Consider the following 137362-nt stretch of genomic DNA (forward strand, 5'->3'; position numbering starts at 1 on the left):
TCTCAGAGTGTAACATTTTATACGGACCAGTCTGTAAAAAACAAACTCATATGACGTTGCGCTGGAATACTCGTGTATAACAACACAATGGACATAATATTTTAAATAAATTCTCCATGCGAGTGATGACATACAGACTTACTTCACTCACTATGTGTATCGTTACATGTAGGCATACGAAATGAATATTTTATTTCAGTTTGTGAGTACTTGACACATGTCCTTGATATTTAAATATAACGCATACTAATAACATACAATTATTTCACAGCCACATTTGTCAAAGTTCTTATTTTCACTTTATATGACTGAGTAAACAGAAAAAAGGAGTCACACCTCACTTAAATGAAAACGAAATTCGAAAATTGGACGAAAATTAGACGAAAATCTGACTTTAATCTTACCTTAATTAAAGTCCCACAAATAAGTAAATAAATTTTAGTAATAATAGTATTTCATGCAATATTTAAACATCACAATTCTATTATGTTAAACTTTGGGAAAACATAAATAAATTTAAGGTCAATAACTAGAAAGTTTGTTTGTTTCCATTTTAATCGTAACCAAATTTATGGGGTAATAAAAACCTTTTGCTAGTGGAAAACAAATCTGGAAAGCGCTCCCAGCATTAAAGTGATGAATTATTTTCTTTTTACTACTATACCAAATGTGGCTTAAATTAAAAGCATTTGCGTATAATATTGTGCCTCTGCACCCTACAACCTTTAATGTGAGTATCTTTTCATATATGCTGATTTAAGCATATTCAACTTTTTATAAAGTTAAAAACTTTGAGATGGAGAAACTTATTATAATAAATCTAATACCTGCCAATTCTGTCAATTCATAACGATCTTAATGCTTGTTAGGATATTTTCGGAATCCAAATATTAACCTCGTTCAATGATATATTCCTTTATTGAGGAATCTGCTTTACAACTGAACGAGACTTGATTTACCTTAATAAATTTTAGATTGGATAAAGATCTATAATATAGCCTGATAATTCTTAAACAAATAATTGTACTATTGAACAAGTTGAAGTACAAGAAAACCTATTTTTATACGGTATTTTTTGTGAATATTTTTTGTGCAATTGTTTTTGTGCATTGAAAAAACCTATCAACTGCAAAAAACAAGTTGGACTGTATACATATATCACATATGTTTCAGATAACCCCATTATTCCTTAGGAAAAACGATGATATAAATCACCGCATCATATAGTTGCTATGATTTCATATTGTGATATTATTATTATTATTTAAATAGGCTATTTCTGGACCCCGACCTAAAAGATCTATTGTGCGCCTATAGGCCCAACTAGGACAATTTTAGACTATTTATAAATCTTACAATTGCAGTGAGCTTAATTTAACCTCTTTGATTTGGGACCAGGATCCCGCTACCAAGGCAATCGAGTCTACGTCTTGTCACCGCTGGGCAGTTGCATAGAACATGTTCTGATGTTTCCTTCTCCTCATGACAGAGTCGACAGGAATCACTTTCTACCGCACCTATAATCTTCATGTGGTAATTAAGTCTACAGTGTCCTGTAAGAAGTATTGTGATATTACTTCTGCCTTTGCTATTATAGAAAAGGAATCTGCGAAAATGTGTTCAGCCGTGAATGAGTACAAAATGTGGTATATGTCGTTTACTGGTAGAAATATGCATCACTCGGATATCGAACTGGTGTCTGGTGACTATACTTTTAAATCTGTCAAGGATTTCATCCATCTGGGCACCCTAATAGCGAAAAAAAACGATGATGAATAGATGCTATTATGAGCTCAGTATATAGTTGAGATATTGGTGATTATAGGATATATAAATAAGTATCAAAAAAAAAAAGATCATAATATATGAGCAGATAATTAGGCACCAACTACATAAAAACTAACTTCAATAAATGTATATAATTCTAAGTTATATAAATATAGTAAATATATAATACTAAAACGAGTGTTAAAGACCGCTCGATTTTAAGGAACATTGATATTATAGAAATTAACATTACTATGTACGTTTTACAACATGCATAGACTGTATGGTATTTTTAACTAATATATTTTTATGAGTAATAAAATCAACTCCAAACTAATTCCAAACCAATTCCAAACCAACTTTTGCTTTATATAAGAAAAATAAGACCATGAGGCGTACTTTGAACGCAATGATATGAAATAATTAATATTCTATCAGAGTATAGGCACCAAGAGAACAGATACGGAATTATATGAAATAACAACTTAAATGGTCATAACATTTAAAGGGTTTCGGCCTGACTCAGGACTCCTCTCCAAGTGTCTCTGCTGCATGTACATCTTCAGCAGTCTCGTACATCAAGTGCAGTTAGTGCTTCCTCAACTTGATCACTCCTCTATGGCTTATTTTATCAATTGCCATTTCAAACACGTTTTAAGTTGGAGCATTGTCGTCCATTCTCACAACATGACCAAGCCACAGAAGATGCTGAATGCTAACTCGGTGAATTATATCAATGTCATGATAGAGTTTGTATAGCTCGTGGTTCATTCAGATATGGTAGCCGCCACGGAATTATATGAAATAACAACTTAAATGGTCATAACATTTAAAGGGTTTCGGCCTGACTCAGGACTCCTCTCCAAGTGTCTCTGCTGCATGTACATCTTCAGCAGTCTCGTACATCAAGTGCAGTTAGTGCTTCCTCAACTTGATCACTCCTCTATGGCTTATTTTATCAATTGCCATTTCAAACACGTTTTAAGTTGGAGCATTGTCGTCCATTCTCACAACATGACCAAGCCACAGAAGATGCTGAATGCTAACTCGGTGAATTATATCAATGTCATGATAGAGTTTGTATAGCTCGTGGTTCATTCAGATATGGTAGCCGCCACCTATTCGTAGGGAACCAATGATTTTACGAAAAAATTTTTTTTTTGAAAACTCTTTATCATTCTGTTATAGCTACCATATTTCTGCGCTATATAGAAGCACAGGTAGTATGAGCGACATTACTTGTGTAATCAATATAGAATATATGGTATATATTATAGTTGTTGATAGATGGCATGTGTAGTATTCATGGTAAAAGTTTCATTACAGTATTTACTCAGGATTTGAAGACTTATTGAAATCCGTTTTTCATTTCTATGTTACCGAGAAATCGGAACTACTTTGACAAGTAGTTCTATTGTATTGTATTTTAAATATTTATAAAATGAGTTTTTAACCAAAAAATTTTGAAGTTTATTATAAAAGTCATTTCTTTTAAACGAAATTGAGAAGACAAGATTCCCAGCTGACTTTGTAGATTATTTCAGTATATAATACAATATTTTAGCTGTTATTGCTGAGTCGACCTTCGCCGACTTTAACGTTTCAACCAATTTTTTTTGTCATTTTTAATATTGAAGCAACTGTTACCCTTTTTCATTTATTTTTATTAAAATTTTATCCTCCCGTCGTTCATATGTTCGCTAAGGGCAAATGTCATTTCTGATAGCAATTTTGCATTCCTTAATGAATGCGTTATTAAGTATACACACAAATGTTGTTGTGAATAAATTTCAGCTCTTATTGCCATAAATCTTTTTAATCCATACAAAAGCACATAAGTCCTGAGCCAATATAACTTGAATTCCAATTGGAAAATCAGGACGCGACTATAATAAATTTTGTTGCCATAAATTGGCCATTTCTGGACGACCAACAACGCACTGGCATATTTATTACATAGCAAAGGCAAGAGCAAAAGAAAAAGGGAAACATGGTAATGGCAAGGAAAATACTACAAATCTGTACAGAAATCTGGCAACTAATGCCACATTTCGGAGCATCCAGTCTAATCGCACACAACTAAAATGAACTGAACTGCTCAACCGACCGTTAATTAATTCGAATAATTCCGATACCAGAATAATTTTCGTATCGTGGGTTCGGGTTCGAACATTTTTTGCGTGTGTAGTTTTCTGATGAGTAGAAAAGCCAGAAATGTTCGGGCTGGCACATGGCTTTGTGGTGCTGCAGTTGAGATTGTAAGTCTCGAATTAGCAAAAGAATAAAAGAATAAAAGAAACTTAAGCCGCCGTTAGCCATAAATGCCAAAATGGTCAGAATGGAACAAAATTTAAAATTACAGAAAGCCTTTGGCTATATTTGCAGTTGTGTGCGTAGTTCTTTCATTGGTACTCGAATGCGTAAGTTGAATTACAAATAAAATTTCAGAACCGTAGAGTAGTTAAAGGTGAAATTACTAACTAACAACGTTAAGTGCTCCCAGCACTTTTGGTTAAATTTTTGATATGAGAAACCTTGTTTCTGTAGATTCTTTTTTAGTACAAGTTTAAGTTTACAATGTTTATTTTGTTGTTTTAAATTACATTTCAAGAGCATTGAATGTGTTGTATTTCGGAGTAAAGTTTGCGTTACATTTTTGAAATTTTTGATTTTGATTTGTAATCAGAAGATGCACCACATTGCACCTTCTGTTCCTGTTTTGGAAAGTTTCTTTGTAAATAAAGTTGAATAAATTGCAATTCTTATTTGACAGGTTAAGCAGATAACACTCTTACTGGTGGGAGGAGTGAGTATACTTAGAAATGTTGAGTACGATTAGTTTTATTCATCACTGAAACTTTAACTTAATTGAGGTATAGCAGAGGTAAAAGTGTACAAAATGCACCACTAAAATATTGGAATGATTTTCTAATACACAAAATACTAGATGTATTATTAAAATATTGGAATAAGGACCAATCAAGATCAAGATATCCCAAACAATGTCTCCTTCGTCTCATTTACCTACACGTAATAATTCTTCTACAAGTGAATTTAATTGGGTTACACCAAATTTAAAAGTGTTTCCTTTTTACAAGTTGGAAAAAGAATAAATTTAATTCGTTTTTTGAAATATTTAAAAAATGCATGTAAAACAGTATTAGCATTATTATCATTAATAAAGCATTATTCTGCTATATTACACCACGAAAAGCTTTTTCTTCTGTATTGTATAGCACTGTTCTTCACATGCAATATAAAGTATATATTACTGATAGATGTTATAATCATAGGTTTGTTTTATGTTTGTTGTAACAAAATTTTTTTTATATAATTAAAGTTGAGCAGAAACCATTTAATCGTTGCTCAAACCATTTTAGTGTTATTGTTGCATACACGAGAAAAGTTGTGAATCTAAATTTATTATCTCATTGAGTCACATTCAGAAATGTGAATATGTACTATCATCAGTTTGATTTGAATAAAGAAAGTATTGGATTGCTTGACTGTCGTCACTTATTGATAAACTGGTATAATAGTTCTGAAGAAATTTATCAAAATTTTGAGACGGATGTAGACAGATTAAGTACACAAATGAGCGGTGCTCTCTAGACACATATAGGAGCATATATATAATAGTTTATATATTAATGTATAACATATGTTTTATGTTAGAGTATAACACATATCTTATGTTATATTATATCATAATATATGTTTTAGTTATAATCAATGCGAAAAAAGCACAAAATGTCTGATGAAAATATTAAACAACTTCATGAATCGGCATATGAAGCCATTCAAGAGTACAATAGGTATAGGTAAGAGTACAACAGGTAAGCTCCTTATATGAAATCAATCAATTATTTCTTTCTATTGTATATGTTTATCTACGTCTTTTTTATCGATATATAATGAGCTGAAAACAATTTAATACTGATATGTTCTTCTATTTACAAATAATGTTCAGGGACTTGCAACATTCTGTTTGTAGGTTTCAACAATTTCTCTTCTTTTGGGTTAATAAGTTATGTGATAACATTTATAAAGTCTGTATTAGCTTTTTTCAAAGCAAAAGTGTTTAAAAATCTCTTCATAATTGTATCACAAATAAAAAATTTATTTTTAATATTACTTTGTACTGGACTCATAAAAAGTGTAAATCTAAAGGCTCATTAGGCTATTTAGATTAAACTAATGGTCTTGTATATCACAGCTCACTTGAGCACAAACAATGGTCCGTTATGATATCGCGAATAAGAACATTTCTTGCAAAAGTCTTATAAGATTTTTTTAAAAAGCAGAAGAGTAGTTTGTCTAATAGAAAACAGCTGAAAAGTCCGATATGGATATATAGTTAGAAACAAAGATAGATATCCTTGCGACTTTCCTGTAAGGATAGACATAGGAAAACCATTTTTTTACGATAATAAAACCATAAATAATGTTGTTTACAGTGTATAATACATTGTTATAAAATTATTACAGTCTTTCAGTTTAATTCATAACAAGTTATAAATACTTTATAACACTGTTATAAAGTAATGATTTACTTTTTTGATAAACAGTGTTATAAATCTTTAATAACTTTCTATGAATTAGACTGTTTTTTATTTCCAATTATATGAATAAAAATTTCATATCACAGAAGCTTTAAATTTATACAACAAAAGTTTCTGTACTAAACTGGCTTTTACTTGCGATCCAACAATTAACGGGCTAATAAATATTATCAAAGATTACCGATGTTAAATGCTCGAAACAGTTTAATGGTCAACCAAAAATATTAATTATTTAGATTGATTCACTTAATTGATCTAAATTAGTTGTTCCAATTTATTATCGGTTCAACATTTCTAATATCACTTAATTAAAATATTTTTCCTCTTCCATTTATAGGATGTTCCGTACATCCTATTCAAAAACGCAAATATATTAATTGTTGAGAAGTAGACTTAAAAGCTTCTATTATAAATTTTAAGAATTGAATTGGTTTAAAATACTTTTATTAAAATAAATTTAAATTTTCATTTCCATTACTTCTGCTTTGGCACTAGAATGCAAATATTTGAAATTGATAAATTTGTAGTATGGTAAAGACTCTATTAGTTCAACGTAGTATATGCAAATATCTATATATATTAACGTATGTGTACAAACAGTTAATGTAAGTGTTTCTATTTGCTTTTAGTTTATTAAATAAAATTGTTGGCAGGATATCTGCAGGATAACGGCTTTACTGTACAACTGAGTCAATTTGCAACTTTTGGTAAAAAATTTTAAGCGCTTTATATAAGCCAATATGCTTTGTGGCTTAATTACTATGATAATCGATATTGAGGAACGAAAATATATATTTATTATATTTCAATTACACTTTGCAAATTGTTATCAGCGAATAAAATATTTTCACATAATTAATTTTTTTTATATGTATATTAATAAAATATAAATTTAATTACCGGTTGCTAATTTAATAGCACAACTGCATTAATAAAGTACTTTAAACTCAATGGCTTTGCTCTTGTTTCAGTTAATTTTAAGTTTCCGAAAATGTATAATTAATTAAATTATTTATTTAAAAAAAAAACTTCTTTGATAAAAAATCCTGTGAAGCGGCACTGAAACCAGAATGAATTTGCCTGTAATTATTCCCCAATTACGCTTCCTCGATGGCGTTTTGTGTTTGCATTTAAAACAAACTCTGTGGGAGAAATGTCCTTAATGTATATAAAAAAAATTGGAACAAAGCAAGAAAAATAATTTGGAAAAAATAATGTTGTTTATTAGAAAGGAAGGAGCACAAGTGACCACAGGCAAATGTGAACAATGTGCACATGGCAGCCAATTAGAGGATTCACTGTGCCACCATTGGAAACAATTTCAGAAAACGAAAATGGGAACAGGAAGCTCAAGCTAAACAAGTAATAAGGCTGCTATGGAAGTGAGTTTTATTTCAAAGATTGCAATAAATTGCAATAAAAATAAGTTCATGAGCGAAATATGTTATCTATTATAGTGAGTATAGTATTTATTTACAAACTGACCTAAATAAAAATATAGGATTTATATTAGAATGATAGAAGAATTTGATTAAATCACGACTATATCTACAGAAAATAAAATAGTCGTACAGAGATTCAAGCATATTTTAATAAAATTGCGATATCCGAAACCGAAAATGCTTCAGATAATATATAGTAAGGTTGTGAGCATATACCATATCACAAATAAAAAAAAACAAATTAAAGAACGATGATTTTATCATGAAGGGGATGAAAAATTAGCATGTATGCTGTTCACCTATTCTGTAGCAATTAAACGCAGAACTAGTTATCTGTAGGATTTTTAAGAATGAAAGTTTAAGAAGAGAGTAGAGAGTAAAAATGATCTCATAATACACATAGCCTAAATTATAATAACTAGTATTATTTAAAGAAAATTAATCTGTTAAAAGCGTACGAGCTGTTATCGATTATAGGAGCCGATATCTGTATTAGTTATCTGCACAACAGATCTTTCAGGTTGGAAGCATGTACAGTCAATGTGTAATAATATTAATGTATTAGTTAGCAATTAGTTAGTTATCGATATTGTAGCACCTGTAAGCGTGTTCATACTTAAACCCGGTTTAGAGATTTGGCTCGCTTATACTCAGTAGATACCAAGTATTATAGTACATATACAATTTATACTTGATCGATCAAATTAAATAATCAAGTTGACGGCAAAAAAATCTTTACTTATATATTGGGTCTTAACATTTCACTTTGCATACTTTGCTATCACATCACCTCTTAGATAGAGTAAGTGGTAATACTCAAAATAAGTCCATTCCCTACACTTATATTGTGAAGGGAATACACAAAATGAACTATACCCTATGACGTACAAATATGAAAACTTGAACAGTAGGTGGTTTTTCAGCTGACTCTCTCATGTTTGGATAATAGATATCTAGATTCAAAGACATTTAGGTCAACTGTAGAGCACACAAGCAGTCATTTTCTTCTCTGATGTTAGATTTTAGAATATTGGCATCCTCTACAAAACTGCCAGCTAATTCGAAACACTTAGGGTTACTATTTAAAGTTTAAGTAAATGAAGATTGTTATCGGTTCATAAGAGTCACCTAGTTCAAATTAACAAAATTAGTTGTAAGCTGCTGCTTTAACTAGAGCATAACTAGCTTATAATCACGGTAACGGTGCCAAGAGATCACTTCATATTAGAAGGTTTATCATATAATAATATAAGGGAAGAATTAAATCTATTTAACCAAGGTTTCTTACTTATCTGATAATGTTTTAAATTTTTATAATCAAGTACATTACCAAGTACTTATCAAGACTTGTCAAGTTGCTTGCCTTTAATTCGAATCGCACCTTTTCGAATTAATTCTACTCGTGTACTACGGGATCTGACTTTCTTCCTGCCTTGTTGAACAGTATCTCATCTGTAGTATCACAACTATCAGGAGTAGCAGCTATCAGGAGTAACTTTAAATTTTTTCCTTCTAGCTATTTTCCAACTTAGCTCATTTAAACCTTGTGGCATATGTTAGTCATGCATATCGTTTAATTCACTTAGCGATAATATACATAAAGTGCTTTTCTGAAAGGTTTAAGCCCGTTTCCTTAATTGTTCCATTCTTTTTAATTTTTGCTTCAATAGACAATTGTTCATGCTCTAAAAGCAAGTTAAATAAATGTTTTGAAGCGTATATCAGTTCCAAGAGTAAGTTAAATAAATTATTCAGGTCGTATGTCGGAGTAGTCATCAGGATAACTAAGCAAGCTGCATTGGCGGCTCCTAAATCTGCAATGTCATATTCTGTTACTGACTAATGTATTTTTCCAAAAAGATAAAAGCTTACCGATATCGAGTTATATTGCCATAGAGAGTAGTTGGCCTTACCGTGGTGTGAATTTTGTTTAATTTTAAACGCATCTTATAGAATAAGAATATAGAATAAAGGAGAAAGCAGAAATATATTGCTGACATATAATAATAATTATTAAAGTTAATTGGGAACAAAGCAAAATTTTATATATCAAAATTTTTGTTAAGTACACAGAAAATATAAGATTGCATTATTTAGGGAGTGGTAGGTTTGAAACAGGTAGGCTATTAAAACTTCTTCAATAGATAAAATATTTTAAAACCAATGAATTTTTAAAGGCTTCGAATGAAACTCTCCTAAGTATTTTAATGCGTATTTTGTATCCCCAAAGGTCGATTTACAAATTTTATTATTATAAAATTCTTTGGATGTTTTATGTTTTTTTTAGTTGTCGGTCGCACCTAAAATCAAACAAATTTTTTTTTATTAAATAACTTTCGAAAAAAGGTCAAACATCAAAAGTTTATGATGTTAACCTTTTGTTTAAAAACATTAAGAATATTTCAACTTCATAAAAAGTTTTAAAATATTTTTTATTTCGATTTACAAAGCCAATAAAATTTTTAGCAAAATTTTGGCTTTTTCTTCACTGCAATAAATTTGTGAGGACTTTTATTTCTGACATCTCAAATCGAGCAAATTCTGACTTCTAAATACGAGTGCAATTACTTTAATATAGAAGTACTGTGAAGATTCAGACAAAGTAAAAATGAGTAATTGTCTTCAAATGTCAATTGATTTCATCTTTTAATATTATTTACTTGTTCATCGACAATGAACAATAGTGTCTGCTATAATGAGATAATTGGACTGGAAAACATTAAAAGATACAATTTTTTTTTGAATAAGGTAAGTATAAGCACAAAGTAAGGTAGTTGAACTAAAAAATATAGTGGGATTGGTTTTATGTTCAATGGTTCTACGTCCACTCCACAGCGAGAGCAGAGTGTGTTTAGCGAGCTTCATAAATAAATATATATAATAGAATTGTTGTGTTTAAAGTCGTCATCAAAAAATTTAAAGAATATATTTTATGAAAAATCTTACATTAACTTTTATGAGAATTTAATCCTATATGAATATTAAAAGTGACTGTGAATATGAGACTCTATGTCCCAAATTCTTATTAAAGGCACATGTATGATAAGTTGTCATTCCATCTTCATTAATTAATTTTTAAACATAGTTAGAAGTTCTTATTAAGCTATTTTAAGCTTGAAATATTCAAATTTTTCTCAAAATTTTCTTTTAAGTTATGCTTCGAGGTTGTCTGAAAATATTTTGTATCAGCAATTTTTCCTTATTACATAGATCACTGGGGAAATAATGTATTTTTAGCTTATTTCACATTTCTTATTCTTAATTTGTCCAGTTGTAGTTAACTTATTAATATCTTCATGGATTAATTTCTTTTTAAAATGTGTGTTGGCCTGACGTGGTTAATCCTTCCCACTAGAAATTTCAGTTTGGGTCATATAATATTAATGAAGTAACTTTTTCTTTCTGAAGTTTATTTTAAGCTTCGTTACAGTCAAAGGTTAAACATCTATGAAAATATTTTTCAACAATTTCAATTAATTAAAAGTTAGTCTTTTGTTTTATTATTAAATATTATAACGAGTATCCTGGAACGAAAATAAAATAATAGAGAACGGCCTTAATTTGCATTAATTTATATATGTAAAAATACATTTTATCCATTTTGGTAAAGTAGTTGTTAATTGTGTATTTAATTAAGTAGGAGTTAAACTCTTAAGTGTGTATAAAATATACATTATATTTAAATATATAATACTCTAGTTTATAAATAAAAAGGTAAATATATTTCAGTTCAATTTATTTGATATTAATTATCTTGCTTAGGCTTTTAAAAAAATTGAAAGTAAAAATTTTTATAATTACAACACATTTATAAAAGAAGGACTATAATAAAATAATTACTTATGTAGAATATCTAAAAATTAAATATATTTACAATCTACAAATTAAATTCACTAATAAATTATAAATTTTTTTTTATAATTTCATTTCATAAATAATCAGTAAGAAGAGCTTTATTATTCATCAGACTCCTCGAAATATATACATATATATACAAAAGTATACATTTAATTAATAATTTATATATATATATATACAAAAGTATACATTTAATATTAATAATTTTTATATATGTATATATGTATATATATACAAAAGTATACATATAATTTCAGAGTATCAAATTTATATATATATATATACATATTTCTTAAATTACTGGAATAAAACTAGCTATTGCGTTTTATATACATAATAATTTTGCTCTCTATTCACTCAATACAAACAAAAATTTGATATTCTGATTAAATTTATACTTGGCTAGTTTAAACCTAATAGCTTTTTTTAATCAATTGATGCACTTTAGAACAAAATCAATTTAAGTTGCATTAAGTTTTTCGTAACTTTTTTAAATATATTCCATTTAGAATGATTTCAGCAAAAATTTTAAATATGTTTGTAAAGAAAAGTCTCTCAAATTTTGTATGCATTACACATATATTATTTTATATTACTATAACAGTATAATACCGAAAATCAGTCAATGAATCACAATATGTGTATTATTTCTCAAAATGTATAGCATAGTTCTCAAAGTACATCCGTACTACACGAAAAAAGTACCAAGTAACAGCAATGCATCACAAAATATACATTATTTATTAAAATTTATAAAGACGTTTTTCGAAAAAGTGTGAAATACAAGAAAAAAAAGTTTTTTTAATATTATTTTAATTAATTTAATTTTTGGCTGACCATACAGCTGTTATCATACACCCATTATCAGTGGTCTGGGAAATAATTCTTGTATTTTAATTATTCGTAAATAATTTTTTGAGACTGGAAGTACCTGGAATCGAACTCGTGCCCTGCCAAATTTGAAGCTCAGAGTCAAAGCTTCTTAACCAACAAACCCAAAACCGTACTTGACTTCTATGTTCGCACATTTTTCTGGAGTTTTGTTAATAAAACTTTCACAGCGAATTAACAAATCTCCAGAAAAGCGAGCATAAAAATTAAGTAATAATTAAAATTAAGTCAATAAATGAAAATAATTCTTTTTTTCTAACAATTAAAGAAATATAAATAATTATGATTTAAAGTAATTGGCAATGGAAGAAAAAGAATCCGACTAATTCCAAATTTTTCTTCCTTTCCCATTTTTAATCACAAAATTTTGATGAAACAAAAAATGTTTATTCATTTTTATCGTCAACCTGCCTACTAATAAAGGCTCAAGTAAAAATTATAGAACGGAAGTTATTTTACGAAGCAAAAATCCTTTGTAGTTTTCACAAAGGAAATGTCTGCACCCCCTAAATATATTCAAGGGTTTTGAACAGTCGGTAAAGGGTTTTCAACCTAAAAAGCAAAAAATAATGAAAACGAAAAAGTGGAAAATCATTTCAAATTCTGAAAAAAACCTTTTCCAAAATTACTTAACTAATTTTTGAATAAAGCATTAAACATAAAGAAGTCTTAACTAAATCACAATTTTGACTTTTTATGTCTACGGGGAGTGTAGTTAATCAGGCAGTCAGACGTACGTGCATAAAAGACTTCAGAATTAAGTAAGTTTTGTTAACGCTTCCGGCTCATACCAAAGCTTTTATGAATGCCCTACACACAATCACACAAACGCAAGCATAAATTAATATGTGCAGATTGGTGTGTTTCATGTGTTAATTTATAAATAAAAGTTGTATGCTAAATACCGCCCAGCCAGCCCCTCTTTTCATACTCCATGCACTCACCATATCATCCCTGTTTCACCATTCATTGAGGAAAAATTAGGAGTTTATGAAAATTAATGAACTTATGTGTCACATTAATTCGCTTTTTTTTTAACAAACGTTACGTTACGTTACACTCGCTTTGTGCCCTACGCATTCCAACATGCCGATGTGTACATCAAAGAATACCCCAACACAAACACAAACACTTACACACATATCCACGCATACGTTGGTTTACATACACGCATTTGTAGTTAACGAAAAACTGACGAATAAAGTTGAAGCGTTTAATTAATTTGAGTTGGCAACGCTCTTCTGAGTCATGTTGCATATTTTGTTTAAATTCCGGATCTTTTTTTAATGTTACTTCATTTTTGTTCGTATTTTAATATTTATTTCATTTTTGCTGTTTTTATTTATGCACGTCAGTTAATCTTGTGAAAGAGCAAAGGCGTCCTTAATATTCTTAATGGCGGCTGTTAATATTTGCCAGGTGAGCTTATATGTGTTTTAGTGCTGGCACAGGTCCTGTTGAATTTATTAATGAGATTGGTTCGAAGCGGTGACTGCAGCCGGAAAGCGAACTTCTGTTACTACCACTGCGCTTGGGGTTGATGTTTGTGCTATGGCTGGAACCGGAGCCGGAGCCCGAGCTGGAGCTGGGGTTGCAGTTTATGATAGCAATAATTATGTTGTCGGTGATTACGGCTTAGTTAGCAATTTTTTACTTAGCATGTGAGCTTTATCTGAACGAGGCATTTTAAGCGTTTAATTAAGTTAAAATTATTTATGTGAAAGTTAATGATAATTTTTTTTTTGTGAATGACAGTGTACAATATTACGATGTAAGGGTTTGGTGGGTAGAACGCATAAAATTCCATACGACACTTTATTTAAGTTCCTATAACTCAATGTGTTCGGTTTTCTGGTTAAACAATAAACGTCTCATAGGACAAATTAAATAGTGGCTAACGTAATTTATAATTTAACTAATACTTTTTCAAAGTAAATTGAGTTAAAATTATTTGTTTTTACACTAAATATATAAATGTGTATACAAAACCACTAAGCATTTATTAAAATTCACATAAAATATACATTTTTAGATATGAACCTAAAGTTTTATATAATTTATAACAGTTGGTGTTAAAGTCTTTTACTTAAATATCAGAATCTGATTTATTAATTTACAATATTCAGGACTAAGTCGACGTGCTTAGTCCTCCTTATACGTATCTGCAATCAATGCTCATATCATATGAATTAATTCCTAACACAATAATTATCCAATAACAGTATTGCTATTGAAGAACAAGTTGGAAAACAATTTAGACGTTGATAACAATGAATATTATTGAATTCCCGGACAATCTTGGCAGAACTGTATTAGTTAATGAATTCTGTGGACCTCAATTTTGTTGTGGAATAAATTGTTTCAAATTGTATTTTGTAACAATCATTACAAATCATAAAATATCATAGAAGTCTTTGACTACGATATCAGAATCTGACTTTTCCGAGCGAAGGTTCATACCTTTGAGGGCTGAATACGTAACAGTTAAAAATAACCTTATGTATATCTACAACCAGTGGTTGAACTATATAAGCAATTTTATTGTGCGGACCGAATTGTTTCTGTATAATAAATTGCTTTACAGATCAGTCCTTGATAACAATCAAAGTAATTTATTTCACTGATCTCTTTGAAAAATAGTATTAGTCATTCAATACAGTGTACAGGAATTTTAGTGGTAAATAAATTGGTTCAAAACTAAGTCTTTAATAAATATGTAAATTACAATAAAAAAAAGAGAATACTTTGTGTAAACCTGGTGGTTAGATAAAATATTATGATGGTAACCTGGTAGTTAGGTGAAGTATTATGGTGGTAACCAATAAGGTTACTAGAAGTATTATTATAAAATATATGTTTTGTCCTTTATAATACTGCATGGGTTTCGTTCTTCAATACTACAGAGCTGAGGATTTTTAAAAGCAATCAGATGGTGCTACACTCTGTGTATTATTCGAAGAATAATTATATGCTTATAGTATAGTATGCATATCAAGTCTTTGGGTTACTTGTGGTTTAATGTTTATACACAAAATTATTCAGAATCTAAAGATGTTTGACGTGTTGCGTTTGCATGCAAAAACCTTTTATGCTTTTGCTTCTTTTTCATGAAAATGTAAACTATCTTTACATACTTATTTGATCATAATCACCCGTTTCTGCATTTCGGCCCGACTCATTATATCTCTCCACGCACCTCTGATGGTTCATACGAATGCGGAATGTTGCCAACTCGCAGAAGACCAAAGTTCTTACGAGAAACTCTTCTCTGGAATACTCCATGAAATGAAGCAGCACTCTTCATTATTCTGTAATAACATTCATCTTTATAACTTAATAATATTCACTATAAATACTCAAATTCGTGGCTTGTTTTAACATTATTTAATATATTATCAATATTTATTTATTTTTAAATGAAAAATAATTTTGAAAATGAAAATTCTGTTTAATAGACGTTCTAATAAATAGACACTTTCTCTTTCTTACTGTACAATATTGTTAACCTGTAGTTTTCATTCCTTATTTAAACTATGTTATTCTAAATCAGAGATTCTTTAATTAGAAAGTATGCTCCATATGAGGGCAAATTGATTGTTAATGGAGCCAATTCGAAATTATATATAAATTGACATTATTCACTCTGGTACAACAGAAATAGAGTTGCTTAGCGTGGGTACCTGCTACGATATAAGACATAAGACGATGGTACTCTACAAACACATGCATCAAGATAACGCGCTGATAAACACCCCATTTGGAATTCTAATGAATTTTCGCCAGCACCAATGATGTAATACGTTTTAGACATAACTACCTTTCTCCTTAGTAATGATCAAAGTTCACCCAACCTCTGTTGATCTTTGGGTCACAGCACCCGGTGATGAATACGCAACTCCGTGCCGAATGAATGATAAATGAATACCAGTCATTCTACCCGCTTAAGTTTAGGTATTAACTACAGCCACTACGACTCTATCAACAGTCATTTGACCAGGAGAGTTGAAGCTGCGGGCACATGACCTCCGTAGTACCAGATTTACACTTACGGTCGAGTGCTGCGAGTGCCTTGGTACTCACTATCATATACACTCCAAAACATTGTCGGTATAGCGACGGGATTTTAGTCACCTTTTATGAAAGGCATGCCTTACGTCGGGAGTATTCTAACCCCTTACCCCCGGGGGGAGAGTGCAATAGTAATCACTAGGTCTCGTCGTGCACTCACGAATATTTTTACCATATATAACAATATATATAACATATTGTTGATGGGGAAGCCGAAAGATATAGTTGAGCTTTCCTCGTTTAAGAAAGTCATAAATATTTGACCAATTTTGTGAAAAACTATAGAAACGGTTTTTTTATATAAAAAAGTTGAGAACCCCTGTTCTATATTTTAATTGAAAGCAATTAGTGATCTTGTCGGTGTTCGTTTAAAAGTGTTTCCCTACACTTAAATACTAAAAGTAGTGATATATTAATTAATTGAAGTGAATAGCCATATTCATGTTACTAGTTAATTAATAAAGCTATATTTCAATGTTTATTTTATTAGTGGAAAATGTTTTCATTAAAACTTATTGAAGTGTGCCATTACTCTCTACTATGCTAGTTGATTGAACTGAGATTTATGGATTGATGGCCTGTTTTCCGTTGGCATTTATAATAAAAACTCAAACTAACATCAATGGGAAAGTTTTAAAAGTTTAAATCCACTTTCACTTCTCAACAACATTTTCAATAAGTTTAACTTAGAAACGTTCATTAATGCCACTTTTATAATTTCCAACTAATATCCAATGAATTTTCACAGGCCAGGCAGCAACAGCATTAATTCTGATTATGCCGTAAACCGCAAATTCTGATATTTGTGAAAATGAGCCAACAAAATACTATTTGCGAGCCATTTTCGACATTTTCTACGACCGCAGCATGTATAAAATATAAACCAATTGTTTAACTTTGCAAATGGCAATCAAAATCTCAATTCTCAATAATTGTGCTTTTTTATGATTATGTACGGATACGACTAAGCGGATGTTACAGCAGCCCCAGTCGCAGTTGTAAGGAAGAAGTTACAATCGCAAAAAGTCAAAGGAAAGGCAATTGCCGCAAACCTACTCAAGTGTACGCAGTCCTTAAGGAATTACGAAAATAATGACAAAGTCAACGAGGCTTAAATTGTGATACTTAAAAGTAATAGCGCTTTAGTCAAATTATGTCTGAATGACTGTGTTTCTGGGGAAGCGATATTTCGCTATTGCGATATTACGATATTGCGCTATTCCTTCAATTGAAGGCGAGTAAGAAGTGGGCGAGTAATTTGATTACTTCTCCATTAAGGAATGTGGGAGTACGAGTACAGTTGGAATATAAACGTGTGTGCATGGACTCTAAATTGACTTTACTTATTTAAAAATCTGTTTAATTAATATAAATGCTTTATTAAAATCGACTTAAATGTACTACCACCGTTGTGACTACCGTTGTTTGGTAACGAGTTATATCTACTCTGATTACTTGACTCCCCCGGTTCAGTGGAATTTGTTGTCGGATTTTTTATCTGTGCTGTTCTAGAATATATTTAAAGCTATTTATACTTTTTCACATTAGCGACAATGACAATTGTCAGTTGAGTTTATTGTCGTATAATATGGCAGCCTCATTTATTTGCATTTACATATTTCGTATTTCAACATTATTTTCTCTCATTTTGTTTTTTTTTTTTTTGTTCTGTGTTAGAAATTTTTTATTCATCGAGGTTGGCTTTCCTTGGCTTAGTACATTTTATTGTTTGCGTTTCTATGAATCCTGTATAGATGGGTGTGTTGGTGTGTTTTTGTGTGAATTGGTTGCACTTTCATTTGTATTACATATCACATCCTTGTTGGGTTCAACCATTTCGTCCCGTCTGCCTAACGTACCGCCGTTATGGGTTGTGTTCATTTTTTCTGCCTTTCATGATAACAAAAACTTTTTTCGCACAATTATTTCTGTTGTCGAGTTTCACTGCAGCAGGAAGGCAAGACATGTCAACGTTTTCCATTTTTTATTCATTCCGTAATAGTTTATTTTTATATTTATTCCTTTTTAGTGGATGATGTTGATTTTTAGTTTTTTGGGTGTCTATTTTTCTTCCTTATAATCGCAATGTTTAATTTTCCATATTCAAATTTAAATTTGAACTTTTTACTACAATTTGCGTGTTTACTATTTTTCAAAAGTTTTTTCTTCTTTTTTCCATAAATTATAAAATATTTACTCGTTTGTGATTTTATGGAGTTGCTTTTGCAATGACAAATTCTGCACAACAGAGCGCAATGAGAATTAAATAAGGATTTATAAGGACATTTGTGTCGATAGTCAACCTAATACTCTAAATAAAAATGAAACTCATGCAGAATTTATAGATCCTTATTGCAATAAGGAGCGATTAATCCAATTTGAATATAATATCTTTTCACTCTTCTGCAGATTATATATCATCTTCCACTCTTTCAGATTTTTCTTATATTTTTATTCCAATAAAATTACTTACTAACTTATTTTTTCAGATTTTTCTTATATTTTTATCCCATTAATAAAACCTACTTTATTTTTTATTTACATATTGTATATTTTATTATCCTTTAAACTATATACTCAATTTTTTAATCACCTTAAACAACTCATATAGAAGACAATATTTCACTTTATTTATTTATTATCCTTTTATGGTTTATCATTCCATGGCAGACCAAGCCACCAAGCGCTTGTATTGTTTTAAAGATTCTAATCAATAATTTACTCACTGCATTATTACCCAATGGTGGATATCCTTGGGCCTCAATTACCGAGAAGCTGAATTTTTCTTTCATTTTAACCAACCGTTTTCGTAGTTTACGCAGCTGTTCGCAAACTGTGTATGTGATTTTTTTTTCAGTGTATAGCCGCGAGAACTTTTGTCCTGACTGCCTTTTTTATGGTTTGTATGCGAAAAAAGTGAAATCTTTTTGAAGAGGCAATGGCACGGGTTTTGCTTCCATCAGATAGTAAAGTATGTACTTACTTACCACTCAAGACACGTACTTTGGGTTCTTCTTTTTGATTTTTATTTTGTTACTTTTAGGAATGGTCTCGAGATTACTTCAACGTATCTTGCGTTATTGTCAAGTGTTATTAGGTTGCAAAAAGTTTTAAGCAACAATTTTTCTGGAGCATATTTTGTTCACTTAATTTAGTTTCATTTTCAGGGAATTCTCAATTAGGTACCGAAAATGCTGTTTTATATACTATGAAATATCAAAATGGATTTAATAAATTCAAGTTAACCTCTTATTGTTTTTATTATAAAAGAACAAAAGAAAGAAGTTTTCATTTTAAAACTAAAACAGTTGATTCTTCTTTCTTTTATATTCTTATAAAAATGGATTTAAGAGATAATATCTAAGTTAAGGACACTTGTTATGTACTATTTAGTGTTAATACTTTTCATATATAGTATAAATACACGAAAAAAGTAGAATAATCTTAATATAAAGAGGTATATTGTTGAATAATAGTATTTTAATATGATGATAGAACTTCGTTAACAGTACTAGTTTTGGTTATAGTACATTTCATTTCAAGGAGATTTAGCTAGGAACTAATTATGATATTATAATTACTAAATCAAGCTTTAATCAAGCACCCATATATATAATAGTAATATAACACCAAAACATAAAATGCAACTCCATTCGAGTAATCAGCGGGAAAAGGTAAAAGGAGCTTAGTATTTGGGGTTACAAATTTATCTAACCTAGGAGTGAGAACGTAATTATGGGTGGGTATTACCTTAAGACTGGGATTACTTAAGAGTATACTCTGTAGAGTGGAACTGAGTGGGGGAGCGAACTATCATATCGAAGTGCAGACTAAGTGATTGAGGAGGCCTTTGGAAAAGAGCTTGGAGATACTCATTGTAAAGATCTTTGACCTGTAGAATATCGGAGGAGATATTGTGTTGACGGGTTTGATATTTGCGTGCTTATGACAGCAGATGTTCATCAAGCCTTTTCACTTGAGCAGTGGAGTAAAGAACTGAAAAGAAGTTGTGATGTTCTATGGGCTTACCTCTATAGTTCGCACAGTTGTGGAGGATCTTCCAAGGACGCGCAAATGTTTCATTTACGCTGCGGTTACACTGGATCACCGGAAATGGCGAACGCATAAGTAAATAGAGGGTGAATGTACGAAAGTACTTTCGTCTGGAAGTTGAGTGGGTTATGTTCTGAATGACCTGGAATATGTGCGGAATGAAGTTTAGTTTGCAAGCAAACACAACTCCGAGATATTTAAACTTGTTGACTAATTGAATGAGTGTGGCATTAATAGCGCTATCTGAACTTCAGGTCGGTGGCTTTGAGCGCCTTTGGGCGGTCAGTGCACCTACCCTTTAAAGGAATTGCCCATATTGATGTCTGGGTCATGTTTGTGTTTCCATGTGTTGTAGTATCTGGTAAGATCAGTCAGGTATCTGCTGAAAACGTTAGATAAAACGTTTTCAAAATTTTAAACTAAACCCTAAGGAATGGACTGTGATTAATTCATGCTTGAATTGGAGCGAGTATAATTGTACAATATTTTATTGGACACAATTATTCGAATGTTTAGTACAAAAACACAATTGCAATTACCAAAACGTAGGTTAGGTTAGGTTATACCGGTGATCCCTATTGGATCCACTTAGGCCTATTGGCCCATTGTGATGCCGTATATAAATACTAAAAGAAAGTAAAAGAAACCTCAGGGTTTAAAACCACCTAGAACCTTTTGCGAAGCATAAAATGCTATTTAAAGCCCGATCCTGTAACTGGTCCAGGTCCTCAAGGAAGGGGGCCCCTAGAGTACTAAATCGCCGACGTGCAAGAGCTGGACAAAAACACAACAGATGAGATGCGCTCTCATCGTCCTCCCCACAGCTACGACAGATTTGGTTGAAAGGAAGACCTAGTCTTCTAGCATGGTTCCCTAGCTTACAGTGCCCTGTAATCAACCCTACCAGAAGACTAATGTCCTTGCGGGACATCTCAATGAGAGTTTTCGATTTCCTTTCATCGGAAAGTGGCCAGATTGCATACAGATGTCTACATATCGTTGAGTCTTCCCATCTTTTATTAAAAGTATTAGCGCAGAAAGAACTCAATATCAGTTTACATGATGTTAGCGATATGCCCAGATAGTCTAGGTGCTCCGAGTATGGTTCTGAAGCACCCTTTCTGGCTAACTCGTCTGCTTTGCAATTTCCGAAAATATCCCTATGGCCGGGAACCCAGATTAGAGAAATATTGAGCTGCGTCGACATTTCGTTTAGAGATGTGTAGCAGTCAAGAACCGTCCTAGATGTAAATTGGACCGAACTCAAGGACTTTAATGCAGCTTGACTGTCTGATAGTATGTATATATTCCTGCCAAATATATCATCTACATTCAAACAAGCTATAGCTTCCCTGATGGCGACCACTTCCGCCTGAAAGACACTACAATGATCTGGAGGCCTAAAGAAGGAAGATTTGTTCAATTCCTCTGAGAAAACTCCACTACCTACACCACTACTTGTTTTGGATCCGTCAGTGAAAATGGTTACGCCCTCATCTAAGAAGGGGCCACCTGACGTCCATACCTCTCTAGATGGAAACACGACATCAAATTTCCTGTCAAAGTTGAGAGTGGGTGTGATGTAATCAACGTTTTTAGGAGTAAAATTGAAAAGATTTAGAATGGAGGCATGACCAAGTCACTGTCTCTCCATTGTGAGGTAGCTTTTAGTCTTAAAGCAGATGAAGCTGCCATTTGTTTACTAATAATATCCATTGGCAGTAACTGAAGCATCAAATCTAGTGCAATGGATGGTGTGGTGCATAGCGCCCCGCTAATACAGAGTTCAGCTCTACGCTGAATCCTGTTAAGTACTGAGCAGTACGAAGATTTAACAAGAGCTGTCCACCATACTGTAATACCATACATCATTATGGGCCTAATAACAGCTATATATAGCCATTGGGTGATGCGAGGTTGAAGACCCCACTTCTTACCAATAGCTTTCTGACATAGAAGAAGCGCAACATTGGCTTTTCTTGCACGCTCTAGAGTGTTTTTCTTCCAAGTGAGTTTCCTGTCGAAAACTATACCTAAAAATTTGGCTTCCTCCTTCACATGTATCACAGAACCTCGTAGAGAGGGTGGAGAAAGATTCGGGACCGTATGTTTTCTTGTGAAAACTACGATTTCAGTTTTATTGGGATTCACCCCAAGGCCACATTTTTGTGTCCAATTGTTTAGGATATTAAGACCATTTTGTAGAATATCCCTAAGAGTGGTAGTATATTTTCCGGTGACTGTTATCGCAATATCATCCGCATATGCAATAGTTTCGCATCCCTCCGCCTTCAGTTGTATTAGCAGTTCATTCACCACTATGTTCCAAAGGAGAGGGGAGAGTACTCCTCCTTGGGGGGTACCTCTATTTACCCTTCTGCGTGCCGTTGATGAGCCCATCGTTGCTTCAATGAGTCTGCCAGTTAGCAGCTGATTTATAAAGCCAATGAGCGCATCATCAACACCCAGACGCGAGATCGCGCTTACTATTGCACTCGGGAGTATATTGTTAAAGGCCCCTTCAATATCTACAAAAGCAACCACACAAAATTCTTTGAGTTTTATGGATTTTTCTATTCTGTAAGTGAGGGAGTGGAGAGCTGTCTCTGTAGATTTTCCCTTAGTGTAGGCATGCTGTGAGGGGGACCACTGGTTGGGGCTTACAGCACGCCTTACTTCTACGTCTATTATTCTTTCAAGAGCCTTCAACATGAAAGAGGAGAGGCTTATAGGACGGAGTTCATTGGGGTTATGGTGCGAGGTTTTACCTGCTTTGGGTATAAAAACTACTCTAACCTCCCTCCATTTAATCGGGACATAGTTAAATAAGAAACAATGTCTAAAAATTGCCAAAAGCCGGTTGTGTATTAACTCCCACGAATTCTGGAGCTCAATTGGATGAATACCATCCGGTCCTGGTGATTTGTAGGGTTTAAAACTAAAAATAGCCCATTTGACGATCTGCAGGTTAACCTTAATAGAGTTAACCGGTGAGAGATTAAGGCACTCTGAGGATGCAGCTACCGAAGTAGAAGATCCCGGAAAGGGAGTATCTAGTAGTAATTGTAAAGATTCGCTACTATTATTGCACCATGTCCCGTCAGATTTTTTGAGTAACTCTGGGACAGATGGATTTTTGGATAAGATTTTACGCAGTCTAGAGGTTTCAGAATTGCTATTTATTTCTTGACAGTACGATTGCCAAGTGTCTCTCTTGGACCTACGTAAATTTTTCTTATATTCCTGCAGAGAGGTTTTGTAATTCAGCCAATCACTCTCATTATTATATAGCTTTGCTCTGTTGAAGAGTCTCCTACACTCTTTTCGTAAAAGACCTAGATGCTTATTCCACCAAGGTGGGTTACATTTCCTACTAGGTTGTGTGAGGGGACAAGCATAACTGAAAGCTTCGTTGAGCACTGAGGTGAGATCTTGGACTTGATTGTCTAGATCAAAAGTGTTCCCAGGGGGATCGGAGGAAGTGGTTAAAAGCAGCTCACTTAGAGCTGCATTATAATTCGTCCAGTTTGTGTTTTTAACATTTCTGAACGTTTTTTGATTGCAGATGTTCGATTCATCTAAGGTTAAGGTGAATTCTAGAATCATATGGTCTGAGAACGAGTGTTGAGTGGACACTTTCCAGTTCTTGACCGATTCGTGAAGCCTAGCAGTAGCAAGAGTGACATCTAACACTTCCTGCCTGTTTTTAGTAATAAAAGTTGGCATATTGCCATCATTGCAGATGAACAGATTGTTACTAAATACAAAATCAAAAAGTAACTCACCTCTTTCATTAGTATTTGAGCTGCCCCAAACCTCATGATGAGCGTTGGCATCGCAACCTATTAGAAGCTCTACCCCGAGTCTCCTGGCGCTGCTTGTTAGCTGTATCAGGACATTCGATGGTAGTGTGGCATGGTCATGTGCCAGATATGCAGATACTGCCCATATTTGGCCCCAGGAGCCCTCGATACTTACTGCGGTTTGGTCACCATCACTATATTGCGAAAGTAAGAGAGCATTAAATTTTTTATTAACCACTATGCAGGACCTAGGCTTACCCTTATTTACCGCATAAAATAGGTTGTAGTTATTAGCCCTGATTCCGCATACAAGATCCTTATAAATCCATGGTTCTTGTATCAGGACCATATCAGCCTCGTTGTTGCTGAGGCGTTGCAGTAGACTGGCGGATGCAGCCTTGCTATGATGCAGGTTAATTTGCTGTACCCGCATCTTCAGTATGTGTGGATCCATTTTTCTCCACCACAGTGACATCAAGAGCACTATCCTCCTCAGAGTCATTACTCATTAGGTGTTCCTCTTCATCGAAAAGATAGTGCATGCCTATGCTCTCCTCTGATGTAATTGAGTGAGCTGGCGAAGGAGCAGACACTGAAATGTCCATGCACACAGGTGAGTCTTCAGATGGAATAACCGGACTCACTTCGGTCATGGAAGCAGGCTTAATATTGCCCACTTTCGATAAGGGATCAGCAGTGTGTTGAGAAATTGCCGCTGATTCCCGTACTTCAGACGAGGATTGCTCCTCATCTTTTTTGTAGACCCTCATAGTTATGGGGAAAAAACCGTAATTTAATACGCCACCAGATCGCGCCAAAATGGCCAGAGAGGCTTTGTCGATCACAAAACTGACCGACCTAAACTTGCCTTTGGCTTCTTTCAGCTTAGTGACCTTCCACGTGGACGTATTTAGATCAGGGTTTCCCACCCGAATTAGCTCCAGAATCCGCTGAGGGTCGGATGGTTCGGCTGGAATCCAGGAACGCGCCCTAGGTCGGCCAGGAATTTGTTCCTTGGCAACGACTTTAAGCTTTGCGCCTGGCCAGACCTCACCCATTCTGGAGATGGCAATGCGAAAGAGATCAACAGAACGCTGATCAACGCAGGCGACTAGTTTCACATGGCCCTGAAACCATCCACCGTCGCGACATTTGGGAATTGTACCTGGAAATTCCTTAAGAACTTCGAGGAACAAGTCAAGGAGCTTTCGCTCAATTTGATCCCATTTTTCAGGATTAATAGTGCCATCTGGATCATTTTCATCAATGACCGCCATTATGATGGAGCCCTTCAGCGTGTCGCTAAAGGACTTAGTAGTGGTGGCGTTGCCACGAAATTTTGCCTTTTTGGCATCTGGCTTCGAAGCTGACTCATCTAATGAGCGCTGGCGCTTCGGTACAGGTTCCTTTTTGACCTCCTTAGAAGTATCAAGGACCCGTTTGGCCCAGGCTAATCTAGCCTTAAGAGACTCGGACGTAACCGAGACATTGCCATATCTCTCGAGCAGCCTAGTCGCCGCTCGCCGTTCTTTATAAATTCTCCTGGATGGAGAGCCCGACCATGCAGAGGGGCCAGAACGCGTGGAGATTCCTGGTTTGTTAGGAGGTACCCTGTTATTACCGCTAGAAGTTGCGGTAGGTACCTTGGAACTAGTAGTTCCAGAAGAGCTTGGTTTAACCGAGCTTGATTTTTTTAAATTTTTATTATTTTGGTTCATATTTTAAACCCACGAGTTGCGGAGAAAGGAAAGTCGATCCAGGCAGAGATCCGCTATACCCGGACAAGGCTAAGTTACAACCGGAGGGCGCCAGATATCCGGAGGTCTCCGTTTAGAGACACACTAACGTAAGTCACATTTCATCTCATCGGCCCGGGTGAAATAAAACACCGAGATTACCGGGTTTTTATCGAGTTTCATCTCTAAGATCCATAGTGTTTCTGTTGAAGTCAATGAAAGTTATCAACTACAACAAGGTGCACGGCTCGAGAGGGTGTGATAAGTACCACGCAACCATGGTCTTGGTAAGGATAGGCTGATGTTTTTTGCGCATGACCATACCCTGTTCATATGAGAACAACGAACCCAAAAACGTAACGCCTAACAATTGTTGTTATAAATGTATATTAAAATTAAGAAAATACATTAATCTTTTTAAAGAGTGTATACTTACTGACCAAAAATACCAAAAGGTATATTGAATTATTGAACAAAATTAAACGTAACAGAATATAAATTGGTTGAATAATTTATCAAGTAAAAAGCTTTTTTAAAGCACAGAATAACAAAACCTTGACAAACTGGAGCGTTTCGAACTTTGACAATATAAGCAAGAAATGGTGAATTATCATACACAGGATAGGGTGGGTAATAACACCATATAGGTATATAAATATATGCCATCATCGATTATTTTTTGACAACTGTAGAATATGGTTGTTTTTTTTTCGCTCAAATAATTCTTCAAGATCCAAACAAAAACACAAATAGATGAATTTATTTTTTAATGTGAATAAGAATAAAAAAATATTACAATCCCATAGATTTATTTAATGACATTAAAAATATAATTACAGAACATTTTTTTAAACAATTTATTTCATTAGTGATATTATTTACTCGAAAGAAGTCTTCCAGAAAATCAAATTCACATTTTTGATAAATTAATAACATATCTTTATTAAAGATATGTTATTAATTTTATATAGCATAGACTATCGTTTAGTTTAACCTATGAGAATGTGGGAATTAATTGGAGCATCTCCATCCTATTATTATCAGTTTCTACTAATTCATTTGTTACCGTAACCGCAGCTTAACTAAACAGGTGTAAGATTTTTTAATTATAATTCTTTCATTGAAAAATTTCCTGCTGATACGATGGTTTCTCAAAATAAACTTTAAGTTCACAGCTTCAAAGAAATTAAAGCTAGAGTTCAGTGCAAAACAGCATAAAATTACGCTACCACTTATTTTTTTTACCATTTTGGATCATTTTGAATCACTTTGGATCATTTTGTTTAAACCTGAAAAAAGAAGAAATAATAAAAGAATGCAGTTATGGCAACTAAAACTTTTTTGTATATAAAGAAGATCGAGTAAATGAAGGATATAAACCTTGTTAATGGTTATGATTTCATAAATTAAAAACTTTGATTTAGTTTTTGCAAAAGATGGGCAAGAACTTGGAATATATTTTTTGCCATTTTGAAAATCAAGACAAAATTGTTATGTTGGAACATCAGGTTGTCACTTATTAGTAGATAGGTAAAGTTGAAGGAGTTCAAATTTTTTTCACTAACTAAAAAGCTTTTTGGACTTCACATTTTGATTGATTAACTTTAGTAAAGTAGTAAAAGTGGAAGATGGTTGATTTTTTGCCATTAGTTAGAAAATCAATTGATTTCACAATCTTGCACATGACATTTTTTCAAGACATATCATACTTATATGTTAGTTGATCATTTTTGGTAAGGTAGTAGAAGTGGAATATAGTTGAATTTTTTTCTGTTATCTAGGGAGCCATTTGGACTTCACAATTTTTTACATAAACTTCAATTCAACATCAAACTTCAAAACAGCATTTTCAAGAGAAGTATGATATTTTCAGGAGTGTTCCTTAGGAAGCAATTTGAAATGGAAGATAGTCAAATTTTTTCTCGCTATAGACCCGTTGAATTTCATATTCTATACGAACTTTACAATGAATAGCATTTTTTTAATGAATGCGTAAATAATAATATATATCAAAATAAAAGATAAATTTAGTTCGATTCGTGTTTTTCTCTACTTTGATTTTATAACTACTTAACTTGAATTCATTAATTACTAATTATAATTAATATTAGTTAAATTAATTATAAATATAAATTATTTATATTATTTATCATCGACTAGTTTGCTTATTTAAATTAATCTACGTCGTTTTTGTAATCAAACTTTGTGCTTTGGAATTCTTCTTAATTCATTTAACTTTTTAATTTTTTATTTGGATTTAATTTTTTCCTCTACAAGGATTAAATTCAATTAAATAATTTGAAGAGTTTTTTTTACACTATTTCCTTTTTTTTTATTAACTACTTTCCACTATCATTTGAGTTTGTGAAAACTCCAGCTAGTAAACTAGTCTAGGCTTTTAGTACATTTAGCAAATTGGGCGCACCTATCAATGTAAGCATTTTGGCATTTCGTGCAAATTCTACGTCTTGAGGTTTCGTTTAGTTCACACGTTTTCACATTAAGAAAACATGTTTTCCCGTGTAAGCAATTTCCTTCAGTTGATTTTCTTTTCTGCTCCTTTCGAATACTCACTTTTGTTTTACTTTTCATTCGTTTTGTTGTTCCTTTTTATATTCAATTTTAACTCGGCAACAGTAATTTTCACAAGGAGTTCTCATTCAACGCTTCAATCTCTTCAGTGGACCGTACAAATTTTGTAAGCCATTTTACGATTTGCCATTTTCCGTTTGGCACATACATGTGTATGTGTGTGTGTGTGTGTGTGTGTCCTTTTTGATTACGTTTGTGAGGTTATGTGTTTACTGCTGTGGCTTTAAGTAGTTGAGTATGTGTGCGGAAACGACCTTGACGGCATTTTTTTTTTTTATTCGCTAAATGTGAAAACAAATTCATTTCAATTCTTTTTCTCTCTTTTCTTTCGTTTCATTTCATTTTGTTTTCCTTTGTTTTGCTTTGTTTTTCTTTATTTTTTCTGTGATTAAAAATCATAGAATAATTTTTTCCCCCTTTTTGATGTCGTGTTTTGCCTGCTATTTAAATTTTTTTTTTTTCAGCGCCATTTTATATTTACAAAAGTGGATAAACAAGATTTATTTCCGTTAATACTTGCTATTTGTACAGTTATATTTCTAAGCTATTTTTTTTGTTTTTTTTTTTTTGGGAAAATGGCTTCCTGTGTATTATTAATACTTTTGGTTGTTCGAGATGTTGTGGGGAGGGGCCGGTGTTGGTGGGTTTGAAGCGCTGCCTTCTGTTTTAATTCCTCAAAAATGGCTTCTCATTGTTTATATTCATATAATATTTACGTAGGTTGTAAGTTAAACCGTTATCTGCTTAGCACAAATGGCAAAGGAAAGTGTTTCCGTCTCCTGTGTGCGCGCCATTGTTAGAAGTTGTTAGTCTTCGCTCTGTTAGCTTAGAAAATAATAAACGGAAGCGTGAGGTTTTGCGCCAACTTTAAATTTGCAATGACATTTTAGGTGCTGTGGCCAGGAGGGACGTGTTTCACTCGGTGTACTGGTTATGATGTTAGCTTATCTTGATGTAATTTTCGTCGTCGTTGGTGTCGTACTTCCCAGTGGTTTCTGAGTTTCTGAGTTTCTTAGCTTTTAGCGCAAAACAAAGTTTGCTGTAAAATAGATATTTTTCGTTTTTTTTTTTGTTGGTTTTTTTGTTTTGCAACATTGTAAGGACGAAACGTTAACAATGCAAGAAGCAAACAACATTTTTATTTAATTTTTTTATATTAAGAAAGTGTCAAGCCATAAACATCAATTCAAGCTTTGGTACGCTGTAAGGCATATGCAGCGATTACTTTCCTAAATAAACGCACATTTATGATTTTAATAAAGTTTTTATTAAATTAGTTTTTTATTTTAATATTTTTTTTTGCATTGCTCTGAAGTAGTATTAAAAATTAAATTACACATAAATAGCAGCCCACACAAATTACTGTTGTCCATTTTCATTAGCAAACGACAAACAAACTAAAAACTTTCAACAAATATCAGGTATCAAGGGAATAGAATTCGGAATGCTTCTGACATGAATGATAAATATTTAAAATGAGTTTAGATATATAAACATATTAGTTGTTTTCCTAATGTCAAATGCAAGGCACTTGGTTTTTTTTAGTTAATATAATTTTTCTAAAAATGGTCAGAATTTGGAAAAAGTTCTAAGTTCAGTTCTAAAGCTCGAAGCTTAAAACTGAACAAATTTGCTAGAGTTGCACCAACAGCTTATGCATTCGAGGTCATTTTGTACAATTTCTTCCTACTAAGGTGAAAGTGAGGCATTTATATATCGAGAAGTTAATACTGTAGTTATTTCTTCCGTTAGAACTGGGAATTACTACTGATCATACAAATAAAAGAGTTCGATCAATTGCTTATCTTCACTAGTTGCTAATAAAGTGATTATTAATTTTAGATAGCACTTACACTAATAAGTTCGTAGGATGAAACACTGGCAGATTCACTCATGAACAAATCATATGAATTTTGGAAAACAGTGACTTTTAACTAATACCTGCCAAATTTGTTCTTTCATGTAGTTACATCTGTTTTTGAAACTTTAATCTTTATATTTTTAGAACAACAGATTCCAGTACATTGGAACAATTGATAAAGCAAAAGCAAAAGTTTGGCTTGATAAGTACTACCCAAACTTTATTTCATCGAGACAAATGGTAGAGAAGTGGTTTTCTGATTTTATACGTAATTGGATTTTTTGGATAATATATCTGCTTAATTGGCTGAACTTTATTTTCTAGACAAAGATCGGTTATTTTCATGCTAATTTTGTGAGCTGTGATATTCGGTTGTATCCTTAAATTGCTATATATAGAATTGTTGTATGATTTTGTTTTGATACTGGAATCAACAACTTTCGATGTGCTGTCTGTAATTATTATTCGTTTGACTTCCATATGGTCCATATAGATGATAAGATGATGATGAAGGTTATGGCGTTAGTATTTTCGGATTAACGTAAAGTTTTGCCCATCGACTACTTCGCAGAACACCGGACCATCAATACCGAACACTTTATTGCTCAGTTAATACGTTTGGAGTAGAAAATCGTGCAACCATAACCCAAAACGAAGAAGAAAAAGTTTTCTGTTTCCAAGATATAAAGCCGTGTAACAAGTCATTGGATACCGTGGCTAAATCACTCTTGGCATTACTTCCACACCCACCACAGTCTCAATATTTGAGGCCAATGACTACTACCTGTTCGTAGAGCTCTAATAAATGTTCCAGGGAAAGACATGTGGGTCTAATGAAAAATTCATCGCCGAAACTAATGCCCACTTTAAGGATAATTTATTTTACACATTATTCATTTCATAAAAGAGTTATCTAAGTGTTAGAGAAGTGCTGGAATGATTGTATTACTCTTAAAGTAGATCGCGTTGATGAATTAAGTCGAATTTTGCTTGAGCCTTGACGACTTCAGCCAATTTGAATGTCTTCAAAAATGATCTTATTTATTAATCAAACAGATTGGTTCTGACTTAGATTTTACTGACCGGTTATGTTGTAACAAAATGACGCTTATCATTAAGTGATTATTAATGATAATTATAATTATAATTATTATAATAATATTATAGTTAAAAATAAGAATTACCTACATTAATCAAATTGCATTATTCTCTGCACTACTTGACCAGAAGAGGAAGCACTGCAGTTACTAAAGCCAACTAACCGGACCTATTTCAATACACATATATCATCATTCTGACTGAAATTCATCTGCAGTTTATGGTTGCAAAGTTGAATCCATATCAATACATGTTACAATTGAATTAGGGAAGCACTTCCGAAACACAATAAGTAAAAAGCTGCATTGCCACTAATCCAATAAAACCACATGGCTTTCAAATAATTGTAAAATATGACACAAGTAGGCATTTGCCGGTCTATTGCTTTTTGCAAATCATAATCAAATTGAAGCTTCCTCCAATGGGATTAGAGGCGTCTTAATTTGGTATAAATAAACAATTCAAGTTGAAGTATCTACCATCATCATAATCTATGTGTTGTTTTGATAAGAATTGTGGAAGGCAAACAATTGATAGTGGCACTAGACAAATTGATACAAGGCAACGCAACAAAGGACCAGCAACTAACAAATCCATAACAGCAACGCCAAGAGCTGGTCCGGCTGGTGGTACGGCTGGCAGCTGCCTATCAAGACTGCACAGCGCAGCGAATCAAACGAGTATCGCAAATAAAAAGTGAAATAAAATTCTGTAGCAAATTGACAACTTTGGCCGAAAGCACTAAAGTGATTACAATGCTTGAATGGCAATCAAGGATAATGATTCAGCAAACTCGAAAGCAAACGCAAATAATAAAAATAATAGTGAAGAAAATGAATAAAAGTGAACGAAAAAACAACAAAAAAGCCGGAAAAGAAAAATTATCGTAGAAAATCGAAAATAAATTGAAAAGCAGATAATTGCGTTGTCATTGCAACAGGCAACGTGTATATGTGTCGGTGCGGATGTGCCACTACTTGTTTCCATGCTGAACAACTTGTTTTATGGCCATTTTGTTGCCGCTGGAGTTGTTGCTCAAGCTGTGTGGAGTTGTTGGTGTCCATGTTTGGTGTGCCAAGTGCCAAGCGCCCGTGCCTCGAACTGGGAGCTGTTTAAGTGATTTTCCGCCCAACAGCTGCCAAAGTGCAAATATTGATTTAACAATAAATACGAATATTTATTTAATTGTTTATTTTTGTTGCATGTTGCTGACTTGGTTGTTGCTGCTCTCCAATCCTGTTGTAATTGGAAAAAGTGTTAATGGCCCAGAACTGTTGATTATGTTGATTTGGCGTTAGTTAGTTACTTACAAGTTTATCAATCGCTTTTGCCTTTTCGAATCGCTCGAATCGTTCGAATCGTAATTCGACAACATTTTTTGTGTCAATCAAATGAAATCAATGATTTTTGTTTTTATTTGTTCAATAAACCAAGGAAATCCATCTTAAGTTGTATATCATGTTGATAGGACAAGGGGTTGGAGAGTTGGAAAATGAACTTTGCATTTGTGTTTGGTGTCTTAGGAATTGTCAGTTTGACATTTTCTTTATTTGCTTAATGTAGCATAATAAAGTGTGAATAAATAGGAGTTCAATGTTACAAAAAAAGTGAAAGTGTATTTTTGTATCTTAAATACTGCGTAACATGCTCTTTGAGTTATTAACTACTGAACTACTACCACTAAAATGGAAATAAAATTATGTTCTAAATATACATCTGATTTACAACACTTGTGGGCAATTATAGCTTGTAAGACTTACCTTAGAACTGTTAAGGGTAGTATGAAGACGTATACTTATACAGTTTAATGAAATTGATATTTAAACAGAGAATAGAAAATCCATGAAGAGTTACAAAAATAGTTTATTAGCATTGTTTCTTATATGTACTAAAGTATTAGCTCCTTAATGTTAAGCTAATCATCATTCGAAGAGCAAATGGTCTATTTAAAGACTACTTCGTATATTAGAATCACTCTCTTCTATTATACATGACATTTTTTCGCGATAAAGTGTTTAATTTACGATTGAACCGGCTGTCCATTACTTCGTATATTAGAATCACTCTCTTCTATTATACATGACATTTTTCGCGATAAAGTATTTTATTTACGATTGACTAGGCTGTCCATAGTAAAAGGGATCAGATGATCATTAAAAGGGGTTATTTGAAAACTATTTAAAGTTTATAAATACACTGATTTCTCTACAAAAAAATAATAGAAATCTAACAATAATAATAACTATAATTAATTAATTTAATTATTTTATAGTTTTTACTCTATTCCATAACTTCGTTCTAATATAACATAGCGAACAAAATAGTTAATACACTATTTAAATAAATTGATAAAACTCCAAGTTCGAACATAAAGTCAAGTACGGCTTCACACTTAGTTGGCTTATTAATACTGACTCTAAGCTTCAAAATTTGATAGTGTATATTTTCAATCTTTGGTTCCTGCAACCTCAAAAATTTTAGTTATTTATGAATAACTAAAGACAAGATATGTGGTTACATTGGTGAATGTATTAGATATTTGGCCAGCCAATGGTATGGTATGGTCAGCCAAAAACTTAATTAATTAAAGAAGAAGTAAGAAGTATGTATGATGAAGAAGAAGTTTAACTTTCTCTGAACTTTCAACTAATAGACTCAAATCTGATCAAAAGTGATAGTAATAGGCTGTACTTTAATAATTTCTTAATGTGATATATTGTATGTTAAACACTAGAGTTCTGCAGTGTTCACAGGCCCATTATTTGTGTACCATATACCGTATAATAAAAAATTCAGTGATTTTAAACCATCTCGAACCATTGGGAAAGCTTATAATGCTACTTAAGGGGAGGTCTTTCAGTTGACTAAGTTCCAAAGGTGAAAAACTCAGAGCTTTGAAACTACCTTGAACCTTTGGAAAAGGGAGATCTTACAGTGGACTAAGCTCTTAAAGTAGTAAGTCGGTGCCGTGCAAGTATCGGACAAGAATAAAACAGATGGGGTGTACTTTTATTGTCCTTTTTATAACTGCGACAGCTTTAACTGATAACGAGAATTAATCTTCTAAAATGGTAACGTAATCTGACCTGTGATGTATAATGGGAAAATTAACATGGAGAAAACACAGACAAACATTGGTTTGAAGATGTAAATGTCAATCATGTTGGGTAAGCAGTTTACTTTCTTGAAACACGATATGTCAACGAATCGTCAATAAGACCTCTCTGTACTTTAAAAAGTAGTTAAAGAATCATATATTTCGATTTAATGAAAAGCTTCTCAAATATACATATTCACTGATGAAAACTTAATTAATTACTGTGCTGATCATACAATTTCGTATATGCCAAATATTGATCATAAATGGTTTTTAAAAATAATGATCTTAACAGACTATTGTGGTTCAATAAATGTCAAAAAGACAAATTTGCTATTAAGACATTAAGTTTTTTATATGAAACAGATTTAATATATAAACAAATTTATGGGACCCATTTCTAAAGGTTTTAGGCTTGATATTTAAAAATTTTCTATACATATATTGAGAATTATGAGTAAACCAGGAACGACAGTTCAGCATTAGCTTTATTATTATGTTGAAGCTGTTTTGAGCTAGTGCACTTAAGCACTTATACTCTTTTTTAACTCGAGGTTTCTTCAAAACCTCTCTCTACACTTTGACTAGATTGTTGTTTATCACTTCATCAGACTAAGCATTGGCTTTAGATAACTTGTTGCTTACGACTTTATTAATATCATAAATCAGGAGAGTCTCCAATAATATAATTTAAAATTAAGCACGAATAATCATATGAAGAGCCCATTCTGAAGAAGAACCTAGCCAAATATCGCTAGTATTTGCTTTCAGTGATTTATTATAGAAAACAGATTTAATGAACTCGAAATAAGTATCTAAAGTTTCAAGGTCATGCTTTTCCTATCAATTTCTATAAGATCGTGTTTAAACTATAAATTAAGGTTCTACCTTGAAGTCAGAAAATATTTACATGAAATAGTTTTTCATGCAATTTCGTCCAATATTAGTGAAAAATAATTATGTCGGTAGGACAGAAAGTGGTGAAGAACTGTCACATTATATATAAAATATTCATATAATTATAATTGAAAGTGTTTGCGTTTTAATTGTTTTTTAAGTGTTCATTTGAAGTTAAAATTGAAGTTGAGCTAAAAAGTGTGTTCCTATCTCAAAAACAACTTCCGTTTATCGCCGGTGTCAACATAAATTGTTTTGACTAATGTTGATTGATAGATTATTTACGTTGTGGTGACGCTCATCTTTATTGTCACCTTCATGAAATGTCATCAATAACCGCTTATAAAAAGTGCTTCAGCGTTTATTTTTTGCATGTCAGAGGTTAACAGCTGTGGTTTTATTTGAGTTTGGGCTTCATGAAAAAGTGCAGAAATGTGGAGGAGGTCATATTCTGACTACTTGAGAGGCCAAAAAAAGAAAGCCACAAGTTTGTGGCGAGCACATAATTGGCAAAGAAAAAAGGAAGAAGTTCTGAGAAGCTTTTCAGGCGTTTGTCAATGTGGTGTGCCTGCCTTTGGCCGAAACTTGCTGCAGCATTGCTTGGCTTATTGCCAAAATAAGGAAAAAGTGAGTACATGATAAATTGGCATAAAAAAGGAACAAACCATACATAAGAACCAGAAATGTACTAAAGACTAAAAAAGAAGAAGAAGGCATAAACTTCGACCGAAATTCTCATGGCGACATTGAAAATGATTATAAAATCGTTTATGGGTGTAGGTGCACGCGATGTCGTAGCCCCATAGCCACATTGCCTCGTAGCTCCATTGAGTTATTCATGTCATTTTAGAAGGCGTCAGTGTGATTGGATTTTCATGAATTTTCATTTGCTCGTTAGCATGTTTCAAATTAAACTGGTGACATGCTGCTTCTTGGCGCTTTCCTTCCTGTTGTGTATCAAAAGAGTTTCACTTTGCAACAAGTTGCCGTGTGGCAAAAGTTCGCTTCGATTCGATTCGTTTCATTTAATTTGGCGTTTCAGGCTTGTGTGTGAAGCAAAATATTTTTGATGACATTTTGCATGACTGATGACAAGATAATGACGTGAATTAATGGAATTAGTTGCTTCAAAACACATAACATTTATAACATTTTTCTATTGTATTGCCATTGTAATAAATTACATTACTCGTATTTATGTATGGCAGTCAAATGGAGAGAACTTGAAAATTAAATTTTCTAAATGATAACTTTTCTCCACCATATCTCTTTTCCAAACGCTAAAAGTTCATTATTATTACTTTTTTGTACTTCAGACTTACATGGAAAAATAAAACTGAAAACGAAAGCCGTAAGTTTGTTTTTATTAAAAAATTCCTTAGGTCATTGCTTTTGCTGGATATAAATAAAATAAAATTTATTACATTCAAAATAATTTGCAGTAGACAGACGTGCCCAACTTTAACTTGTACTAAGTGTTATAAATGAAGATAAAGAAAATGTAAATAACCGAATTACAATGTTTTGCCTTAACCATTTGTCATAAATTTGATGAAAATATTTTTATGAAAAAAAAACATATTTTTTTAAATGGTGTAATTTAATATCTTATGGGAATTGTTTAGAGAATGTATAAATAAAATATTCATTTATTTATCTAACAAGCGAACATACTATATGAAGAACAAATGTACAATTTTTTACTCAAAGAACAAATGTACAATTTATAATTTACATGCCAGAAAAAAAAGTTCTGTAATTAAAATTCTAGTTCCTGTTAATGAAGTCTTTGCAACCTCACCTCTCAGTATTTATAGGAACGGCTAAAAATTAATTTGCTTATCCAATCCAAGTTAGTGATGTGATTCTTCTAATAAATGTTATGCTCGGACTTTGAATCATTCTTGCGATTGAACTTCACATTTAATTTAATTTGCCATTATTTTTTATAGAACCCATGCATCCGTTTAAGCGAGGAAAATAAGAAAGTGTACTTCTTATATTGCACTGCTTTATTCTAAAATAAAATAAAAAAAATAAAAATATAGTACTATACAATATAAACATAAAAAATCGCGCTTAAAGTATGCTTGCGGTAACAAAGATCAATATTACTAGCAATCGATATTAAATGATCAGTTTAGTTTAGTGTTTCGTTTAGTGTTTAGTTTAGCGTTTAGTTTAGTGTTTAATTTAATGTTTGGTTTAGTGTTTAGTTTAGTGTTTAGTTTAGTGTTTAGTTTAGTATTTAGTTTAGTGTTCAGTTTAGTGTTAACTTTAGTGTTCACTTTAGTGTTTAAAACATTGTTTAGTTTAGTATTTAGTTTAGTGTTTCGTTTAGTGTTTAGTTAAGTGTTTCGTTAACTGTTTAGTTAGATGTGTAGTTAAGTGTTTAGTTTAGTGCTTAGTTTTGTATATAGTGTTTTTAGTTGTTATACTATCGTATGTTCTATTGTGTAGAACTACGGCACATAGTGTCCTACGTTAAAGTCCTACTAATGTTTGACCAAAATTAGATTTTAAAAATATCTTTTAAAAGTACTTGGTTGCTGCGTTTCAAACACTCCTAATAGTCTCAAAAGTATCTACCACAGAATCAACACAGAGGCTTTACCTACCTTATATCACTTGATAACTATGTATCTGTTTATTTCACGTTGTTATAGCCAACCAGTTTCCACTTACCTAATTTCTACCAAATAGCGATGCATGATTTGGATCACAAATGACTGGATTATTTTATTTTAAATATTCACTTATTTAATAACATCTTGTAAAATACTATTACCTACGCTGCGGACCCATAGGCTTTCTTTTTATAATAAATTATTTCTCTGGACACACTTGATGTCCACAGTTTTTTAAACTAATATAAGCATATATAAAAATGCACAATGTTCTAACAAAAAGATTTAATTTGTCCAAATGTTTAATATTGAAATTGATAGTTTGAAGAAAAAAAAAATTTTGTCGATTTTAAATAAGGTAAGGTTTATAATATTTTAACTAAAGATATCCAACACCTTCCACGTTTGGAAACATGATCCGCCTACCTTTTAATAAACGTTGTGCTTCATCTCACTCACAAAGTATCAAACTGATTATGTATTGGAATCTTAGGTATTACTTAAAAATTTAATGATTGTTCTAACAAAAAAAAATTTTTTAAATATATTAAATATTTTAAAGTGAAAGCAAAAAGTATTTTTCGCTTAAAGAAATGCACTTTAAAACTTTTACTTTTCATTGAATAAATGTAAATGTAAATCTCATACATTTTATTTCTCATCTGGGAATAATTTCAACAAATTTAATGTCCCGAGTCTAATCGTTGTTTTTTATTAAATTCTCACACCATTTCTTCAATAAATTAAATCAGGAATGTAAGACGCTGAAGTATCTATCTTGTATTTGTCAACATATTAAAATTTTCTCAAACTTTTCGAAATACGTTATGTGGTAAACTAACTATACTACAGCGAATCTATTTTAAAATTATAGTAAAATTAATAAAATCCATCTTTTTAAAGTATTTTCATATAGAGTATTTTGGCATGGGTTTATTATATGACTTAGCTAATGAATGGTCAAGACCGTCAATGAGTTTCGGCTAAGCTAGCTGCTCAATCCATGCGGCAGATTAATTTTCCTCATTATAATAAACACTTTTATTTTCAATATTATTTTTTCCTATAAATGGAAATTATCTTACACGTTTTATATACTATGCTAATGGTTCGTTTATTGTCCTTAATCCTTTGCTTTCAATTTTACCAATATTTGCTTTTATTCTTCCACAGATCCTTATAAAACGTTTTACAACTATTAAAAGTGCATCATTTGCATATTAAATATTTCGTTTAAAAAAAGCTATTAAATCGTATTGATTTAAAAAGAAAACACCTTACAAAAATAAACTATTACATTTTCATTTGAGTTTTATTTACTCCATAGATATGAGCTTTATTTTATTACCTTCAGATATCCACGTCTAGGTGGAAATGCTCATCAATTTATTTCATGTATTTAACGACTAAATATAAATGTCCTGATAAAAATAATACGAAAATATTTAAGTCGTAGTGATTTATTTCACATTTTTTAAATAAAATAACCTCGCATAAAAATCATGAACATAAAATATAAAATCGATAAGTATCTGAACTACTGCGAATGTAAAAGTATTTTTGCCTCGGAGTGGGTATGAAAATCTAAAAATAATTGCAAGGTAAAATGGAAATGGAAAACCGACTACGACGTATGTATATACTTAATGTTAAAAATTCATTTCACTTAAATATTTTTAATATAAAAATTAAATAATTATTTTAATAACTTTTACTGCATTTTTTTTTAAATATCATAATCAAATGAATTATTAATAATAATTAATTGCTAAACGAACGTACTAAGAACTGTATTATTAAATAAAATATATAGTAGAAATATTATTACAAAATTATATTGCAATACAAAATAACATCATTTTATAATATGTATCTAGTAGATAAAAACTTTATATCATTGAGCTAAACTATCAAAATGTTTTATAAACAACTTTTATATCAAATTTCGGTTTGTTTCTACATTAATTAATCCTCGAAGTAATGACAAAGGACAACCACAGATTTGTTGTTAAAACGGATGTGTTTTGTTAGGATTATCCCCAATGATTACTTGAAGCATCTCGTTTGGTCAGCTTATCTGACTTACAGTTGCCAAAAACATTCCTATGTCCGCAAATCTAGAGTAGAGAAAAATTAAGCTGCGCAGACTTCTATTTAGAGATATATGGTGGTCAAAAATCGTTCTGTATATAAATTAGGCTAAATTCCGAATAGTTTAAAGCAGATTCACTGTCTGATAGTATATATGCCTATTGAATATATTCTCCAATTCAAGAGAAGCTATATTTTCCCTAGTAGCAATCGATGTGCTATTTAGAGATGTGTGTCATCAAATGCTGTCGTGGATGTAAACTGAAGTGAACTCATGGACTTTAAAACAGTTTGACTGTCTAATAATATGTTTATATTTCTATTACGTATATGTAAGCAACTTTCAGAAGAGCTGTAGTGTAGCCAATATCGATCATCTCCACATGAAAAATACTAAAATGATCAGGAAGTCTATGGCTTATTATTATTCAATCTATATGGCTGAATTCCTATATGGTTGATTATTCACCCTATATGGTTGAATAATATTTCGCAATAATGATCACCTGCGCCTAGCATTTATGGCTGAATACTATATCCGAATGTCGATTCACCTACGGGTAAGGGGTTAGAATATTCCTGAGATAAGACATGCTTGTCGTAAGAGGTGAGTAAAATCCCATCACCATCCGACAGTGTTTGGAGTGTAAATGGTAGTATGCGAGTTTGCACTTACGGTACCCGACCAGAGGCGTCAATCTGGTATCACGGAGGTCAGTGCTCACAACTTCGGCTGTTCTAACCAAGGTTGGCAGCGTCGTGGTAGCTGTGGTTAAAGCCCAAACTTATGTGGGAACAATGATTGTATTTATTTACTTTCATTCGACGTAAAGTTGATTTTTCATTCAGCTACCCAAACTTACGCAGGAAAAATGATTATATTTATTTGCTTTAATATGACCTGGAGTTGCATTCAACCAGCTACTCTGATCCAAAGATCAGCAGAGGTTTGTGGCAGGCCTGGCTCCTTACCAAGAGGAAAATTATGCTAAACACATAACTTTAATTGATACCAGTGGAAATTGATAAGCGTGTTGAGAACACAATGGTGTTGAGCCATCATGGCAGGTTATCACATAAACCACTCTTGACTCCACAATAGCAAGCACCTCCGCCTGAAAATTATTATAAAAATCGAAAAGCTTATAATATATGACTGAATACTATTTTATTGAAATTTATTTAATACTTGCGGTTACATCGTAAGTACTTCTAATTATTCATATTGGTACCTAACTACATATGTAAACAAATCTTTGATTATCATTACTATTTCTATTAAATTTGGAAAAATTTTAGTTAATAAAAATTTCTTATCAAAAATAGCATTATAAATGAAAAGTCTTATCAAAAAATTTAAGTTTATTATTAATATTTTTATTAAATTAAAAAAAGAAGTACTTTAGTTAATGAAAATTCCTTATTAAATATTCAAATGTGAGCCAGATAAGCTCTTATAATTAAACAACGTCTTCTATATTTTCCGGTTTCGAGTTAAAAAATAATTACAATTCCTACCTTTGTCTTATTAGTTGATTAGAATTTCAGTAATTTTCTAATATGATAATCCTTGCAGTGTTTTGCTAAGATATAAAATATTTTACATTATTTGTTTTAATTTTCATATCCTGGGCTTCATGCATTCTTAATTGCATCCATTTTATACTAAATTGCACAGAATTTCATGCAGTGCAACAAGCGCCTAACTTGCATGCCTGCGATGATAATAACATTGGTGCTAATGACGCTAGTGATGATAATGACGTAGATATGAAGGTACAGGAATTTAGTAAATATGTGTATATACTATAGAACACAGAGAGAGAAAGAGAGAAGGTGGTATTCGCTTCTGCAAACAAAATTACAAGACCCTGGAGCTAGAAAACTTATGCTTATCCAAATAAAGTTTATCCTTTGCAACGAGTTGGTTGGTTGGTGAAATTTGTGCAACTCGTACGAGTAATGACACCAGGTGCCACATTAAACCACAACCTAAACATATTCGTCGAGCTAGTCTGTGTAATCACATAAATTGGTATCTGTGCATTTGGATATGTGGCAGTCAGTTGCATGCATGACTTCCACTGGCATTGGGGCAGATTTGAAAGGCAAATATTTGGAGCAACATTTTCGTTACAATTTTCGTAGTTAAATTAAGATTTATAGCACCGGTTTCGATATTCGAGCTACAAAGCGGGTTAATGATAGTTGGGTTGCTCATGGAACATTAAATCGATCATTTATCGAATTTTTGTAGGATTTGGCTCATATTACATGCATGTTGCTTGGAGTGATGAGTAAATGTGTGCAGTGGTGCTTTGTGAAAATTAAACGTCCTATTGAGTGTGTGGTTCCTTGTTAACTTGAGTCATTTAGTTCAAGTCGATTTTGAAATTTACTATCGGAATTTAAATTGCCTCGATTAGTCATGTAGGAGAGCAAATAATAAGAACTTTACATGTTTAATATGTTTGCTTTTTTAATAGCAAACAATTTATGATTAAACGTTTAGTTCAACAATTTAAAAAATTTAAAGAATTTTGATTTAAAATTTTTTATTTGTATTTGTTTTTGTTTGCTTTATATTTTCAAATGGTTAATGCTGTTTGCTCTATTAAAACCATATGTCCTAATCAAATGAAAAGTGCTGAGTTGACTAATTAAAATGTGCAACGTTAAGTCCTGGTTGGTGTTAAATAAGAAAATTCTTGCAAAGAAAATGCAACGAAAATCCTTTAGAGTTTATTTAAGCCAATTGGCTTTTGCTTTTCAAATAAATTGCAATAAATTTAAACTGAAAACTATGCAAGTCGCAAAAACTCTTGTGCAGAACTGAAAGGAAAATAAATCCATCACCGTGTCTTTCTACATTTAAAATGCACTCTCTTAACATTTGCAATTTTCCACGCGCTTAAGCAAAATCTCGTCCTTTTTTGCACTTTTCCCACTGCACTTAAAGCGTTCATCCTTTTTTATATTGAAAGCTTTACTTAACTGCAGCTGATTTGCTGCGGTTTGTCGTATACATTCCAGTGTCAGAAGAAAAAATATTTGAATCCTGCTGGGGCAAACTTAGTGAAGTAAAAAGTTTTCATCTTTTTTTCCAATTTCTCTATTCAAATAAAAAAATTATTTATATACGTATATTACCTGTTATATTTCACCTAAAGAAAATTTCTAATATTTTTTCTTTGCTTTGCAGATGGACAATCTGAGTTGGAGGTGCAATTAGTAGTACCAAGGTATGTGGAGCGAGGATCAAGTGCCACTTTGAAATGCAGACACAATGTGCGACCGGAAATACTTTTTAAGGTGAGTCCTTTATGTTTTATGTGGTTCTTGCACATTCATGTCCGCTCGGTTTCTTTTGTTCGGTTCCAAGCAAAAGGTCATTGAAATGACAGCAGAGCAAGGTTAGAGATTTTATGCGTGAAAAACTTCAACATCGTTTTTTATGCAAACGTATAGCAGAAAAAATATTAAATATTGTAAACAATTGCTCAGCAAAAAAATTTTTATACATTTTATGTATTTACTTGCTTTCTGCACTGCTGGAGTAACTATTTTTCCCTTTAAACCATTAATCTGTCAGTGTTGTTTTTTATGCTTCTCTAATGCATAAGTTTTTCAACTTTAAAGTTGTTGGCTTAAGTGTATTTATCTATTTCACAAAAGTCTTATACTTCATTTTTTAAAATAAAAAACGAAAAATACATTTTATGTGGTTCAGAGACAAAGCGAAAGTCGCATAAAGTTGGTAACCTTCGGTATTCCTTTCAAGAAGGAAAAATGTATTAGCATTGTCCAGCCTTTATTTTCTGCTTTGGCAGAGGAATTAATTCCATTATTAAAACTTATGCCACAATAAAAGCTAAGTTTGTTTTATGACCATTACACGCGCAACCACCTCCGTTGTCACGACGTTTCCTCTGCTATTTCTCTGGAAGGTCTTGCACCCAGAAAATTTCTGCAAAAGTTCTCTCCTGCGGTCGCGACAATTTGTCCTGCCTTTGTGTGTTATTGGCACGAACATGAGCAGAAAGTTACACGGCTAAAGTCAAACTTATTAGCGATAAGTTCAATGTCACTGCTTAGCAACTTATCAAAATATCACGTTTACATCGAACATCGAACATACCAGTTCGCATGCCAAAAAGCAGCTATGGAGGATTATTTCGTTGAAATGGAAGTGAAAAATAAAATTTGTTCCAAAACAAATTCGAAGAAAAAAGAAGAAAAGCAAAGCCCGACATTGCAGTTCAATTTCTTTTCATGAACTTTGTTTAATATTTTTCAGTTTGGCGAAAAAATGAGGGAAGGGCATTTGTAAAAAATAATATTTACTTAGGATTACCACACTTCCAATTATCTAGTACTGTTATTTGAAGAACTCCGCTGAATAACTGTTGATTGGACGAATTGTTGTGAAAAATAGCGAAAATGGTTTTAATTATATGAGTGTATGTACTTTACTCAAAAGATGTTGTACTAAAATGTATTCTAGTTCTAATATTCTGATTCCAAAATATATCTCGAAGGATTGGGTTGTCATACCAATCCATTAAATATGACTTTATTATATGACACTGAGTAAGTTCGATGATTAAAGATTTTACAGAACTTTGGTGTGTCATTTATGCAATAATTGTTTAAATGATCCAAAATTGTAATAGTTTTGGATCCTTTGATCAATTATTGCATAAACGGCAGATCTAAGATCTGTCATATTTTATATAGTAGCAATAGATTATGGGTTTGCCTTAGACCTTTATGCACTGTGACCAGCTTGATTTATTGTGCACCCCTTTGTATTAAGAAGTTTAGTATATTGAGGAAGTAAACCTTTTAAAAATAAAGCTTTTTGTGGAGAGATCTTTTGGAGATCTTCATTCTCTAGTTGGTATGCACTTAGAATGGTGTGTCGCCTGTGAACTAGTACATCAGAGTTGGTAAGCAGCTGTTCCATATACTCTTACCTATCACAGCAGAATCTCCTGCATACACCTATTTTGTGTTGGTGTTAATTGCAAGCGGAGTGGCCTATTATTGCACCGGAAAGTGTCTTTGGACACTTACTATGTTTTTATTCAGAATCTACTTCATATGTGTTTAAAAAGTGGTTGTGCTTCTATATAAATAATGATGATCAACACTGAGCTTTTTATTGCGTTTTTACCCAAAATATATATAGTCAAAGTTTTTTAGATCTGGAGTTAATTTTTTTCTGCTTACAAGTTGGTAATTTTAACAGTCCAAAAAAAATTTTGTTGAATTAGCTTTCCTTATAAAGATTATTATCATCTCTATTTCATATACTTAATTTTGATGAACACAGAATTATAGCACATTATTGAATGTTATTATAAATGGTAGGTAGGTAGGTTGGAGTGGAGGCTTTGTTTCCAAGAAGCCCAAATGATGAGCTCGAATGACAGCTTATTGTAGTACCATAGGAATAACATTGGCACGTACATAAATCAGTACACAGACTACTCCGAAAAAGGTAACGATTCCGCCATTAGGTGAAGAGAAACTAACCTGACAGTTCTATAAATTTGGCCAGGTCCCTAGTACTACAGGTTGACAGCTCAGTCAGATCAGTAAGAATGAGGGATCCGAAGATTTTTAATCTTGTTCTAGTTAAAGAAGAACACTGATATATAAGATGGAGCACGGTTTATTATAAATAGTTATTAAATAATGTATTTATCAAATAAAAAATATTTTTTAATAATCTTTACATTAGTGTCGACTTCAATGCTTATGTGTTTAAAATTTGTCGGCCTATAGGTCAGATTTCAATATTTTCTTGTGGTATTGTGATTTAATGCATTTTTTGGTTTCTTTTGCTTACTGAAGTTCTTCAATATTCATAGCTTCTATTCATAATTTTCATTTGTAACTTTCATGTTTATATTAATCAAGTGTACTCGTATGTGATCCTAACTAGGAAGATTGAGTTCAACATATATGTTATCATTATATTTACCAGTAATACCCTTAGCTATTCTCTTCAGTAGTAAAGTGTTCATTACTGCTTTAGTCATTTAAACAAGTGATCTTTTGTTATATGCTTAGTAGAAAAGTTATATTTTCCTATGAATCTTATAGATTAATTTTTAATTAAACTTGAGTATGATTATTTTTTCTTAGAAAATCATCTTAACAATTTATTTCTTAAAGATTTTACAATCATTTTAAGTGCGACTTAACTTTTATATTAGAATACATAAAGTCTATATTATTTTTTATTTAGACATTTTTTTTACATTTCTGCTAAAACCATGTTTCTGTTATAAATTAAATTATTTTATATCTGAAGCAATTTATTCCATGAACTTTCAAAGCAGAATCACTCATATTGAAATGCAGCAGCCGGAGATATTGCTACAATTATTACTTTTACTGTTATTAGCTTATTAACTTTCAAAAAGCAACAAACATGGAATATAAATCTTGTTTTTTATCACTTCTGTAAACTCGAATGTATATGTTTATGCTAATTTTTCATGGCTGAACCAGAGATCCACATATGCACATATGCTCAGTTCGCATAATTTTGGCAAAATAACAAAGTGGCGTATATTTTGCGCTGTTTTTTTTTTGTGAGAAATAAAAAATTTGTTATATTTCGTATTTTGCATATAAATGTAGGTTTTAGGAAAGTATTCCAAGGGATATCTTAATTTAAATTCAAATTAACTTCCACCGAAATACCGGTAAAGCCTCGCCAGTGTAGTGACCCACAAAGAAATGGAATTCAAATTTTCAATTTATTTGGATTTGGGTTTTTATTGTTATTTCAAGCAAATTCCAAATGTAAACCAATCCATGTGTATGCTCCCAACTTTCCAGTGGCTTTGTTTTCGAGGTTGCTTAAAATTCTATTGAATAAAATAAGTCGGATGAGCGATGAGGGATGAGGGTTGAGGGAAACTAAAACAGAGGAAAAATTACAAACAGTCGACATGTTTGCGTGGTATTAAAGTGTAAACAGAACTGTTAAAATTTCAGGTCTCCAGTGACAAATTTCATAAACCAACAAATATATTTAAAAACGTCAACAACAACAACAAACAAATAAAAATTGCATAAAATGTATAAAATTTGAAACTTGATTCCATTCCCAACGTGTTGGCTGAATTGATTTGAAATTGAAATTCTGCGGATTTTTACAAATGATTTAAGTTCTCACTAGGATTTTATGTCCTTCCTGTTTTGTTTTGCATATTTTTGACATCGAAGAGGTTTTATGCGACAACACATAAAAACTCAATATTAAAAATAAAAGAAACAAATTTGTTTATAAATGACGAAACTATAGAAATAGACAATATTTACCACAAATTGCATATTTAATTTATTTTCTGAATAAAAAAATAATTTCTGTTAAAAAAAACACACTTTTTTACTTATTGTTAAAATAAACTATTTTATTTAACTATTTATATTATTTTAGTGCATATTTTATAGGTGTAATGGAATTGGTATGGGGCAGTTTTATAAAATATATACATATGAGTCCAACTGACTGAGAATTATGTTAATAGTTATTTTAAATGAAAATAAAATTTTTTATTGTAAAGGACTTCTGATATAATTGAATGTAACAAAAAAAAAAACATAAATTAATGAAAATTTATTCTGAAACCCTCATAATAGGCCGCATCGTACCACTAAGTCAGCGGTTGATCCATTCTTATATTAATTTTTCAGAGAATTGTCAACACATAGCATTTAACTCTTTCTGTAAGTTTCATTTTATAATACCACTCGACGCGAATTGCTTCGAAAATGTATTATTGGTTTCGAGAACAGAAAGACTTTGCAAACGATTATCTTGGATGGTGACGGTATTGGATGGATAACAATTGTATTGTATTAACGATGGGCTTAGGGGTTAAAAATTACATTGAACCTTAAGTAAAGCCTTAAATGCTCTTTACATAAAGGTCTAAAAGCGGATTGTGATCCTTTGAAATTTGAATCCTTAGCATTGATAAACATCGTTTCATACATGATAGACAGTAACAAACATTACTTCGTCTTGCCCATAACTGCAACAGGAATCATTACACCAGAAACTCCATGTCATAATAAGAGTATTGTATCTACAACGGTGTCTTAGGGGTCAAAAATCACCTTGAACCTTTAGAAAAGCCTAAAATATTTATTAAATGTAGGTCTTGAAGCTGATCAAGATCATTTGAATTCTAAATTCTTACTATTGTCGTTAAGCATATGCTGAACAGTGCCAAAGCAGACGTGAGACAATTTCTTCGTCGTGGCATATGAATGGTCGTGTCTATGACGATCTTAAGAATTTTAAATAACCTTAAACATTTAGCAAAGTCTAATATGGTTCCCAAATGTCCTTAGCATAACGTTTTGTAAGGTACGTTCTTCATATTAGCTGTAACTATAAACGGAATCATAAAGCGGGATATTCAATGTGACCAGCTGTGTGAACAAACCCTCGGTGCTATTGCTAAATTACATTAGATAACACAATTATTAAGTACATGGAGCTTTTAACTATTTTGTGCTTTGTGAAGTTCACACTAATTGAAAACATCTAAAAGCTGATTTTGATACTATATGTTTTTTATCTCATCTTTCAGTAGCTATTTGATTTTCTCTTTCAATTTACCAGTTTTATTCATTAATTTCTGTGAGCAGCGAATATCATGCAGAGATGATTATTCATTGAACCTAGTGTCAATTCTTCCTATAATCCTTTTAAATTAAAATAGCTTTAAAGAAAGAAATGAATCTATTGAACAAAATGATATTCTGTCAATAATGCTATATAACAACTCTGAAGTTTTAATTCTATTGTTGACAAATAGATGGCGCTTTGCGAACTAATTGCACATTGTAAAATTTTCTTCTTATAGTGTTGTCAGTCAATTAGTAAGTAACTGAAATCTCTAAAAATATTTAAGGTATGAGAGGCATATTGTTATACTGTTAAAAAATATTATATCAAACACAATCACAAACACATAAAAATATTGAAATAAAATTAAATTTTAAATTTTAAGTTCAATAAAAAATTGTATTAGATAAATTAATCTTTAAAAAGCATATTGTTACTTATTGCTATTGAAATAAAGATTAAAATACAATCTTGTGATCTTTAAGTATTAATTACTGTATTCCATTATATCGTTAAAAATTATTTTAGCATAAAGTTGGAATTGTGTACTAATATAAAAACAAAAATTACAACTTTTTTATAACAATATGAATATATATTAGAAATAAATTTTGTGAAAATGATTTCACCGATATTCTGTGCAGTATCAACTTTCTCCCTAACTTTCTTTCTCTGAAGTGAAAGCTATCTTCACATACACAGACCACATTTTTACAAGTAGAGTGATTAGATGTACCCTGCTATCTGTTAATTATTTATAAGGCAACCATATGTCAACAGGGTAGCTCGTTTTAACATATATATATCTATAAATATTATCGCTAAGAATATTGTTGCTAGAATATTTTTACCAACTTAATTTAATTTAGTTAAAATTATTAATCACTTTACAACAGCGTATTACTATTGATACCTATGAAATATAAGTTTTAAATTTTTGCTATATTTCCTTACTAATTTCACTAAATCAAATTGCAATTATATTGTATATTATCCTCCACTTTTAACTTGTACTACCCACTCACATGTCAATATTCTGACAATAATTAAAAGCACTCTAGTTTTAGGAAATGTTAATAGGTTTCCAACCACAAGGAAAGAGAATGAGAAAGTCAATACTTCACTTAAGCTGAAATGTGCTAAAACACCAGTAAGCGTACTTATAAAAACAGTAAAGATTCGTTCTGCTGATTATTGCTAATCATGTTGAACTTTAGTACCGTAGACTAGGTAATACATAGATGGCTCTTATAGTATAGCTTAATTATGGCCTCTATCTGAAAATGTAATTTCCCTTTATTTATGTCTAGTTAGTGACTAATTAAGTTTTTGCACGATTATACTTAAAGTGCAAACAGAAACTTACTTACTACCGCGAATAGCATTAAAAATAATGTTACTCATACGCAATGTTGTACAAATTTGTAGTTGCCATTTAACAACGACGCCATAAATCAAAAGGTCACTAAGCCTCTATTTACAATATAGAAGAAAAAAAAACAAAAACAATTTTTACTTTAATGAATAAATATAAATCATTTTATTATTTTTTATTGAAATTTTATACTTTTTTATCAGCATTCACGTTATTATGCAAATATGTGCGAGTACAAATTACAAACACATGTCAAGAAGATATGAAAAAATCCCACAGTCTTTACTGCAAATAGGAGCGGATCTTTACTTTGACTAGTCTAAGTGAAAGTTTTGCAATAAAGTGTTTAAAATATATTACATTATTAGTACCGATCGTTTTTTAATAAAAAAAAATTAATTATTAATTAATTACTATTATTACTATTATTAAGTAATAGACTATGAATGCACAGCGCCATAAAGGATCTATTGTGTGCATTATCTCATTAAGTAAGATTTCAGAAGTTTATTGCCTTAAGTACATCAGTCATAACATAGAAAAAAAAACAATTTATTTTTATTATATTTTAGAAATGAAAATTATATAAATTTATTGATTCAAGTACATCAGTCTTCATATAAAACAAATTTTATATTATTTTATTAATGCAGATTTCATAATTTTATTATATTATTTTTATTTTATCACATAAAAAAATTTTATATTATTTTATAAATGAAGATTTGATAGGTTTATTGCATTAGCACATCAGTCTTCATTTAAAAAAAAATGTATATTAATTTATTAATAAAGATTTCATATATTTATTACATAAAGAGATTTTTTCGAACAGTAGTGAACTACAACAACAAAAATTTTATTTTTTATATTATTTTAATTAATTGAATTTCTGGCTGACCATACAGCTGTTTCGAGTATTGCCAAATACCCATCATCAGTGGTCTTGGAAATAATTCTTGTATTTAATTATTATATGTTTATTACTTTATTTTGTGTGCATTAAAATTAGAAAATAAATTATTATAAAAAAAGTTAGGTAAGAGCGAATATATTTAAATTCGTTCCTCTTTCCGCTTGAGCTTTCCAACTGAATGTCTTCGTTGGTATTTGTTTTAGACCAGTGTTTAAAATTATACAATTAAAGTCATTTACATTGATAAACTGTTTAATATGATTTATTAAGTATATAACTAGATCTTATAAACTTACCATCTTATGCGCTTAACAAAATAACAATTTTTTCTCGCAAAGCATTACTTATTCTATATATAAACGCTTCAAGAGTGGATGATTAAAACATGCGATTTAAAATTTCGATCAAGTTCTTATTCTTATTGATCGTAACTATCATCGATACAGTTACTATATCAATTAACACCGAATCTTAATCGAAGTATTTTAAAACCTTTTTATTATATGCAAATGAAAATTGTCTGTTCAGCCAAGGGAGCAGCCAGCGAAACTTGATCAGAGTTGCCAAATCCTTTTTCTTAGAATATAAAGTGAAAATTTTAAGAATTTTCTAATAATTGAATATAAATAACATTTATACCGAAATCTCACACTGAATCCGCTACTGTACACTTGTATGCTTTTGTTTATAAAACTTCTTATTTGAAGCCACATACAAACACACACACACACACATGCACATACACATGCAGTAAGCACGAAGAGGAATAAATTTTCCGCTGTATTTTGTATGAGAATTTCAAACAATTCAAATAAATTGTTTTATTTTTTTACGATGAAAAAATTTGTTGAATTTGGTCAACAAAACCAAAAAAAAAAAATTAACAATTGCAAAACATTTTTCTAAACCAAAGAAAAAAGAAAAAAAGGAAGACGGAAAAAAAATTATTAAATAAAAGGTCATAAAACAAAGGCGCAGAGTTAGGAAAACAAATTTTTTTTCGCATTAATTGTGTCGCTCAAATGTTTGCTTTGGTGTGCTTAATTCGCTGCTTTTCGGATTATTTGTTTACATTGGTGTGTGTCTGCTTGTGTTTGTTTCTCCGTGCGATTGTGAGCGCATACTTCGCTGCGCATTTTATTTGCGTTCAGTGTGTTCAGTGTGTGCAATAGTGTAATGTTAATTTCGCGCCAATATACAAAATAATAATAAAATTTAACGTCCAGCAATAAAGTCAAATACTAAATAAACAAACCAGCCATGATCCGAACCAATACCAATACACCTACATTTTAAACAATGCAAACAAACACATACGAACAAATTTATTTGTCCCTCTCCCCTCTATGCATATAAACGCATTGTTTTATATCATTACATTGTATTTTATATTCTCTTATTAGCTCTTTGTTAGGTTCTGTGTTTGTATACGCGTCTGAGTTTCTGTTTGAGTTGAGTCAAATTGTAATTAGTTTATTTAATTTATTTATATGGCGGGGTCATCGCACACACATACACAGTTATCCGAAACCCGTAGATTACAGTCAAAAGATATGCCTAAAAAATGCGAGTGGTACCGCTTTTACATGTGTTCCTTGATTGTTTGGTGTAGGCATGGCCCCAGTAATCATTTATTTTTGTTTTAATTGTGCTTCTAATGGCGCAACTTCGCTCCGGCGAACTCTGTGCGGCTATGGGCTAATTTAACCATTAAATGAGTGCTCAGTTATTCAGTTAATTATCCTAATTAGTCGCGGTTGGCAATTAAAAAAACGCGATCGCAATGCCCACGTTAAGTGCGCTGACCATTTGCTTGCTTTTTGGGTCCTCTTTGCGATTTGCTTACAAAACCAATAAAACTTTTTTTTCCATCGTTCTTTGTATAAATGCATTAAAAATAATTATAATTTTAATTTTTCATACTTATTACTTGAATTTCATTTTATATTTAATATTTTGTATTAAACACAAGAGCATTATGTTTTCAATTCACTGTAATTTCAATAAATTTACCTAAAATAATTATATGAAGTTAATATTTTACTATAGAATTAAGAAATCAATACCTAATAATCTAAATATTTTTCACAAATATGCTGGAATATTCTGCAGTCTTCATGGTATTGTAAAGTAGTAGTAAATAATATTCGCTATTCACAGTAATTTTATATAAATTTACCTAAAATTATATTTAGGTAAATTATTTTTTACTTCAAATTATTAGTAGAGTTTATTTTATAATTAAATAATAAATATTTTATCAATGAAATATTTTTAATAAATATGCTTAACTATAAAAAGTTTTTATGGTGTTGTATGGGAGTAGTAAATAATGTTTACAATTTATATTATTTTTAATGAATTTATTTAAAATTATTGAATAGATTCGTGTTAAACTATACATTTCTTTTGAGATTATTTATCGACCTGTTTTTTCGACCTGTTTTTTCGACCTGTTTTTTCGACCTGTTTTTTCGACCTGGTTTTTATATATTTTTTATACGGCTATAGGTCACTTTTTGTTAAGTAATTCAACGTTTAATAGTTTTTATTATATTTTATATATCGACTCTCTTTGAAAGTCATCACCAGGTTCACTATCTAACATAAATTAATATTACTAAAACTATATCTAAGTCATCCTCTTTATTCTATAGTCTATATTGCAATATAGAATATAAAATAAAAATGATGCCAGATTAAAAAAATTATACATAAAAACCATTATTATTTGAAAGAGTTACTTAAGAGCTGGAATTTAAAGAAATCAGTTTTTAATAATTTTTTTTTTTTTCAATTATGCTAAAATATAAAAAATCTAAATGATATGGTACAGTTGTTGATAAAAATATTTATTAAATTTTTAGATTAAGTTCATACGTATTTTAAGTCATTTAATAAATATTCCAGCTTTCTGTGTAATTTATTATATCAAATACTTTTATACTCTATCATACTTATTAACAGTGACTAATAAAGTACTCAATTTTTTTATTTTAAAAATATTTCTTCTTTTATTGATAATATTATTAGTTCTAAGGTTATTGTTTAAACACAATGACCAATTCCCGGTAGAGTAAACTAAAAACAATAAATTGATTGAAAATCAAAGTTCAACGGAAATTGAAAATAATTTTACTTTTATTTTTCCCCAAAGCATTGCATTTTATATCATTTTACACCGCATAGCCTTAGGATTTTCTTTATTACAAAGTAAAATTTTTCTGCGAAAATTAATATTGTTTTTTTTTTTTCTTAGAGTAATTTAAATTTTTCTACCTTCCTTTTGGTTTCTACCTTTATTGAAAAACTATATAAATAAAATTAATCGAGTAATATAAACTATTACTCGATTTATTTTTGAAATCAAATATACAATAGAAACCATATTATTTTTGCTGCTGGTAGACTAACTCATTAATAAATTAATATTGATTGAAATTACTATTGGATTATTGCCATAAATATTATAAGATATATCAGTTCTCTTACTTCTTGTTGCTTAACTTAGGCAAAAGCGCCTTTATATAAGCCTCTTTATACACTGAGTAAAATACTTAAGTGTTAGGGTGGCCCTTTAAACATATTATTCCGATTAGATCAGTTATATTACTTTTTGTATCAAAGTGGAATGGAAGATGTGGAAAAGATTTGGAAAAAAAATTGAAATTGACTATTGGAAAAAAACTATAGTCACTTTTTGAAAAATTAAAGAAAAAAGCTACTGAACTATATTTCTACAGAAAATTCTAGAAGAAAGCTGATATATTTAATAATTAGTTCTCATATATAACTAATTTAGGCAGTGTACCAGTTCAAGTAAATTGATGGTAAATTGAGGGACATAGTAAATAATGTCGGTATGGCAGCGAATGTTTATATTAGGGCCGTGTGTGAGTTTGAGTACATTGAACGTTAAGTGAGGGAAATAGTAAATTATGTCGATATGGCAGCGAATGTTGGTATTTACTAGAATTTCAAGTAAGGTAAATTAGATAAAAATTAGGTAAATTAGGTGTTACCATTATGAAAATTTTATAATATGTTTAATAAATAAATTTGAAACCAAATATAATAAATAAGTGCATTAAATAAATAAAAACATTATAACATAAGTGCAGCGCAAAATTTCAAATTATTTTATCTCAATTTACTCGAACTCGCACACAGCCAAAGGTGATTAATAAATCGGTTGTGATATGCGAAGTAAACGAAACTTCACTCTATTTACCTTACTTGATGTCGGCTACTTTCACTCCATGTATCACTCATATGCATTCCAAGGCATTAGTGTAAATAAATAAACACATTAAACAAAACTACATTAATTTTCTTTAAAATTTTTCTATTCCACAAGTAATTAAACATAAATTTATTGCATTTTATATTTCTGTAATTTCCTTCCATTTAAAATAAAAACTCCCCGTCTGTTTCGCTTCAATTACAAGCAAAAACAGTCTCTGATATGCGGTACTTCCCCGATTCATGCAATTTTTTACTAAAGATTAGTTGAGTGATTGTGATTGTGTGCGTATTGTGAAGGATGTATCCGTTTGTGAAATCCCATACAAATGCAATATTAACACTAACGACATAGCACAGAGCACATTAACCTATAAAAAAAAAGCTTGAACGAGTAAAGTCATACCGATTTCGCGTTGATGGAGTGCGATTACACTGAGTATGGCTTACTTAAGGTAGGCAACGAGGCCCCCAAGGATTCGAAGTGGTTCCAAATGCAATTTTAGCGAAATAAGTGGCATTTGGCTTTTGACATACACATACATACACCTGCACACACACACAGACACATACATACGTTCACTTCACTCCGTAGTAAAACATTTGTAATTTATTATTTACACTTTTGCGCGTTTCGGCTGTTCCCGTCGCTTTACGGCATCCACTTTTTGCATGGATGCGGGTCTTTCCGAGAGTTTTTAGCTTCAAGCAATTTTTATTTCATAAATTTTTTCCTTTTTTTTTTGTGTTTTACTTGTTGATTGCAGCGCATGCAATTGTGTGGAAAATTAAGTGACTTTTGTGTTTTGCAGAATTCACGGCAATTTGTCAATTTTATATTTTTTTAGAGCCAACAAAAACTTCTGGAATTGCACTAAAATTGTATTTATGTGATATATGAGTGTGTGCAATTAAATATTTTAGACTTTAATTAATCATTTGCTGGGGACTTTATGACACACCCTTTCTGGTCTACATATATTCCGCTTTTTGGTTTACTTGTTGGGTTGTAAAATTAATCAAATTTTTTGATAAATTTTTCTGTGGCAAAAAAGGTTTTCTTGGAATTAAATCAATGTCAACGTCTGGCATATCAAATCTTCTGACAGACTTCGTTTAGTGAAATAAATTTTTGACGTTCAGTTGTCAAACTTCGATACGTGCCAAATTTATTTTTCTTTTTCTCATGAATTCACTCATGTATTTTTCATCAGTTTTGCATAAATGAGTTACCCTTTACTGGCTTAAGATTTGCTTCTGATAAATTTACAGCTGTGCAAATATGAAATTAAAGTTTTAATTTATAAATCATCATTTTGCTGAAATTTATATCCCTCACTTGCAGGTGACGTGGCTTAAAGTTGACAAGGGTAAATTCTTTGAATTCATAAATGGACGAAATCCACCATTTCGAAACTCCACAGTTGAAGGCGGTGAAATCGATGTGAGTATTTAACATAAAATATTGAAATACAACTTAAATCAAATATTTTATATATATATGTATTGGTAAGTTCCATATAGAAATATAGAAAAAAAATTCAATTTCATTTTTAGTTACATTTTTTAATTTCTGCTCTAATACTTTATTACTAAAAATTAGAATTAAATATCAAAAAAAAAAATTAGTAAAAGAAATTGCTACGAAATACTTGAGTAAATTTCAATGCAAAGTATATTTTTTATGAAAAATTTTTCATATAAATGTATTAGTAGAAAAGGTTAAGAAAATTGAGCTATATAAGATTTTTTTTAGAAAAAATCATTCTGTTATTTTAAATACAATTAATACAACTTTAAGATTAGAAGAAAATATTTAAGCAAAAATTTTTGATATAAGAAATTATACTTAAATTATACAGAATCGTTTGTGAATATAAATTGTAATTGAACTTCATATTTTTTCAACGGAAGTGACTATTATATTTAATAGAAACTTGTATATTCCATAAAGAGGTTTTTCGAACAGTAGTGAACTACAACAACAAAAATTGATTTTATTATGCTTATAATTGAATACCCACCATCAGTGGTCTTGGAAATAATTCTTGTATTTAATTATTCGTATAAAATTTTGTTTTTTTGTTGAGACTGCGTGTACCAGGAATCGAACTCGTGCCCTGCCAAATTTGAAGCTCAGAGTCAGCGCACCTTTTATTTATCTAAAATATTAATAGCAGTCTTTCCTATTTAAAAAATAAAATTTTATACGTATTGTCTTAAAGCAATTTAAATATATAAATATAAATAAATATATATATTATATATATATATTTTTATATAAGTATGTATATTTTTATATTTAAAATTGTATTTAAATATATTTATTTATACTTACATAAAAATATAAATATATATATATTTAAATTGTTATTGAATTTATTATATGTAACTGGTAATATATAACAAGTGATGAATAATATGTAACAGAATATTAACTATATATGTAATATAATTATATTAATATATAATATATGTAATGCACAATATATTATATTAAAAATGAAAATATTCTATAAATTGAAAAGTTTTTAAAATTTAAGATTAACTGTAAATATTAGTAACTAAATATAAACAATTTACAATAATTATAATACTTTCAAATTATTGTCTTTACAACACAAAGAAATTTTAGGACTATAACAGAGCCTAAGATATGGCTATTTAAAAATTGGTCTAAAATGCAAAACTCAAAACCCCAGTGGGCCATATCTCCTACAAAAAAAAATTTTAAATTTTTTTCCTGAATCACAAGAAATTATATTTAAAAAAAGAGCTCAAAATAATCTCAAAAGCGCTTCACAGAGACTATTGAGTTAAAGTGCTTTGGATATTGGACCGCGACCTCTCAAACAAAAAAGCTAAAATGATATACATTATCCTTTTCCATTTATTAGAAAGGAATAGAGATGATTTCCACCATAGTATGGAAAATTCATTCCAGTAGTTATGGAAGATAGCTGAGATCATGAGGCTCAATACCTATATCTAAGTTAACTCAGTTATACCTATTCACTATATACTATAAAATATATACAAAATAATGTATGAGGTAATATGTATATATAAGATGCAATGTTACGGATAAAAATATTGTTAGCATATTATGAAAAAAAAACCATTGAAAAAAGTTTTGGGAAATATGAAAAAATATATATATGTAGCCAGTAATTCTAAGGCATGGCAACTCTGCGTTATGTAAGTAAAAGAAGAGAGAGTAGAAAAGGAACGTGCATGAACGAAGTTATTCGTTGGAGTTCAGTAGTTGCACCTCTCGAGAGATATATACTGTACATTTTATAATCGTTGAATATTTTACACATCATATTGTGTTTGATTTATATTCATTGTAAAATACTACAAACTATTTTATTTCCTTTATATATAATATATATAAAGTAAACTTAAGTAAGCAATAGATATTGTTTATGTAGTTTTCTTCATACAAATTAATCTTAAAAAATTATAAGATATATTATATTTTGTTTTATATTTTAGTGGGAAAATTCAAATGAAACCCAAGTTACGCTTAAAAATGTTGATTTTGATCTTTCGGGACAATTTTACTGCGAAGTTTCCACAGACACACCCATTTTCACAAAGGCATCGGGTGATGAGTTATTAAGCGTATTTTGTAAGTATGCATTTCGAAAAGAAAATTATAATTTATTTCCTCAAAATAGATATGTAACTGAAAAATATTGTAATTCCAGTACCTCAAACAGCACCGCCAACCATTAAGTTCCGAAAACGTACACCATTTGCCATTGGAGAACGTCTCTTCGCTTTGTGTAATACCACACGTGCTCGACCCGCACCACATATAACTTGGCTCATAAATGGAAAAAAGGTAAAATTTTATTGAGTTTAGTATCAATGTATAGATACTTAAATTAAACTGAAATTTATATTCAGAAATATTGTACATTTTTAATATGGAATGAATTATTCACATCATAACATCACGCAAATCGGTTAACTAATTTCTTTTTTAAGCCAAGCCGATAATGCAAAAGTCAATTATTTTTGTGTATATTTTTGCTACACAAAACGCCTGTATTTCATTTCATTGTCATATGTCAATCGATAAGCGATACTAAACTAATTACTATAGTCATTTATCGATACATAATTATACATATCCTGGTTTTTTGTGCGCTAATTCAATGTTTTTGTTCAAAGATTAAACGGATTTAAAAGCCATTCAAATTTCAATAGCACTCATGTTGTAATAATATATCTATCTAGAGGCATATATGGTATATATATACACATTTATATATATTACAGATGCCATTGGTTTGACATTCAAACCACAAAAAAGAAATAAACTTTAAATAATTTAATATTGTATGTATTGTGTGAATAAATTTGTTTTTTTAAACTCTGTAAATGAATTTTTTTTTTTTATTCATTAAAAATTATAGAATTTAATGTCAAACATTGGTCAGGATATTTTCCATATGCGAATTTTTTATTGTGCACTTGGGACAATTCCGATATAAATCATGTTTCCAATTTTAGAGTTTTTTTAATTAATAAAGTAACATGATTTTTCGAAACGAAGAGGTGGAAATGCTCAATAATTAAGATGAAAATAGACTCAATCGTGTATTTAAATTAATTGAAAAGTGGTAACAGAACATTATTTCACTTGACTTTATTTAATCAAAGCTTAATAGTTTAATGGTATAGTTTCTAAATAGTTTCACTACATTCAAAAATTAATATGGAACGTTAAATATTATCAGTGTTGCTAATTTTAGTTTTAGAAAAAGAGTTTACCGTTTAAGACTAAGTAACTTAGCATTTTAACATAATCTAACTACTTATTTACTTTGCTAATACAGTCATCAAAAAAACGGACGTCCTCTACCATGTTTTCCACCATATACCAAGTAAGTACAGGAGACTTCGCTAGCTAACCCCATTAGAGATTTGGTGCTTCTTCAATGGAAGTTATGGATACGTTTACCACCAAATCAAACACTTTTCTAACTGGAGAATTTTCGTTCATTAGCACGACATGACTAAGCTAACGAAGCCGCTGAATTTTTATGCTCTTAACTAGTCAATATCGCGGTATAGTTCATATAGCTGAACATTCTACTTAATTCGATACTCGTTGCTAGAGTATAATGGACCATAAATCTTCAGAAAAATTTTTCTCTCAAATGTTCCAAACGCCTTCTCATTACTGCTGCTAACTGTTCAAGCATCTGACTATGTAGCAGAACAAGGATGATAAGAGATTTGTAGAGCGTGATTTTTGTTTGTCTAGAGAGGATTACATTTCTCAATTGTTTGCTTAGCCCAAAGTAACATTGTTACTTTGTCATTGTTTTCAACTTTGAACTTGAAGAACAGTGAATCGGAGGGCTCATAATGCTCAGGAAATTTGTTTGTTGACAGAAAGTACTTGACCCTTTTTCTCATTTACTAAAAATCACATTTCGTTTTTCTAAGTTAAGAAATGCCGTACTGAGTTCGGGGGTATTCAGGCGATGTTAGAAAAACGGCTAACATGGCTTTTGGAAAATAAAATAAAACAATATTAAATTCATACCTTATTAATTTTAAGTGGTCTTTATATACAAGTGAAGAAGAATGCTTATCCAGCAATCCTATCTGGTACCTCTACACCGTGATTCATTCATTACATATTGCCTTTGCTCTGTCACTCTAATCAGTTTACTTATAGTACTTAATTCTTTGGTAATCATCTTAGATTTTTACATCATTAAGGCACAGTAAACGTTTTATTACTTGTATAATGTCTTAACCCTGGATCATTCAGAAGCGGTAGCCACCGCTAACTCAGAATATTTTTTCAAGCATCACGAAGATATGTCCTTATTTATTAATAGTGTTTATTTTTTCTATAAATTGGGTTATATTGGGGTCTACATGGGCTAACCCATAAGCATGAGTTTTATTGGAAGAAAAAAGAGTACTATATCACGACAGGTTGTTTTTAGACAGGTAGTTGCAATTGTATTTTTTTTTGTAATTTTCAGGCTGATATCGTTGTTGTTATTTATGGCAGTACCAAGTGAAATCAAATATAAATTTCTATCGCATGTTCATTCAATAATTTTTAATGTTATTAGTCAATCTGCCAAATTATAGGAAAATAATGAAAAACCAAATTAAAACTAATATGAAGCCATTACATTATAGTGACTAATAAAAGTAGTAGTATTGCTTACGTATGTTCATAACTATAGCAAAAAAGATAGTTGTTGACAATGGTGTACAAAATATTGTTCAGAAAAGGGATGGGAGAAGAAAATATACGTCAAAATATTTTCTTGACAGTATTTTATATATAAATTATATTGACAATAAGGTCTTCACAACTTACAATTACTTAAATCAAAATATAAATAGCTCATTTAAAAAATAAAATAGACAAAGTTGATTATTTTTAAAAAATTAAATAATAAATAAAATTGTAAATTATAGACTTATTTATAATTTATAATTTTTTTCACAAATAATTAAAAATAATTTCTGCCTTCAAGCTTCAAAAATCAAGCACATGGCGTATGAGTGACAATTTAATGCTTGAACTTGATCGCTTTATATATGAAATATCTTTTCAAGGATATAACAATTGACTTCAGAGTTTATAAGCTCAACTTAATAACTCACAAAAAAAATTTTGAAAAAAAATTCATACAAAATTACTTGAAATTTGTTACATTTTTTGTTTGTAAAAATGAATGCAAGTGAAAAATAATTTAGCTTTAATGCAAAATTTGTGTTAATTTATTTTAAAAACCGTACGCATTGCGATTTTGTCACACAAATGTTTATCAACTAAATTGGATTTTTTATTGAGCCACATTTGCACAATGCACTGGTATTTCCATTTTAACATGGAACCATTGGAGCGCATTTAATTTTAATTGCACCCACAAGAGATATTTGAACAAAATAATTTTGTTTGGAGATAAAAATGAAAATTTTGAGATTATTTTGTGAATTATTCGACTTTACATTTGAAATAATTTTACGCGATTTTGCAGTTTTTAATAAAAATTTCTATGAAATTCTACGTAAACTCTATAAATATCTCATATTCTGTTAATTACAAATAATATGTTTAACATAATTAAACATAGTCTAATTTTAATTAATTAAAACTGAAATTAACATATATATCATATATACACATCATATACATGTATAAGCACGAAAATATGAAATGACAAGAAGTCAATTTATCAAAACCTTCATAAAAATTATGATTATCCAGCTAATTGTCCCTCCAAATATTTATCACTGAAACTCATATCATCAGGATTAAGATTAACACAATGGTTGATAAGTCCAAAGGATTACCAAAAAAGCAACAATTTTTTGGAAACTTTTGACTTCATTGCTCAACCTATTATTCTTCAAGAGTAACACAATCATTCTAGCGTGTTTCTAATATTCCGAAATATCTGTTTGTAGAATGTTCATCTTTGGCCTACAAACATATTCTAGTATCAGCGACAACTTTTCCGTCGTTGCCAAATCACATTATCAGGAGTACGTTTTTAATGTGTACGAACAGGAAGTAATCACTGAGGGCCTAGTCTGTTAAATTTGGTGCGGAAGCAATTCGACCAATTTAGTTATGATAGCCAACAATTTGTGACACGACGCATTGTCTTGAAAAGGGACTATTTCGTCCTTTAAATTCATTAGTTGGGCCATGTAGCGATCCCTATTGATAGTTAATATTTGCTAATAGTCTGACTATATGTTATTGAGTCTGCTTGAGGGGCTTTAGTGTAAAAAGTATATAATGTCTTCATCAGCGATCTTGGAACTATTTCTCCTATCTAATTATTCGTAAATAGTTTTCTGAGGATGCCAGAATCTAGGGTTGAACTCGTGTCATACCAAATTTGAAGCTCAGAGTCATTGTACATTAGCCAACTAAACCAAATCCGTACTTGACTTATATGTTCGAGCTTGGAGTTTTATTAATTTAACATTGGTAAGGTAAAGTCGGCTATTCAAATTATTAATAGAAACCTCTTACTAAGTTATTGCTAAAACTTTAGTTTATATTTTAAAAAAATTGTTCGAATATAAATATTAGGAGTCCTTGTGTCCAAGAAAGTCCACTTGAGTTCAAATAATGGTCTGTTCTGATACCGCAGACATAGCGTTAGTTTATACATAGACTGAAATGTCAGTAAACGAGAATCGCTGAAAGACAACGGTTCCCTTATTAGGTAAAGGTGAACCAACCTGATAGTTCTTTGACTTTCCCGAGGTCCCTAATTTTGTAAGATGAGAGCTTGGTCAAGTCAACAAGAAAAGGGGCCCCGAAGATTATAAATCTTCTCCTAGCTATATATGGGCACGAACACTTGATATGAAGACAGTTTTCTCTTCATTCTTAGAGTCACAATCGCGTTATTATAGTTACATAAGTCGTTATAGGGAAGACCCAGTCTAATAGCGTACCTACCTACTATGCAGTTGCTCGTCACTACTGATACAGTAGTGCTGAACGTTTTTTGAACAGGTAAATCTAGAGATCTAACGACAGAATTTGTCTGTTTAGGTTTGCTTGACGATGCTTAGATATTTTTATATAATTGCCAATTTAACTGTTGCAAATGGGGCGTTAATATTTGAGAAGTGAATGTTAGGGAGAAAATTTATATGTAGATATTAAAATAAAAAAAATTATTAAATAGTATATAGTATATAAATAAACATGAACTATTTTCAAGTAATTTTTGATTTCCATACTTTAAATTAGTGTTATAGTTTTTTTCAAAATAGTGTTTATTTTTACTTAGGGTAGATAAAATAGAATAGCCATTTTCTGCAAATAAGTCTATAATGATGTAAATTTTCAAGGATGTTTCTTTGAGCTATTGAAAACTAGAATAACTTCTGCTTTTACAAAAATCTTTTGACTAGATTAAAAGAAAATCACTTTTGTATGTGTTATTTTTTTTTTCTGAAGAAAATTTAATTTATTTCAGGTGGAAGAGAAATACGTACGAACCCATCATGTGTATTCCTTAAGTGGTAAGAATCATCGCCGCAGCCAACAACAAGCACAACAACAACAGCAACAATTGGCCCAACAACAATACTATCAGGAATATTACAATCAGTATCAGCAACAATTCCATGTACCACTCTTCGATCGGTATGATAAGAGCCTGCGTCGGGTTGGTAGTCGACCTGGTAAGTTGCACATTTTCCACATATTTGAAATACTTGTAGTTGAGAATATGTAGTTGGGAATGTAAATAAAGTATCTAGAACACATTCGGAATAAATATTTCAAACTGCTTTTGATTGTTCACTAAGCATACATATTAAATTAGTTCTGCTTGCTCTCTGTCCGACTGCTGCAGTCCTTCATTGACATTAAATAAATGGCATGGAATTTATTGTTAAAGAGCAAATAAATATAAAATAAAAACCAACTATTCGTATTAAATCGATGACAAATAAAGCACTTCAGAGCAAATATTTCCACAGATACAGGAACTTTCAATTTAACATTAAAAAATGCGGGCTTAACAGACAATGCAGCAAATTCTTGCCTTGTCTTCCGCCCAAAAATCTTCTCCTTTCGGGTTTCGCTGGCACCGTAGAGCTGCTCAAGCAAAATATGCCAGCATGAAAGCAGCAAATGCATTTGTAATGCAGTTCTCGAGTAAATACGAGTTTCTATTAAAAGGGATTTTTTGTATGCATTTATTTTAATTTATCTCTTGAAAACTGTTGTCAGCGCATTGCGACATTAAATTGTGTTTAAAATTTAGCTGCACGGCAGGAAGGACTGCACCGAGTGAATGCTAGTGGGAGTGGGAGTGGGAGAGGGAATGTGAATGAAAATGAAATGAAATTGTGAAATTGAAAATGAGAAAGCAGCAAAAATTAAAAGGTTCAAGGCTGATAGAGGCAAAAGGATTTCCATTAAAAATTGTCGAATCTGATGACAACTATAATGACACTCAAAGCCGTTTCATGTGCAAGTGAAAGTAAAAAAGCAAAATGCAATCAAACAAAAAAAAAGAAGAAAAATTAACAAAATGCATTGAATCATTGAATATATCCACAACAAATTTTATTTCATAATAATAACCATTATATACATAGTATTGAATATTGAAGGATCTTAGTTTGAAGTTGAGTGTGCAAACTTTTTTAATAAAATTAATCTCTCTTGTGTTATTGTAGATGATTTCACATCGCATACAGCACATCATCACGATGGATATCATTATGCCACAAGCGTGTACAATAATCCTTTTAGCTCCCTCACAAACATGCACGATATCCACGATATCCATGATGTCCATGAGATACAGCACCGCAATTACGACAATAAACACAAGGATGTAAAGAAGCACGTCGATATGAAGAAGCACAGGTAAGTTAGTGTTTATATGAAATATTAAGTTGGCAGCTTTTACAATTCCTGTAGTTCAAAACCGATAACAGTGGCGGGTGGTTGGTGACGGGTGGCGGGTGGCATTAGGGAAGCGTAAGTCCTACGCTCATGCACTTCACAAACATAAATCCTTAAATGTCAGAATATCACACTGCATTCGCACTTAACACTTATATGATATCAGAGATTAAAAGGTAAAACTTTGCAAAAGATATTTGGTGCGAAAAACAAATCGAAAACGAAATAGAAAAAGGAAACTAAACCAAATATAAAAAAAAAATAAAAAAATTATGTTTTTATATACTTGCATTAGAAAGAACAAAAGTTCTTCATCGGAAAAAGGAAATCAAAGTTCCAAGCGCTTAACCAATGTGCCTCAGTATTGCTGTTAGGAGTTCCTTTAAGTTACATTTGCACGTTAATAACAATGCAACTGCCAACTACTGAAATATTGGCGGAGTTCGCAAAAGTTTCGATATGAAATAAAACTTTTGATATGAATATTTTGTGCTTATTCATTCGAGAGCACAGTGGATATATCAGCATTAGTTCATTCATAATTTTCTCTAAAATTCACGAAAATAGTTGAACTTTTACAACAATTTATTATAGATTATGTTGGTATTGAAATGAGAGTGCTCATAGATAGAATCATCATTCGAGAGCTAATATTTTTACAGGAGTTTATTCATTGAAAGACTTGACATATTTCCAGGAATTTATATTGGCACAAGGTATTCAAATAGAAGAACTTATAGAGAGAATCTTCATTCGAGAGCTAGCATTTCCAAAAGAGTTTATTTTGGCATAAGTATACCTTTATCCTGCATTAGAACCTGTCAAACTAAGCTTGAGCCTACTTAAAAATTATTCTATTTGAAATATAAATAAGTTTTGAATTACTTTAGGAATGTGGAAGAATTTATATAAGCAAAGTTTTAATGTCAGATTCCATGAAATAATGCAAAATAGAAGAAATATTGTTTCATACTATCATTTTCTTCCCTACAAAGGGGTCAAATATTGTTAAATATATATTCTATTGAACTTTAAATTAACATCAGATTCAAGTGTTTTAGTTTTTTGACTAATAAAGCACAAAAAAATAAAATGATATTCCATGGAAACATATTCTTCTCAAGGAAGTGGACGTATTCCATATATGTTGCTCCAAACGTCAAATTTAGAACTTCTAATTTTTGGTGTGGAAAGAAAAAATAGAAGTAATGATGTGCCGTAATATAATCTTGCTCCAAGTGATGCGGGAAAAAACTATATGAAGATAGCATTTGTATTTAGATAGCATAATCAGTTATCGTTTTTTTAAGATTCACTCGGACTAGAATTTATTATTGGGATTTACTAACGATTTATTATTATGAGAATATTGTCTTAAAAACGGTAAGTTACAAAAAAATTTGTAGTCATCCTGCACTTACTTCGATCATGCACGAATCTTTGAGCACACAGAGCTTGGGGTTCTTTAAGTTTGCGAACAAACGGCGTTTTTTTAGGCCATAAAGCGATCCACAGGTAGACAATTTTTTGAACTTAGTTGCAATATATGCTGTGTGTGATTTACCAGTGCTCGGATCACAATAAGTTTGTGAAGACTCAGAGTATTTTTAATGCATGTAGAAGCCCTATGGCAGAGAGTGTTAATCATTATAGCCAACTCTAAGCAAATTAGTTGAAATGTGATATGTTTACTCTTTTAAGAATTGGATTTACCTTAATTAAGGTATCTTTCAACAAGTCTGTGTTGCACAAAATATCTTATTACACCTGCACAAAGACATATTAGTTGTAAACATTTATTTGACATAAGATACTTATAATTCCTTTTTTATTGCTCCAAGCATCGAAAATTTATTATCTTTACTATAACTGTAACAACAACTGCTTCAGTAAGCAAGGAAATGTCCTTTCCACAAGTTCCAGATTCCAAAAATAATTCTTTTAAAATTTTCTACTCTTCACCTTATTCTTCTTCTCTATCATTATTATGTATTAAAGTATGTGAAGTTAAGTTTATACACTGTTATCCATTTTGTGGTGTCCAACCTTATTACTGAGAAGTAATGAAATAATTTTAAAATATATTGTACGAAGATAATTATACCAAGTCGAATGAATATATAAATAATATTAAGTAAAAAATTAAAATAGATAATAAATGTATTGAGTACAACATCAGATATATTAACAAACAATAACATTATTAATTAAAATAAAAAGTAAATAAATTGACATTTTCGGAAAACGTTATTGTTTCTTACCTCTCTCAACCTTATAACTCTTTCACTGGCAATTATTAAAATTATTTATAGTTTTTTAAGCCATTTTTAATTGGTTCAATAAACAAAATTAATAATTATTGTTCTGTGGAAAAGGACTGCCCTGCTCTTCGGTAACAAATTAGTGTTAATTTATATATATGGGCAATTACCTTTCCTTATCACAATCTCTTATTTGTACTGTGCCTTTCATTAAGGCGCAGTTTCATTAATTTTTTCCACTGTGCGTTTCGTAATATAATCCAATACAGAATGATACGTTCTATATAGAATGCGTACAATATTTACTTACATTCATACTGAGTATATGCATACACATGTATATATATACACATGTGTATAAAAACCATTCTAGAGTAGCTAGAGTAGTATTCCACATAATGTAAGAATCCACATAAGTATGTGTTGGTCTCTTCGCACGATTGCAAGTGAAACGTAAATGCCATAAATTATTTACACTCACCTGCGATATTAAAAATCAACGTAAAACTTTTCCAATATACGAACTCTTGCCACATCCTTCGCCGTAACACATGAGGAGCGGATGAAGGCACCTTGTACCTTCAAGGGTGGGCCTGTCAGGCTTTTTACTTTTTAACTCGTGGCCACACTACGCATCCTAAGCTGTATTTTGTTTCTTTTTTTAGTTTAGTTCCTTGTATCTGATAGCATTTTAGTTGAAAACAGGAAGGAGTCTATGTTAAGGAAGTGGAAGAGGGAGAGGAGGAGGAGGAGGAGGAAGAGCAAGTTGTAGTAGTTCAGTGTGCAATGAGAAACAATTTTATAGTAACATAAAATTTTCTCATTTTATTTTCTATTTTTCTATTTTCCTCTTGATATTTCACTTTATCAAAATATTTACAAATTGTATTTGTTGCTCTTCCATATTGATTTCACCTGATGCATATTGGATTATTTAGAAGAAGTGTGCTTAACTCCAAGGATCAAAGCTGTTGGGCATATGTGCTCGCGGATGTTACAAATTTAAACTTAAACTTCTCAAGTGTTTGAAGTGGAGTTGAAAACTGTGAAGCGAATGTGAATGTTAACTGCCTAAATTATTGCCAGGCACAAGTTAAGCTTTAACTATATTTTTATTTTATCGAATTTCATAGCCGTCAGCGTAAAAAATCATTGAAGTACGAATCATATTAAGAAAAAAGGATGTACGAGGCATACAAGGTTATATTTGATATAAGTTTTCCTATTTATTTAAAAGCTCACTGCAACATAATGCACGTCCTTGTTTTATGGTATTTTATTGCTTAAAAAACTTATCAGCATTAATAATTTATGTGTCTTTTGCTAACACACACACATCCCCACACCCACACATACATATAAACAAAGGACATACCTTACATGTATACAAACATGGTTTGCTGTTCGGTGATTCCTGTGCATATAAATAGAGCGCATAACCGTTAGCCTCTGTAAATACGGATCCTTGAAACTATTGCACAACATATGTGCGATTTTGCACAGGACACACTTGCCCTTACATATGTGAGGTGTTATTACTTAAAATTTGTAGATAAAAAATATAGTTTATATGCATATACCATATACATATGCATAGCTATGTGTTTGGATAGATGCTTATAATAAAATTCCCAACGAAACTCAAAGTTTAAAGTTTTTCAACAACGCAGAAAGTGCAATAAAATATTCACAAACTCGCTCGAATGTAACGAGTAAAATATGCGTTCTCAGCCCAACTCATTTCAGCTCATAAAAGTACAAAAACAAACACTCCATCGTACTCCAACGTAGTGCAGAGACACACTTTTCTGAACTACGCTAAGCACGCGAATATGTGGATGTGGATATTATTATTCGGAGGATATGGGAACCCTTGACATTTTTCCAATATGCGAGTCAACAGCTGCGAATATTGGCATAAAATGACATAATTTAATTTCAGCTTTACGCTGTTATCAATGGCGTGCAAATAAGGCAACCTAACGCAACGCAACCTAACGCAACCTAACGTAACGTAACGCAACGTAACACAACCCAACGCAAGCTAACGTAGCAGAACGCAGCTGAACGCAGGAAAACGTAATTTTAATCAGCGAAACGCAGAGTAAAGTAACGTGACTACGACGAGTTAAACGTTAAACTGCAAAATAGCGGAATAGCGAAATATACTCAAAAAATAATTTCAATAAATAAAAACGTGACAATTCATTTGGAGTGGAAATCTTAGCGAGAAATCAAATGCTAAGCTTTCCACCTCACCTTTTAGCGGAGAACTTTGAAAACTAGTTAAAATTTTCCATATTTCATTAGGGCAGCAATAAAAAATACAATTAAGGATACAGATTAGGAAGGAAAACAATAAATTTGAAGGAATTCAGAAATGTAAACAGAAAGAAAATGAGGGAAAAAATACTCGTGCTTTCCACGGAAGAACGTAAAATTGAAATTCTTGAAAAACTTGACGCTAAGCGTGAAGGGAAAGAGGAAAGCATAAGCACGAACGATTGTGAAAAACGTGTCCTGCTCAACCTGAACTTTAATATTATTTGTGTGAAACCATTAAAAGCTGTGAAAAATAATGTACGAGTATTTAATTTGTAGTTGCACTGAACCAGAAGTCAAAAGGAAGTTAAACAGAGTTAAAGATAAGAAACTCATAAATGTTTAGCCTTCATTAACAAAATATGAATTATACGATGATAGAGGAGCTCTTACTCAAATCTCTTCTTCTATTTGGTTAGAAGTAGCGAATAGCATGTAACACTAGTCAAACACGTAAGTTGTAACTAAAGAAGGGCTAGGGTAACTGTACTGTAACTATATATGTTATAGAGTATACGTGAAAAGCATATAGGCAATCAATCTTGGGTTTGATTGTAGTTTTTGTGTGGGATACGAGGGCTATCTTTTAAGTCTAAAACTAAGTTGTAATTAATAACTAAAACGTTGAATGACATTTATACTAGAAAATGTCAAACTTGTGAACAGAAATATCTAGGCAAAAGACTTAAAATGCAGCCTACGTATATATATGCACCAACGTGTGAAAAAGCATACAGGCAATCTTAATATTGATTGTAGTAGATACGAGAATACGAGGGTTGTCTTTTAAGGCAAAATCTAACTTACAGCTTACAAATTGTAATGATATGATAGCTGAAATATTGTAATGATATTTATACTAGAAAATGACGAACTTTCGAACGAAACGTCTAAATTCATATGGCAGTTATTAGTGCTTCCTAGACGAAAGAGTTAAAATGCAGCCGATGTTGTTGTATACACCTACTTCGGGGCTCATCTGGCAGTACTTAGTGTTGCCTAGGCGAAAGACTTAAAATACAGCCTACATATAGGTATGCACTCACTTTGGGATTCATCTGGCAGTAATTAGTGTTCCCTAAGCGCAAGACTTAACATGCAGCCCACATTAACTTCAACCAAAATAAATCACTTAATAATACAACATGTAATTTCAAAGATGTGTCTTAAGTTACGTCAATAAATTTTGGGATTCATGAAACTTAATTTAGTAGTGGTACTATGTACCAACAATCATACTATATAAGTCCCTTAAGACATTGTACAGGATAGTAGCAAAAAAAGCCGTTTCATTTATTAGAACAGACTTCTATTAACACAACTTCTTTAGAAAATAATATAGTATACTACATAAGAGTTGAAGTACCTTGACTAATTATGAACAAGAAAATTTCGGTGTCAGTGATGGTATCAGAATGGTTGGGAAGTGTCTGAGTTTGCAAAGGTGTCACAATAGCCTAACCTATTAGAGCCACATATAAGAAGTTACCACGAGTTCATATTTGAATCGAAAGAACTATTTTATCTTAAATGTTTTATAAAAAATTTTATCTTTAATAACAAACTATTGCTTTAATATTAAAATTTAGTATATCATGACTTACAATATATTTAAGGTCGGCTATTACTATAAAATTTTTTAGCTGAAATAAAACCAACAATGACCTTTATCACTTGATATAACATATATCATTGTAGCTTAAAGACAGGCACCACAAATTGTAGTACATAAAAATAATAAATTTAAAGGCCCAATTACCAGCTCCTCTACCTGAGTTGCGTTACCCAAAGTGGCTTTTAATGTGCATGTTCACAAGAGAAACTGTTTCCTGATTCTTTTCTTTGTACGCCATTTATGCCAACTTAAATGAAAAAAGCAGCAACTGCAAGGATTTGCCAAAGGAATTCTTTGTAAAAAGAGAAACGATTTTTCGCAGTTTAACTTTTTGTGTTTCTTGTCTGCAAGTCGCACAAGTAAAATAGAAACCTGAAAGAAATTCATTTGACGACTATAATGACTTTTAAGATGCGCTACATATGTAACATAAGATATACAAATATATAAGATTGAAGAAATCGACAATATTTCTAGTAAATTTATAACTGGCTACAACGTAAACAATTATCAAGCTCTCATCTATTGTGCAGACGGCTAGCTTTAGCAAGAAGCAAGGAGAACTATGAGAGACTGCTCCGTCTGGTAGGAGCTGAAATTATAAAGAGGAAGAAATATCCAACATTAGCGAGACACAAAGAGAACCAATCAGAAACTGAAGCCTCTACCAAAGGATAGAATTATGAAGGAAAGAGGGTATAATTATTAAGCTGACATCTATTGTGCTGATGTTCAGCCTTGGCAAGAAGCAAAGAGAATTACCAGAATTACCAGAAACTGCTGCCTCTGCCAAGGGATGGAATTATAAAGGAGAAACGGAATAATTATTAAGCATTCATCAATTATACAGATGTCAATCTTTGGCAAAAAGAGATCAGAATTTGCTGCCTCTGAAAAGAAAACTTGAAAACTCACATCAATTGCCCAGATGTGCAGCATTTCCAAAGAGCGCGAAGAACTATTAGAATTTAATTTCGAAAGCCTGAAAATATAAAAAATTCATGTTCTCTAAAAATCCCGTAGAACAGCAAATCAAGGGTCAAGGGAGACACGCTATGGTAAAACAACGGAACCACAGGTAGTCTAATTAAAGTTTATAGCAGACTTGCGACAAACCCTAACCTAACCAAATGTCACTCCATAATTCAATATGTTTTTACTATTTTTACTCTTTAACATAGTTTCTACCGTGCATCTTATTTTTATATTTTTCCCGAATAAGCTTTAGTTAAGCGCAGACTAAAAGTGTTTCTAAATAAACTTCAGTGGTCAGCGTACGAGCAACGCTGGCAGGCATGACTCCTTCATTCAACTGAAACAGAACCAGCTTGAAAAGTCTGCTAATGTGGCCAAGTCCCTAGTTTTGACAGCTCTGTGAGATCGATAGAAAGTTCTTAAGTTGTCTAAACTACTAACCCTTATTAACGTAAGTTAGTTGATGGTGACAGCTCCTTCAGGTCAGTTTGAAATTTTTAAATTGTCCGAAAAAATGATCGTCATTAACTTATATATTTAAAATAAAAAAAATTTTAAAACAAGATATTTCCATATATATAGATTCCATAATCAACTTAACATGCTAAACCGCCAAACAATTGTAATGCTTGTAATATTTAACATGCCTGTCTTTTGTTTGTAGCGCAATTGGGTGGGTGAACCGTTTACGTGTTGCACAAACATAAATTGTGCAACGACGTGTAAACTACCTTTTGACTGCATAAAATATTATTTTTTAAATATTATGTGCAGTATTTTTCACAGACTTTGTGTCCTAAATAAAAACTGCCACAATAACAAATTAATAAATAATGAAGAAGAGAATAACAGTGACACCGAATTGTGAAATTGCGAAATTGGAACATTTTCCATCGTTCCCATTAAAATAGCAATTAATGTGAGCAATTTGATGCTCGTAAACGGCACTTTTTCAATTTTATTATTTACTCATTATTATTAATACGCAAATATGCAAATTTAAATGCATTGACATTGTTTATCCGCTAGTGAAGTTGTCAATGTACTCGATTGTTCAGAACTCGGAACGGGTATGGGCGCACCCATTTTATTTTGGCTCGCTTCCATACTCGAACCAATTTTAACTGATGGACATCGCATGCCGCAATGATGACATCAGTGGATTAACTTCTTGACGGCGAAAGTGGCGTTAAAGCCGTTTTAGTCATTTTATGATAAATGTATTTTTAAATATTTTTACTAAATGGAAAACAGAGAAATGTATTTTAATTAGTTTTTTATGAAAAATTTAATTTTGCATATACTCGTATGGAAAGAAAAATATTTATTTTTAATTAAAAATTTCATTTTAAAGTTTCGATTGCGAGTTTGCACACAATTTGTTACATTGGTATTCAATACAGGATTAAGTCTGATTATAATAAATAAGTTGTGTGCGTTATACATATATATATATTTCAATTTGGTATTTATACACTTATATATAATTTAAAAAGATTGCCTAACATTTTTAATTGAAGATATATTTCATTTAAAAAATATGAAATTTAAAATGTTACAGTGTATTCGTTAGATAGATGTTGGACAAATGATCTACTTAAACTTGAAGGCATTGTATTGTTGTGATACTATAAATCGCTCAAGGACGCTAGGTAATTATAGGATTATCTTCTTGTATTTGAAAGATGACTGCTGATAAGAGATCCACTTAGATTCTAGTATGTGGTCTCGAATTGATAACATTAAGACGCTAAATAACACATGCATATCGGGAAATATTATGCTGGACAAATCTGCAATCTAAAAGACTATTATGTATATGATAGGTATATGCGGTCTTAATCTTTAGAAGATTCTTAAGAATCTTAAGAAGTTGTGATATCATAAAGATAACAAAAACACTAGCTGATCGAAGAATATTATTCTGGATATATATGAAATCTTAATGACCCACTCGTATCTGAGTGATATCATTGTGATATCATAAAGAAATGCTATGGCGTTAGCTGATCGTAAGATTATATTCTAGACAAATCTGAAATAATGTTTTGTATTTGGTAAACAGAAGCCGACAGAGGATCCGCTTAGATTCTAAAACTCTAAGAATGTTATGATACTATGAATTTGTCTTAAAACGAATGTACTAGATGACAGTAGGACACTCCTATTTTAAACCAGTAAACCATTGTGCACTTCCGATAAAGTGAGTAATGTCAGCAATACACCCATTAAATATTTCAGATATACACTTATGAAAGTAGAAACCTGATAGAGTACATAAGTCCCCTTCTTCCTTTCTTTAGTTACAACTCTACCAGTAGCCATTGAAGAGTGATCTTAATCGATCGTTACATCTACCTATTGGAATATTTCCTGTTAGAAAACGAATCGTATTGAATAGTACGAAGGGGCGTATTTATTGGGTAGCAAACATGATAAATTTATGTTTCACGCCTACATTCCGGTACAATTGTATCTTCTCCATCATTGCTTATTTAGAGCAAATTTCAATTGCTCTTAATTTCCTTTGTAATTTCCTTTAATACTGAGTCATTTAAAATTAGTAAGTAGTCAATTAAATAATTTAATCAATACACCTTTTGAAAATTGCCATAGTATCCGGATGAATAAATAAAAACATTAAGTATAGAAAATAGTTAAGAGTTATATTTACAAAAGAGTCAATCCTTTAAGAATGTGTACAAAAATTATCAACAGAATGGCAATGATTAACAATAAAAACATTAAAAACAGTTCACAAAACTAATCAATTTTGAGATGCGTGAGCGTTTCCTAGTATTTAATAAGGGGCAAGTATGTGTTGCTGGGTGCAGCTGGTGGAATGTAGCTGCTGACTGGTGCTGGAGCTGGAACTGGAGCTGGAGCTGGTGCTGGACTATTTTCATAACCACCTGCACCACCGCCAACGACTGTAGCACCAATACCGCCATTATTTCCGCCATGTTGTTGTGCCTTGGAAGCGAAGTCCAAAACTGGAGCAACACCACCATTATGAGAGTGGGAAACACCACCCAAATTATCGTATTGCTGTTGAATGGTACGTTGAGCATTGGCAGCATCTTCAGGTGTGCGGTATTTGACGAAGTGTACTTCTGGTTTGTTGGCATTTTGATTGTTGATGTTTTGGAGATTCTTAGCCAAATCTGAAACATCACCTTGTTTTGTAAGTACATAAATGGCGGTTCTGCTGTCACCAGCTGATTTAGCCAAGTTAAGAGCAGCGTTGGAGAGACCATTGTTTTCAGGTGCACGAATGAAGATAACACGTAAGTTCTTTTTAAGTGATGAGGAGAGATCACCCAATGGGCTGTGATCTTCAAATTCACCTTCTGGAGCATCAAATGAGTAGAATTCTTTAACTAATTCACCTTGAGCTGGACCGAATGAACCACCACCGATTGAACCACCGCCAATTGAGCCACCACCAATTGAACCACCGCCAATTGAGCCACCGCCAATGGAACCACCGCCAATGGAACCGCCGCCAATTGAGCCACTATCACCACCGCCAATACCTCCATCGAAAGAGCTTCCACCACTAATGAAACCTCCACCTATATCTCCGCCGCCAATAGAACCACCGCCAATTGAACCACCGCCAATCGAGCCACCACCAATGGAACCGCCGCCAATTGAACCGCCTGATGATGGTCCATAGTTGTAACCGCCAACATCAGCGCGGGCAAGTGCGATAAGAGCTAGCACCTAAGAATAATAATTAGAGAGTTTTTATTTATTTAAACAAATTAATGGATTATTTATTTACTTACAACAAAAACACGCATCTTTTGCTTAATTGGTTTGCTTTGATGTACACTTTGTGAAGTGCGAGAGGTTTGTGATATCAATGACAATGCAACTGAGCTTATTTATAGTAAAATAAAAATCTATGCGAATTTTATTGAAATTTTTGCAAACAACGCTCGTGCATTTTTCAAGTTCAGCTTAGTTTAAAACACAAATATTCATAACAAAAAAAAAAAATAGACGGAGATTTAAAACTTAAAAGTATCTCAAATTCCCAACTTTTTTGAAATTAATTAAAAAAAAGTTATTAGTTACGATGCGATACACTTGCATATTAATTTCGGCAGAATGCAAATGTGGCTTCAGTAGAGATTGGGCGTCGCTTCAGCGCGCACATCTGTGCTGGCTGGGATGCAGACTCGGGTTCAGGTCTGCTCTGATTTATTGCACCACTGAGAGATGCTGCGTCAGTGCGTACGTGCTTTATGAAATTATTAATTAAGTTTGTGTCTTCTGAGTTTATTATTTCGCCTCACAAATTGCTTTGTTTCGTTTTCGACGTCAGCCCAATATCGTTGGTGCCTTAATTAATGTAAATTTAATCTGCTTTAAATTCAATAACGATCAGCTCTTTGTGAAATACTTAAGTAGTTCGGCCAATTAATGTTATGTAAATGAAACCTTTTAGCTTTGGTTAGCAACTCATCATTTTTGTCAATTGATTGTATCTCAGTATTTTGACAATAAATTAAATAAAATCAAATTAACAACTTCTAAAATGAGTTTAACACTTCACAGCCCTTTTACATGTTTGAAGACTGAAGAGTTTGAAATTATAAATGTAAAATGTAAAAATGTAGATGGAGTATAAGTGATACCATTAAATACTTTTAAAACAGCAGTTGCCACTGCTCATATATCATTATCATTTTTACAATCGAAGGTGATACATCTTGTAAGCAGTTTAAATGACATATAACATAATGTGGTAATAACCGAACTTGTATGGAGACAATTATTGATGCAAATGTATCCTAATGCTCTAATTGCAATAAAATTTTATGTCACTGAACACATCTGAAGTATAATGAGTTTTTTTTATTGCTTAACTTAAACGAGATTAAACGACTTAATGATGAAGGTAATTAATAAATCAATAAATAAAGAAACGACAGCTCGTTCGATTTTTAATCGCTCTACCCAAACCATCTGTTGTCATTTCGGATGTGATTAAGTGTATTTTCATGTATTTTTTTATAAAGCTGACCTACGCCAATAATTTGTAGTATTAAATGAGTAAATTGAGGGGACAAAGTAAATTATGGGATGTTAAGTAGAAACCTGTTCCGATTTTTTAATAGATTTATAGATTTTTTTTTTTGTTTTAGAGGTATAAACCAAATTTTCAAAATATTACGAATAGCGAAATGTATGTGATTTGATGAATTCTCTCAAAAGGAAAGGTATTAGATTTATATATCAAAATCATTGCGTTGACTTTACATACTCTTACACACTTAATAGGTGAACTAAGTTTAGAATACCGAATTAGTGTTCTATATTCCAAGCCAAAACTGAAATTATTCAAGACAACTAATACCATGTTCCCATTGCAACTAAAGCAATTTGAGTTAATGAAAGTAAGATTTGGTCGTTCCCTTATACCTATAAGTTGATTTATACATGTGAAAGAGATTTCTGTGAAAGTTTTAGGAGAGCTTTTGTTTCTTCACGTTTCAGTTTACGTTCAAATGAAATGAATATATTTTATTAAATAAAATATTATGTTGTATAAGGATTTAAAATATATATTTGATATATAAACTCATTTATATATTCCTATATCTCAATTAAATATTTTATATATAAAAATCAAATATATCAAAAAATTCTAACCTTTTATTTATTTATGGTACATATTGTTTCAGGTGTCAAATATATTAAATTTTGATCATTTTCCTTTTAGGAAATATATTTTGGAGCGTTGCATATGACATTTCTGTTGTGATTTTCCTTAATTTATTCTTAACTAAGTTTAACCACTCTTAGCCTCTTTGTACTGCTAATGAAGTTTCATTAATGACCTAAATCAAATAAACGGCTTTAATGAAGGCAATGTGAACACACTATTACATTCTTAATAATAACTGAAGTTGACTATATATATTCATTAGATTTTTTATATTAAGTAAATTTCCCTATTGAATAGTCTTCTATGATTTGAATTTGTTTTATGTGTTAATATAGAAAATATAAAGTTATGTTTGTTGAATATTGTATCTTAAACAAACAGTTTTATAATAAAAAAAGTTCAACATTTAAAATAAAAAGGGGAGCACAGCTTAGTCTTTACAAACTGCAAGAGGGCGTTATAGTTTTAGAACAGTGTAGATAGAACTTTGAATAGTTGGGTCTTACTTTCAATAGCAATGGTGTTCATAAAATAAGAGCTGCTAATACCGTAAATGGATGTATATTTCTTAAAACTTATAAATAATTACATATTTCAGTATTCTCAATATAAAATACAAATTTACAATTCTATCGATCGACTATTGCTGAATTATGCATGTGAGTTATAAATACAAAAAGATAACGAAACTAAGAAGCAATCTGCTTTTGAGTCAAAATTTTCAAGAACAATCTTTGGATCAAAAAATCACAATGGAAATGTTCGCTTTACTAAAGATACTTTGATAAGCTCAAGCAGATACTAGACTGTCAAGCACACAGCCAGTGGGTGGTGAGCTTGAATTACTGCTACCCCTACTCTCACCAAAATTATTCGAAGGACTATACTATTTAACTATACTCATTATTAATACATTATGAACACTAAAAATATAAAATCCTGTTTTTTTTTAATTGCTGAAATTGTCTGAAAGGGATTCCGCCGCTCCCAAAACTAATTCTGGCTGTGGGCCTGTAAACAGTTATTTATGAAGGCTCACCATATACGATGGTTGGAACATTTACTGCACCGACCGGATGTTGTAAATATTAAAAAATACTGCCTTGACATATGATTAGTATTAGAGAGAAAGAAAGTACTCAAAACCAATGGATTTTTGGGATTAATAGTGATTTTAATAAGTCAGTAGAATGAAACTGTAGATGAATTGTGGATGATCGCAGAGTTTAGGAATAAGCGTTAGAGAAAAATTTAATATACTGAGATCTGTAAAGCTCAGAATGTATTCGATTAAACAAAAATTAAGATATATTTATAAATAGGGTGCAAATTATGACATATGAATTTTTCGTGTGCTTATATAGTTTTGTTATAGGAATGATTTAGAACCCTTATTAACATTCAAGTGAAATTATTGTTTAAATTATTGATGTTTGTCATGAATTATTATATGTAAAAGGTGTTTGGACTGGAATTATTTAAATTTACGTATGCTCTATTAGCCGAGTTTGACAGTAAAATACTCGATACAATTATAGACCCTTACTGATTCTAAAACTAAATTAGTGAAATTTGGATTGCTTGTAGACTGCTGAAGCATTTCAAAATATGTATTTCTTATATTAACAGTTATACTTAAAACTATATACATGTCTGAGATTCCAGATAAAAATATTTATATCTTCAATATGGCTTTCAGGGATTTTTGTCTTAGTTATCTTCTGTCCTCCAATAATAAATAAAGTTCGCAACTCTATACTAACAAAGTTTCTATGTGAATGAATTAAAAAACTTCATTTGTGGCATTTGACTAACAAATCATAATAAAAAGATATATTCTTATAAAATCTTTTTCACTTTCTAAAATCTGTTTTATATTAATTGGCTATTTATATCAACTTATTGCTTTCCAGTGTTATGTTAAGATACTATGGAAATAGGTAAAAATTGGATTTAAAAGAATTTATTTTATAACTCAATGCTTTAATGACTAAATTTAATTTATTAATTTTTAAACGCAATAATTGGTCAATTGTTTAAATAAAACACAACTATTAATAATACACAATATACAATTATTTATAAAAAATATATGTTATAGTCGCCAATATTTCGACTATAGTCTCTTAGGCTATAGTTCTTAGTACCCTAAAAATGGCTATAAGCTAGAGCCGAAATATTTGTGACAATATGAAATATATTTTTAATATCATTTAAATAATATTAAATATGTATTTTAATAACATAACTTACATAAACTTTATTAAATATAATTAAATATACATAATATACATAATATTATTTAAAAAAGAATTAAAAGAATTGGTTATTATTTAATTAATTATTTAATTCTTTAATATATATAAAGAATTTATTTTATAACATTCGTAGACACGTTCAGTTTACTACTAAGCCTTTTAAAAATAAAATAAAAAATATTTCAAACAAAAATACTTGCAACTATTCATATGGAAGTTATCACTGTCACTTAAAAACTAAGCTTATAAAGGGTTAAGACATTATGACATTGAATGCTTTTACAAAAGCATACTTTTAGGCAAAAATTAAATCTGATTGTAAGTTCAATTTTAAAAATAAAAACTAACTTTTTGGCTTTCAAGTTTCAGTACTAAATTTCATTTTTCAATTTATTTATTTAAATGACTTGAAGTTTTATGTGTTTCTTTGAAGGCTCTACAATTATTATAAAGGAAAATCAAAGTCTAATTCTTGCTCCGAGCTGAATATTAATTTCATTTGCTGGCAGCATCAATTTCAAACACTTAAATGTAGCACTTGGGCTAACGTCTCTAGTTGAAATGAATTAAAACCGAATCAATAAAATCAATTAACTTAATTGCGATATAAAAACAAAAATAAAACCGTACTGAAAATTTATAATCAAGTTGCTCTCGGTGATGCACAATTAAGTAAATTATCGTTTGCTCTCGCATTTTGTTGCAAAGCATTTAGCAGAATGGGTTTGAGTTCGGTTTGGCAATAAAACACACAATTTAATTTCAATTGCCAAGCATAAACATATATTGCAGTTAATGTGGATAAGTCCTTAAAGTTACACAATGGAAAATATATGCTCATTAAACCGAGCTGAGCTAATAAAGAAAATCAACAGCCACGACGTCATTCAACGACTAAAATGACTGAAACGAGTGAAACGAGTGAAGCAGCTCGTTCAGCGTACAGAGCGAGTGCTTCAAAATTCCAGACAAACAAAACACACTGTCAAAAACATAACAAAAACAACAAAAACAAAAAAAAATACGGAAATCGAGCAATTGTGGGGCTATCAAAGAAAATATACTTCCATTCCATATATACTCAACTGAAAATGTTAGTTAATAGTTACGAGAAAATTAAATAATTAAAATTTCTTATTTTATGCCTGCAAGTCAAGTCATAAAAATTTTTAATTTAATTTAAGTATGAAATACATAATTAATTTCTTAAAATGAAAAATTCACTTCCTGTTCTTCTTGGTCTTAAGTCCAAATTATTTTCAAGGCTACTTTACTGTCTAACAGCAACAGCCAAAAACAGCCAAAAACTGGAGTAAATAAATCTCCATTCGAGCCCATATAGACTGTACACTTTAATTAACTTGAGTGGTAGTTTTTCCTCTTTGTTTGTTTTTTAAAAGTTTTGTTATTTTTCAATACCGTTGCATCATTTCCGCTTCCTGTTTTGTGAAGTTCTTCTTCTAGAAATGGTGTTGGGTTCTTTTTGGAAAACTTGTGCCGCGTACTGGTGGAACTAAATTAAATTTTATTTACTCTCCTCGCTACTTACATTTATTTCATTTGCAAATAAGAACAATATGCTCGAAGATTCGAAATTGAATAACAAAATAAACTGAATCTGCATGTTTACTAACAAAATTTGAAACATGTTTTCCCATCGGTACAATCGAATTCATGTAGATTCGTGCAAATCTATTCGTGCATATGTAATCCAAAGTAGGGGCTCATTGAGGAGTACATTGAGGAGGATTATTGATTTCCTTGTACAACTTTTACACAAATAATACAATCACAACATATTAAAGTCTTTCCAATGAAATTTAAAAAAAATTTTAATAAATTTTTTTAAATTTTTAATGTTAAACATTTGGATCACCTGGTTAAGAAGTGACATTTTTCCAGTTAATGCTCAAAAACTAGAAATATGATTAAGTATGAAAAAGCTTAGAAATTACTTTTCAATATAGTCCTCATCTATCAAAATTTTAATATAAGCGATAAGAACAAGATACTATAATATTCATCATATACGTTCTCATTTTAAATAAATTGCATAAACATTAACATAACAAACTTTGAAGATAATAATTAAAATTAATTTTTATTAATTTTCTATTGGTTTTGTATTAATTATTGTAACGATAATTGCTTAATAACGTACGATATTTTAATAGATACAAAATGTGTAGCATCGTTTTAGGCTTCCTTATATTTTACTTCCTTATTAATAAGAATATTTGCACTGTGATTCTGTCATTTTCTACAGACACCAAATTGTCAATTCCAAAAATTTCACAAAGTATATATTCTAGTAGCGGATATTGACGATACCTAAATCCTAAATTATTAAAGTTTTACCTCATAATACTACATGAAGTTGGAGCAGAATATGGTCCTTGATAGAAAAGTAGTTAAACTATGGTTAACCACCAGTATAAAAAGTTGATTTCTCCATATAACTACGCTAGCTTATCAATCATTGGTAGAGCAGTAATGGCGTAAATTGCAGCTTATCTAAGCGGTCATCACAGCTTACATTAGCATACCCACAAGAATTGTTAGAAAAGACATAATGTCAACTCTGTTTGCAAACTGATAAAGCCTCTAATTACATTGATTGTGACTGCCCGACTTTAGTCTAGGCCAGGTTAAGATTATTCAGTTGGGTGTTTCTGTCTTCATCTGCAATTAGGAGAATTTATGAGACTGCGATTTTGGATTACACGCGAAAGGCGTATTCTGCATAGTAAGCGTTTGGTGAAAACATAAGAGATCTGCTTTGAACGCAATGCTCCGCTTCGTCAGCTATCAGTACCCAAAAAGAAATATTTCAGACTGCATTATTTCATATAATATTCGTATAAAGATAATGAATATATACCGTATATGTCAGCAAAATACGTAAAATATTGCGTGCTGAGTCTAAAGGTGTTTTATAGAACATTAAGTTTATATTAAGAATCTAGTTTCTTTCATCAAAATGGACGTTAAAAATCAATTTAATACAGAACAATTATACAATTCATGTTAAAGGTTCCATAACTTAACAGACAAACAAATTTCCAAAATGGAACATATAAATTTTTAAAATACATTTAAGTATATACTAATAAATATTTTTTATAAATAATAAATCACTAAATAATTATGACAAAAATTTAAAGAAATATTTTTCATACTAAGACCTTTTCAACCATCTTCCTTCCATCAAGTCAATTTAGCTAATATCAGAGCAAGAAAGACACTTGTTAGAAGGGCGCAAGTATTTATTTGTTTAAAGTTTAAATTTAATATCTCTTGGAGCCATTTGCTAGTAGCAACCTTTTTAGAATAAACATGCATTCATTCATCATTGCTTTAAGCATGGAGAAAAATGACTACGGAACAAGGTATGACCTTCAGACGTACGAGTATTCGCCATGAAGTAGGAATGCCTGCTGCCACTTTAAAGTACATAAATTATTCAACAAACCGCATTGTAAATGCAAAAACCTCTACTGTCAATTTTCATTTTAGTGCTTGAATCTGAGAGTATCCTCGCGCTCTTCCACTGAGTTGAACTTCTGTTCGAAGGATTGTTTTTGCTGCTTCGGTTGCCTCGGCTGCTTCTGCTGCCATGGTTTGACTCGTGCTGTACGGGTATGTGCTGCCAGTCACTCGTAACCTAAATTCTGTTGTTGGCGGAGTGAAGTCAATTTAAGTTAAGTTCGTGCAGAAGCAATGCGAATCCTGCAGATAAGCCAAAACTCAAAGAACGGCCAAAGTATTAAGACCGTTTGTTAAACACGAAGCGTAGACGTAGTTGGACGCATTAGGGCAGCAGTAGTGAACAGCGGGTTTTGGAAGCATTTTGCACTCATGAATTGTTTATCTAAATTAGGTTCTTCTGCAATTACAACACATTTGCATATACTTGTACGTAATTGTGTTACCACGCGCTACTTTTCACTTTTCAATCCCACTCACTTTCCGCGTTTCTTTTTCCACTTGCCACTTGCTAGTTACCACTTGCCAATTCCATTTCCATTTTCCACTAACTACTTTTCACTTGCCACACATCACACTTTCGAGTGCATGAATCTCTGTAGCCATACTCGTCCTTAAGCTCATCATTATACTAAGTAGTAGTTTGCGTTCCGATTTGTAATGAGTTTCACTCTTTTAAAGAAAATCTTTTTCACGAATTTGTACTGCTTTGGTTTCCTCCTTGTAAATTTTTTTCGGTTTTGCGGTTCTGTGGCTTAAGCCTTAATTTATTTCAAATCCATTTTTACGCAGGGGATAAATATTTTAATGATAAACAGAAAAAAGCACCGAATGGAATGTCGAAACCGCATTTTAAGTGCGGTTTTCAGCTTCTATTTTATTATAATCTTTGCGGCTGAGGTATGTGTAGGTCCTGTGGGATCCCCAGGCGCTGCCAAGTATGTTGAAAATTAAAAGGCAAGGAAGAAAAATGTTTCCTTGCTTCTGTCACTCTTATTTTACGTAGCAAGTAAAAAAAGGACAACATTGTTTTTGTCATAAATTGGTTAAGCATTGTTATTGAGGACGTCAGAAAACATATAAAGCGAATTAAGGTACATAAACAAATGCTAATACCGACGGATATGTTAGAGGAAACTCTATATTCACATGTACCAACAAGGATACACGCACGTCTGCTTCTTACATGAAAGAGTTCAGAAAAGTTTTTCCTTCATGGCCGGAAGCATATTTTACTGGTGTTCTGAGTATTCATTAGTCTGAACCCAACAGTTTTTTTCGTCTTCTTCCTTTTTGTTGAGTTTGTGTTGAAAAATTTATGAATGTTAGTAAAATTGTGGATTCAGTACGTTAGGAAAGCAACTACTTTGTACTTTATTTTTTCTCTGACATTGAATGCCTCTTTTGATATAATAAAGTGCAAAACAATAAAAGGTTAATATCTTGGGTATAGCCAACTTCGATTCCTATTATATTACATTGCACAAGAAAAAGTGTTGGCATAAGTTTTACTTTTAAAACCATTTTTTTTATAACTCTTGTGGGAGAGAAACAAAGTATCTGTTCAAATAAGAATGTAGTAAAAAATTTCACTTTTTTAATTAAAAATTGCTTCATCGTTATTGTCATCCAATTTACTCAATATCTTCTTAATAGACATATTGTGAATTTTTAAAGGATTGCATACATTGTGGTTCTGATTTGACAGCACTTTCTTAGTGATATAAGTCAAACAAAACTACTATTTGAGTAGTCAATCTAGAATTTGAAAACTGCTTTTTTGTGCTCGGTATATTTCAAGCATCACAGTGAGAAAACGGTCGGCTTCAAATCGAAACTAAACCTCATAGTAAAAATTATTTTTCATACTCTTAAGTTAAAAAAAGGTGAACCGCACTGAATCGACACCGTATCGAGCTAACTACTAGTCTATCTTATTAGAAGTATAGAGGTTTCATATTAGATGCATTCAGAGCACAAGAATTATATTATAATCAACTTAATAGTCCATATTAGCTTATTCAAAACAGTATAAGAACCCGCATATAAATCAAAGCTACTACTATATAAAACGATTGTTTAACCTGTATTTATATATTTATCTAAGACATTGGTGCTTAGTAAGCACCACTTTGGTTTTTTCTCCAGATTTAATAGTCAAGCTCTATGGGGAACAGCTTGTACAGTAAGTAAGGTGGGCGTTTCCGAAGACACTGCAACCAAGCACTGTGGTTCTATAAAAAGTAAATTTTATTCAATACAAAGAAATTATTGTTGATATAATAGTGCAAGAAGTGTACTCATTCATTACAATAATGGTCGCTATAAAGGTCTATCTGAGCTCACTACAAATAAAATGGTAAAAAAAATTGAAGAAACTTGATCTATAACAAATGATCTACGAATTAGCCATTGTTGAAACGCATAATAATAAAACTGAAGAAGCGAAAACTGTAACAGATGTGTTAACTTATAAAAAAAATTAACGTTACTATATAGATATTTATATAAACATAATAAATAATAAATAATGTATAATATTCAAAGCATAATATATATAATACATCAACCTCTCTCGGCTTACAGTGTAGTGTCTCCTGTACACATATCTACCGGCGCTTCAAGCATAGACACCAAAACACCTACTGTATCTATTTTCACACTTGTCCAATACCAGGCTTAAGTTTTTGGGTGCCCCTATCGTTAATATACTTATCAATATTTCCAGCATTATTATTGGCAGGAGATTCACATTTATCAATGCTTTTGGCTGCTTCTAACTTGACCATTCTTTTATCCATTAGTACGAGGAAGTGTGGAATGCAAATGGCTATCTTAGCTAATTAAGGGGAATACGTTCCTTCCTGGCTTCTAATTTGACCATTCCTCTATCCATTATTACGAGGAAGTGTGGAATGCAAATGGCTATCTTAGCTAATCAAAGGGAATACGTTCCTTTCTCCACTTCGACTAATATATAACTATAATATATAATTATAATAGTAATAATAATGATATATAATATAACTTTTATTGATATATATATTGGAATATGTATATATATAAAAATAATATATAATATTTTATATATAATGTCACGGTCCAAGTAATATATTACAATAAAAATTTGATTGAAAGTCTAATCATAGGTAGCATTTATATAGTTTTATCTGTACAATCACAAAATGGATAAATCTATTAAAAGTAGAGGACATATTAATGTGGTAAATCTACTGGGTTTAGAATTTTCACTTAACAATTATTAAAGTGACTTTAGTGAAACATATGCCCTGACTGTTATTAATATTATATTGAATCCTTGAATTTATTCAATATTGTTAGAGTTTTTATATACTTCACTCATCATTCATTGTCCATTAATTTTTTACTATTTAAGCGCAATTAAAGTGAACTGAAAAACTACATACTCGTATGTACATAGATGCCAATAGTTAAGAGCACTTTTATTCATTTTATTTGAATTTTAAAGCACTTATTTTTTATTATATTTATGACATCTGTTGTGTTTTGAGTATTATTAATCAATCAAATTATATATATCGCACCTGTCACGTACCCTGTACTTCTAAATGCAAACAATTCATTACATTAAATAAATACATATTCCAGCTGAGCATAGACTCTCTCATAAACACTCGCATTCGCATGTGTCCATTTTACCGACTACAATCGTTGAAAAAAAGCAATAACCTGCATGTAGTGGGTGTTAAACTGTTCAGGTGGCCCAACATGGAATGACCTTTTCGCTGAAGCTGTCAATAAAATACATGCGGTGTTCGTTAACCTACCGACATGACACACCTAGGACGCGTGACATATTTATGAATAAACAATGCGAAATGAAGTATTTGTAGGTTGCCCGCAACACGTACGCACCATCACACAAACGAAACAAACGACACTGACAACAATGACAAATAATAAAAAAATATATCGATATATATATATATATAACATATGTGTATGGTATATAAAACACAATAGAAAGGAACGAACACCAGCTGAAGACAGTTTTCCATTTCCCATCAATTTAGACAATAGCATTTTTATTATGACACATTAACCAACTTTAATTCTGGCGCTCGACATTTGCCGCTCGGCAGTTGGTAGTTGGTAGCTGGAACTTGGCACTGGGCACTTGCCACTTTCCAGACTCGCCAAACTTCGAAAGTAAAATGGGCAAAGTTTATCGATAGTTGAATCAATGCCTTCTGACATTTGTGGTTAAAGTGGAAATGCTTGTTCCAAAATGTTTTCGTTTTATCAATTAAAGTTATAAAAATTTATAATATCTCTTTAAGTGGTCTACATTATTGTCTAGTAACATATATCATTCATTTTATAAAAAGCAATAAACTAAAAGGTGTATTGCATGTGCAATAGACATATACCTAGAATACATATACAAGGTGTTTCGAGCTACCATATAGGTACCTAATACCCTCTATTTTGGTATATATTGAAAATCATACTTCTCACCTACCATATAGTTACCTAATACCTCTCCTAATACCCTCTATTTTGGTAGATATTGATTATTATACCTCTTACCTGTACTATACATTAGTATTCATTTCCCAATCTAATATGTAAATCATAAACTCAAAATGAAGCACTTTGAAATGAAATCCCCTGTATTTTAATAATTGATAGTAGTTTTGTTGTAGTGCTTCATAATATTTCAAGTATAATCTGATATATATAATAAACATTACGTACACAATTAACTTTTATCTACGATCTCGAAAAAGGATAACGAAAATATGTTATAGCAAAGAACTCTAGTTATTTTATTTTGCTTAAAACTTTAACGTTTTTGATTATTGGGCGTATCTAAAATAAAAATTATAAGGTAGCATTCAACATTTTGTATGAAAAGTACTAAACAAACTATTATTTTAACATTGAAAATTCTAAATGTATTATTAGCATATTATATCATAAAATGTCTAAACAAAATATTATTTCCTTTAGTTAAAAGGCACACCTGACCTAAGCTCAACTTTCACTTTTAATGAACTCACACCAATAATGAACTACACACCAATAAAATTACATTTTACTTTCAAAAAGTAAGAGTCTAATATTTTTAGCCAATATTAGGTCAACAGAAAAGGGAGTTATGATTAACATTTAATTATTTAATTTATATATAGTATGAATTATATTGCAACCAATGGCTTTGGCGATGGTTCCTTCCTTCGGTAGTTCAACAATTTTTGCTTAGTTCCTTATAAATAAATAATAAACGAAGCAAATACTTGTCGCATATAATGTTACATACTCCAGATGTGTGACCGTCATTTGTCTATTCAATGACCCAATAGAATATATCAAGTTTAGCTCAATTGCTTTGTACCTTCTTTCCCTTACGGTGTTGAGATTAATGCAGTTTGGTGGAGGTTTTCTTTTAAATACCCTACTCAAAGTATTTTACCAAATCACCATATCCCACATTTAACTTTGAAGTTGTAGACATAAACTTAAAAATAATATATCCAATTAAATATAGGATACTCTATATGTCTTTTACCAAGAATATGGTTCAGGCCCTCATGTTATTTATTCAATGTAATAAGTAGCGAAGTGAGCAAAAAGACATATATTTGAGTTCTGAATTGTAATAATATTTCGTTCCCTTTCTTTACGATGCCTAAATCTAGACTGTGAAGAGCATTATAGTCACCCGCTCACCATGCGTAAGCTAGTGATATGATTGTTCTTACAGGGTGTTGTTCTAGATGTGAAAATTCTATGTAAAAAGAGACAACAATATAGCATTAAATTGCAGCCAACTTTTGTCCTTGTTCTTTATATAATGAAGTTTCTTTTGGTTCTATTTTATGATATATCAGAACTCTTTAAATAGATGAATCTTACCACAATGTCTACGCTAATGATATATAAGATGACAAGACTTGAGTGCTTGATAAAAAATGATCTGGCTTCTTTGTCGCGTTCAAGCATAAAGTTGTATCCACCCGCATTTAATAGCAAAGTTCCACCGATAATTGTGGTATTTACAGACATTCCACAATTCGACTATCTTCGAAGATGACTATCGAAGATAGTCGAAATATCTGAAAAATATTTTAATAAAATAAGAATTTTTTTTTAATATAAATAATAAATTATAGTTTCTTTTTGGTCATATCTAAATGACCAATTAGCCCGCTAATAAATTATTAGATCATATAGGAAGGTCATTTTTAAACATGTTATAAAGAAGAACTGTGTGTGTTCTTCCTTGAAATAGAGGAAGTCACAAAAATAAAGTTTGCCAGATTCCGGTAGATAGATAGCTTGCATAAGTATGAAGTCTGCACGGGAAACCATTTTTTCCAGATTTTATGAAAGGCGACAGAGAGAAAGGATAACTCAGGTCATGCCACAGTTAATGGGCGATTAATTGTATAAGTTTGTAAATGAAACTTATATTTGATTTTGACTTTTTAAAAAACACTAAGATTGTAAAATGAGAATATGTAATACATATTTATAATATATATTGTATATTATATGTATATTTTACATAAAATGATATATTATATATTCCATATTTATAATTTGTATATATGCAATATATTTGTTCTTAACGTTTTAGATTCCTCTCATGACTCATGTCTAATTTCCATTCAAAATGATGAGAAATAATTGGAAATATTTTTTTAAAAGTATCTTTCAAAGTAGAAAAGACATTATATATGTTATATTCCCTTGGAATATCCTTGAGCTTGATTTTAATTTGCAGGCATAAGTGCTTTTTGACAGTTTTCAAGTTGTGATTTGTCAGTAAATCAGACGTTTACCTTTTAGAGTTAATATAGACATGTCTGACAGCTTTTAGCAATTATCAGATAGGCAAAGTGTTAGATAAGATGATATATTTCTTTTTTGTAAAATTTATGAGATTTAAACACAAAAGTATTACTGAAGGAATTTAAATGTTCCATATTTTAAATAATAAATTGATTTTTAACGTCTGTTCTGTATAGTCAGCCAAAAATTCAATTAATTTAAAAAACAAAAAAAAATTTTTTTGTTGTTGCTAATTTACTACTGTTCGATAAAAAGCTTTATATATTGCATATGTTTTTGCGAGTGATAATAAAGGCAGTACAAAGATTTAAGATACTTTACCTCCAATTAAATAAAAGCTCAATTTGCAATTATATATAATATATTTGTGAAATTATCTGTATCCTTACTTATTATTATTACAAAATTTTGTTCCTTCTTGTAAATTTATTTTATATTCACTCAAGCATTTTTAAGGACTATAATCCACACTTTTTGTAAGTTTTTAAGTACACAATATATATGATGGCAATTGCAACTTTTTCTAATAAAACTAAGTAGTTCTATTTTATATTTTCCAACTTCACTGTATATCCGCATGACTAATAGTGCAGAAAACTTCTTGCTTATTTTAAATTAACATAAATGTTATGATTAAATAACATAAATGTTATGACTATCTAACTCTCTTTTTAATTATATTAAACTACTTTTCAAAGCAAACACTTCTCTAATACGAAGACTTCTGCAGGAAGTTTTTAAGACAATATCTGTATTTCCGTTATATCCGCATTTGCATTTCTTGGTAGGTAAATATTTTCTACTCTAGCTTCCTTGTTTGACTTCCCCTTTATTATTCTGACAAGATTTAGAAATTTTAAAATCCTCTTTGTTTTTCCAAAGATTGCGTATGCTTCTACTTAACTACAACTGGTTAAAATGCACGGAAATTGAACAGAAGGTGATGCAAACTTCATGAGCTTGCGATACATTTTTGAAATGTATAAATTTCTAATTTGAAATACAATGAACTTCGTAATTAAAATGAAATTCCACTACTAAACTTACAAGTTCAGATACATTTCGATATTTGCCGCTGCACAAAAACTTCGTACCATGCATTATTTGCATAGACTTGCATATATAATATATATTCAGACAAATGTGCACCTGCACATTTTCACATCGATTTCCATACCTATGCATCCCCCTCCTCTCCGTTCTCCGTTCACCGTTCCCTTTCCTTCGTTAATATTTTACTAATTTCACTTTGCACTTGAATTGAAATTACGCATAAATTTTCGTACGTGCTTGAATTACTTTGATTTCGAACTAATAACATGTAAATTGTAAGGAAATTTGCAAAGCGTCGACTCGTCGACTCGTCCTTCTGCAGGAATACTTAATGCAAGAAGAATTTTCAAAGGAAATTATACAGTTTTTTTTTCCTCTGTTCAGTTTTTTCAGTTTTTAATAATAAATTTCAAAAATCAGTTAAAGTTTATATGTGTCGTTCCTCCATTACGCTTATCGCTGCCGTTGAGGATTTAACTACATTGTTAAAAAATTTACCATTTCCAGGATTTACGATTAACGCATAAAACGCGGCTGTAAAGTGCACGTGAACATTTCTTTTTTATTATTGAATTTTTTCCCGGTGGCACAAAATTAATGGTTTCATTAAGAAGAGCCGAAGTACATTGCGTAGCTTCGCCCTACCGTTTTTATTCAATTTGTGCGGTTTATAAGCTGTAAAATATTTTACGACTAGTGAGAGAAAATATATTCCTTATGCCTTTAATGGGACTTAGCACTAAAGCAGCACACGTGTTAGCCTATCGAAGGAACTTTAACTTTACTCAACCAACTTGCCTTCACTATAAATTATTAGACTAATATTTTACAACATTATTTAAGTTCAGTTTACTACTTAATCATACTCGTACGTACAGTAAGATAGTTGAATAAGCTCAAAATTTATACTTATTGACGTCTTTCGTTGTTAAATTCTAGTTGATTTTGGTAAATATTATGGTTGGTTGGTTGGTTGCAGTGGCAGGCCATTAGATAACTTCCATGTACCTCAATTAGTGATTTGTCGCCGCTTTACTATCGCATTCCTCGCAAGAGTAGAGACAAAATCCATCCCGCCGAATTTAGGTAATTTCGTCAGCGATAAACCGTCTGATAAACCATTAAAGAAGTATTCTCCTAAAAACCTATATCTTCTGAACACCAAAGCCGGGCATTCACAGAGAAAATGTATTATGGTTTTTTTTTTCTGCAGGTTTCTATAACTTCTGCAGTGATGATTATGAGGAATGCGCAATTTTGCTGCGTAGGTTCCTATACACCAATGACCAGAAAGAACTGTAGTAAGCCTTGCAGTGTTACACGCAACAATCAGTTACACGCAACAAGTTCTATAATATTAATATTTATTTTTTCTGTGGAGAGGAAATTCTATTATGCCTAACGCGTCGTCACTATGTCATGGATGGACTAAAAAGGATTAAAAATAATCCCATTTGTGTGACAAACCGTTTCTACCCAGAAATTTTATCAGAAATAATATGAAAACAAGGATGTTACTTACTATGACATTATAGTGGTATACGAAAATGAGAATATCGAGGGTATAAGAGTAATGAAATCCTTAATAAACACCGAAAATATTTGTAGTCTTTCTAAAATTTACTGACATAATGTTCTTAGTAAACAGAATAAAAAGAAATTTGCAGATAACTGGCTAAATAGTAAACACCAGTCAACGTCAACTAATACAATTCGTAATCCTAGCAAAATAATTTTTTTTTTCTACGGAGAGGAAGTTGAAAAATAGCTAACGTATATGCCATTGTGTCGTCGTAATAGTGGTATGCCCGATTTGCTTGGCCTAAAAACAGTCCCATTGTATGTCAGACCGTCTCTACCCCGGAACTTTATCGAGAATACCGATAAAGTTTCGATCGGGAATAATATTATTATAGTATTATATGAGAACGAGGATATAGAGGACACAAGAGTAATAATGTAAATCATTATCTAGTCAGAAAAGAGATTATCATGTCCATATTTAGCACTAATACTATTTATAGCCTTCTTAAAATCTACTTAACGTCCCCAGCATCAAGTAACACAATTCGTAGGTTAGGTGAAGTACAGCGAGGAACGAGTGCTCCTTAATTAGCGAAAATGCCGTCTTAAATTAATTTATCATTTAAATTATGTGTTGCTCTGAGTGCATAGTCACGTTTACTAATCGACTGACTAATCAATTTGTTATCAAGGTAAGGAAACATATTATTTGTTTCTTCTTCTATCATAAATTTAATATTTTTGTGGAAGTTATTTAATATCTTCAGAGTTTTATAAATTTTATCTACTTTTATTATCACAAACTTATCGTACTATTCCATATCCATGGTGTGGGTATAATTCTGGGTTTAGAGAACATTACTTCGAGACTCTTATCTAATAATTCTTCCATAATGATATCACCAATGATACGTGAATCTGGTGAACCCATTGGCATTCCTTTTCTTTCCGTTTACAATTTGGTTTCGAAAATTAAATAATTATTATCTTTAAGGCAAAAGTTTAATGTATCAAAAAACTGCACGTTTTTTATAGTTGGTTTTGATTTGATTCTATTTTTTCACTATAATTTTTAAAGACAGGTCAAGAAGTATATTAGGATAGAAGGAAGTAATATCAAAAGATAATTTTTTCATTATCATATATATAGGAATTATTTATTTTATTTTTAAATTAATTTAAAATTTAAATTATGTGCTGCTCTGAGTGCTAAGTAACGTTTATTAATCCACTGATCCAACATCGTACTTGACTAAAGTTTTGTTGTAATTTGTCAATTCTTTGTAAATATACACTGAAAAATTTACTTGCTGTGGTAAATTTAAACGAAATAATATACCACAGTTATAAAATAATTGAATTAACTAGTAATGACTATTACTCTTATATTTCATTATTATTATAATTTAATTTTTTTTAATATTATTTCCCTTTATATAATATTTAATTAGATATTTATCTTGGTTTGTTTGATTTTATTATTATTATTTTTATTGTTCGGGGATGAGGCACTGCGACCATCGGGTCTATTGTGCCCCCTTCTGGGATTAGAATAGATCTCTAAGCCCTGTTGGGCCAATAGAAAGTAGTATAGAACCTACTTTTCAGAGTTTTATTGCTTCTTCAGTAAGAGTATACATTACGAGAAGCCTGTTCCGTATGTGCTTGATCCTACTTTCCACAAATAGATCCAGTGCATCTTTATTCTTAAACTAATTCCCATTATAATTGGAAATAGAATTACATTTATTTTTTATTTATTTTTATCTTTAAAACTTTAATTAATTCATTTGGATTACCAACTGTAGTTTTCAAAGCTGAAATCACTTTTGAATAACACAGATTATTTGAATGGCAGAGGATATTTTACTTATGTGTGAACTAAACGTCAAACTTTCTTAAGCAACTCATCTGATATGAAAGTTTTCTTTGAACTACTTTAGAACCCTCAGTTCCAGTTATGCACCTATAGAAACTACATGTGTTGCCAATTAAAGAAGGAATTTAATTTCTTTTAAATCCTACCTGGTATGCAACAAAGTGGATTGAGCAATTAAAATTAAAACATAATTAACACAAAAAAAAAAGAAAAAATTTCACAAATTTGAAATGAGAAAAAATGTGAGAATAAAAATCCTTGCAAAATGCCAAATGAGTATTAAAAATGATTTTTTTTGCTTTGAGCGAATCTTGAAGTTAAAATGAGACTAAAATTGAGTTTCATTAGCAACAATCCCGGACGCGCACATCAGGACACACCAAGTCTCCCACGTAATCAGTTACTTTAATGTCTCAACGAATAAATTTTTATTGTAATTTTATTTGCTGGAAAATATTTGTTTGTAACTGCGTTTGTCGTTAGTAATTCATGAGAATGTGTAGGTGTGAGTTTCTAAGTGTGCATAAATAAAGGTAATTTTGCAGCCATATTGCATTGGTAATGAAGATACAAGTCGTATTTTTGCAAACGATGATTCTTGCGCCCCTCTGGCGTAATTATTGTACGTGTATACGAGCGCACATAAAAGCAATGCCAATGAAGCATTGGAGCATTGGAGCAATGAAGCAGTGTACAATGTACAGTGAGCAAGGTGACGAGAATCGTCTGGTATCATATGTATGAACCACGCTATATGCAGGAAGCACATGAGTGACGTGATAGCAATGCAGTTGAAGGGTATGCTGCAGGCGGCCCTAATTCCACAAAAGAACCAGCGCCAACGCAAGTGCAACATGTTCGTAAATAAACGTACGTGGGCGGTTACGTTGCCAGGCTACTACTTTTTCACAAAATGTTAGCGTCGTTACGCGTTACGTCGTTACGTTACGTTTGCTGAGTTCGTCAATGACTTTGAAAAATTTGTATTCAGCTCAGGCGGTTCCATGCAAATAAAATAAAATTGTAATATAAAATTATTTTTAGCATAAATGATGGCTTATCTCTACTGTCGATGGCAATAATTAACTTAAATCTTTTATTTTGCCAATGGAATATTAACCTAAACCACATGCTAATTCTACAATAATTTTCATGTAAAAGTTTATACGATTAGGCTTACATTTTTCATTATTTTAAAATGAAATAAACCAAATAAACATTAGCAAAAATTAATACTACCAATACGGTTTTATAATAAAAATCTACAATAAAATAAATTCTTTGAGGTACTTTGATATTTTTAATATGAAAAATAAGTTTAATATAATTTGGTATAAATGTTTGATTAATATTGGGGTATTATTCAAAGATATCGCCATATCGTCATCAGTGGTTACAAGAGACTCGGAGTAGTTTTCATTATCTTACAAAGAATCTTCTCCATTTACTTATATACTTTATTGTTGTTGTCTCAAGTTGTAATCGATCATAAAAAAATATCATGAAGATTGTGCTTGGGAAGTGGCTTATAGCTCTGAAATAAGCCAAGAAGTTTGATATCTAATTTTTATGGAACGCACATATATTTAATTTATAAATATGTCGAATTTAATGAACAATAGTTAGTGCAATTACTAATACAATTGCTGCTACTACGACTAATACGACTGCTATAACAACTATGACTACAACGACTGCTATGACTACTACGACTACTACGACTGCTATGACTGTTACGACTGCTATAACTACTACGACTACTACGTCCACTACGACTACTACAACTGCTATGACTACTACTATTATTACTTCTACTACGTCTACTACGACTACTACGACTGGTATGACTACTATGACTACTACTACTATTATTACTTCTACTACGTCTACGACGACTACTACGACTGCTATGACTACTACGGCTACTACTACTATTATTATTTCTACTACGTCTACTACGACTGCTATGACGACTGCTGCTAATACTACTACTACTACTACTATTACTACTACTATTATTACTTCCACTATTACTACTACTACTACTATTATTATTTCTACCACTGCTATAACTACTACTTCTACTACTTTTTCTACAACTGCTACTACTATTACTAATATCGGTGCATCAATGCTCCATTCTTATAAAAAACAAAAACTTCTCAGCAACAAGCTCTGTCGTAATTTTGTTCGTACTTGATATCATATTATTTCTCTGTATTCTATTTGGATTAGGAATTTCTTGAAAGGGGAGATATAATGTAAAATAAATTTAAGCAAAATTGGAATTTGTCTGATTAATATCAGTTTTCAAAGAGCAAAGCATTTTGCTTAGGAACTTTAAACTGCCATGTATTGTTCTTCTTAGTACATACAAAGGATATCGACTGAATTTTTTTCCCCAGCAAACAATTTAACTGATGAATGCAATATACTGTTAAAAATATTGGCTAGAATAATACCTTTAAGCGTGTCAGTGCAAAAACTAAGAATAATTTGCTTTGTAAAAATTGTCTTCTAACAAACAAGTCAATAGGAAATAACAGAATAAGGAATTATTGAATTAGAGATGAAAGTATCTTGGTAACTGCAATATAGTGAACAAAAGTGATCTTTTATTGATTTGAAGACAGTTTTTGAAAAGCTTACTTATTATATTTAATTTGTATTATATATATTATATATTTTTTAGGTTAACTACCTTTAATATAGATATAATATATTTAATATATTCTGCAATTGAATACAGTACTTATTTGTTTCGTCAATGACTCTACATAATTGTTCATTTTGTGAAAATAGGGTTTTGGAAGATCTCTAAAAGACAAACAAAGACTTGTAGTGAACCCATTTAATCATTCAGTTTAAGTTAATTCTTTATTACAATATGTTATTAATAATAGGCTTAAAATGTGACTGCAAAATGGTTAATCATGAAAGAGCAGGAATAGTATCCAATTGATCAAGTAATTACATTAAAATTTTCATAATTCCTTTTGAGTCCATTTGGTGCATGATGTAAATTGTCAGTAATAGTATTATTTCAATGTAGGTTACTAATATCATAACAACCCAATCAAAGATTAAATATTTTAACATTTCGAATGAAATCAGCTCAGTTTAATTCACCATGAAATTTTGTGCCAAGTCAGAAACAAACAGAATTTGTATTCACATATTTGCTTTTATGTAAATGCATATGTAAATTAAGGCTTAGGCGTGGCTGAGTATCATGTCTGCGTGCTTTACCGAATCAATTCGTCCAATATAAAAACCATAAAGGATTTTTTTCTTTTTTTTTTTGCTGCAAAATGTATGCACGCGAAATGTATGCGAAATCCGATATTTCTCATCAATCATGAAATGCAAATATTTGCAAATAATTTTATTTACTTGTTGCTTTTATAATTTTTTAACTTTTTACTGAGTTCTGTCGTTTTGTCGCTCTGTCGGCAGGGAATATTGGCATTCATGGCGTATGAGTGACGCTGAGAGTGAATAATGCCGTTTCGCTGCTACTCCGGAGTTTAATGGCACATGTTCGTATGGTAATAAGCATACGGTTATCCTTTCACGTACACTCACTCGTACCTATTACCGAAGTGTTGAGAAGCCCATAAATAATAAAGTAACTTTCGCTTTTATTGGTGCTTGTAAGTCATAAAACAATAATAAAATATGCATTAAAAAGTTACCGCTTCGATTAGATTAAGAAAATGCCATGAATTAGCAAATATCAAGTTTGTAACTTTTTTATTTACTATATATTTTTATATATATGTATATAAAATTATACACTTTTTAATTTCGGGGTTCATTTGAACATAAAAATTATTATTGAAGTTCAAAATTTTATTGAGAGATAGGGAAAGTGTTTAGAAATAGTGTTGATAGAAGAAGTTGCCACACAAATGAAAAGTTTTAAAATCACAATCTTTGCGGTTTGAAAGGAAGTATGTTCCATAGAAATTTATAAATAAAAAAATAAATAAATTTTTATCTAATACTGCCTAGGGCTTTACTTTAAGCAAGTGGAGTGGCATTTGGGAAGGGTTGGGGTCTACATGGTTATTAGGGTTAGAACCAAAATGGGACTAATTCTTTACTTGAGAGTTGGGAAGGGCAAGGGTCTATCAATCTTAATAGAATTAACCATATTGTTGTTGAAGTCTTCAATATCAGCACCTTCCAAAACGGCGCACTGAAAAATCAGTTCAGTAATACCGCGGTTTTTTTAATTGAATAAATATTTTTGAATAAATTAACTTTAATAATAATTATTATTATTATCATTATTATTATTAAGTCTTGCTTGGCGTCACATGATTCCAAGCTGCCTCTATACTGGGTATAAGCGATCCACAAATTGCCTCCATCTTTACCTTCTTTCTACCACTTCCCTGAGCTCAACAATATTGATGTATGATCTGCCAAGGTGAGTAGATTGGCTATTGACTTCACATACTGTAGATCTACGCCAGATAATCTCAGGTCTTCCCCTTCTTCTACTGCCTTGCGGATTATATGTAAGGGCTTGAAAACAAACTTCACTTAACGGCTTTCATAAGGTGTTACCAATCCAGCCAAACTTTCTCTTGTGGATATTTATGTTGATGTCGGTTATATTCGTTATTTGTTGGTTTGAAATTTGATTTGGCTAAAAGAGGCGTAGGCAAATATTTTTCACATAATATATTTTGCATATTAAGGAAGTCAACACATACACAGCAGTGATTATGTGGGGTTCCAGGCGTGATAAAGAGTTTAACAAAATTAAATTAATAAAGTGACAAAATTTAGTAATGCTTTAGTTATTTATTAGGAATACAGAGTAATCAGAGGGGAATAGTTTTGCAGGACTCATTTCTTTAAAGACTACTTTTAAATGGATATTGAACGTTCAGAATAGATATTCAGCGAGTGCCCTGTACTAGGCAGACACTACCTCTTCAGTTGTACCGTAAGTTGTAAATGATGCATACTAAATTTGTATATTATCTTAAATTCATCTTAAATTAAATAAAATTTTAACTTCAGTTATGATGGTAGTTATTATTGTACTTAATAGAAACTATTGTATTTAATACAGATATTTCGAACAGTGCTGAATTGCAACAACTAAAATCATCATTATTGCTCTTTGAACTATTTTTTATATTTAATAATTCGAAAACACTCTTCTGAGATTGCAAGTACTAAGAGTTAATTAGAACCCTGCCAAAATTGAGTTAGTGGGCATTAGCCAACTGATCCAAAGACGTACTGTGTTTTAGTACTAATAAATGCATACGAAGCATATGAAAATATTACTTTAAAAATTTATTACAAATAATTTAATTTCATTAATTTAAAATTATGAAACTTTAAATAAAGAATATTTTTTTTTGTTCAGTTAGTCAATTTCAAATAATTATCAACTTTTTAAATTATTTAAAAAAATTTATTTTTGCACTGATATTTCGACTGTAGTCCATAGTTAGCCTTTGAGTACTGACATAATGCAAATTTTTAGAATATATAGCAACAAACTCAATAACAGCAAAATTATTAAAAATATTAAATTATAAATAAAATTTTTTTTAAAAATTAAAACAATAACTTACTGAAATAATCTACATCTACTATTGGTTGAAACCTCTGCGTTCATCGGGGCGTTTGAGTTTTCCAATTTTCTTTTTTTACACATTTGTGTTAATATCATTTGACTACACCATGGCATATACTCAGAATTATGTATCCACGTTCCCCAGAAGTGCTTGAATATTTTTATTAAAACTGCGTGTCGATTATCTCTTGTCATTTCAAGTTAGTTTGTGCTTAAGTTTAACAATGCATTCATAATAGACACGATAAAGTTTTAGTAGATGCTGTAAGACTGAATACAATCGCTCCTTTTCACCCGATTACTACAGTAAACTATTTATGTACTCTCGATATATTCTTTAAGTATTATCATTGAAAAAGTTTTTACAAGCATTTTTATAACTTTCCTTATTTCGAAATTGCAGAAACTCATCAAATCGCAAGTACCGAAGACACATCAATGAAAATGCTCTCGGCATACTGCGCAGCACCCTCAACAATGGCGGTTTCGGTCCACAGCCACCAAATTTGAACAACGAACTTGGCATACCAGCGCATGCAGGTCCCATGAGTCAATTGGCTGCTGGTTATGGTCGGCCCCTGTTGCATCCGGGTGGTAGTAGTGGAGTGGTTGCAGCTGCTGCAGCTGTAACCGCCGCAACACAGGAAAAGGGCATGTTCTCCATCAGTCAACTGAATATTGAACTGACAGAGCAGCATATCGGTAGTAACGGACGCATGGAAATTACATGTGCGTCCACAATTCCAAACACAGTGGGGCAGGGCGAACAGTATGCCGATTTCAAAACATTCTCTGTAAAAGGTAAGTAGCAATACAAACGGTTCATTGTTGTTTTCGTTATTGTTATTGTGATGTGGTAGTTGGTACCATTACAGAAATGTTTTCATTGTAAGAGTTTTGGCAATTCGAAGTAGTCATTCCAAAGTTATTACCGTGGAATGCGAGTAACAACTGATGATAAATTAAAATGATTATTTCGAACGTTGTCAGTTTATATGTAACCTACTATTACGTTTATGAGTGATGTTGGCATTATTAAAGTTCACTTTTCGTTTGAGTAAATGCATTATTTTATCGCTTAACTTTCCTTAAGATTTAATGACTTTTTAATGACTGCAATACAATGAAGCAATAGCGTTTCAAGCACACAAAGGAACATTGTGCCATAACTGCAGCTTCCATATTTTCGGATTGCAACGCTTTGGTGCATATGGAGTTGTGTGCCTTAAACTGTAAAATATTTATCAGCTATTGTCATGAAAGAAAAGGATGTGACATAAAACTTTATTAAAAACATAAATATAATCACTGAGAAAAGCTTTAATACTCGTATTATCAATTATATGAAAAAAAGTCATTTAGAATCTTTCGTCTAGCAATAGGTTTCAGTTAATCTAAAAGACATTTTTTTAAGTTCAGTTAATAAAATTGGGAAAAATATTCAAATATGGGAAAGAATATTAAGAAAACCGATGTTCAACCAAAACCAAAATTAACTAACCAAACTTGTTGGGTAAAATGTTTGAACAACCAAAAAATTGTATTAAATAAAAAAAATTGTTGTTGACTCACTGTTTGGCAAAAAGAAAACCTCTATATTCAAATAATAGATTTTATTAAAGAAATAGTTTATTTTTTCATAATTGATTTTAACAACAATTTTGGGTAGTCTTGTCAAAATAATTCATACTTCCAAATCTTATGAAATTATTCATTTAATACAATTAGTAAATTATTTAAACTTAAGTATTTTAGTACTTAAGTATTTTGAACACTTAAGTATTTTGAGCACTTAGGTATAATGAGCACTTAAGTTTTGTGTGCTATGAAGTCCTTCACTGAGATTCAATATAATTTCAAATAAAAAAACATCTTATCAAACATGATTTATTATCAATTAAGTTAGATTGGACTGACAACATTACTCGCGAAAGTTCACTTAAGTGATTGTAGAGGGACACTACACTGAGACACAAATAAATGTTGTTCATACTCTAAAAGCATGAGGACCATCAAGACGATATAGAATAAACATGAAATAGGCTAATAATGTTAAATTCAGCACGTATAACAAATAGACTAGCAGACTTTCCAATATCGATTTAAACATTTTCCTATATAATTATGGTTCGCTTATCTTAATACACCATTGATTACACAATAGTGAAGTTGTTATGAATTTTCATAAATATAATTGGTATTCAGCTAATATTTCAACTGCTCTTGTTTATGAAACATCAATTAAACTCTATTACAATTCTATTGTAAACCGACTACCGAGTATGAGTGTGTCTTCACTATCCGTTACATATAACAGCTTTTGAAGCTTCATAAATGCTTCTCAGTTTGCGAACTAACAACAGACATATCATAAAGTATGAAACCAAGCCCTTCAACCATCGTTGATTACTTTTTTTTTAATTGCAAATGGATTTCTTTTATGACCCGATGTTCACAAGTCATACATATCCTTTTTTTAAATTACTCATTAAGGGTGCAAGTGGATCGTTCACATTGCCATATGAGATCCGTGGTGTTCAACAAAGAGATCGTAATCATGAGTTAACTGGCATCAATTAATAGCAACCGAATTAAAGTAACTTTATCTAATATTAAACCAATTTTTAGTACTAGCGCAAGACCATTTAGTTGGCCAAGAGGTTTCAACACTCTATTCTTCAAATGGAAATTTAGAAAATAGATGTAATATACAAATGTCTCTATATTATCTTGAAGAATATGACTCTTGAATGGTAAGTCTACCAAGAGATGTCATCTTGAACACTTATTTCACAACGTCGTACTTAGTCCTAGAGGGAACTCTATCTATAAAACAAGTAGTTCGTTTTGATAGCATTTTTAAGTTGAGATAACAAAAATCTTGAACGTTTTATATAATATTAGATATATATTAAATAACATATATAATAATATATAATATAATTATATAAGATTTTTATATTATCCAGAATTTTTAAATATTTGTTTTGGCAACTATTTTATTAAAATCCGATTTATTTAATTTTATATTAATATAAAAAACTTTAAATTTATTTGATTCCTATTTTAGCTAAAATATCTCAAATTTTATTATCAAAAATTATTTCCATTGGTATGTGCTTTCTTTTCAATGACTCCTTATATACAACATAATACTGTAAAAATTATCTTTAAGATAGGATTTAGTGACATATCGTAGAGGAATCGCATTACGAAGCTCTTCACATTAAAATTTTTACTTTTTTCATTCTCTATTCTTCAACGAAGTATTTATTATCCCACATCTGATGGCTTGTGCAGATTTAATGGGTTTTTATTTAAAGAATATCTCAACATATTTTTAACATATATTTTATTTTATTGCTCTTACCTTACACGTGACACAAATACGAGTATATGAACCGGATGGCAATACTGTGGTTAATCCTTCTTGCTTGGTCATACTAAATTTGTTCACATGGCTCGAAACGTGCTTCTCAGATCCTTGCAAGGAACTTGATTTATTTTAAGAACATTTCCAGTAAAATGAGAATACACATTAATTCCGCTTTTATTTTATATGAAGAGTTTTTCTTTCAAAATGAGGTTTGGAGAGGCACACATAAATGATTCATAAATTGTAATGAAGTTATTTTGTTTTCTTTGCGTTGGCGTTGGTGTTGGTGTTGGCACCTACAGATTTTCATAAAAAAAAATTTTTTTCTTTCTCTTCCAACGATACATACCGTTTAAGTATGTATATAAATATAAAAATATATGCATATATAATATTTTAATGGCAGATTGTAAACGCCAATATTAATGGATTATAAAATGAGTAAAAAGTTGACAAAGCCATAAATTATAGTTCGTTAATAAAATATTCGTTAGTGAAATATTTTGGCAAAGGCATGACTTATAATTATTTTCCATTAACATTTTATGTGCTCCATTTCAGCTATAATAAAAACTAATTTGAATTTACGCACACACTTTCGGAAAGTTGCAATAAATTACAAGGATCCAGATACTTTAATGCTTTAATTATTCAGCAAATGATCTGTCAGCATTGCCTTATTTGTTTCGCATTTCTGTTTTTATTTGCCGCAATCCTCTTTCGTCTGAGCCACCCGAATCTCATAAGTGGCATTGTAAGTTTTGATTTACCTTAACCTACGGAGTACGCACACGAACCGAAAACAAATCAATTGTAACTAAATCCATAAAAAGCCAAGAAAGTCATTCGATTTGTTTGACCTTTCGCAGCCTAAACTTCCCAAACTTGGAAAAGGATATTAGGATTGTCAATGTAACTGACAAATGTTTCGCATATATCCTTTGCAACAGAAGACATGCTCGTACATAAGTTTGTTCGGAGATTGTCTTTCGTGCAGAGTCCTTTTGCTTTCCCTAAGTTTCTAATCCTTGTTTACTTTGTTGACATTTTTGTTTTGGGATTTAATTTGTGAATGGAAAAGAAATTCTTATTTTCTTCTTTCTTTTTTTTTCATTTTTTTTTTTTTGGAAAATTAAAGTTTTACTGCAAACAGAGATGATGAAAATTCATTTAATATGTGAATAATTTGCAAAAACGATTTCGGTTTTACGTAAAAACGATTTTATTTCATTTCTAATTGATTATTTAAGTAAGGGATTATGTAGATATGAGCAAGAAAGTGAATTAATTGGCGTTAGGAGTAATTGTAGTGTCAATCTTAATATTCTGTCATTTATATTTTGAATTTGATTCAATTAAAAGAAATAAGAGAAATTTCAGTAATAATAGTCAATCAAATATTTTGTTAAGAGCTTGTTTTAGTTTATTTAAAACCAATGATAAGAATAATAAAACTAATATTATTATTTTGTGTAAAGGAAGATGCAGTTGCAAAATAACTCACCTTAACAAAAAATGAAATGAAATAATAAAAATAATATTCATTTTTGTAAAGAGAGGAGTTATTGCGAAATTATTTAGTTCAAGAAATAATGACAAAAATAATAAAAGTAATATAATTTAGAGGGATTCGCATAGCAAAGAAAAGACAAGTGCAAAAATTTATTTAATTTTATTGAAATTTGACTGACCATACAAAGCCATACTCGTCATCAGTGGTCTTAGGAAATAATCAAATTTTTAATTAGTTTATTAATTTAATTAGTTTTAATTAGTTTGTAGTCCGTATATAATTTGTTTGGGCTACAAGTACCAGGCTTAGAACTCATGCCTGAGAAATTAGTTGCGATGATTAATTTAGTTTTTCCATAAGTTTTCAGTGCTCTAGTTACAGGTTTTCTGTCCTTTGTTTTTTATTTAATTAGTGACATTAACCAAAGTTATTGCCGTGCTTTAAATTAAAACGAGCTTATAAACTACAGCTTTATTTGGAAACGCAAGTTCAACGAATTGAAAGTCAAGTTTTGAGTTTGTCTATTTCTATTTTTAAAGCTATTACTTTAATTTAAGATGAGGAGGAAAGCAGTTACAAAATTTCTCACCTCAACACCTCAACAAATAACGATATAAAATAGAAGTAATATTCATTTGTGTAAAGAATAAAGCCATTTCCACTTTAACAAAAAATGAAAATTTTTTCTACTTGAGGTACCTCATAAACTTTGAGCTTTAAGACAATTCTTATTTATATGGTCGAGCTTCTCAGAATTGAATTGAAACGAACTATTACTATCTATTGTTTATCATTTATGTAATCTCTCATTTATTCTCTTCAAATTTACGTGATATATGGTGATAATCGAACTTAACAAATCCGAGTTGCCATGTTACATATTTCTTATAGTATGTAATAATATAATAATAATATAATTATGGAAATACTTATAAATATATACTGCATTATATACTATACTAAGTACTACATACAGCAAACAATTCTAAACATATAAGACCCCTTAGATGCTATGGGTTCAAAAGTAATAGTTTTATCCACATCATTAACAATTTCCACATGAATTTTTATTTCTGATAAAAATTTCTGATAAAAAAAAAATAAATTGATTCACAAAAAAATATCCAGCTTTAATATTATTGCAGACGAATATATGATGAACCTATTGGTGAACCTATTGAACAATCGAGCATATATTATTTTTCAATATAATGGAAAGCGCAGCAGTATTCCAAGAATGTCATTTCAAAAAAAAATTTTTTTTCTAAAACTAAACTTATATATTTTTTTTTTCTTACAAGGCAGATATTGCCATCATAATGTCAATATCATTAATTTCTTATGAATTAATAAAAGTTATATTGGTGTAAAAATAAATTTACATCAATATAAGATGGTGTGACTTTTGCTCTGCGGGTAAAACTATACTCCATTCCATGTATCAGTGCCCATTTTTGGATAAAAGATGATTCAAAATCATCTTTTAAAAAATAAAATATATATTTGAAATCAGTTTTAAGTTTATGCTATTATAAAAAATATTTTAAAAATTAACTTAAATAATCTTTTTAAACAAAATGATATATATTTAATCAATATGCGAATTACTGTTTAAATCAGCCTTCTAAAAAAAAATTGTATAAAATTCCAATTTATTTAAACAAGTGTAACTATTAATTTTTGTTTTTTTTTTTTAATTTGAATTTAATACATGTTTATTTATAATTTATAAACAAATTTTAATCAATTCTTTATTGACAGTCTTTCCAATTATTTTCTATAAAATCTTTAAATGACAGATATAAATTCAAAAATTATTCTAATGTTTTAACACAGTTAATATCGGATTGTGAGCTTATCTTTCTAAAATAATTTGAATAAATCATTTCTGCTCTCCAACATATTTATTGGGTTTTCATAGTTTATGACAAACGTTTTATGGCCTTTTCTATGAAATTCTTAGCAGCTGTTGTACTTGTATAAGCACCAGGTACTTGTCCGCATCCCTTGCCAAAGGAAACAATGCCAACAATTTTGTTATTGTAAACGGCAGGTCCACCAGAATCTCCAAAACATGAATCTTTATTAGGAGTATAAGCACAAAATGCTGTTGATGATACATTTAGGTACTTCTTGCATTCTGGTTTAGTAATTGTTTGCACACTAACATCCATTAGTTGATATGACGGAAAACCAAACTCTGTTGTACCCCAACCGGCAACTGTAATAAATATTCCTAGAGGTACACCGGATGTACCAATTGGGATAGTACCAATATTAGTACCAGAGACAGGAGACACTAATTTCATAATTGCAATATCCATATTAAAGTTAATAGGATCATATGTAGTTGGTCTAGCAATTGCTTGAACATTTCTTCGAACGCCTCCTTCAGCCATAAATGTGGAGCCAGCAAGTATTTCAAAATGCATCACAGTATATCCTGCAACAGCATGAGCGGCTGTGCACACTAAAGTGGTTGATATGAGAGCACCTGCTCCAATAAATTGTCCATCACGCAGTAATTGCACTAAATATGGATATTTGTTTATTGTTGTGAATGTTCCACCGATGATTTTTGCTTCCACCTTTTGAGACTGAGATTCTGCAGAGTGCAGATGTAGAATTCCAAATACGAATATTGGTAATAATTTCAGTAAAAACATTTTACTTTGAGTTCCAGAAAGAAGTTGTGGGCGACTATTTTAAAAAATCGTGTTTTTACGTCTTTTATAGAATTGGTTAAGGAAAATATGTTAAAAAATGTGTTAAAATTAATATTTTTGAAAATAAAACAAGTAGATTAACAGAACCAAATAATTAAATAAATAATTTGATCGTTTTTTCTATGTTTTAATAGTAAATGTTAATAACAATTTCTTTATTATAAGAAAAAAATTTGCCAATTGTGCTAATATTATTTCAAAATAAATAATAAATTTTAATAAATATCAAACACGGGAAAAAGCAGAAATTCATATATTTTTGAGGAAAGTGTTTTTTATATTATATATAGCCAAATGGCAGTATGTATAGTATTAAAGAAAATGAATATAAAAATTATATAAGTTTAAAACAATAAAACAATAATATCTATTTAAATAATTAAACAGATATTTTAAGATCAAAGTTTTTTTAAGCGTTGCTGGCAGTATACTAGATATTTGAGACTTCTATTTTTGAGGTACTTCTAAGGTACGGATGGGTATATTGTTATTATTGTTAGGGGATGCGGCGTTGCGACCATTGAGTCTATTGTGCCCCCTTCTGGGTTTAGAGTAGGTCACTTGAGTTATAACAACATGCCATTATTTATTCTTAAGTGAACTTTGGTGCATCCTAAACTTTGTTATCCAACCTATACCATTTATAGATAATATACTATATAATTATATAATTATATATAGATGATATATCAATCTACATAAATAAGTTATAAGTGATGTACTATTATTTGAAGAAAAGTGTTTGAATTAATTATGTAGTTAATCTGCAATTTAATTTTATTTGGAAAAGATAAATTTAATTAATGCTTAAACGAGTACTATTTGTCTTATTTGTAATAATTTCATATAGTTTATAATTGCACAACTACTATCAATACTACTATCAATAATATTATATATTTATCAATTAGATTTCCTAAATAAATCATATTAAGTTATGACGCCATATCTAGCAGTGGGTTCATTCAATGAATATATGCGATTTTAGTGATTAGCTCAATTAGGGAGAATGTCTAACTGACCCAACCACTGAAAAACTTTCTGAAATTTTATCACCTACGAGGAACAAAACTATTTCAATAAATGATATATATAAATATATTCTTAATAATTATAATTTAATATGAAGGTAACTTATTTTATTTTCAACAAAATTTATATATAACTGCATTAACAAAAATAGTATAGTAATAATATATTTTAAAATAGATATAAAATAATATAATATATTAATATTATATATTATTACAACATATAAAATAATGTAAAATATTGTTAATTTAAAACTTTTTTAAATATTTTATTACTTATGAATTTTTCTTAGATAAAACACTTAAGCAAGATTTTATGACAAAGTTTAAACCAATAATTAAACAAAAGTGCTTTGTTTAAATATTTGGGCAACTGCTTTTAGAAATTATAGTTTTCACAGATGTTACAAGGTCTTGGGCTATATAAAATGTGACGTAAATGTATATTGTTTACTTATTATTTGAAATAAATAATAAATAAATTTCATATTATTTCACATGAATGGTTTTAATTGCATTCTAAACTCAACACATTTTTTAAATATAACTAAAAAAAAGATGAGGTAGTAGACTCATCAGTGTGTAGTCTTTGAGTCAATTAATTTCTAACTAAAAATTTGCCAATATGTGTACTCACATCTGTGTAGTCGAAATAAGCAGTCATTTGTCAGTTCCCACTCAAATAATATATACATATTTACATATATATGTACACATATAAAAGTTACCAAAACTCTTGAACAAAAACCACACCAGCAATTAATTTTTGTGGATCCAAATATTCATATTCAAAAATTTCGCCTAATAACAAATCCATTGGTAGAGTTAATATTGCCATAAAATCCATTAATGGACTCTCTTTCGAAATGTAATTTTTAAGGGTTGCATCAAATGAATCATACATTTTCAATCAATTTCAAATTAAGAATAAGATTGAAAATATAATTAATCTTACAGTAATATCTCTCATTCCTTTTAGTCATATATTGCGTTAAAAACTTTATTAAAATAAATTTAATTAGCATCTAAAACGTAGACGCTTTTACAGTCATTTCCAACTAAAATTAATAAGAATTGTAATTTTTATGTCTTGCATGAAATGAATCATGAGTACTTATCCATACGTACATTTTAGTTACTTAATTTAAAATCAAATATAAGATTCAAAATTGTATGCATTATTTTCTTATAAATTAGAGACATAAAATTACAATCCCTGCTAATAATCTTATTAAACTTATCAAATCCAGTTCAATATCTGAAGATTAAAAATGGTTAATATAAGTTGGAATTAAATAAAAACTATAACTTAAAATCTGAATTTCAATTTCTGCTAAAACTCTTATTAAACCTAACCAATTCAGTTCCAGTTCAAAACCTATAGTGCAGGACTTCAGCCCACTTAAACCAGCTCTTAGGAATGAATTGAGAAGATTTCCACAGCAATGTGGAAACTTCTTTCCAGTACTCAGGGAAGAGAGAGATATGAGGGAGAGGGTTAATATCCAGTAAACTAGATTTATTTAAGCCAGAAAGAATAGTCGTAGTGTGGGTAGAATTGGGATAGTGGAGGGGGAGGAATTTTGGCGCAAGCATTAGAATGGTGTTAGCGGTAGACTCTGTGACCAGGATCGATGTTTGTTGCCAGATTGTTGTAAACAGAATCCATTTTCAATTTGCTTGCATAATTGTTCGTTCCTTTCATTTAGAGAATTTAATCACCCTGGTGAAGTATTTAAATTATTTGCAAAAAGCTAACCAAATATCTGATGGAATCGAAACTTTTACAGTTCTTTAAAATTTGCTAAGTATACAAAATATAATTAATTTAGTTCTGGCGTTGCCACTTGTTGTGAAGATGGGTAATTAGGAATTCACCTGGTATAGCTAGTATGATTTTGGTGCTCTGAATATGAACAGAGTTTATGATATTTTCTTCATCAGGTATTATTTTATTTTTAAAAAGCATTAGAAAATTTCTTGCTAGAGTTATTCTTATTCTTCCATATTAAATATTTCATATTTCTATTATTTCTAATATGTCCCAATTTCGAGCATTGTCAGAATAGTTAACTGAATAAGAGTCCTCATTATATCCACAACAAAACAACTTGTAAACTAATAATTAATGAATTAAAATGTAAATAATCCATTAATAAAATGTAAATAAAAATGAGTTCTCTAATAAATACAATAAAAAGTGAAAAAATTGAAGAAAGATTCAGTTGGTAGCCTGAGAGGTAACCTCTACGGAACTCATCGAAGAACTAATTTATACATAAGTATGTATATTCAATATTAATGAATAAACTTTTTGTTTAATTACTAAAATAATATGAAAGTCTCAGTCAAAGTAAATTTCTGGCTATACAACTGATATTAAAATTAATTTAACTTATAGTATTTGATGAATTATATCGAAAAGTATTTATTTAAAACTTTTTCTAAATTTTTTTTCGCGGGAAGTAGCTGGTCAATAACGCGGTTGTTGTCAACTACAACTACATAATACAATTTCTAATTTTAAATTAAGAAAATAATTTTATTAATAATACATTTTTCAATTTATTATTAACGTCCGTTTTGAAGAAAGAAACTAAATTACTAATTAATATAAACTATTACTTACAATAGAGAAATTTTTATCGAACAGTAGTGAATTGTAACAACAAAATTTTCTTATTATTTTTAATTAGTTGAATTTAAATTCAACTATAAATAAATAAATTTATTTATTTAAAAAAATATTATGAGAAATATTTAAAATGTTAAATATGCTTCTTTTTTATTTCAGTTGAAGTTGAAAGACAGGAAATTTCCTCAACTTCCACTACGCCATCCAGCGTTGGCATGGCTGCACTTGGTAATGGTGCAGCGGCTTCAGCTGCTGCGAAACAAAGTTTACAAGCTTTTGAGATGAAATGCATTTGGACACTACCTTTCGCATTTATTCTTCTGCTAAGAGTCCGGCAACACTAAAAACAAACTTGTCAGGCAGTCGTGGGTTGCGTTACCATGCCCAAATTTGCCCACCGAGCAAACTAGATAAACGAAAAGGTAAAATAATGTATTATTTCCCAGCTGCAACTGAATTCAGTTAAACCCAACCAAAGTGTACCGAGGTGTACTACAAGAAAATCTATATACCTGTTTATGTATATATCTAAATATATGAATAAGTATATTAGTATATATACATATTTATGTATATTTGCGTAAACACAAAATATACAAAGAGACACTAAAAAAGAACTATTTATATATAAATCAGAAAGTAAAGAGTATAAATATAGAAAAAAGCATGTATAAAAATTGTAAAGGATAGAGAGTAAGTGAATAAAATTGACTGTAAGATAAAAAGAAAAAAAAACTATGTAATTAATTATCACATAAAATGAAATGGGATAAATTTAATGCTTTAGGAAAATTTTAGTACGAATGGTAAAATTATTAATGGGCAAGAATATCGCAAGGATATCGCAACGATAACGCAACGATATCGCAAGGATATCGCAAGGAGCTTAAGACGCGATAAAAATGATGGGAAAAGTTTGCTGCTCTGCTTTTCGAGTGAACATAAAACAATAATTTTTTATTAACTACAAATAAGTAAACTGAGCGGAAATTTGTGTTGCTTATATTTGTAAATATGTACAAGTAATTGTATAATAGGGACGCAGAAGGAGTAGAACTGCATGAAAAGTATTTAAACACAAAATGGCGGATTAATAACAAGAGGAAAGTACTTAGCAATTATGATTTTATTAATTAATGGGAAAATAGTTTGGACATTTTTGTTATTTTGAAAATTGCAATTTATTGCAAATCATTGAATTTAAATAATAAAGAAATGCATAAGATATAAAATTTTGCAGAGGAAATAAAAATATTAAACATTTTTCAACCTCAACAGAACATTATGCATACAAAATAATTGATTTGTATTTATGTAAACAAATAAATTGCAATACTTAATAATAATTTTACAAAAATATATGTGCAAATTTTTGTCTACAAAATTGAAATCTCCTAAAAGTGATTTAGAGAAAATTTTAAAGGACATTGGCAACAAAACTTTATTTTGTGGAAAGATAATTGTTTGTTTTCAAGATGTATTCAGTTTTGGTTAATTTGCATATCATAATAGAGAAATATTGATACAACAATAAACTCAATTATTTGGAAATTTTGAATATCAAATTGATATATAAATTGATTTCTCAACAAAATTTAAAAGAAATTTATTCAATATAATGTATGGAATTTCAATATTATTTATAAGTAAAATATTTTGGAATTGCAAAATACATTGTGACCGAAAAGTTTTCGGGAAATTTTAAATAAAACGCAAAATTCTTAACCTTCATCAATATTTATTTTATCTCCTTCAAAATATCAGCTCATTAGAAGCGATAACACAAATGCCAACGTTCTTCCAATCATCAAAACATTTTTATAGGCGCTTTCCGGTATGGCTTTGAGTTCCCTCTGCGAATTCTGTTTTACGTCTTCTATGGATTCAAAACGCGTTCCTCTGAGTGGTAATTTGAGGTTGGGAAACAGGAAAAAGTCACACGGTGCAAGATCAGGTGAATACGGTGGCTGTTCGATGGTATTTATTGAATGTTTGGCCTTAAAATCGTTGATAATGTTGAACAAATTGAGGTGAATCGGAACAAGCCGGGCGTTGACACGTCGCATACACAAATTGTCCACCAAAATCAAACGAGCCATCTCACGACCGATGCCTAGCTCTCGTGCTATCTCTCTAACACTCACATGAGGATTTTTGAACACGATTTCCTTTGCCTTTTCAATGTTTTCGTCGGTGGTAGAGGTCGAAGGTCGTCCAGAACGCGGCATGTCTTCGACGGTCGTACGACAGTCCTGAAAGGCTTTGTACCACTCATAAACTTGAGTTTTCGATAAAACTGATTCCCCATAAGCCTTTTGTAGCATTCGCAACGATTCTGCACACGAAATTTCGTTCGAAAAACAAAATTTGATGCAAACTCTTTGTTCAATATTTTTTTCCATTGTTTTTTTCGCAACGCACTACTGAGGTGAACTGGTTTCAACAGCTGCCGTAAACGAACTGTCCGACAGATCGCGCTCATTTTGGCATAGTAATTAAGTACAGTGCTGCCAAACTACATAAACTTAAAATATCGAAAAATATACAGCGCGCGAATTTTAAATGAGAATTTCCGAAAACCTTTCGGTCACAATGTATGTTATATCAGTAACATGCAATATTTAGCAAATGATAAAATAAATAAATCAGGCAACTACAAATTTGAACTTTAGAATCAAAGTCATAATGAAACACAGATATTTGAATATAATTTTTGAACTGTTTAAAGCGGAAAATTTTTGCCTCACATTTTTATATTTTTATATTTAATTTTTATTTATTAAATATTTCCAAAAGACCTTCGAAAAAAATTTTAATATAAACAATTTTTTCTTAATGCCACTTTCCTTAAACGCATTAAATTTTGTTTTAAGTACTTTTCACTTGTAAATGCTACACTTTATGAAATGACGTTTTTAACTTATATATATAAATATAAAAAAAAAACAAAAATCCTCTAAAAAAAATTATGTATATCATCTATATGTAATTAAGTCTTTGTAAAAAAAACTAATTAATTATTCCTAGCAGTGTTAAACTAAATCCCAAAACTAATTGTTGTAATTTGAAACAATATTAGCAAAAGTATAGTTGTATATGTACAAATAAATAAATAATAAAATAAACAAAATAAAAACCAAGAAGCTTATAATTACAATCAGTGTTTAGAATAAAATTCTATTTGAAATTAATTTGTATCTAGTACATTTGAAACAAAAAGTTTAAAAAATGTTGATTAAAACTATTTTAACCATCTGCCGCCATGAGCTGGCGAAATAAAAATGTTATAAATCTATTATGATAAAATATTGTAAATCGTCTAATAAAATCTAACAAATTCAAAAATAAAATATTTATAACAAAAATTAATTATTTGAAATATCTGCATTTAATATTTTATACATATGTATCATTTTCTAAAAATTTTCTTAGTTAAAGCCATCAAAATTTATATAATTTATGTCAGTAAATAATTTTCAGTCTAATTCAAATGCTATAATTAATAATAAACATTAAAAAATCACAGAAGTAATAAAATAAAAATAATATAATAAATAAAAAAATTTATTTCATTATTTTATTAAAACTTATTTTATTAGAGAGTTTCGATCTCAATATTTATGTATTTAAATTTTGTCGGGCTTTATTTAGGCAGACTTTTTAAAAATTATATTTTTGTATAAATAATTATATTATATAAAAAAAAATTTTAAATTAAAAAGTATCACAGTTGTTAACTAAATATAACAGATATTTCGGTCTACGAAGTTAACATCTCTGAAATTTTTTATTTAATCTTAAGTTTGTTTTTATATAATATAAGTTATTATATAAAAATATAAAAACACGACTTGAAGCTCCGCAAAAATTTAAAAACTTGATTTATTTAATTTTATTTTTGGATATTCATATGAAAAATATATTTTCCATATACGGTCTTAGTAAATTGAGTGATTATCAATAAAAAAACATTAATTAATTTAACAAAAAAAAAATTTAAAAGGTATTTCATTTAATTTTATTAATTTCACTATATTATATATTATTATACTCACATCATAAAAGTTCCAAACATATTGTAAATTAGCATCTAATTATATATAATTATAATTTTATAGTTATAATTTTTTTTTCGTGAATTTATATTTTTTGTTTATTTTTATATTTTGGAACTTATTTCCAAAATAATATTACAATTTATTTCATATTTTTCAACATTAAAATGAAGAGTTTAAAAATTATTCATGAATATGAAGAGACCATTTTAAAAAGACATTTACTGTTCATTAAATATCGTTTTCCCTTGAAATAAGTATAAAATATAAAATAAAATTAGTTTTATGTATATAAATTTTAATAATATTTCGAATTGCTATATCTCTAATATTATTCATTAATTATTTCTTATTTTACTTGTTCGTTATTTTCATTTTGATATTGTTATATATTTTATTTTTTCAGTCATTATTTTTATTATTTTCCTTTATTACTATTACATAAATTTATTACATTTTTGCGTTATATGTAATCTTTTGTAAACATATAACAAAACTACTTTAAAACAGAGATACAAAATAACAACCCTGTTGGCTCGTTTAACTTAACTTCACTAAAAGCTTTTAAACACGTCACAATTCAGATTTGCTAAAACTATGAACTTTTCTACTTTGAATAATTTTAAAAATACGTTCAAAAATTATCTGACAATTGTCAAAAAATTTATTGTTATTATATCTACCTATATATTAATTAAGTTTAATAATTTCAATTTATATATTTTTAAAATTTATATTTATGGTGTATGTTTTTTTAAGTGTATTTTTAATATATATAAAATTTGATATAAAAAAAAACTTCAAAACATCAAGGCTATGTTTATTTGTCATTCATTCGTTTGTATGACAGTGTTGCCAACCGAAGTGGTACTTATTATGTTTTGTCTCTTTCCAACTTACTTACAAAATACGAACCCTTTTTATGTTAAAAAATTTCGAAACTCCAATCATTTGTGTCCAACTTCCATATCTTTAATAATTATATATTATAATTATTTTTTAATTTAATAAATATCTTTGCAGTTCACAAAAATATATTTTTGTTATACATACATTAAAAATAAAACCTTAATAAAATAAATGATGGTCAAATTAATATATTTTATAAAAAAGTAAAACTATGTATGTTTGTGTAAAAGTGTATAGTAGTTAGGTAATAATAATAATATTTATATATATATATAAATAATATATGAGTTCCATGAAATAAACATAAGAGAATGTAAAAATTTTGAAAAAGTAAGAATAGTATTGAAAAAGAAATCATGTTTAAATATAGTGCGAATTGATATACTTCAACTTATTTTTACATGCTTTAAGTGTCTAATTAAATAAATTAACGCAAATGCTTCAAATACGAAAATATATAAATTTAAGTAAATGTTAACTTAAACATAAAAAGAAACCACATATATATATTAATATAATAAAATAATACAAATGTAATAAAAAAACTTTTTACAAATAAATTGTCTAAGATTAGTCTTAAATAGTTAAAAAAAAAAAAAAACACATTTTTTCAAAATATTTTTAATGAATATTATATATATGTATTAAAGACCTGCGAAACATTTTTCCTATAGCAAAATTGAAAACAAAAACAAAATAAATCAAATAAAACCAAAATATAAACATAAATAATAAATTTGAAATGGTTGTTAAATAAAGTAATTAGTTTATATATTACAAGATATTAAGGATAAACCAATCCTTATATAATAAACAACCCAAAACAAAAGAAGAAAAAAAATAAACATAAAATATAATAAAAAAATATAAACTTATTTATAATAAGAATTTTTTATTAAAAAATTATTAAAAAAAAATAATAAAAAATAATAATATTTTACATACATATATATATATAAAGATATTTATATGAATATATGGCTAAAATGTCTTATGCAGGTATTGACGTCTTCCTATGCTACGCTGTCTATTATTACTGAACAAAAATAAAACAACAAAAATAAAACAAAAAAAAACAACAAACACATATGAAACACATGCATTAAATTAAATGTATACACTAAAAAAAATTTTAGATATTAAAACTTCTACATTTTTAATTAGGATAAAAATTTAATATTTAAGTCTTAAAATAATACAACAAAAAATATTTAATTTTAAATGAGTTTTTTATAAACGAGATAAAGACAAAAGAATATTTATTGGTAAAATTTGCGTTAAAAACGTATCTAAAATAATGCGAAAATTATTCAATATCACTCATTACTAATCACTTCTCCTTTTTCTATTATACATAAGACATATAATGTATTAATTTTTAAAATATTTTTAATTTTAAATAATCAATCAGTCAAAATGCCATTGCATATTAAAATTAAATCTGCAAAAATGAAGAAACTAAACTCTTTCTAAGGATTAACTTTTTCTGACTTGTTTTGGATTAAAAATTTTTCAAAAAAATTAAAGATATAAAAGAAATTAATATTTTTTTAGCAAATATTTTAATCTCTATTTTAAGATTACAGATAATCAGAAATATTATTAAATATTAAAGCACATTAAGTCTGGTTAGTGCTCTCTCAAGTTGATCACTCCACCGGAGAAACGGTAAATTTTTACGCTTTTTTCGTTCTACTACTGCCTCAAATACCTTTTTCGCTGGATCAGATCATAGTCATCCATTTTCACTACATGACCAAGCCAGCGAAATCGCTGGAGGTTAGGTTAGGTAATGCTGGCACACCAAAAAGGCCACGCATAAACCATAAAGGTCCATTGCGATACCAGAACAGAGTAATAATATTTTAGCGATAGTGTGCATCACTTAGGATATGCGTGTTATTAGCGAATTGTATTAGGATTTCAACAGAAACTTCTGGAATGTGCTCCAGTCCTGTAAAACTCACAGTGTCTAAGTCACAAGCTTGTCATCAAAAATAAACTGTCCATTTACTAATAAATAACGAGAGCAGCTCCATTCATTGGCTATTACCACATATTCAAAAGAGTACAAAACCATATTTAAACCCTTCCATTCAAGAAAATTTCTCAAAATAGTTCTAAGAACATCGGTGTCTTAAAAAGTAAGTTATATCGGTACTTAATGGGGAGAAAAAAGAAGCAAAATGCAAGCACTTTAGCATCTTCGCTCACTTTGAAACTCAGTTCCATAGCCAATCATGTTTGTCAGCTATATAGCATATAGCAAACTACTACAGTTGCTTTGAAAAAGTCACAAACTTAATATTAAAATTGAAGTGCTATTTACTAAAAGACATTGAAGCAAGTTCCATTTTTCAGCTGTGTAGCTCTTAGAACTTCTTAGCTCTGAAAAATATCTCCATAATGTTCGTATCATAAAAATTTGGTTATGTTCGCATATAGTGTAGAAAAAAGTTTCTCAAAAAGGCTAGATATGTAGGTAGATTGGAGTGGCGGCCTTGTATCCCAAAAAGGTTACTTACGCTCAAATGATGGCCCTTTGTGGTCCCAAAGGAATGGCGTTGGTATGTACATAGATATAGATCAGTATACATTCAACTCCGAAAGATAGTAACGACTACCCCATTAGGTACAGGAAAACCAACCTGACTATAAACTTGGCTAAGTCCCTAAGATTACAGGATGACAGCTCAGTCAGGTCGGTAAGAAAAGGGGATCCGAAGATTTTCAGCCTTTTCTCAAAAAAGCTAACATTTCTTTGTAAAATTATATATATAAATACTCTATAACACTTTTCCAACATTTTGGAGTGTTGTTTTTCGGTGAACACTATTTTTGGGCTGTGTAGCATATGATACGGCATCTCCATTTGCTTTTAAATAGTCACAAGCTTATCCTCAAAAATAAACTATTCATTTACTAATATATAGTAAAGTTAGCCATATTCTTCTATAGCATATGGAAAACGTTCCAATATTATACTTAAACAGCTTCAGTTACGTTAACTCCAAGCTGACGAAAGTAACGCAAGAATTTCGTTATATCAAAATGTAAGGTATGTAGGCATAAGGTGAAGAGGAAAATGTTTCTCATAGTAGTTGATATTTCCTAGAAATGATATATAAAAATTTTATATAACTTTGCTAACACTTTAGCAACTCCATTTGGTATCGTGACCGTATGCCATATGAGCCATAAGAGTATCTAAAAAACTTCGGTGTCTTGAAAACTAAGCTCGCTGTGTCGACATTAGAAGTTCCTCGAAATAGTTGACTCTGCTAAATCCATTATCAAATGTTGCTGATTATTACAGTCGTTTAATTTATACTAGTAGTAATGGCATTTTGATCGGTATTGCATTTGTTTTATCATTCATCAAGTTTTTATTTCATATTTATTTAAATATCTACTCAAACTTTAACGTCTCCAACTAAAACATTTAATGGACTACACAGAATTTTCACAAATACAAGTTTTGCTTATACTCATCAATATAAATATATTCTTCTTCTAAAATATGCATAAATCACATTTAATTGTGCATATATCTAAAGAAATGTATGTGTATTAATGTAAACATTAAGTGTCATAGCAATACGCAAAACATATCATAAATGTCGTAATTTACTGTGTTAAAATAAAATAAGCAGAATTTGCTAATTAATTTAATTCAAATATATACAAAAAAGAAACATAAATAAAAGAAGAACATTAAAAATATTATGATTATCGCTAAATTAAAAAAATAAATAAAAAAATGAACACATTAAATAAATTGGAGCAGAATTGGCATCTCACGTTAAAAAAATAATCATACGCTATGTGGCACCAGTTAAAATGCAATAATGTCGTGCTAAAACTAATTTTACTTAATATTATTAAGTAAATCTCGTTAAGCGGCATTGTAAAATACATTTTGCTCCATGTCGATTGTTAAATACATATCTCATAAATTGCAGTTACAATTATATTAAACTTCTTTTTACTGATAATTGATAATTATATATGGTAAATACGAGAGTAACATGAACAAATATACACATTTACATAAATCATATTTACAAATGTAAAACAAAAACAAAAACAAAAATAAAAACAAAAACTAAAATGAAATTTAATATGAAATATTATTTACAACAAAATATATAATTAAGAAACAAGTACGTTATTTATTAGGTAATTTTTTATATACAAAAAATGGAGTAAATACAGAATATGTTTTCATGTGGTGTTGATATATTTTAATGTTGTGTTTTTTATATGAAATTATGAAATTACAAATAACTCAAAATTTATTTACACTGACTCGCATGTATTAAAGTACACAAAAGGAAATCATAAATTATATTTTATTTTTCATTCGAATCGTATTGAAAGTGATTTGTTAATTTTTATTCAAACTTTGTACCTTTCAAATTAATTTCACATAATACTGTACCATCAAGTAGAAAATACTTTGAACAATTTATAAAATTATCTAAATCTTAAACGGAAATCCCTTTCATTACTTCTCAAATAATCAAATTACATTTGCATCTCAAAAAAGCTTTAATAAAAATTAACTCATTCAATTGCACAAAAAAATAATTAAAATAATTACAAATTAAAAAATTGATTGATTAAAGATTTGAATTGGTTTAATTCTGTTTGTTTACGCCAATGTAATTATTAACGCAAATTAAATAAAGCAAAAATCAATTACTTTAAGTACGTAAAGATAAAAAATAACTAAAATCTCAATAAAAAAAAATTCAAAATTATTTACTTATTGTTTTGAAATTAACATTTGATGCAAACATCAACTTTTATAAATACAAAATAAATATCTACAATTGCAAACAATGTAACTGAAACATTTGTATGTACTCAAATGTATTGAATAATAATAATAATTAAAGGAAAAATTACTTATAAATGTTATACATATTCGTACGTACATACTTAGAAGAAATATTTAACTAACAATGCAAAATATTCAAAAATATGAAAAAGATATATAAAAAAAATAATTAAAAAAACATATTTATTTAATTTACGTATATATACGATTACTTGTATATGTACGCATGTATGAATTGAACTATTTCAGTATAAATAATAAATAAAAAAAAAACACAAAAAAACTTATATATAAAAATATGATGGCATTAAAGCATACAAAACAAATAAAAACAATAAAGAGTAAAATTCGAATATTTATGGTAAATATTGATTTAAATAAATGTTTAAAAACCAGAAAAAAACTGTTTGTTTTCTTTTTTTATAATATTGAACATTTTATGAAAAATAGTCTGAATTTATTTTAAATAATACTTGATTTAATGTGCATACATATACGTGACAGCAACGTCATATGGCAGCAGCGAAAGTAATACTAGAGATCGTCTAATATGCAATAAAGTTGAGTTATTGTCGTGGACTTTGTCTTGACAAACCATACCATTTAGAGGTTATTACGAGCACCGATGAACTATAAAAAGAAGCACAGCTTACTTAAACTCCCAATAAGTTTATTCAAAAGGACAGTATCTTACTGAAAAGGATCAACCATAACGCTAAATATTGCCAAGAATTAAATTGAAACATATAATAAATTATTTAAGATAATATATTCCTCTACATTAAATATAAATTCTCAACGTAAGTAAGGAAAGTAATAATAATAATAATCTATTGGCGAAGTCTCAATCGTGGAAGAGTACATTTTATTATTATTTTCGTGTTTTTAACCATCTTTATTTCTTCTAATCCATCCAATTGAATTTAGTGATAAGTTATTATCTTGGATAAGCTATACAAACTCATGACTATGTAGATTGATATATCCATATATATGCAGGTTCAATATGTTAAATGAATATAGGTTCATTTTATTTGCACAATTATTTGCGGCATCTTGACTACGTTCACTACTCGCTCAATAACTTCTACTGCGTTTTTTTGTTCTTTAGTTTGACAGCCAAAAGCTGGCGTTGCCAGATCCCACATAATATATGTGTTATGGCGTAAACTAATCCTTTATTTCACAGTGGTACCTAAATGTATTTATTTAAGCTTCTTGAAAGTATCCAAACTTAGTATTATGCCCATTGCAAGCAGGTTCAGATGAATATATATTCGATTAGTACGTTTGCTTAAAATCTTAGTTAATATATCTTTGATTATTGTGACTCGAAACAGTGTGTGTAACAGAGCACATTTGCTATCAAACATTTTTTAAATTGGAAACGTTGGTCTATTTATTTATCTATATATAAAATGAGCTGCATACATTAAGACCGAAAAGTTTTCGGAAATTCTCATTTAAAATTCGCGCGCTGTATATTTTTCGATATTTTAAGTTTATGTAGTTTGGCAGCACTGTCCTTAATTACTATGCCAAAAATGAGCGCGATCTGTCAGACAGTTCGTTTACGGCAGCTGTTGAAACCAGTTCACCTCAGTAGTGCGTTGCGAAAAAAACAATGGAAAAAAATATTGAACAAAGAGTTTGCATCAAATTTTGTGTTTCGAACGAAATTTCGTGTGCAGAATCGTTGCGAATGCTACAAAAGGCTTATGGGGAATCAGTTTTATCGAAAACTCAAGTTTATGAGTGGTACAAAGCCTTTCAGGACGGTCGTACGACCGTCGAAGACATTTCGCAACGCACTACTGAGGTGAACTGGTTTCAACAGCTGCCGTAAACGAACTGTCTGACAGATCGCGCTCATTTTTGGCATAGTAATTAAGGACAGTGCTGCCAAACTACATAAACTTAAAATATCGAAAAATATACAGCGCGCGAATTTTAAATGAGAATTTCCGAAAACTTTTCAGTCTTAATGTATATAAGTAATTATCATAATATATAAACAACTATGTCAAAAAACTATTGGGAATCACTCAACATAAAATATTTACTATTTATCAAAATTTATTGTATCGCCTTCAAAGCATGCTCTTTCCGAAATAATACCCTAAACCCACAGAACACTCGAATTATTTTAAATATTTATTTTATTTATAAATAGAAACCTTGAACTGATAGTTTAATTTTAGAATAAGCAAGTCAGGTGGAATCGAATCAGAGAAGTATGGTAGCTGTTTGATAAGATTTGTTGAGTTTTTAATCAAAACTTTGTTGACAAAGATAGTCTTGTGAGATAGTGCGCTATCGTGGTGCAAAATCCTTAAGTGTTTTACCTTAAATCTAATTACAAATCTGGAAAAGTTTGCTTTCTCAAATGTTAGATAATGCTTAAATAGTATTCTTAATTTACTGTCTCAATTTCTTGCAAAATTTCCGAGTGCAAAACAGTGCTATAATCGAAAAAAACTATTAACGTCACTTTCACTTTAGATCAACTTTTATGGCTTTTTTTATGTTTAATCCAAGCGCCCTTCGGAAGACGTTTATTACAAAGCTCATTGGCAAGGGTTACATGCTAAATTCATAAGCTTACATGTCATCATCACTTACATCGCATGAATATGGAGAATTGACCGCTTCTATCTTGTATTTAGCGATTTTGAAGCGATTGTATTTTTGCAGAAAATTCACATTTTTCAGTTTAGTCGAATAGCAATGCATTTAAAGTCCGAACAATATTTTAAAATGGTACAAATTCATTCATGACTTATAGAAATTTCAGCGGTCGCCTTTTTCAGATTGTCATATGCCAATGTCTTTACTTTAGTAAAGAGCTAAGGTCATTGCTGACAGACCAGAGCGAAGGAAGTCTTTCACCATTTCTCAATTGCTTTTAAGCGCCAATATACTAATAGTTTTAAATAAAGTCCACTTAACATAGGTATTATGTAGAGTTATGTTATGTTATCTTAAGCCTTTTTCGAGTTAGTGCATCTGTGCACTTTTACTCTATGATAGCTGGGGGGATTCTGCAGAGTCCAGCCCATCTAATTGACTAATTTGAGTATTCCTGATAATCTTCGTGATTATTCAATGTTTGATCTAAGTTCTGCGTACCGCCCCATGCGGTTAGTGATTACTCTGAGATTAGATAGTGCTAAGTAGGGCAGCCTGTCGGTAGAGTTATGTATGTCGGCAAAAGAAATGTCTTTTCCAATCTAAAATATAAAACAGATTATTTTATATTTTAATATATTGTTAAAATTGCAAAAACTGACTTTCAAAATGACGCACTGTAAGTAAACAAAACTAAAAGTGACGCTCTATTTCTGCCTGTGTGTAAAGAAAAGTGTTGCCAACTTAGGGGCTATAAAATACTTCTAAAATTCTTTTAAAGGGGCATTTTAAGTGATAAATTTTTGGTATTTTTTTGACAAAATATACATAAATATATATCTTTCTGTAGACTTTACTATTCTGTCATCCATAGCGAAAATTATTGTTAGCCTCGCATAACTTTCGTAAGCAGTAGCTCTTTCTGGAGAAGCACCTTTGGATATTGCTAAAATGGTTGAGTTCGGTTCTTCTTTAAGTTCTGTTTCAACTTCGGTAAAGTTGTATAAAGTTTTTTTTTAATATACAACTCTGAGTAACTCTGAGTATATATATTCCTCATTGTATGATATACACATACATATTGTATATCATAATCTATAGTTTAACTAGTAAATGTGTACGGATATTATTCATTTTTTTTATCACACTTCTACAAAAGTATAGATTATATCTATTAATATAACATAATTAAACTAATTAACTTATTTATTTTATTTGTAATTGTCTACATTTCAAATTTTAAACTTTCTGGTTGACAATTTTAAAATAAAAATCTGAAATTAGTTTTTGAATCAAATTAGTAAATTAGTCCGTTCAACACATACACCGGAGAGCATAGGAACAGCATCACCATTAACGAAAGATGTTAAATCAAATTATAATTTAGTTAATTTCCCATTGTTAACAGGCATCTGAAGTGTGGATGAAAGACAGAGAATACATTTAACACATTTCGAAATTTACATCATCGTTAACGGTAACATCAGTAACTGTAGTACATTTGTTGCTCCGTTGTTCTGTGGACAGGGATTGAGAGGCGTTAATTACCAATTTACATGCAATGTTGTCATTTTGCTTTGGTTGCGCTGTATTTTCAATCAATTCAAATGCGGATGGCATACAGCTCATTTGCATGTGGTACACCTAAAAAGGACATCACATTCGAACGGTTATTGTATAATCAAACGTACCTTCAGAGCGAAGGAACGGCATAATATTTGTCCTTGTCGAAGTCATTATCATGATTTCGATATTTCCGTTTCATGCCTTTGTCAACGGATGTATTTTACGGTTTTTATAGCATTTTCACTATTTCACATTATATTTTTAAGTTTTCTTCTGTTCTTGCTCCACATTTCATTTCATCAATTTACTTTTTGTTAAGACGAGGAAAGGTTCTTGACCTTACCAGTATACGTACATAGTGCTTTACACATTTCCTTAATGTTTGCTTGTATTGTGGTTATAGTCCTGTGATTCTACTACTTCCTTTCCTACTGCTTGCCTTTACTCATATTTCCAATTATCTGGTCACATTTAAAGAAATTAAAGTGAAATTCATCCTGGTTTGTAGTTATTTGTTGTTGCTGTTGTTGTTGTGGAACCTTTTGTTTGTACGCTCCTGACATATATATAATGTTCGCCTTAATTTTCACTCTGACGTTTATTTTGGTTTCATTTCAATTGTTTAATTTTGTTGTTTTTCTTTCATTTCCTTTTTTTTGATATTCATATTCATTTTCTTTTCCTTTTCCTTTAAAGACTCACAAAGAATTTTAACAAAGATTCCGATATCATCCTCGAATTGAACAGCTCACTGAACATTATTCGCCATTAGACATTCATAGAACTCACTTCGGTTTACTTAATTGTCAAAACTTATTTTACGCACGATGTGTCAAAAATAATAAAATGACAATAAAAATAGAAATAAAAATAAAATATCTGAAATAACAATGAAATAAAAGGAACACATACACGTTTTGTATTTAAATTTAATTTTAGTTTGCAACTTTCAAGTTTTCCTATATGCGATTGTTTTTAACTTTAATCGTCCGTTGGAGAGAAGAATTCAATTATATTTCGAAAAGTTTTGATTTTCCATTATAGGAAAAAATTATTCTAAATTAGTTTAACGATGAAAAAAATTTAAAAGAATTAAATAAAATTTAATAGAAACATATCACACAATATTAATTAGTTAGTAGGTTTGATGAAAATTGTAAAATATGATTAATGCTTTCTTGATTCGTATGATCATAACTATTGTTCATTATTGTCTATTGAAGTTTACATCATAACTCACAATGATAATGTGTATTATTGAACACTTTAAGTAATTAATGGAAAGATCTTTTATGACAGCTCAAACCCTACAACAGTAGGCAACCATACTAATGTTGACTTACTATGACTATCAAAGAAAATTGTAGTCTCCTGATTTATAGAGTTTTTCTGAAGCCAATCAACCTATTATCATAATAATAAACACTTTGGCGTAGAAGTCATTAAACAGGTAGATGATTTCTCTTCAGTCCCTTTTTGAGTTAAGAAAACTCTTGAACCAAATACACTTTTTATCTTTAAACCATCCCTAAATGTATGGTAATCTTGTTTAGTTCTGCTAAATTCCATTTTCATATGTATTTCAATCGTAGGAATAACTAATAATTTTATGTATAGTGGACTGGTTAGGATAGAGGTACAGGTTTAAGGTTTACGTGTTACAATCCAAGGGCTGATATTAAAACATGAATATTAATTCTATCGCTATCTTATTAATTCTATTGTTATCTTATCAAGATTGACAATAACAGTTACGGAGCAACATTTTCTTATAGGGAGTATAAGCACCCATGCACTATATTCTCTATATCTCCATTAGCTTACTAACGTTATATTACTTCTAAAGCAATGGATATCAGATTAGCGCATCATAGCTAAGTGTTGTGATATATAATTTTAGTAAATATTTGCATTGTAGTTTTAAGAAGAAGCTCCAAGTAGCTTTCAATCATTCTTTTGCAGAAGTAGAAATCAATGTGTGCTTTACTTACCTGTTCGTCGACCTTTACTTTACTATTAAACTTTGAATTTATTTTACCTAGATATTTTATTTGAAAAAGTAGCTTCAGCTATTGGTCATTCGTCTTTAGTATCTTAATAATAGTAGATTTGTGTTCCACGGTCTATGCCCAAAGCATTACTAATAGCCTAGTCCTAAAGCTGATCTATTGCGCATTTATTAACATCACTTGTTGCTTGTGAACATATCCCAAACTGGTATTAATACGTAACCTGGATATGTTACGTTTTCAAGTACATTCCAAATGAGTTTATTTCAGATAACTTTTATGGTAATAAGCCAAAATAAAGGTGGAAGAACTCCCACGTATCTTGTCATGTTAATACATATTTTCAAGTTCTCCATTGAACACTTTACTTTATGGCACAGCAATGACTCTAGCGGTATTCCTTCATTAACTTATTTCATCATTTTACTGTATTTCAGTACTTCATTGATCACCGTATTTCGTAGCATACCAATGACTTACAAACCAAAACAACATTTAACACCTACGGCATCATGGTACTTCAGTACGACATTTACACTTATGTCATTAAGTGCATGACGTAAGTGAAAATGCATTTCCTGTATCAAAAAAATGTATCTAGAGTAAATTACTTCAACTTGAAGGATCTCTTGATCGAGTTTTTAATTTCATTAAGTGGTGTTTCGGTCATATCTATGAGTCTATGATATGATTTTTCTCTCTACGGAAAGATAATGTAGCTACAGACTATTTCTTTATATTAATATATCTAATATAGTGGTAATATAGTAACCTAGAATAGTTTTAATTGAAATGGCGAATAATAATGTTCTGCAAATATGTTTTATGATATATAATTTTGTGTTCGATTTTTATTGTTAATAACATTTTTATTAAAAAGAAAAAAAATTAATAACTGTGCAAAATTAAATGCTTGGCAAGTTTAATTTCTTTTGGTTTTATGTAGAAAATTAAAATTAAAAATGAAAATGTCAAAATGTTTTAAAGTTTCCCAGTCGTTTTTATTTCAATTTCCGCCTCGACTTGGCACCCCACAGTCGTTGCAGATTTGTGCACCAGAACGAAATTCATTCCGAAGAAAAAGTAAAAGTAACATTTGTGAAAAGTTTTTGTTCTGTCAAATACTTGTAGCATTTTTTAAGGATTTCAATTTTGAAATCAAACACATGCGATGGCAATTTCCAATGCACTTCTGTTCAAACTTTGCAAAGGAAAGCTTTAATGAAAACGACAACAAAATCGAATTTCTACTATGTTTCAGTGGGCACCTTCGCTTCTCTTGCAATTGATTTCAAAGGACTAACTTCGAAACAATTTACATATCTAATTAATTTTCAAAACTTTCAAAACAATGGAATAACTTTAAACAAAGGTAGATGTAGCAAAATATTCTCTAAATTATAAGTACAAAAAAATGCATAAAATATTTGTAATATGATATATAGTGATATATAGTATTTAAATACCAAGACAAGATGTCATTTCACTACATAACTGCACTATTTACTATCCTCAGATCTGACCTGAAATGGATTTCTGTATTATAAGAGTACTTTACGAGTTTAGTCTCTTAAGTATAACTTATTCTCTACTTTCTTCATATCAGTGTCTTCCATCAATGATGGTGGTGTTATTCTTCAGTATTTTGACTCTGATTTACATCTACAATTCTTAATCGAACTGTGAACTAGTTAGACTACCGACTATGACAGTCAACTGAAGAAGCAAAAATCAGTTATGGTTTATAGAAAATCAGGAGTTGTGTAAGATTCTGGCTTTCAACTGTAGCTTAGGAATTTGGTTAACCTTGCAGTTTAGAAAAAAGAGTGGAAAATCTAATTTTCATTGACATTAGTGAGATAAAAATAATAGTTCAGCATAAACTATACGATTAAGAAGCATTCTAACTTAGGCTTTCTACGCTATGCTCTAGGGCAATCTTCATAAATTTCACAGACTCACCCAAATTCTCTAATAAATTGCAGTATCAAGCCTATTTACCGAGTCCTTTTTGCATCCGGTATATGCTTGTTCGGCATGCTTTCATCACGTGTTTCGAGGAGTCTTTCTTCTCTCTACACAATCTATAAATTTCATTGTAGTTTCTGTAGTTTCATAAAGTAATAATTTTGTGAAATAGTTATAAGAGAACTCATTGGGTATTTTTACTAAAATGAATAAAATCCTTGACTTAATTTGGGTTGTACGTTACTGAAACCGATTTAGTTTGCAATAGCGTTGATGGATTGTTCTTGTACAGTATTCTCTGTCTCTCATTTTTTTTTAATAAGTGGGGAGAACTGACCTTTACCTAAGCAAGTAAATGGTGCCAAATTTTTCTTTACAAGTTTTTTTGTCATATTTGATCTGATTATTTTGGCCAAAACTATCAAGCTTATCAAGAATCTTCATTTTAAAGTGTCCTGATGTAAACTGAGTGTATTGATTATCGTCTTGATATCAGTTAGAATAGAAAATATCTTTTATTCAGCAATTAAGATCCTTTTCGCAAACTTGCTAGCCCCTCGTTTCTAGAAATTTTGACAGTACATGCAATTTTGACGATGCATGCACACCCGCTGACTTTTATCACTAGTCTTAAAGTTTTCTGTCTATATAGGCTGGTATCTAGCTATTAGTTAGAGTAGAAATTATCTCTTATTGAGCAATTGTATAATGCCAGATTGCTTCTTTGTAAACTTGTATGTTATTTATTGCTATGAACTTTAATGCTGCATGAAATTTTGACAACGCTATACTTAGTCAAGTACATATAATTTATCAATACTCTTCTTCACCAGTCTTAAAGTTTTCTAACGAAAATTGACTATATTGGTTTTTGTTTAGCTATCCGTTAGAATGAAAATACCTGTTCCCCAGGAAATTAATGGTGCTGGTTCCTTTCCTTACATGTGTGTTTACCATCTCGCTGTTAGATATTGCAATATGATCTAATAGTAGATCGAGAGAGAATTTGTATATGTCTATTGTGGATAAGGATATTTAATTTATTATGAATCTTCATCGAAGGTCTTAATATGTCATGACACTTATAGTATTGAATACTGTCTGTCTATCAATTGGGATAAAAAAAACCTCTTCCTAATCAATTGGAGCCCAAGTTTTCAGATCCAGTAATGGAGATTCTATTAATAAAGTTTTCTAATGTGGACACTAATCCATCTTCCCAAGTGTGTATATCATTATTTTTGGGAGAGAACTTCAACTGACTCGGAAGCCGTAGAATTCAGGCCTCCTTATCTTGGACAAGGATATTCATCAATACTCTCTATTATTATTCTTAATGTGAGTGTATTGGCTGCTGTCTGACTACCAGTTATAATAGTGATTCTTTGGTTCTTATTCTTTAGTTACGTTCAAGATAGTTATATTTTGCGGGGGTCTTATGAGTGTTTTAACTGACAAATCGTTACCTAATACTCATAAAATTTTTTACCAATCTTATTATATATTATTAGACTTTAAGTAGTATGTTTTTGAGTAAATATTTGTTAAAATATATTGTATATATAAACATATTGCAATGATTTCAATCTGCAATGTAAGTAACTGAGACGTGCAGTGTTGATTGTAGTACCCAAAAGTAAAAACTGCATTTTTAAAGCATTGCAGAAGTTTGAGTTTACAATTTTGTGCTTGTTAGTTTCAGCCGTTGCGGATTACATGATTTTTAGAAACGACAAAGCTCCACAGCACTGAAACTGAAACAAAAATGTCAGCAGTGGAATGGATTAATTCTGATTACAGTCTAAGAGGAGGTGTGGGCGGTTATGCGTTTATGCCATTTGTTGTAACTGCCAGATTACGCGCACCGCATGTGGCTTTCAAAATTTCTCCAACAACTACAGTTTTAACACCTTCCACAAAATAAATCTCAACAAAAGTGGTTCCTGCACTTTAAGCACACAAATTATTTCGTCTCATATATAAATTTCTTTATTTTTTTTTTAAGTGAATAATGTCATCAAAATGTAACAAGTAAAATTCTTGTTTAATTGTAATTCAAAGAATTTATTTTCACAATTTATTTAGAAACAAAAAACTCTACCTTGGACGAAATATTTTGTATTGTAAATGATGTGCAAACAAAACATTTTCTTAAAGCAGATTTACGCATTGACGCATAAAATGTACCAGCACATGGACAGCGTCATACTTCCAGGTGAAAGACTCTGAAACAAGCAACTTAAGGAGCCTTCGGTGACTGGCACAGCATATGCCGCATATAATCACCTTAATTACTGTCAAAGTAACAAATATAAATACACAAAAACACACCACAGTACAACCTGTGGCGTTTTGGCCCCACGCCCACCAGCAAGTAGTCATACATATTTTTATATGTTGTGGGCGTATATTGCAGGTCTTCAACCCAAATATACACTCAAGCATGTCAGAAATGTAGTAAACGAAATAAGAAGAAAGAACCCATTTGAATCATTTACGACAACACTTCTGTAAAATGTATAGTTCCGCCATCCCAACATCACTCATTTACACATCCCAACTACAAAAACATAAATACAAAGCTTGTCTGTTTGTTTGGCACAATGACAAAGAAAACTTAAGAGCAAATTAATTATAGTATCGTGGCGTTCACAGTAGCAGCGAAACACTAGCATAGCTACGATCATGGCTGCCTTCACACCAGCCCGCACTGATTTATCGACAGATACACTCCTAGCTCTACTCATAAACGCATATTCTGCATAAGTGTATTTGCGGAGCGTTCTTGTTAGTTTTATGAAAGCATAAGTGATATATAAGGACTCCACTCAACACTGCCGTAAATCCGTTTTATTCTGTAGTCGTATTTCGTAGTTGGCATTACTGCAATGAGAAAAGCATTTGTATGTAAGCTAAAAAATTTGTTTGTATGCTTGCGTTTCTGTGTTAGTTGGACTGTATCTGTATGTTGTGTGTCTGTGTGCGAAGGAAAAAGGAAACTATAAAGGTTCTTTCGCATGTATAACAATGTGTACATGACAGGTACCGAATATTATCGCAGTTGTAGGAGGTCAAAACCACCTCTTCCACCGGAACGCATTAGCTCTGCTCTGTTCTCTTGGTACTGTGAAACAACAATAAAACAAGGGGAATGGTTCACGCATTCAGCAACGAAATAACTGCAAAACACCTGTCGGCAATAACTAGAATTTCTGAAGAATTAGACACTGTCTGCAATTGTTGTAATTACGCAGCATTTTGCACAACAAATAAAGGACTTCGAGCAAATATTTTCCCGCTTGTACCACAATATTAAGGACGACTGCTACGTTTTTTGCCATCAAATAAGACTTTAATACAAGGTATTTAAGCACATTTTTTTAGAAAATTTTATACAACTTGGAAAGGAATTTTAGTTATTTTTAGACTACAAAATATCTCCTACTAAAATAGAATATAAAGGATATTAAAAAAGAGATTATATGCAATGAATGAAGCGAGGGTATGTATTTATAAAATTTCATAGAATTGGCAGTCAAGCAGTAATTTGAAACTTTACAGCCATGTAAGAGAATTTTAATTTATTACAAGACTTATTATGACATATTATGAAAAATATATTTTATAAAGATATATTTCTGTTTCTAGTATTTACCAAAAATACACTTAAAAACACTCTCAACATATAAATCCATCACAATGAGATAAGATTACTACTTATACAACGGAGGCACAGATTATTAGTAATATCTTTCGTCAATGAATAAAGTACCTTCTGCTCAAAAAGTATTCGGATTTTGTTGTTTGTGAACTACTTCTTAAGTAATAGACCTTTTTCAAAAAGGTTTTTTTTTTGTTATGTTGGTACACCCTTACTTGACATATGGTACAAATTTGAGCGCCTTCTGTCAATGAGTTTGTTTACAGCAGCTGTTAATGTGAGACTACCTCAAGTGCATTTAGCGATTTTTACTATGGAAAATTCTTGTTGTACGCGATTTTTTGATCAAACACGGCACCACTGTCAGGCACCATATTCACCAGATCTGGATCCGTGCGACTTTTTCCTGTTCCCGAAACTCAAATTGTCCCTTCGTGGTAAGCGTTTTGAGACGATTGAGTCGGTAAAGGAGAATTCGCCAAAGGAACTAAAAGCCATACCTGCACGGGCCTACGAAAAGTTCGGTTAAGCGTTGGCATATGTGTATCGCTTCAGAAGGAGCATATTTTGAAGGAGATAAAATAAATTTGGAATAAAATTGAAATTTGTGTTTTATTAACAAAATCCGTGTACTTTTTGAGCTGGAGGTATATGACATGATATACCCAAATCCCCTACTACTCTGACGTCTTTTAAATTAACAGTACTAGTACCTAACTTAACTTACTTTTTACTTTAACAGAAACTGTGGTATTTAATAGAGAGGTTTCAAATAGTAACGAACAACAACAACAACAATTATTTTTATAAAATAATAATAATTTTATAAGAATTGAAATATTTTTTGTTGTTGTAGTTTACTATTCTCTACTAAATAATGTTTAATGTCTAAAAACATTATTATTTCATTGCGCATAGACGAAAAATGTATTTAGATTTGTTTGATAATATCTTCTTTTAAATAATTTAATAAATAAGATCAAAGAAATGAATTCTATAAAGGGCAATCAACAACCCTACATCTAGGGCTCTATGAATATGCTGTTGATATTCAACTTTATGCTGTGTGCTCTATATGATTCCACTAATTTCCTAATTTAAGTTACTTAATATCATTTTAAAATATTTAAGCTTCGGTTACTGGAAATTAAATTATTCTGTCATAAGCATAGTTCAGTTTACCATAGATAGTCAAAAGTATAATTACGAGTATTTACAAATATTTGTAGGTCGGGTTTAATGGATTTCTAGTGAGCAACTTTCTATTAAAAAAAATTAATATTATTATTGGCTATTTTTCCTACGATTTTCATGCCTTCATTTAAGTAACAAAATTATTATACAAAAATGAGGAAGTTGTGACTTAATAATGACCCTGGAAGTAATGATTTATGTAAGACTTTTGAATAAAATTTGCAGTCTTATTTAATGAACATTTGATTCCTGTAAGGTTTAAAGTCAAAAATAAATTCAGGATCGTGAAAAGTCAGTGCAAACATTTCTCTAAACACTTTCTCTAAGCGAATCCTTTTGTTCTTGTATGCAAAAGTGTTTCACTAAGTGGCGAGCATTGTTTGAACAAATCATCACTATTAAAAGTTTAAATATTATAATCCGGCATTAATGCTAACCTTGCAGGATACCCTTCATTGTAATAGTAAAACTTTTGCCAGCAGCACTAACTCAAGCAAAAACTTTCTCAAAGAAAATTTAAAAGCTTTTAATTTGCTGCAATCTTCGCATACACAGATACAAATTGCGCTCGGGCCGGTACTACAGTTGGGATGTTCAATTACGCGAGTAAATTTGCTTGGAACTGTTATCCTTTTGTCCACACAAATACCAGAAAGTACAATTTTAATTGAATTTGTAATTTGTTTTTGCTTTCGCTTTCGCTTTAATATAAACTAGTCAACAAACAACAACCTAAACCAAGATTATTAATAATTAATGTGGTAATAATTCGAAAGTTTTATAAACGCAATCTTCGCAAACTAGATGGTAAGTACTGTTGACTTGGCACCGGGTTTGCTGGTAGATATTGCGCATGAGGACTAGCTGGGGCAGTGTTAGTAGCTGGGCCAGTGGCTTTCGAAGCAAAATTCAAAACATTAGCGGTTCCTTGGTCGCTGTGTGAAGCACCAGGCAGAGAGTTGTACTGCGACTGTATGGCCTGCTGAGCGTGAGCGGCATCTTGTGGTGTGCGGTATTTAACGAAGTGTACTTCAGGTATACTTCTTGATTGTGACTTTTGATTCTCAAGTTGTTTAGCTAAATTACCAACGTCAGCTTGTTTTGTAAGGACATAAATTGCAGTTCTTTCATCAGTAGCTTGTCTGGCTAAGGATAGGGCAGCATTTGCAAGTCCTTGATTTTCTGGTGTTCTTATGAATAAAACACGTAAGTTTCTTTTCAAAGAATTACTACTTCTTTGATTAGATGCACCATCATCAAATTCTTCTTCCGGAGCAGAATAACTATAAAATTCTTTTTCATATTCTTCAATTAATGGTGCAGGCTGGGACACTTGAGATGATGTCTGTTGTATGGGTGCGGCGTGTTGTATGGACGCCTGTTGTATGGGAGCTTGTTGAACTAGTGATTGTTGTGCTGATGCATGTTGAGAAGATGAACTTTGTGATTGTGATAGTAGAGCTTCGCCACGTAATTCATGTCCACTGGCACCTGGAACGAACGAGAGACCTTGTTCTGAATGCGCTACAGGCTGGTAATTATAACCTAATTTATCCGCACAGGCAACTGCTAACAAACAGAAAATCTGTAAGGGATATTGAAGAATAAAATGAGAAACTTTAATTTATATGAATAAGAAAAGGATTACTATTTCTAATATATTAAGTGATA

General features: G+C 30.5%; 3 protein-coding genes across 3 annotated transcripts in view; 1 reads left to right on the forward strand and 2 right to left on the reverse strand.

Annotated features, from left to right (window-relative positions):
- Positions 1-41034: 41034 nt before the first annotated feature.
- LOC119676088 lies at positions 41035-113202 on the forward strand. The gene is made up of 10 exons (XM_038087315.1): positions 41035-41050; positions 42122-42232; positions 43646-43755; positions 56981-57079; positions 59134-59269; positions 59349-59485; positions 64635-64842; positions 65848-66040; positions 101981-102378; positions 113018-113202. The coding sequence occupies exons 1-10, from the start codon at positions 41035-41037 to the stop codon at positions 113200-113202; spliced, it is 1593 nt and encodes a 530-aa protein (XP_037943243.1).
- Positions 75997-77108, reverse strand: LOC119680827 (putative mediator of RNA polymerase II transcription subunit 17). Its single transcript, XM_038093823.1, has 2 exons — positions 77044-77108; positions 75997-76978 (listed from the first exon to the last, which is right to left on the reverse strand). The coding sequence occupies exons 1-2, from the start codon at positions 77056-77058 to the stop codon at positions 76046-76048; spliced, it is 948 nt and encodes a 315-aa protein (XP_037949751.1). The 5' UTR covers positions 77059-77108; the 3' UTR covers positions 75997-76045.
- Positions 113203-136469: 23267 nt separating the features above from the next.
- The window catches only part of LOC119676089, a 6941-nt gene continuing 6048 nt past the window's right edge, over positions 136470-137362 (reverse strand). The window contains exons 4-5 of the mRNA XM_038087316.1: positions 137162-137276; positions 136470-137107 (exon numbers count right to left, since the gene is read on the reverse strand). Of these exons, the coding sequence (XP_037943244.1) occupies positions 136470-137107; positions 137162-137276 (753 nt within the window). The remainder of the gene's footprint in view (positions 137108-137161; positions 137277-137362) is intronic.

The sequence above is a fragment of the Teleopsis dalmanni genome, chromosome 2 (genome assembly GCF_002237135.1).
Source record: "Teleopsis dalmanni isolate 2A chromosome 2, ASM223713v2, whole genome shotgun sequence".
Taxonomy (NCBI): domain Eukaryota; kingdom Metazoa; phylum Arthropoda; class Insecta; order Diptera; family Diopsidae; genus Teleopsis; species Teleopsis dalmanni.

Bases quoted from the DNA above. Each gene is read 5' to 3' on its own strand.
- LOC119676088 (XM_038087315.1), top strand. The intron at 64,843-65,847 runs GTAAGTTGCACA...GTGTTATTGTAG, and splicing joins TCGGGTTGGTAGTCGACCTG to ATGATTTCACATCGCATACA. The intron at 66,041-101,980 runs GTAAGTTAGTGT...TCGAAATTGCAG, and splicing joins GTCGATATGAAGAAGCACAG to AAACTCATCAAATCGCAAGT.